This window comes from Sus scrofa, chromosome 13 (assembly GCF_054392235.1).
Source record: "Sus scrofa isolate SSC_HxYL_T2T_F1_AM1 chromosome 13, Sscrofa_HxYL_maternal_Yorkshire_Landrace_v2.0, whole genome shotgun sequence".
NCBI classification, from domain to species: Eukaryota; Metazoa; Chordata; class Mammalia; order Artiodactyla; family Suidae; genus Sus; species Sus scrofa.
Genome location: NC_139395.1, coordinates 18,081,704 through 18,218,600, shown reverse-complemented (window position 1 = coordinate 18,218,600; position 136,897 = coordinate 18,081,704). Strand labels below are relative to the sequence as shown.

Genomic DNA, 136,897 nt, shown 5'->3' with positions numbered 1-136,897 from the left:
TCATTCCATACGTCTTTAGAGAAATGTCTATTTAGGTCTTCTGCCCATTTTTCGATTGGGTTGTCTTAACAGTTGTTGAGTTGTATAAGCTCTTTATTTTGGAAATTAAGCCTTTGTCAGTTACATCATTTGCAAATATTTTCTCCATTCAGTAGGTTGTCTTATTTTATTTATGGTTTCCTTTGCTGTGCAAAAGCTTATAAGTTTGATTAAGTCCCATTTGTCTATATTTGTTTTTATTTCTATTGCCTTGGCAGACTGACCTAAGAAAACAGTGGTACAATGTATGTGAAAGAATGTTTTGCCTATGTGCTCTTCTAGGAGTTTATGGTGTTGTCTTAAATATTTAAGTCTTTAAGCCATTTTGAGTTTACTTTTGTGTATGGTGTGATGGTGTTCTAACTTCACTGATTTACCTGCAGCTGTCCTACTTTCCCAATACCACTTGCTGAAGAGATTTTTCCCTATTGTATGTTTTTGCCTCCTTTGTCAAAAATTAATTGACTGCAGGTGTGTGGGTTTGTTTCTGGGCTCTCTATTCTGGTCCATTGATCCATATGTGGTTTTGCGCCAATACCACACTGTTTTGATTATTGTAGTTTTGTAGTCTTGTCTGAATCCTGGGGGGCTTATGCTTCCAGCTTAAATTTTTTTTTTTCCTCAGGATTGCTTTGGCAGTTTTTTGGTTTTTTTTTTGTTTTTTTTTTTTTTAATGGCTTCATACAAATTTTAGGATTATCTGTTCTGGTTCTGTGAAAAATGTCATGGTAATTTGATAGGGATTGCATTAACTCTGTAGATTGCTTTGGGTAGTATGACCATTTGAATATTACCTCTTTCAACCCAAGAGCATCGGGTATATTTCCATTTCTTTGAATCATCTTCAGTTTCCTTTATTTTTTATAGTTCTCAGCATATAAATCTTTCATCTCCTTGGTCAGGCTTATTCCTAAGTTTTCTTTTGGGGGGTGATTTTAAAAGATTTTTTTTAACATTCCCTTTCTGATATATCATGTTAGTGTAAAGAAATATAGCCATTATCTGTATGTTAATTTAGTGCCCTGCTACCTTAGTTATGTTGAGCATCTTTTCATGTGCCTTTGGCTTATCTATAATGTACCTATTATATGAATCTATATGATTTCTTTGTAGAAATACCTATTTAGGTCTTCTGCCCACTTTTTGATTAGGCTGATTTTTTTTTTTTTTGATATGGAGCTGTATAAGCTGTTTATATATTTTGGTACTTAATCCCTTGTTGGTTGCCTCATTTGCAAATATTTTCTCCCATTCTGTAGGTTTTTCATTTTATAGTCTCCTTTGCTGTGGAAAAGCTTTTAAGTTTAACTAGATCTCATTCATTTATTTTTACTCCCATTATTCTAGGATACAGATCAAAAAAAGATACTACTGCAATTTATATTAAAGGGCATTCTACCTATGTTTCCTCTAGGAGTTTTATAGTATTTGGCCTTGCATTTAGGTTTTAATCACTTTGAGTTTATTTTTGTGTGTGGTGTTAAGAGTGTTCTAATTTCATTCTTTTACATGTAGCTGTCCAGTTTTCCCAGCATCACTTTTTGAAGAGACTGTCTTTTCTCCATTGTATACTCTTGCCTCCTCTGTCATAGATTAATTGATCATAGGTGGGTGGGTTGATTTCTGGGCTTTCTTTCCTGTTCCATTGATCTGTATTTCTGGTTTTGGTGCCAGTACCATACTGTTTGATGACAGTAGCTTTACAGTATACTCTGAAGTCAGGGAGCCTGATTCCTCCAGCTCCATTTTTCTTCCACAGGATTGCTTTGGCTATTTGGGGTCCTTTGTGTTTCCATACAAATTTTAAAATATTTTGTTCTAGTTTTGTGAAAATTGCTATTAGTAATTTAATAAGGATTGAATTGACTCTGTTAATTGCTTTAGGTGGTATAGTTATTTTGCCAATACTGATTCTTCCAATCCAAGAACATGGTACATCTTTCCATCTTTTTGTGTCATCCTCGATTTCTTTCATCAGCCTCTTAGAGTTTTCCAAATACAATTCTTTTGTCACCTTAGGTTGGCTTATTTCTAGGCATTTTGTGAAGATATTTTTTTTTAAATGAAGATAGTAAATAAGATGGTTTTTAAGTTATTTTTACATGATATTTCCAGAGTTATACTCAGAAATATTTATACAGCATATTGACTCAATACAAATATTATCTCTTAGCCCATATCTTAGAGGATCATGACTCTTGAAAAAGAGGCCTGCGTAGCAGCAGGCTGGGACAAAAACAGCAACCATCAGTCGCAACTGTGAAAAGCATAGGATCCCAGGTGCACCCTTCAGGTGGATGCTTTACATCACTCAGAGTTGGATATTTTTCAATAATTAAATGACATGTATGCTGGTGGAATTTGTCATGGAAAAAAAAATAAAGGTGAACATACCTGATTTGAATTTCTCAGGGAGTGTGGCTCCAGTGCCAGGTAACAAATGTCTGAAGGTCCTGTTTCTGCCTGGCATCTCCACACCCCAGCTGCCATCTGGTGAGTTCTATCTCATGGAGTTCTATAATTGGCTGTACCTTAGAATCACTGGGGGAGCTTAAAAAAAAATCCTGTCACCTGGGTCCCCTCCCCAACCCCCAACTGTGGGTGGCTGTCCTGGGGAGTGGCCTGGGCCTCAGGATTTGTAACCCTCGGGAATCTACAGCCAAGGGTGAGACCCACAGCCACAGGACAGCCATGAATCAGACCACAGCTTGTTCCTTGTGAAATGAAATGCTTTTTACAGAAGGTAAATAAACCTTAAGTCCCAACCCCTACATCCTGTGTATGCCTTGTAAACATGGGGATTCCTGAAGGAAATTTTACTTTGCCATGGTGGCTGACAGGGGAAAAGGGCGTCGTTGGCAATGACGAGGCCCTGGTGACCAGTAACATTTGCAAAGACTCGCAGGGTTTGGCGTGAGGCTTGTGTGTTGTGGTTCGTTTGGGGGCTGCAGCTGTCACAGCAGGTCTGGAAGGAATGAGGAGTTTGGAGGGTGACAGAGGTGGGGACCCAAGTAACTGCCATAGGCCCTGCTACCACCACTGTGCCGCCCAACAGTTTGTTACCAAAGTGGAGCAGATCCCATCCTGACTAACAGAAACATTATGATGATGTTGATAAAGCTGTAACATATTTTTTGGGGGTTTAGAAGTAACAAAAAGTGAACGTTAGTCTAATCCTTGTCTGAATTTTTTCAAACCTCTACATGGATCATACTTCACTACAGTTAGGCTTGATGGGGCATGCTTCAAGAAAGCATAGGAGGAGACATTCTAATTCATTTTTTTTATGAAGCACATTTTATCAGTGCTCTAAACATATTAACCACAGCTCATTCCAAATCACACATCATCCCAGTTCAGGACAAGCTCTCAGAGGGAGCAGGGGCACATGGCCCACACCCACTGCAGGGCCTAGGGGGGCTGCTGCAGGGCTCACCTGAGCAGGCCCAGATAGCAGTTGGGATTAAAGACAACATGAGAGGGCTGATGAGGGGAGAAGAGGGAGCCTGGGGGAAGAGGCAGCCTGGAGGGCTGTTTCCGGCAGCTCTGCTAGAGGTGCTGGCACTGCATGGGCAGTGCGAGGCAGCTTACCAGGGGAGCCTGCATTTCTAGTGCCTGTTCCCAGAGTGACAGCATCCCATCAGATCCAAGAACAAGACCAAACAAATCTTTGACTGGGTTTCTGAGGTGGCTATCACCAGAGTAAGAAGCAAGGCGGTGTTCCCCACAGGCCCTCGTTGCCAAGTATCACTTCTCTGGCCAGACCAGAGCTAATGGGCGGCCTGCCATTGGCCCCTGCACTCAGTGGGTGCTGGCTTTCCCAGGGCCTGCAAAACAAGCCCCAATGTGTTCACATGGGCACAAGGGCTCAGCTCACTCACTGTCCAGGTTTTAACCCCTACCCACTGCACTGGTGCTGGGGAGAGAGACCCAGTCTGGCTCCCCTGGAGCTCACAGGAGACACTGAGCAGTTGCATACGAGTGGTGACTGTGCCAACACCAACCTTGAAGAAGCTTGGAGTGTCGTGAAGGTGGGTGTGGGATAGTAGAGTGCACCTGGCTGGGGAAGGCTTTGCAGGGGAGATCAGTGTTGAAGCTAACATCTGAAGGCTGAGGTCAGGGGAGCAGTCCCCAGGAAGGAAACATGCCTGGAAGTTAAGGGCATGGACTCTGGGGCCATGCTGTCAGCTAAGCCTGACTCCGCCACTTCCCAGCCATGAGGCCTTGGGCAAGTTACTTAACCCTGTGTGACAGAAGGATGAGAGCTGTGAGCTTTAAATCAATGCATGTAAAGTGCTTAGGGAATGGCTGGCACATAGTAGGTGCTACATAAATGTTAGGGATGAGGAGGAGCAAGCATTGAGGAGGAGGGATCTGAACGCAGGTGCTGAAGGAAGAAACGTCGTTTCACACAGGTGAAAGAAGTCCATAAAGGCAGATGTGAAGAGCGAGAGAAAGCATGCGTGTGTGTGTGTGTGTGCAGAGCAAGAGTGTGTGTGTGTGTGTGAGAATGAGTGAGACAGCAAAGCAACAGAGATGAGCTGATGATGGACAAGGGCCTGCTGGGAAAAGCCCCAGGACCCACGGTAGGTAGGATTGTTGTCCTCACAGCAAATGTGATGGGAGCCCTTTGATCTGTCTTTGGCAGAGAAATGACATCAGCTCTGCATTTTTAGATTTCTCTGGTCAAAGGAGAAGGCTGTGCAGTGGCGCCCAGAGGGTGCAGCAGTGCGAGCCTTAGTCCAGGTGGGAGTGTGGTGGTTCACACCTCAGCAGAGAGGGAGAGGAGGGGTCAGATTTGAGAGTAACTTAGCAAACACTGACCAGATTTTGCAGTTGATGGGAGAATGAAGAGATGCTGAAGCAACCCGTCGCAATGGACACAAGCGAGTATTGCCCTTGTCAAAGGCATTTCCTCAAAGTAATAAACACTGATCCTGCCGCTGTTTAGAACTTTTCTAGAACCTCTTTGGATTCGTTTTCAGGATTTGAACCCCTAAGTCAACATTATTCTACAGTCACTAAAATGTAAATCTTGATATTTAAGACCTAGAGAATGTCTCTTTAATTTTTGGAAAGGAACTGAAGCAGCTGGTAGGGAGGTACCACGGGTAAGGCATGTGGTATGAGGGGAACTGTTTGTCCTGGGTCTGGGGATGGAGCCAAAGTTCTGACCCAAAACGATTTTAATGGTGGTGCTGGCAATTACAGCCACAGCTGGCAACTGCGTCTTAGAAATGGGATGGAGGGACTCATTTGATCCAGAGATGGTTTAAAAATGCAGACCTCATGTTGGTTACAGGTGAAAGAAAAGTTTTTCACCCTGTAACTAATGCAGTAAAACCTATACTTCTGTATTTAAAAGGGTTGCTCACTAATTAAACTCAATGTGGCTTTGGATTTCTCTGCTGCATCTAAATAATATAAAGCCTCAATGATGGTTAAGAAGCAGACTTCACTTATTCAGGGTGAATATTAAAATGCTTCTTGTAATAGACCTCGGTCTTTGTGAGCCTGCAGTCCTGGGTACCTCCTATCTTATATGATTCTTCAACAAAAAGAACAAGAAAATCATCTCTAAAGGAAGGAAAACCCACAAGTTCGCCGGTTTCTGGATCCACAAAATGCCGAAGTTACTGTCTAAAAACTTCCCTTTCTTGAAGCTGGGGAACTATCAATTCAGCCTCTGTCTCAGTCCAGCCCACCTGAAGCCCCAATAGGCAAATGTTGTCAGTTTTCTTTCTTATTAATGGTGACTCCACCGTTTCTCTTGAGCCCCAACTACAGAATGTAATCAGCAGTAGAGTGCACAAGTCCTCTACATCACACCAAACTTTTCCCTTGCTTCAGTCCAAGGCAATTCCTCCTCATTCTGTCAGCAGTGGAGATGCAAACAACAGTCACTGTGGCAATTAATCAAATATCTGAAGACATTTAAGACACTCCTTGGTCATTGCTCATCAGAATGGCCAACCTCACCCCCCCCTCCAATCCTTAAGGCCTGTTTTTCCGCCATAAAATTGTAGGACGATAAAGCTGAAAGGGATTTTAAGAATAGGCCCACTTACCTGACAGGTGAGGAAAGCAGGTTACGGGGGGTGGGAGGGCTCGAGTGGCACAGGAAGCAGAGTCTCTGGATGCCTGGCTCCATGTTCTTTCCATCAGACCACACAGCCAACCAGTTCTGCCTCATTCTGCATTTCTTCTCTCTAGGCTCCTAACAACAGAGAGGCTTTGTGGGATAAAAAAAAAAATCTCTCCAAACTGGACTGCTCTGGTGATGGGGTGGTCTAGTTAATTGAGTCTCCCTAAAAAGATGGAGGAGAGGGGAGGATTTTGGAACAAGCCCAAGGCAGAATGGAGTCTATGGAGAGGCAAGTCCTCTGAGGGAAGAGGAAGGAGCCCTACACGCTGGCTTTGTTATGCCCACCCAGGTGAACCTGGGCAAGCCATCTGACCACGTGCCCTCATCTCCCTTGTTGGCAAAATGGGACAGCATCATGCACAGTGCCTACTTGACAGAAAGGTTGCAGGGCAAATTAATGAAACAAACTACTCATCAAATGCCACATACTTCTGTAGCGTTCAGTTGGTAACAGGGTTCCAACCAAAATGCAGACCACCACCAAATTCAAGTTAACCCCTGAGTTAACTGCTTCCCATCACTTCCCTTTATAACTTGACCTGGGAGAGTAGTTACGTTGCTATGGATAAGACCTATTTCCGTTTAAGTAACCTGAAGATGAAAAAGATGCAGTAAAGACAAGGCAGAATATAGTAAAAAGCTAGAGTAATGAAGACTGATTTCAGGGCAGAAACAAACAGACTTAGGAAACAGAGTAATGAGGGGGATTTGGTATGTGATAAAGGAGGCATTTAAAATCATTGGGGGAAAGTGTGGAATCTTTGATAAATGGTACTTGAGTAACTGGAGAACCATATGGAAGAAGTCAGAGCCCTATCCCTCATCCAGCACAAAATTATTTCCCAGTGGATTAAAGACCTGCAAAAGTATTAGAACCAAACATATCCATTAAAAACCAAGAGAAAAGGCTGACATATTTGATCACATATAAATTTAAAACACCAGTGTAAGTTATAAAAAACAGAATTCAGGGATAAGTATAACAAATAAATGAGAAACAAAGTATTAGCATTCATTCTATTTTATAAAGTTACAAATTAGATATCAAAATGGATAGAAAGTGTGAAAACACCATGTTTAAGAAAGATAAATGGCTAAAACATTAAATGGGAAAAAATGCTAAGAGAGCAATCAGGAACTTTCAGCCAATTGACTAGGAAAAATAGTTTAAAGACAGAATACCTGGTCTTCTGAGAAGGTAGGAAAATGAGCACTTACATATTCTGTTAGACTATAAATCAAATATGCATTTTACAGGGCAATCTGACAATACCAGTCAATTTTTGATCCAGAAATGACAATTCTAGCAATTGTATAGGACTATGTAAACAAAACCCCTAAGAACAAGTTTGTTCACTGTGAATTGTTTTTAATAATTCCAAATTGGGAACTATCTAGATGTCAGTCATAGAGATACAGTTAAGTACATTCTGGTATATATCCATAATTTTGAGTGTGTTAAAAGGATGAAATCCAGGAGTTCCCATCGTGACTCAGCAGTTAATGAGCCCAACTAGGATCCATGAGGATGCAGGTTCGATACCTGGCCTCACTCTGTGGGTTAAGGATCCGGTGTTGCCATGAACTGTGGGGTAGGTCACAGATGCGGCTTGGATCCCATGTTGCTGTGGCTGTGGCATAGGCCAGCAGTTATAGCTCCAATTGGACCCCTAGCCTGGGAACCTCCATATGCTGTGGGTACAGCCCTAAAAAGCAAAAAAAAAAAAAAGGCAAAGAAACAAAAAAGAAAAGAAAAAAGAAATCCACAAGGAAATGTATTCCATATGTATTCCATGTTAATCCACCATAAACTGTCTAAAAGGATACCCAGCAAACTTTTAACACAGAAGTTCATTCTAGGTGAGGGCATGGCAAGGGAGGTGGCAGGGAGAAAACTTCAGCATTTTAGTTTATGTAATTTTATATTATTTGACTTTTTACAATTATATTGATCAGGTAATTAACAAAGAACAAAGAAATGGACAGAATCTTGGTACGCTCAAGCACAGCAAAATGGGATATGGGGATGAGATGGAAGAGACTGGGTTAGGACAATGGGCCTGTTGCAGGGTTTCTAAGAGCTCAGACTGGATGGAGACAACTGCTCAACAACCAAGAAGATCTGGGTGCCTGTGCACAAAATATTTTAAGATGCACACCCTGATTTGATGGTGGGTTAGGTTATCTTTAAATGTCATCACTATGCTTGCTGCATCTGCACATATTAGGAAAGAGTAAAATTAAAGACAAGGCATCTGACTACTTCTCTAAAGATGAGAGCAATATGCTTCTTTGAGTTTCATTTAAAATAATATTAAATAACAGCTCTCAAGTTGAATTATCAGGACATGATCATCTGCAATAACCAGGAATGAAGGAAATTGCTTTTTTCCACTCAGAAAGAAGGAAAAAAAAAAAAAAAAACACCTCAGGCAGAAGCACATGACGTTGGATGCTGTTTGAGAATCATGGCATGTGCCCACACAATGGTGCCTACGTGCGCGCATATACCTCCCTGCAGCTTTGCATGCTGCAGTGACGGTCTCCAGAGTGGACACGACTTTCCTCACTGCCCTGTCCCACCACCCCATCACGCCAGTGGCTTGCCCTGTCAGCCATGTTCATCTTTCAACCAGATAGACCTATAAAAAAACAGCTTTTTCCAAAGTATTTCCCCTTTCAGTCATCAAAAAAGTTTCCCAGGAGTCCCTATCGTGGCTCAGCAGGTTATGAACCTGACTAGTACCGATGAGGGTGTGGGTTCGATCCCTGGCTTTGCCCAGTGGGTTAAGGATCTAGTGTTGCTGTGAGATGTGGAGTAGGGTGGCAGCTGCAGCTCCAATTCAGTCCCTAGTTCAGTCCTTAGCCTGGGAACTTCCATATGCCGCAGGTGTGGCCCTAAAAAGCAAAAAAAAAAAAAAAAAAAAAATTCCCAAAGTATTTAACTTGTTCCTCAGATAACCTTTATCTTATACTTTCCTATCCTGCATTCCTAGCCCAGTGACTTCACATGCTCCATAAATAAGTTCAGCATTGTCTAGAAAATTTAGCATTCTCTAGAAAAAGCCAACTAGAGCCCTGCTAGATTATTCTTTCAGTTTTTCATATGATCAGGCTGTTATTTCCCTCATCATAAAAAAAAATTAACTGTAATTTAGTTAATAGTACTGTACCAATTTAACTGTGCTATTGATTCCTTAGCTTTGATAAATATACCATGGTTATGCAAGATGTGACCACTCAGGGAAGCTGGGTAAAGGATGTAGGGGAACATTGTACTGTCTTTGTAACTCTTCTATAAATCTAAAATTATTTCAAAATAAGCTTTAAAAAAATATTAAAAAATGAGTCAAACCCAGTGCTCTTGGATTGGAAGAATATTGTTAAAATGGCCATATTACCCAAAGCAATCTGCAGATTTAAGTGATCCCTATCAAAACACATATCGTATTTTTCACAGAACTAGAAAAAATAATCCTAAAATTTATATGGAACCATAAAAGACCAAGAATGGCCTAAACTATCTTGAGGAAAAAGAACAAAGCAGGAGACAGAACCCTCCCAGACTTCAGACAATAGTACAAAACTACAGTAATTAAAACAGCATGGTATTGGGGGGGAGACATATGGATCAATGGAACAGAATGGAGAGCCCAAAAATAAACCCACACACCTATCTTTGACAAAGGAGGCAAAAATATACAATGCAGAAAAATCTCTTCAGCAAGTGGTGCTGGGAAAGTTGGGCAGTCACATCTAAATCATTTTATTTTTAAATTTTGGGGGGCTATATCCATGGCCTATGGAAGTTCCTGGGCCAGGGATCAAACCCATGCCACAACTGTGACCTGCACCACAGCTGTGGCAACACTGCATCCGTAACCCACTGTACTGCATGGGAACAGCTGCATATAAATCAATGAAGTTAAGCACACATCCTCACACCATACACAAAAATAAACACAAAATGGCTTAAAGCTTAAAGACTTAAACATAAGACACAACACCAAAAAACTACTACGAGAAAACATAGGTAAAACATTCTCTGGCATAAATCATACCTAGATCTTCTTAAGTCAGTCTCCCAAGGAAACAAAAATAAAAGCAAAAATAAACAAATGGGACCCAATCGAACTTAAACTTTTGCACAGTAAAGGAAACCATAAACAAAATGAAAAGAAAACCTTTGGAATGGAGACAATGTTTACAAATGATGCAACTGACAAGGGCCTAATTTCCAAAATATACAAACGGCTCTTACAATTGAATAACCAAAAAAACCCCCAACCCAATCAAAATATGGGCAGAAGACTTAACTAGACATTTCTCTAAAGAAGACATACAGATGGCCAACAGGCACATGAAAAGATGCTTAATATTGCTAATTATAAGAGAAATGCAAATCAAAACTACAATGAAGTACCACCTCACACCAGTTAGCATGGCTATCATTAAAAAAATCTACAAGTAATAAATACTAGAGAGGGTGTGGAGAAAAGGGAACGCTCCTACACCATTCATGGGGAAGTACATTGATGCATCCACTAAGGAAAACATTAAGGAAGTTCCTCAAAAAACTAGAGTTGCGGTACAATCCAGCAATCCCCCTCCTGGGCATGTATCTAGACAAAACTGTAATTCAAAAGAGATACATGTACCCCTATGTTCACTGCAGCCCTACTCACAATAGCCAAGATATGGAAGCAATCTCAATGTCCATCATGAGATGAATGGATAAAGAAGATGTGGTACAGGAGTTCCAAGGTGGCACAGTGAGTTAAGGGTTCAATCCCTGGCCCCAGAACTTCCGTATGCTGCAGGTGTGGCCCCCACACCCTGCCAAAATTGTACATATATACAATAGACTATTACTCTGCTATAAAAAGAATGAAATAATGCCATCTGCAACATCAATGATCCTAGAGATTATCATACTAGGTGAAGTAAGTCAGACAAATGTCATAGATCACTTTTATGTAGAATCTAAAATACCACACAGATGAACATATCTATGAAATAGAAACAGATTCACGGATACAGAGAACAGACTTGTGGTTGTCAAGGGTTGGGGATGAACGGGGAGTCTGGGATTAGCAAATGCAAACTATTGTTTGGGGTTTTTTGTTTGTTTGTTTTGTTTTTTTAAACTGTTACATACAGGATGTATACACAACAAGGTCCTACTGTACAGCACAGGGTATTCAGTATCATGATAAACCATAATGGAAAAGAATATGAAAAAGAATATATATACCACTGAAGCACTTTGCTGAAATTAATATAATACTAAATCAATGATATTTCAAATTTTTTAAATTAGTAAAAAAAAAAACTAGCAACAGAGTTCTCTTGACCTCACTTCCCTTTCCAGCTTCCATCCCGTCTTTTTCCTTCCCTTTACAGTAAGATTCTTTAAAATTATGATTTATACTCACTCTTCACAATTTTTCCTCCAGTTGTTCCCACATTCCAATGTTTCACTCTTAACAACAGCCCTCTTGTCAAGATCGCCAGATTTATACTCACTCATCACAATTTTTCCTCCAGTTGTTTCCCACATTCCAATGTTTCACTCTTAACAGCCCTCTTGTCAAGATCGCCACTGACCTTCAATGGCTACATCGATGGCTGCTCATGAGAACCCATCTCTGCTGTCGTATCAAGCATGGCACAGCTGACCAGTCCATCCTGCTTGAAACACTTTCATTTGGCTTTTTGACAGCACACTCCTCTTCTCTTTCTCCTTCCTGTTTATGTGAGCACTTTTTGCAACCTAATAGCCCAAACCTCATCAATGCCCTATGACAGTGTGACCCAGTAACACAGCCGAGGCATCCTCAAATTTGGAAGCTGAACACTGAAAATTTGACCACAATGGCTACAGTCAAATGAACAAAAAAACGAGAGTTATAACGATACTTAAAACCTCACTGGTCATCTTTGGAGGTTTCTAGGAAACCAACTCATAATTGGCTAAGTGATAAATAAAGGGAAAGAAGCAAGTACTGATCCTATCTTTCCAACTCAGATTCATTTCAGGGCAAGGCCAATGAGAGAAAGCTAATTTTAGGAGAATCTTAGGTAATAAATGCAGGGAAAAAATGATAGAGGAGTTCTCATTGTGGCACAGCAGAAACCAATCCAACTAGTAACCACGAGGTTGCGGGTTCAATCCCTGGCCTTGCTCATTGGGTTAAGGATCTGGTGTTGCCATGAGCTGTGGTGTAGGTCACAGATGCAGCTCGGATCCTGCCTTGCTGTGCCTGTGGTGTAGGTCACAGAAGCGGCTCAGATCCTGCCTTGCTGTGTCTGTGGTGTAGGTGGGCAGCTGTAGCTCCGATTAGACCCCTAGCCTGGGAACCTCCATATGCCGTGAGTGTGGCCCTAAAAAGCAAAAAAAAAAAAAAAAAGGTAGAGATGGACAATTAGTCCTTAATAGTAGGTGGCTGATAAAAAGCTGAACACTTTGATCAATCTTAAAAACACTCAAAGTGGGTAAGACATTAGGCACCTCCTCAAGATGCAACAGAAAAACATACCATCACTTAGGATGCAGTTCTGCAAAACAAAATCTTGAGTCTTGAATATAAATAAGCTCTAGATCTACTTACCAGTTTTTGTGACATGCGGAGGATAAAGGGTCATGTCCAATGACACCTTGGGGATATGATAGGCTGGGTTTACAACGTGGGAATCTCCAGAACAAACGCCCCTGTTTCTTCAACAAAGTGTCTAAGGATATGTGAGTGGAGTGGGGAGAGGGGACTGTGGATTTAAAGAAACTCAAAAGACATCTCAACTGAATGCACTATGTGGACTTTGGGGCAATGGGGGGGAAACAACACAGAAGGGTCTCAGATGATATCAAGGAATCATTGTTACTTGTGTTGAGTATGATGACGGCGTTGTGGTCATGTTGATGTGATAGGGCTGTTATTTACTTAAGAATTTACAGGTAACATAAGATTTCTAGGATTTGCTTCAAAATACTCCTGCAACATCAAAACACAAAGAGGTTGAGGGCAAACAAAAACAAACAGCAGAAAGTTGATAATCAGTGAAACTGGGTGATGGATCCCTAAGAGTTAGTTTTACTGTCCTCTTTACTTTGATCTATCTTGGAAGTTTTCATAGTAAGACTTTTCTTTTTCCAAGGTTGGGTCTACTGACCAGAACCAGGGTCCCAGGATCTGGGAACATCCTCATCCCAGAGCTCCACATCCACCTGCAGGAACCCTGTGGATGAAGAAGTGCCCTGTGCCTCAGAGAAAGCCCCCTGGATGGCTCATTATATGGGAAAGGCTGGTATTTGACCCATTTTCTGGTGAGCCCTAGTGCTCATACCAACATTTAAAATTTGAAAAAGACTCACTTACCAACTTAATCTATCTTTGGAGTAGACTGTGAAAGGGAGGGTCTCATGTTCCGAGAAGAGACATTCTTTCACAAACTCATCATAAGGCCGGAAGGATCCTTTAAAACAGCCCATCAGCAGAGTTCCCCTGTGGTGCGGCAGGGTGACAATCTGGCATTGTCACTGCAGTGGCTTGAGCTGCTGCTAAAGCCTGAGGCTGGGGAACTTCCACATGATGAGGGCATGGCCAAAAAAAAAAAAAGAAAGAAAGAAAAGAAAACCACAGCAACAGCTATCAGCTCTAGGCAGACTCTTTCACTTACATACAAAGTATCTACCAAGGACCTAACCATGTGCCAAGGCAAGCCTGAACAAGCCCTACCAGTGGGAAGGCCACAGGCAGGCAGACTAAAGCTGTGCCATCCAGTCGCTTAAATCCTTTCTTTTTTCTTTCTTCTTTTTTTTTTTTTTTTTGTGCACCCACAGCATATGGAAGTTCCCAGGCTAGGGGTTGAATGGGAGCTGCAGCTGCTGGCCTACACCACTGCCACAGCAACACCAGACCTGAGCCACATCTGTGACCTACACCGCAGCTTGAGGCATCACCAGATCCTTAACCCACTGAGCGAGGCCAGGAATCAAACCTGCATCTTCATGGATGCTAGTTGGATTCGTTTCCGCTGTACCATGACAGGAACTCCTAAATCCTTTCTGAACAGGACAAGGAACGGCACACTAATAACAAACTCACATTCTGGTGCTGCTCTGCCAAGCATTTCACAGAGACCTTTAATCCCCATAACAGCCCGAAGGGGAAGGTGGTACTGCTACCTTCTTTACATGCAGATGTATGTGCACACACGGCTATAATTACAGACTGAGGCATCATGAGGGTCAGTGATGTGCTCCAGGGCATTTACCCAGTATGCACTGGAGCTGAGATGTGAACCAAGCAGGGGCTCTCTCCAGTTAACATTCTCAGCCGCCACTCTATAAATTCCAAGCCACGCTGGCTGACCGCACTCAATGTGAAGACCAAAGAGATCAAGACTGACTGGGCAATCAAGGGCAAAGGACATTCTTGACCAGTGGACCAGAAATATCATTTAGCACTCAGCCCCAGAAAGGACAGAGCTGGAAGGAGCGATGGTCCAAAGGTCATGACCTGGTCCCTCAGCGGTTTGAAGTTGGTGACAGTGAGTAGCTGGCCGGGTGGCAGAGCTGGGATCTCCAGGAAAGGTAGCCCTTGCTCTATGACAACAGCAGGCACACAGGCCCCCATCATATGCTGCTCCCCCTGCATCTCCACTCCCAACACAGAAAGGCCCTGCTGCTCCCGCATCCCTGAATTTCATCATACTACGATGCGCTGCCTCTTGAGCGCTCGGCCCTTGAGCCCAGTCTCCAGCCTGGACACTCTGGGGCCAACTGATGATCCAGGGCTCTGTAAGGAGGCCAGAGCCTCTCACATTCCCCTCACCTCCGAAATGGTGATGTTCAATTCCCTAAACATACTCTGATATTCCCGTCACATCGATGGCCCCCCGTCCTCCCACTGAGTTCAATTTCTGCTGAGCCACAGTGGGAACCCCCCAGCCTGCTTTCTCCTTTTTCTTTTTTGCTTTTTAGGCCACAGGTGTGGCACATGGAAGTTCCCAGGCTAAGGGTCAAATCGGAGCTACAGCTGCCAGCCTACACCACAGGCACAGCAATGCCAGATCTGAGCCGCATCTGCAATGTTCGCCATAGCTCAGGGCAAAGGCCAAGGATTGAACCCGCATCCTCATGGATATTAGTCAGATTCATTCCCACTGTGCCATAAGGGGAACTCCCCAGCCTGTTTTCTTGAGCAGACTTGAGGACAGTGTTCCACCACTCTCTCCACTTATCCTGGGGACTGCTTCCTGGACCCCAGGCTTAGCAAGCGGTAAAGTGTGAAGTTTCTTTCAGTTACTCAACAGGTATGTGAGAAGCTGCTGTGGCAGGAACAACCTGGAAGAAGAACGAAATAAAAGGCAAAGCAGCAGGATTTGGAAATGGCTCTGTACCCCTTAATCATTCCTAAGCACAGTTCTACAGCTAACCAGCCCACCACTGAAGGCAGATTCCACAGGGAACACGGAAGTCACCCTAGACTTTATCCCAAATAAGAAGCTGCTTCCTACATGCAGCTTTGAAATAGGCAGCCGAGACACAAACCCCAGAAAAGGCTTCCTTTGAGAAGAAATGAACAATTAGTATATATACTTAGGATATCCATTCACATGAAGCAAATATGCTGGATAGTCAATTCCCTAAAGCAGTTTCCTAATAATTTCCTATTTCCAAACCCAACTTTAATGGTCTGAAGAAGCAAGGCTAGAGGCCACACTAATGCTAAGAATATAAAGAATTTTAAAGTGAAGACTCTTTCCCGTACTATAGAAAACTGACAGAACAGTGTAAACCAGCTATAATGGAAAAAATTAAAATCATTAAAAACACTTTTTTAAATTAAAAAAAATTTCAAGGTGAAATGATCAAGAATATGTTTAAGTTTATTCAACATGAGATAGAGAAGCTGCTGTAAAATAATTTAAATATAGCCTACATTTCACACACAAACCATATTTTCATGTTTTTTTCCTTAAGGGGAAAGGAAACCTGTATTGGTCAATTCCAGGTACAACATGAGTTAATCAGTCATTCATAAAAGTCAACGTAGTAAAAAAAAGTTTCATCAATAAACTTTTTGGCAAAAGGCCTTTAAGTATGTCAGCTGCTTTTTCTTGTCTTCTCCAACTGGTCACTGAGTTCACAGCCTTAAAATATAAGACTGGATAGAGGTAAATTCATCCTGCCACAAATCACAGAGCATGCCGCCTGTCACTATCCTAGAGGCCCTCCTGATTCACCCTTTTCCACCTCTGCCTGCCCCCTACCACCACTTCTCAAAGCAAATGTGCTCTCTGGGAATGTGGCTCCTCGCCAGTTCCTTGGAGAAGAAGTCTGTCATCGGAGGTGGGCCACAAAGGTAGAACAAGGTCTCTTTCGAAATATGATCTCTTATCTCCTTCTCCGTTAGTCTTCCTTCTACCAAAAAACAGAACAGACACTAGATTAAGCCAGCCATGTTTGTATTAAAAAGAGGAAGGGCTAACCACAACTTGGCAACAGTGTTTATTTTCAATAACTAAGCTCAGGGGGTTGTGTCCTGAGTCATCCACGCACTGGCTCTTGTTGGTGTCCGGGCCAGACCGAAGCAGAAGCGTGTCTCCAGGTTTCCTGAATTCACAGCAGCGCTGTGGGCAGCCGAGCATGATGCACTATCCATACAGCACCAGGGAGTGTGCTGTTCTTTGGGAGAGATTCAAAACTGCCTTCAACAAAGTAAATAAACTGCTTTGTGAGAAACCCTTCCAAAAAAGGGAAACCATGAGAAATCTAAATGACTATTAATGGCAAATGGCACTGATGCAATCAAAGCTGACTATACGTTCTTTGTATGCATACTACAGCGATGATGCAAAGGTCCCTTAAACATGGAGAATAAATTTTTAATATGGGCCATAGGAGCTCTATATGTAATAAGTAAATCCAACTAATCTCCCCGTATTTTTCCCTGATGAATCACTTCTCAATTCCCCAGGTAGTGATATTCCCAGCCAGCGACTTCCAACAATGGAGCATCTACTCAACCAACTGGCACAGCCACAAAATGATGGCATGGAGGTAGTCAAAATATCTTCAGGGGACTCACCCGTGATGTATGGCTTGAGGTCTGCACTGATTTGTGTAGTCTGCTTTGTAACATGCAAACTGCAGGCAATCTTCTCAGGAAATTCATTTACTAAATCGAGGATATTTTTCTGGAATGTCAAACATATTTGGTCACACTACAATTTTAAAAAATCAAAACAGATGTGCACCCCCTCGGACGCGGAGCCTCCCCTGCCATTCTGCACACGTCTACTGCCCCGGCTCTCCACTTAGAGATATTGTTTGCAGCCGAGCAGGCTGGAGCATTGCGAGTACGGAGGGCTCTGCGGCTTTAATTGAAATCTGAATATGCTAACAAGCATATTACTAACTCTCCGGGAGTTTTTTCTTTTTCCTTTCTCCCAAGCGTGGGCAATTAAGCAGCAGTTTCACTGACCACAGTTGTGTCTTTTAACTGTTTCTGTTCTTTTGTTCATCTTTGCAGCTGCAAAGAGTGAAAGCCTTCTCCCATCAAAGGGACTAGAGTTTCCACAGATGCAACTGATAAGGGTTTCACGTAGCCAGCTGGGTGCAATCTACTCCTGCACCATCAAACCCATTCGTAGGCCTCCTGACTCTCTGGGGAACCCCGGGGCCACAGTGGCTTTTCTGCTCGTCCACCTCCAGATCCGAGCCAGCCAGCCCTGGCCCTCCTGATACTTCCCCAAGAACCTCCTCAGCACTAGCTTTTTTAATTGTCTTGGGCAAGATGTGCTGTTTAATTCTCATATGAACATGATCCAGCCTTTCAAGCCTTTGGTTGTGAATTGCTGCAGAGAAGAGAGACGGAGAAGAAAATTCCCTGGGCACTAATACCATAACGAGGTTTGCTCACAGCAAGCTCTGAGACACACACTTCTCACCTCACCTTGAACAGGAGCTCGCTGGTGTTTTTTGCACTGTAGAACAGTTTGATTGTTCCGACCTTATACCCACTTCCCTTGTTCGCCCATTCTCTGTGGAGGTCTGCCACATGCCGCAGGATGGAAAGCAGAGGGTTAATTCCAACTCCTCCCGCGATCAACACAAGGTTTCTAGAAGCATCTGCAGGCTGAGGGTCAAAGAAGAACTCTCCACCCACTCTCACGGCCACTTCAGAGTCCAGTGTACACTAAGGGGGGGAGAGAAAACAGCCTTTAATCCTCTGTATTGCAAAGGTCTTAAACCAAATGTTCTTCCTTAGTGAAGCTGAGTGCGTCCACCCCCTACATCTTTATCCGTTTTAGGACCATTTTTTACAGCTTGCTCTCAGTCTCTGCAGGGCCCTGTGAACCAATTCCACTTGTCCATTATATACAGGCCATTTGCTCCTCCATCTTCATGCTGCCTTTCTGGTACCCAGAAAAGGAAATTCACTTCAGTAATTTGCCATTTGTTAGCTGCTTAGGTGATGAGCTGCGTTGTGTAAAGACACACTGGACTCAGGGTTTCTTTTTCTTTCTTTCTTCTTTTTAATGGCCACAGCTGCAACATATGGACGTTCCTGGGCCAAGGACAGAATCCAAACAGCCGCTGTGACCTGCGCAGTATCGTTTAACACACAGCACTGGGCTCGGGATCAAACCCGCAGCTCCACAGCAACCCAAACCGATGCAGTCAGATTCTTAACCGGCTGTGCTACAGCAGCAACTCCAAAGTTTCCTTTTCTGAGCAGCATTCTTGGTCTCTGATTAAAGCCATGTAAATGAGAGGCAGGGTGTGGCGGCTGTCACACACTGGCTGCTTTGGCTCAGCAAGGGCTGTGGCCTCGGGGTTCCTGAGCTCCCTCCCGGCCAGGAGCGGGGCACAGCCAGGCTGCCTCACAGGCTGAGGCCAGTGCCTCGGTTCTGCCCAAGGCTGGCGCCTTCTCCCTGGAGCAGAACACCCAGAGGTTCCCCACCAGGGAGTGAGTTCCACTTACATCCACCCAGATGAAGCAGCTACTATTACGTGAGGTCACTTACACCAGAAATACCACTAGATATGAATGCACTGGTTCTCTGTGGGACGATACTGCCCTTGAGGGGTGTTTTAGAAATTTGTGGTGACAGTTTTTCAATGTCACAATCATTTGGGGAACCCAACTGGCATTTAGAGGACAATGATGCCAGATGTCCTATGATCTTAGTAGTGTTCCAAAGCTGGCTCCTACTAAGTCGATGGTTAAATCCGCAGGAATTTTGTGATTTTTTTGTGAACCAGTTTCTACTGGTAGTATGATGCCAGTCATTGCGGGAGTTTTTACATCACAGAAATCATCAAATGCGGCTTTTTTTTTAACCCAAAGAGCTCTGCAGCACACCATTATCTGAAATGCACAAGACTGCCCTGCAGACTTCTGAATGAGCCATGGCAGGTACATGGAGGTGAAAACTGGTGTATAAGGATCTGAGACTAGACCCTAACTCATTTTACAAAAAAAACTCAAAGTACTGTTTGCACAGATCTAACGTAGTCTGAATTTTCCACAATGTCACTGCCATGTAAATCATACTTTGTTGGGCTGAGAACTTTACCAGGCATATTCACCGTTCCAGAAAACGACATCCCAGTGTGTACTTCACATTCACGGCTCTTCTGTCGCCAGGCAACACCTGTGCCACCTGTATTTGTAGATGGTGAATTCGCAGTGATCCTTCACTGAGGAATAGCCACTCAACGACCTCATTCTATAACTTCTAGTTTAGATATGCCCCACGATTTATACACTGAGATGCAGTCTCTGAGGATGGTTCACTTTCCTTAATCCCTCCTTTGTATTACAGTGAATTATGTTATTTTTTTAAAAAGTGTGACTACGTTAACTTTGAAATTCGTTTCAGAAATGAAGGAGGTATTATTGGCTGTTGAGAACCCCCTAGTTTGGAGGAAAACCACACTGATCTACTAGGAGTTGGAAGGCTAAATCTTAATCACAGACCCTAGGAAATCCAGCAAGTCCCTCACCCACTCTGAGCCTTTGCTGCCACATCTGGAAAATGGGCTCCGGCCCCTGACCTGCTCACCACCCAGGCATCACACAACACTCTGTGGGGGAAACCCCTGCTGGCATCAAGCTCTATATGGAGGGTATTTTGGCCACTGCGTCTGTCACAGAAGAAAAGGCATAGGGAGTGGCTGCTTCTTTCTTCTCTGTCACCAAAAACCAGAATTCAGGAATAAAGAAATTTCTATTGGGAGCATTTCTGACACAAATCAACTGATGAGACTCCCTCCTAAGGAGTAAAAACACTTCACACACTTTTCTTTTGGGGGAGGGGGCAGGTAAGCAGCAGCTTGATGTGGGATCTCAGTTCCTCGACCAGGGACTGAACCCAGTCTGCAGCAGTGAAAGCACCAAGTCCTAACCACTAGATCACCAGGGAGCTCCCCACCGTGCGCTTTCTGAAGATCAACCCAAGCACTTACCTGGCGCCTTGCCTGACAGGTACATGGTGAGTATTTTTTGACATTCATTTAATTTGGGGCTCTATAAGTTAAAGAATTAAACTTAAGAGAAAATCTAAGAATAAATGAAAACTATCTGAATTCACAGAACAAGTCCTTTTTGGTCATGCACTGTCAACTGAATGGAAATCACTTCTCTGAGGGGAGGAAAAAACATCTAAACTTAACTATTTTAAATACGTAGGAGATTTTTACATGAAGGATAAGTGGGTTCATTTTTTGACAGAAGAAATTAGCAGCAAGGGAGCATTCTGTTAGGAATAACTAAAATCTAGGAATCGCTACACTGGCTACCAAAATGCTTTAAAATGCTCCTTCCTTTCAAGTCTCAAAAACAGAAACCTATGGTACCAGTGGGGTCTGCCTAACAATGACAACGGATTTAATTTCTATCCCCTGCCCCTTCTTGCTTGCCTATACTCTATCTCTAAGAATCTATGAGTAAAAGGGACTAAGAAACAAGCGAAATAATTTTCTCCAATGGTCATCTTCAGTGTGCTTAGTAATGACAACAAACAAACCTTTAGGTTATTGTTTTTAGAAACCAGAGTATTTTCAACCCTAAAATTGGCAAGAAAATGTGCCCCAGGGAAAGATAATACTCAAGAAGCCGGTCGTCTCCTTAGTGACAAAATAATCTTCAGTAGATCTATCTCCTAATTTGCTAGCATTTGGAAAGAATCAAAAGCCATCTTTGTCTTTTGTTGATCAATAAAAACTGCCAGGGTGGCATGAACACGAGACTCGAGGTACTGTGGAGCATAAAGTGGAAGTGAGTAAAGGGACATTACCTTCAATTACACAGCAATAGATCTAATTCAAGTATAGATTTTCTACTTGTGAAATAAACAACTTTTCCACAGCAATTGGAGCCCAGCACACAATAGCTGTCTAGAACCCTTTACCCTGCCAGGAGCTTGAGCCAAAGCAGATAAAATAAAGGAAGACATTTATGGACTTTATTCCATGTCCCAACAGAGCAGCCTGCTGCCACCCAGATACTCACGTGCCTCTATTGTCCACTCTAATAGCTTAATGAGACGAATCCTCAGGAGGAAAGCAGCCACCTGAGAATGGTTCCAAGAAAAATCTGACTTCATAAAGGCTGTGTGCAACTCCCACTGGGCAGAATGGAGCAGGCACTACAATTAGGATGTGCATTCAAGCAATGTCACTTGGAGGTTTTCTACAATCTCTCAGAATTAAGTTCCTTCATTGAAATGCCAATGAGCCATGAAACCAAGCAGGGAGCTATGGACCAGGACCAGGTTAAGGTCACGTGGCTGGCTGACAACTGGAGGAGGCGTGTGGCACTGGGAGCGGGGATGGCTAAGTGCCTTTTAACACCGAGCACAAGACACGTGGAGCTCTTGCTGGTCCCACCCCTGAGGCATACTTTCACAAGTCAGGATGCAGCCCACAGACAGTGATGGGTAGAAAATCCAAAGAGAATCGAAAAAGGAATAAGGCAGCTGAGGCTTACACCAAAGGAAGGACTCAGAAGGTCAGAGGGTAAATATGTGACAGGATACATTTACAATGGAAATGCTAAGGCAAGCAGCTGGAAATGTGTCTAAACAGACACAACTTGACATGTAAACCATTAGAAGAGTATATATTTTTTATGCTGCTATAAATTTAGAAATCTTGTATTTTTTACAATTATCTTACAGTACTAGCTTTCTTTTTCTTTCTTTTTTTTTTTTTTTTGGCTGCACCCATGGCATGCAGAAGTTCCTGGGCCAGGGATGGAAGCTGCACCACAGCAGTGACCCAAGCCACAGCAGTGACAATATAAAATCCCTAATCCGCTGCACCACCAGAGAATTCCCAGTACTAGCTTTTTGTTGCTGTATAGTTCTATGGATTTTAACACAGAGAAGTGTAACTACCACCAAAACCAAGATATTGAACAGTTCCATCACCCCCAAAAAGTCTCCTCTACTATCCCTTTCTGCTCCCATCCTTCCCCACCCTATCTTCTGTCAACCACGGATCAGTTCCCATCACTGCACCTCTGTCTCCCAGATTGTGACATAAATGCAATGATAGGGTATAGAACCTTTGAAACTGGCTTCCCTCACTCAACATAACACTTCTGAGATTCACCCACATCGTTATATGCATCAAGAGTTGATCTGGTTTTTTGCTGAAAAACAACACAGACAGACCGGGGAGATATTGCAGATTCGGTTCCAGACCACAGCAAGTAATACTGCAAATCGAGTGAGTCACACTGTTTGTTTCCCAGTGCCTATGGAAGTTATATTTATATGATACTGTAGTCTATTAACTGTGCAATAGAATTGTGACTTACAAAAAATTTCACGCACCTTAGTTTAAAAATACTTCATACTACAAATCTTCAAATCTTTATACTACTACAAATTAATCAAAACAGTATGGTACTGGCACAAAAACAGACAAATGGGTCAATGGAACAGGATAAAGCTCAGAAATAAACTTATTTACCTATGGTCAAGTAATCTAAGACAAAGAGGCAAGAATATCCAATGGAAAAAAGAGTCTCTTCAATAAGTGGTGCTGGGAAGAGACTGCCTTCCCAGCCATTTTACACGTAGATACATGTAAAATGAAATTAGAACATTCTCTAACATCATGTACAAAACTAAACTCAAAATGGATTAAAGATCTAAATGTAAGGCCACACACTATAAAACACCTAGAGGAAAACACAGGCAGAACACTCTGACATAAATCACAGAAATATTTTTTTGGATCATTCTCCTTGAGTAATGGAAATAAAAACAAAAACAAAAATGAATGAAATCTAATTTAAACTTAAAAGCATTTGCACAGCAAAGGAAACCATAAACAAAATGAAAAGAGAGAATGGGAAAAAATACTTGCAAATGATGTTACTGACAAGGACTTTATCTCCAAAATACACAAAGAGCTCTTATAGCTTAATATCAAAAAAAACAAACTATAGAATCAAGCAATGGGCAGAAGACCTAAAAACATATTTCTCCAAAGAAGATGTTCAGATGGCCAACAGGTACATGAAAAGATCCTAAATACTGCTAATTATTAGAGAAATGCAAATCGAAACTACAATGAGGTCATCAGAAAGGACATCATTAAAAGTCTGCAATAATAAATGCTGGAGAGGGATGAAGAAAAAGGGAGCCCTCCTCTGCTGTTGGTGGGAATGGAAACTGGGGCAGCCACCTTGTAGAACAGTATGGAGGCTCCTTAAAAAAAGCTAAAACCGGGGTTACCATAGGATCCTGCAATCCCACTTCTGGGCAGAAAAAACCCTTAATTCAAAAAGACACATGCACCCCAATGTTCAAAGCAGCACTATTTGCAATAGCCAAGACATGGAGGCAACCTAAAAAGAAGGCATCTTTTGCAAAGAAGAGTTGCAGTAACATGGATGGATCTAGAGAATATCATATGAAGTGAAATAAGTCAGAAAGACAAGTATATTTTATCACATATATAGAATCTTAAAAACTGGTATGAATGAAACTTATTTAAAAAGCAGAAACAGATTTACAGCACAGAAAACAAACTTACGGTTACCAAAGGGGGTGAGGGACATAGATTAGGATTTGGGGATTAACATACATACACTACTACATATAAAATAAATAACCAACTAGGACACACTGTCTAGGACAGGGTACTACACTCAATATTTTAATAAACTATAATGGAAAAGAATCTGAAAAAGCATATATATATATATAGAGAGAGAGAGAGAAAAATTAATCACTTTGCTGTACATTTGAAACACAACCTTGTAAATTAACTTTATTTCAATTTTTAAAATTTCTTCACATAAAAAAATTTTTATTGAGTTCTCTTGTGCAGTGGGTTAAGGATCCAGTATTGTCACTGCAGTGGCACGGGTTTGATCCCTGACCCAGGAATTTTCACATGCTGTGGGTGCAGCCAAAAAAAAAAAAAAAAAACCTCTACTGTTTAAAATATTAATTATTCATTGGACAATGCAGGGCTGCGACAAACCTTCATTTTGTAAAGGAAGAAAGAAAAAAAACCGCAATGATCTGCAAAGTGCAGTAGAGTGAGGTGCAATAAAACGAGGTCTACCTGGACACTGTAGGAATGTACCACAGTTTATTTATCCATCCACCCACTGGGGGATGTTTGGGTGGCTTCCAGTTTTTGACAATTATGAATAGAACCGCTACAAACATTCATGGACAGGTTTCTATATAAACAGCTCTTTTGTTTCTCTAGGATGAACACCCAGGAATAGTACTGTGGGCATTATGGTTAAGTGTGTATACAGTTTCATGTGAAATGCCAAAATATTTTCTGGAATGGCTGCAGTATCTTGCATTCCTGCTAACAGCATAAGCAATGTAAGAGTTCCAGCTGCTCCACATCCTTGACAGCAGCATTTATTGATATTTTATCTACTTTACCTCTACAGGTATCCCACTCTATATGGTTTTAATCTGCATTTCCCTAATGGTGAATGATGTTGAACATTATTCATTGCTCATCTGCTACCCTTATATCCTTTTAGTGAAGTGTTCAATCCTTTGCCCATTTAAAAATTACAGTTGCTGACTTTTGAGAGTATTTTAGATAAAGGTCCTTTGTCGGATATCTAATTTGCAAATACTTTCTCCTAGTCTATAGCTTGTTTTTAAAAACTCTGTTAAAAGTGCATTTTGCAGAAAAAAAGTTTTTATTTATTTATTTATCTATTTTTTTGGTCTTTTTGCCTTTTCTAGGGCCACTTCTGCAGCATAAGGAGATTCCCAGGCTAGGGGTCAATCGGAGCCGTAGCCACCGGCCTACACTAGAGCCACAAATTGGACCTACAGCTGCCAGCCACAGCCACAGCAACTTGGGATCTGAGCCGATTCTGTGACCTATACCACAGCTCACAGCCACACCAGATCTTTAACCCACTGAGCAAGGCCAGGGATCAAACCCTCAACCTCATGGTTCCTAGTCGGATTCATTAACCACTGCGCCACGACGGGAACTCCAAAAGTTCTTACTTTGATTAAGTTCGATACATAAATCTTCCCTTTTATAGATCTTGCTTTTGGTGTCATGTTTAGGAACTATTTGCCTACCCTGATCTACAGAATATTTCCTACATTTTCTTCTAAAACCTTTATAGTTTCATGTTTATATTTAGACCTACAACACTTTTGAGTTAATTTTGAATATATAAAGTATTAGATTTAGGTCAAGGTTCTTTTTTTTTTCTTTTTTTTTTTTCATATGGGTAGACAGCTGTTGCAGCCCTACCTGTTGAAAAGGTTATCCTTTCTCTATTGACTCTCTTTAGCACCTTTGTCAAAAATCAAAAGGCCGTACGTATGTCAGTCTATTTCTGAACTCTTTGTTCCACTGGTCTCTATGTCTACCCCTTCACCAACACCATACTGTTTTGATTACTGAGCTTTATTTTAATCTTAAAATTCTGAGTAATGTGATTCCTCCCACTTTCATCTTTTTTCAAAACTGTTTTTGCCATCCTGCTTCCTTTGTCCTTCCACATGAATTTTAAAATCAGTTTATATGTATCTACAATATTTGTACCTGTACTTTCCATTTTGGTAAAGGGGATAAGAAAGTGCCTGGGATGGGATGGAGAGTGTTGGTAAACAGAGAAGGCACGCTCTTGCAGTGAAGGGGAACAGCAGTAAAAAAAAAAAAAAAAAAAAAAAGGACAAGGGTCAAAAACTAAAAAGACAAATAACTGATCTGTTCTAAGCTCATCACTCTTTATTATCAGAGTTCTAGGAGGTAACAAACAGCAGCTTATGCAGGGTTTTATTGAGTCCCACTGTGAAGCCTGAATTATTAACAGCAAATGTGGACTCCTTCCTAAAAGAGCTCTCCAGAGACTGAAATGGAGAGGCAATGGCACCAGGGACCTAGCAGTGCTTAGCTCTGGGCACAAGTATATAATCAAAGGTCATTTCCCCTCCAAACAGTGACAGAATGAGAGCTTAATTTTCTTCGTTTTAGAATGGCTAGAACAAAAATAATCTGATTTGTAGATATACCATTTATAAGACACACAGAAAGCTAATCTTCAAAAACTTACATATAAAGTAAAATGTTTTAATCCTAAAGTAGGATTTAACTGAATACTGTTTGGTGACCCGGAAGACATTTTCAGACCCACATATTTTGTCATCCTTAGTGCAACGAAAAGATTCTGCTTCTTTAACCTTTCTGGACTCTGAATTCTGGATGGAAGAATGCTCTTTGTGAGTGCCCTTTTCATACAGGCCTATGTTTCTTCAGCAGAGTGAGCTAAACACAAATTTGGGAGGGCAGAGACGCCACATCTCCAAGTTTAAGCAGAAGTTCGCTCACCTGATTGTGAATCCAGAGAGCAGGAGGGTGGTTTGTATATTTCACTGCCAGTTCTATGATTCTCTCCTGTTCTAGCAGTCTGGGGCTGGAGCATATTGAGAATCCACCAACCACAGAGACTCCCGGGATAAAGAAATCAACCCTAAAAGGAAAGGTAAATAAAGGACTATTGGTGAAGTAATTTTAAAAGTGGGTAAGAAGGTAAATAGAACTGACAAACTTTTAGCTGGAGTTAACTAAGAAAAAGGAGAAAAATAAAATATTATTAAAATCAAGAATGAAAGAGGGGATATTATCACAAACTTTACCAAAAAATAAAATTAAAGAAGATTTTAAAGGAATTCTATGAACAATTGTAAGACAAAAAATTAGCTAATTCAGATGAAATGGATGCATTCCTGGAAAGACTGGATTCAAGAAGAAACAGAAAATCTGAACAGACCCATAATAAGTAAATGGATTGAATTCATAATTTTATAATTTCCCACAAAAAAAAAAAAGTCCAGATGGCATCACTGAACTCTACCAAAACACTCAAAGAAGAATTAATGCTAATCTTTGACGAACACTTCCAAAAAATAGAAAAGAACACTTTCCAACTCATTCTGCAAGGTCAGTAGTACCCTGATACCAAAACCAGACAAAGATATCACAAGAAAAGAAAAGCTCAATATCCCTGTGAACACAGATGCAAAAACCCTAGGAACACAAGATTGTTTTAACATATGAACATCAATCAATGAAATAAACCACTTAATAAAGGACAAAACGCATGTTATCATCACAATAGATGCTGAAGTGACATCTGAAAAAATTCAGCACCCTTACATAATAAAAATACTCAGTAAACCAGGAATAAATGGGAACTTCCTCAAGCTGATAAAAGCAACTACAAATTATCTATTGCTAACATTATACTTAACCGTGAAAGGCTGAAAACTTTCCCCCTAAGAACAGAAACAAGACAAGGATGCATGTTCCAACCACTTCTATTCAACACTGTAACAGAAATTCTAGACAAGGCAACTAAGTAAGAAAATGAAATAAAAGGCATCCAGAATGGGAGAAAGAAGTTGCAGATGACAGAATATTGTATATAAAAAATCTTGAGGAATTTACAACAAATATAACTAATAAACAAGTTCCAATAAGGTTGCAGGTTACAAAAACAAATTTTATTTCTAGATATGAAATGAACAGTTGTTCACTGTTCACTAGAAATGAACAATCTAAATGTGAAAGAAAAATATTCTATTTATAGGAGTTCCCATTGTGGCACAGTGGAAACGAATCCAACTAGAAATCATGAGGTTGAGGGTTCAATCCCTGGCCTCACTCTCCTGCATTGCCGTGAGCTGTGGTGTAGGTCACAGACACGGCTTGGATCCCACGTTGCTGTTGCTGTGGCTGTGGCATAGGCTGGCAGTCGTAGCTTCGATTTGACCCCTAGCCTGGGAATCTCCATATGTTGTGGGTGCAGCCCTAAAAAAGCAGGAAAAAAAAAAAAAAAAAAAAAGAAAGAAAAATATTCTACTTATAATAGCATATAAATTGAGAATAAACTTAACAAAAGAAGCATAAGACCTATACATTGAAAACTACAACATATTGTTGAAAAAAAATCAAAGAAGATCGAAATAAACAGAAAGGCTTTTCATGTTTGTGGACTGGAAAACAATATATTAAGACAGAAAAAGTTCCCAAATTGATCTACAGATTTAATGCAATGAAATATATATCAAACTCTAGCTTGTTTCTTTACAGAAATTGACAAGTTGAGCATAAAATTTATATGAAATTCAAGTAATCCAGAATCATCAATACAATCTCAAAAAAAGAATAAATTTGGAGGATTCACACCTCAAAACTTATAAATCTACAGTAATGAAGACACTGTGGCACTGGTATAAGGGCAGCATATACATCAAGGGCAAAGAATTGAGAATCCAGAAATAAACTCTCAGATTTATAGTCAACTGATTTTCAGCAAGGATACCAACACAATCCAGTGACAAAGAATAGTCTTTTCAACAAGTCATGCCAGTTTTGTAATAAGCTATCACTTTGTTATCCACCCGAAACACAACATTATAAATGAACAATAATTAAAAAAAAAAAAAAACACATGGTGCTGGGGCAACTGAATAGCCACACAAAAGAATACAGTTGGACCCCTACTTACACCATATAAAAAAATTAACCCAGAATAGATAATAGATTTAAATGTAAAAGCTAAAATTACAAACTCTTAGAAGCAGACTAACAGAAGTAACTTCACAGCAATAATTACTTAGAAGTGAAAACAAAACACAAATGTCAAAGAAAACAACGAGGAGCCTTGATTGCATAAAATTAAAAACTTTTTTAATGATACCATCAAGAAAGTTAAAAGATGACCCTCCAGAATGGGAGAAACTATTTTCAAATCATGTATCTAATAAGAGACTTGTATACAGAGTAAATAACTCTTACAAGTCAATAATAAAAAGACAAACTTGGGAGTCCCCCTGTGGCACAGTAGGTTAAGGATCCAGGGTTATCACTGCTGTGGCTTGGGTTGCTGCTGTGGCCTGGGTTTGATCCCTGGCCCAGGAACTTCCACATGCCACAGATGTGGCCAAAAAAAGAGACAACTCAAAAAACGGGCAAAGGATTTATACAAACATTTCTCCAAAGAAGACATATAAATGGCTAAGTATATGAAAAGATGCTCAACATAATTAGTTATTAGGGAAATGCAAATCAAAATCACAATGAGCTATCACTTCGCACTCACTAGAATGGATGGCTAATCAAAAAGACAAAAGCAAGTGTTCATGAGGCTCTATAGAAATTCGAACCCTTATACATTGCTGGTGGGAACGTAAAATGGTGTTGCCACTTAGAAAGCAATCAGGTAGTGCCTGAAAATGTTAAAGAGAGTTACCACATGACCGACAAGTCCACTCCTAGGCTCTATACCAAAGAAAAAAGAAAATACATATCCACTCAAAAACATGTACATGAACTGTCAATAATAACCTAGGAGTTTCCATTTTGGCTCAGCGGATTTTAGGGACCCCACAGAGCCTCCGTGAGGACATGGGTTCCATCCCTGGTCTCACTCAGTGGATGAAGGATACAGTGTTGCTGTGGCTGCGGTGTAGGATGGCAGCTGCAGCTCTGACTCAACCCCTGGCCTGGGAATTTCCACAGGAGTGGCCGTAAAATGAAAATAATAACAGTAGTAATAATAACCTAAAAGTTTCAAAACAATCTAAATGTTCATCAACTGATAAATGAATAAACAAAACATGGTACATCCACACGACACAACGAATTACTGACACGATGCCACAACAGACGTCAACAAAGAATTATGTTGCGGGAAAGAAGCAAGCTACAAAAAAAGACCACATATTGTATAATTCCACTGATATGAAATGTCCAGAACAGGCAAATCCAAAAGTACAGAAAGTAGAACAGTGGTTGCCTAGAGGGCTGAGAACGGGGAGTGAATGATAATTGGTCCAGGGTTTCTTCCGGGATGATGAGAATGTTCTAAAGTTTGGGCTGAACACTATACCATCCTGTGAATATACAAAAAAAAAATCACTGAATTGTACACTGTAAATGGGTGAATTTTATGATATATAAAGTATATACCATCTCAATAAAACACAGTTTTTTTAAAGTGTAAAAAAAAAAGGCAACAAATACTCGTTCACTGGTATTTGACAAGCTTAAAGGCTGTTGTGGCCTCCTGAATTCTGACACTCTTCACATTTCCTGTGGTCAGGAACTCTCACAAGTTTCAATCATTTGATAATTCTACACCACAGAAACGTTTTTGGAGTGGGGATTTTAGGAAATGCAACAAATCTAGTCACATACCAAGAAAATAGAAATATTTTAGGACCTGGGGCCAGAGAAAATTCTTATCCCCATGTCCAGGAAACCCAAAAATCCAATATAGCTGTTTCTTAACCATCAAGAAGTGATGGTATTAAAAAAAAAAAAAAAAAAAAAAAGCGACAGTATCATCTCTACCCCCTACCCCCCCGTTGTTCCCCTACCAGCAGGCTTACAAGAAAAGCAGCTGAGCTTCTCTCCCAATTTGATCCAAGACCTTAAAAGATGTTCTTTTCTCATCTCTGGCCTTAGATATCTAGTCATTCATTATGGTCTTAAAAAATAGTTCTGGGGAGTTCCCGTCGTGGCGCAGTGGTTAACGAATCCGACTAGGAACCATGAGGTTGCGGGTTTGGTCCCTGCCCTTGCTCAGTGGGTTAACGATCCGGCGTTGCCGTGAGCTGTGGTGTAGGTTGCAGACGCGGCTCGGATCCCGCGTTGCTGTGGCTCTGGCGTAGGCCGGTGGCTACAGCTCCGATTCAACCCCTAGCCTGGGAACCTCCATATGCTGCGGGAGCGGCCCAAGAAATAGCAACAACAACAACAACAAAAAAGACAAAAAAAAAAAAATCTTCAAAAAAAAAAAAAAAAATAGTTCTGGACTGGAAGTGCTCCTGAAGAGGTCATGAGGCGACTTTCACCTATATTCACTTGAGTCCGTCCCATGAATACCTTAATTTCCATCCCATTTCAGACAAGATATAGTTAACTATAAAACTATAAAAGACTATAGTTAACATTTATTAACACAGCTGCTATGTGCTTTCAGAGAAGTATATAGCATCTCTACAGCTTCTGTGTTTAGAACAATCTCTGAGCTACTTTTGCTGCTTTATCTCCTGAACTACAGCACCCTCTGCTGCTTTATGTTGATAAAGACCTTTCTCTCCAGTGAGTTGAATTTCTCTACTAACTTTGGAAAGCTTTCACCTTTAGCAAAAAAGGGCTCTTTCGTTAAACATTACAGAAAAATTTCATCTGCATGTGTGCACAATACATATTTATTAAAACATCTTTCCAGCAAAGAATTAAATTTTAAACATATTATACACACCCCTTCAAAAATGCCCTTTTAGCACCCAGATGACTGACTTTATGAAGGCAGAGAGAAAGGGCTAGTTCTGCAGCGAAACGCTCACAACCACATCCAGTGTGACACACCCGGCAGCTCCGTCTGCTTGAGATGCAGTCCCAGGGCCCAGTACAGGGCAAGCACACAAACCTCGGCTGAATGACGATCCTCTACCCCGAGATCCCAAAACCCTTGGACCTTCAACAAGGAACAGCATAACCACCCACTGGGATTGGTATTGGAGGTAAAGATGCAAGTATGTCTTGGTTCCCTCCCTCGATAAACTCCCAAATGGGAGTGAAATTAACAGATAAATGATTAAACGGCACTGTGAAAAAAATCTTGGGAGCAAGAAAATGCTCCCAAGATTTCTTCTGAGCTCCAACATGTGTGATCCTAATTTTATCGGGAAAATACTAATACAAGAACTGTTTATTTTAAAGCAAAAAATTTGCTTGGGGCATGGAGGCTCGGAAGAAGCAGTCAACTCTAAAAGGGGTGAAGGATTAAGACAGACTTCACAGAGGAGTCTTGAGGCACATCGCTCATCAGACAAGCATTGGGGGAAGACACTGTCTGAGCAAAGACGCCAGGGAGCGAGCATCTCCGTGTGGCCGGGTAAGTCAGGGCTGTAGGACCTGTGGGCTGAATACGTGGGGGAAGAGTCCTACTTCTCAAATCGCCTCCCTCCAATCTAGTCACCTTTCTTCCTGGTGTCTTCCTTCTCTTAGTAGAGCCTGGTCATCTTCCAGCATAAACACTTGTGTTCTCCTGCACAAAGTCAGAGGTACACACGTCTCTCTTCAAAAACGCTTGGGCCTTGCTACCCTCAGGCAGTGATCTGCACACATGCCTGGCATGGAGTGAGTACTGATGGTACATGAGCTGGGTCAGCACAGCAGAGATGTGTACTCGCCCGCAACAGCCTCACTACAGGGGAACTGGCTGAGGAACTAAGTAAGAGTTACAACCTGTCCCTTGGGCCTCACCTGCACAGATGGTCTAACTATAACAAAATACTGAACCAAACCAAATAAAGTGAACATCAGACATTGTGCTAAATCCCTGACGTATCCTAAGACAGAGAAATATTACTGTTCCCTCTTTAAAGACATAGAAACTGAAGCCCAGAGAAAGAAGGAAGCCGCCCACATCACAGAGCCAGCAGGTAGAAAAAGCCAGCCTGTGGGCCACGCAGTCTACAGAGCATGGGGCGTGTGACGCTGTGATACAGCCTCCAGAGGGAACGGACCTGGCCTCCAGTGAATGCCCCCAAGGAGCGCTGATCCTGGCAACTCCAGGCTCTCGCACACCGAGTGAGGACTGCCAGTGGCACACTCCAGCCCCAAGGGGGAGTCCAGATATTTCCACCCTCAGGGAGGAGAATTCTAAGATGGTCAAGAGTAGGACTCACCAAGGAGCAAGGTGCCAAGTGGTGACCGACTGGTCAGACAGGCCCAAAAGGTTTAGCCCGGCACATGGGAGAAATGGTTTCTAGGAGTTTTCTCTTTTGGCCCTTCTCTCTGGATTGGACTGTGTGGGTTCTTAGAACTGGTTCCCCAAGACAGGAACCAGAACCCTCTGGAGACCCAGAAAGAACACCACATAGCAGGAAGAACCCCAGAGACCCATCTCTGGTCTTCGCTGAAGGCTAGCTTCAGAGCATTCACTCATCCATTCAGAGGCGGGTCTGCAGCCTGCCCCAGAGTTTGGCAAGTGTCGGGGGAAAGAGCTCAGGAGTGTATCGTCATGGCCCAACCCCTATCCCAAGAGCCCAGTGGCAATCCTCTCCCCTACCCCACGCAGCACTCTACTCTGACCATCCCAAGCACACAAGCTGCATCAGCCACAATCACACACTCCCTCTTTCCCTAATCCTTGCCTCGTCCCCCAAGTGCCAAGCGGAGGTGACTGTATTATCAGACGATCTAGGAGAGCCTGGCACATAAGCCATCCCAGCAACAACGCTGAAGGAGCAATGCCACACCTCAGCAAAGGGCCATTCTGTAACCACAAAGTCACACATCCAAAGGGCTCACAGCTTCCAGAGTCGTAGAGTGAGTCAGTGGTGAGGGAATAATCTTTTAAAGAGGACAGTCCAGGCGCCAGGAGTGAGTGCTAAGGACACCTGGCAGGGAAATGGTCAATACTGACCAGCCAGAGGTGATCCGCCCCCATGTCAGGCATGTACTAAAACCAGCCCCAACATCAGGGAAGTCACCAAATCTATTCACTGATACGGGGTATATAACACCAACCCCGAGTGATTTTATCTTGAGGATCACAACGGGACCCTATTTCTATGTGTATCACTAGGGAATGATGACATTTTTCTTCACAGTTTTTGCTAGTGCTAGTACAATTGCACGCACACCAGGGAAGCAGCAACATAACCAAGGCACAGGGTTTTTCTAATCAGGACACTGGGGTCAGAGTCTTGGCACAATCCTAAACTGAAGGCACGGAGCTAAGGGTGTGCACAGGACACAAACACTTTCCCAGAAGGGAAATGTGGAAAGAAAGATCATTACAATTAAAGTTTGCACTTTTCAGTGTAATAACAGCTAAACTAGTTTCGAAGGGTAAAAAACGTTGCCCACCCCCCCAAACCAGCCCAAATGCACTTAATATGTATCACCGAACATGTGCAAAGATTGCAGTAAATTGCTTCATGAACACAAATTATTGCAATCAGCATCTTGTTTTCTAGTTCTAAATTCAAAGGCAAACTATTAACACAAGACTGCTAACTCTTGCTATTATCACACTTGCTATTATCACACATCCTCCTTCTAACAAAACCACATTTCCAGATGGACTGCCAAAATTAGTCAAGTGACTCCTAAGAAAGACTACCAAGACTGACATGCCAGAAATTCATTTAGAAATGAATGCTTTATTTAAATCAAGGAAACAGACACCCAAACACACCTTTCCTAAGGAAATACAAGTCACTTTATTTACAATTCAACTTGAATTGCAGCTCAGAGAGGCCATTCTCAGGAACAGTGGGACAGCTGGGCTGTCACCCTGGCAGCATACTGACTAGTCCTCAGAGTCCTGAGTGTGATGTGGGCTGGGCCAGATGGGGGGACCCTGATAATAAATTCGGCAAAATATTTCAACTCCACAAAATACAGTATGAGGGAGGCAGGAATTCGGGCCAGAGGGCAAGCAGCTCTGTGACAGAACTGGTTAGAAGAACCAGTTTCAGCCTGCTGCGTTTACTCTGTATTTCAGATTAGATTACTGCAGTGCATTCTATTATCCACTATCCACTCCTGAATCACCAGAGTTGTTGGGGTTCATCAGGGTCCTTGGGCCACAACTAGCTGCTTTGTTTCAATCTGGAAAACTCAAGGCAGCAATTTTCTTCTTATGTCTAAGAGGGTCATGGGCTCAAAACCAAGGTGAGCTCTGGGACAAGAAAAGGAATCAGACTCTCTGTGACAAAAAAAAGCACAGCCTGAATGGAGACGCTCTAAGAATCCCTATGCCTCAGGAGAAACAGTGGCCACAGAAGTCCTTTCCAGAAGGAAAAATAAAGTTCTTATATCTGGCAGCACCCAGAACACACACAACACTTAGGAGACAGAAAAGCTACTTACCATTGGCCGGCTTTAAAAGAAAAATCTTTATCAGCAACAAGCAAGCGGAGCCTCTTCACAGATGGGGACTCATGGGCCACTCCACACACCTTAGCCACTGACACCACCTAGAGCCAAAGACGGTGGCTGAGGTTAGGTACACACAACTCAGGAACAAACTGTGGCTTTCTTATAACTAAGGTTTTTTTTTTTTCTTTTGAAATCTACAAAGATGTGGTTTTTGATAATTGCAAAACAAGGTAAAGCACACTTTGCTTTAGAATTTCTGCCTTCCACCAGGTGAACAAATTTCATTTAGGGGAGACTTGCTAGCCCATTGACTGAATTTTATTCTGCATAAAACATTTCCATGTCCTGGGCTGGGCCCTCTGGGAAGAACCAGGGCCCCAGAGACCTGTAAAGTCCCTGCCTGGAGCCCACCTGCTCTGTCAATGCTGTGCACGCAAATAAGAAAAGCTGATGTATGTTCTGAGCTTTGCCACAAGTCTTTGACAAGCTGAATTCAGAAATTAACTTTTTTTTTTTTTTTTTTTTAGCAATTTCACAGTGTAACTTGTATGCCTGTTGACTCTAATGATAGACCACAAACTGGGTTTGTACTCCTTGTGCCTTTGTTTCTTTTCATTCATCCACTCATTTTGGCCATGCCTGTAGCATGCAAAGTTCCTGGGCCAGGATAAAATACACCCCACAGCAATGACCTGAGCCACAGCAGTGACAACACCAGATCCTTAACCACTAGGCCACTACCAGGGAACTACCATTTATTTTTTCTAATTCACTTTTTATTATATTCTACAAGATATAAACAGTCCACAAGCTTGAAGAAACAACAAAAACTGCCCATTGCTATAGATAGTTGGAGAAGCACTATTTTAAATGCTATGTCTGGTTTAAAAAAGGTCTGAGTCAGGAGTTCCCGTAGGGGCTCAGTGGTTAACGAATCTGACTAGGAACCATGAGATTGCAGGTTCGATCCCTGACCTTGCGGGTTAAGGATCTGGCTTTGCCGTAAGCTGTGGTGTAGGTTGCAGATGCAGCTCCGATCCCCTGTTGCTGCGGCTCTGGTGTAGGCCAGCGGCTACAGCTCCGATTAGCCCTAGCCTGGGAACTCCATATGCTGCAGAAGCGGCCCAAGAAATGGCAAAAAGACAAAAAAAAAAAAACAAAAAGGTCTGAGTCAAACACACTTCAGTTGCGTGCCATCACCCCTCAAATTTCAAATGCCTCTACTTCCCACTTTCTTTGTTTCTTCCGCCTTTGGGTTTCTCTTCCTCTCAAATCTGGGACTTCTTCACAATGAGGGAAAAAAGGTGGCAGAACTCTTCCCTCCACTTCCTACTGCCCTTCAGCTCCACTTTGGGCAGCAAATCAAACTGGCGGCTGGTGACCAAACACCACCCTTCCCCTCAGACGGTGTTACCTTCACAGGTCCACCAGGGGGAGCCCTGGAAATCTGTCAGGATTTCCCAGAACAAAGCTAGCTCATCCAGCCATTTTCCTCCAAGAGGACCAAATCTAGTCAAACTCTCAGTGGGAGACAACTCTTAAAACCCCACGAGAAAATTCTCCCGATGATGGTGGTCCCTTCACTACCTCAAAGTGCTCTTAAAATGCTCTTTCTCTGTACTTTTGCCAGTCCTCTTTCCTCCCTGAAAGCACATGGGGTAACTTTCCGCTCTTCAGCCTCTCTGCCTGTGCTCTGATCCTGGCCTGCCTGCCCTGCCTAAAGCACTGCTTTACCAGACCCACCCAGCCTTTTCTCCGCATCCACTTTTCCCCTCTCTAGACCTTCGGAGTCATCAGACTTGATGTCTAATGCCAACTGCTCCTCCTCAACAATTCGGCAGCAAAAACGAAGCAGTGTAAGACGGCTGTTAATAGCATGAGCGTTACAGCTAGACGGCCTGGTATGGATGCCCGGCTTCGCCACGCACCAGCTGTGTGACCCTAGGCACTCACGGGACCCTAGCCCACCTCAGTGAGGAGATGAGAATAACATCACCTGCACTTCCCACAGTTGGTGGGAGGATTACATGAGATAATACATGAAAGTACACATAATGCTGCTGGCCCCAGAGTAAGTTCTCATTAAGCATCTGTTCTAATGTATCTTATTGCACCAATTATAATTAATGTATCAGTATTTGTTATTACATGATACCTTACACTTCACTGCATATGCCATCACACCAGTGGTGCCATGCAGGGCCTTGCAGACTGAGCACCACACACCGAGGGTAGGGTGGGGCTGTTCTCTTGGCCAACAATACAGACTATAAAAGCATGGTGGTCTCTGCACCACATCTTATCCATTATTTTGCTAGAACAAATGTAAAAGCCATCCTGTTTTTAAGCTAGTTTAGAAATTCTACCTTAAGTCCCATCTCTATGAATACTTCTTATATGACAGAACCTGCCCTGTTCCCTCTGTGCCTACAGGTAACCTGTCTTCTGCTCTCCTGGGTCTTCTTTCAAGGTTGGCAGATGTCTTCCCAAACAACCAAACTCAATGTCCAGTCTCAGTTCTTAGTCTCTCTGGTCTCCCTGAACTTGATGTGTCCTATTTCCTTTCCACCCTGAAGCACTCTCCTTTCCTGGGAGAGCTGACCTTGACCTCTCCAGGGCCCCTCCCACCCCTTCTTCAACTCCTTACCCCACCTCCTCACCAGGAGCTTCCTCTAAACTGCATCTCCTGTTCCCTCTCCCACCTCCAGGCCAAGGCCCTCAAATATTCCCAAAGCTGTGAACCCTCCACACCCACTCACCATAACTTCTCTACCAATCACAGGCTCACATGGACACACCCCTTTAATAACAGCCAATGTCTGAGGAGCGTTCATCTCAGGTGTACGCCCGGCTCTGAGGTGAGTATTTTACATCCATTAATTCACCTGGATAATATGAATAATTATATTTCATCCCAAAAGATAGTGTTGTTATCCTCCATTCTGCAGATGAGGAAACAGAAAGGGTTCAGTAACTTGCTCAAGATCACTCAGAAATGGGGAGTTCTCTGGCGGTCTAGTAGTTAGGATTCAGCATTTTCACCCTTTCACCACTGCAGCCCAGGTTCAAACCCTGGTCTGGGAACTAATAATTCCACATCAAACTGCTGAATGCTGTGGCGAAAAAAAAAAAAAAAAAATCACTCAATAATGGCCAAGTTGGGATTCACACCCAGGTCTGTGCTTGGGGCCCTTAACCACCCAAGAGTCCTGTCCTAATGGCACTCACTTACACGTACAACTAAACCGATCACACCCATTCCTTCCGCACATAACTTCTTGAACCTGGTGCCTGGCACTGCACTTAACCATTTTGTCCCTACCTCAAGCATGGGATCAAACACATAGTAAGATTCAACAAGTATTCACAAAAAATAAATGAAAAACCTTTTTTTGGAGGAGGGCCCACACCCACGGCATATGGAGGTTCCCAGGCTAGGGGTCAAATCGGAGCTGTAGCTGCCGGCCTACACCACAGCTCACAGCAACACCAGATCCTTAACCCACTGAGCAAGGCCAGGGATTGAACCTGTGTCCTCATGGATACTAGTCAGATTCATTTCTGCTGAGTCAAGATGGGAACTCCGAAAAACTCTTTAACTTAAATTGACTTAAGGGGTTCCCGCCGTAGCACAGTGGGTTTAGAATCTAACTGCAGTAGCTTGGGTCACTGTAGAGGTTCAGTCTGATCCCCAGCCCAGTGCAGTGTGTTAAGGGATTAACCCATTGCCACAGCTGCAGCACAGGTCAAACCTGCAGCTCGGATTCAATCCCTGGCCAGGGAACTTCCATATGCAGTGGGTGTGGCCATAAAATGGAACAAAAAAAAAAAAAAAAAAAGACTTAAAAGTGGTCTCCAAAATAGAAGTTAGTAGAAATTCACAAGCTTTTTGATGCTTTAAGAAAAATTTTAACCCAGCACAAATGAACATCTCCTCAGAAAAGAAAATCATGGACTTGGAGAAGAGACTTGTGGTTGCCTGATGGGAGGGGGAGGGAGTGGGAGGGATCGGGAGCTTGGGCTTATCAGACACAACCTAGAATAGATTTACAAGGAGATCCTGCTGAATAGCATTGAGAACTATGTCTAGATACTCATGTTGCAACAGAAGAAAGGGTGGGGGAAAAAACTGTAATTGCAATGTATACATGTAAGGATAACCTGACCCCCTTGCTGTACAGTGGGAAAATAAAAAAAATAAAATAAAAATAAAAAAAAAAGCACAATCCAAAGGTAAAGATAAATAAATTCAACTATAAAAAAAAAAAAAAAGAAAAATTTTAAAAAATAGGAGGTGGGAGACCACTACAAAAAAGTCTAGATTCGCATTCAAAACTAGAAGCCAGGGAGGGCAGGGATTTCTTCAGCAGAAAAGGAATCTTCCTTAGTTTGCCACACTATTTTAGATATCTTATTACAGAGATAAGTGATAAGGATCAGCAGAAGACTCTCCATTACATGAATATTCTCATTTTTTAAGGTTAAAAAAGAAACATTTGTTTTTATAATCACTATTTTCTTTCACTATAATAATCTGCAAAAATACAACCAAAAGCTAGATTACTTCATTTGTAACAGCTGATTACCTATGTATAAGCTTTAAACACATCCCAAAGAGTCACCTGCTGCAGGGAAACTGACATTCATAATCACGGGTGGGGCAGGGATGCTAAGGCACAGAGAGTTTCAGCTGAAATGTGAGCATGCTTCACAAGCAAATGCTAGACAACATAAAACGCAGTCACCAATCATTTGCCAATGTCCAAAAATTAAATTCAATGAGGAAGGGAAAGAAGTTACATTTTCTATTAAAGAAGTCCTATTTTCATATGGATGGCCTCTATGACCAAAAATGTCCCCAGAGGCTTTCCACCTACTGGTAATAATACAAACGGCTACACACCCAGTGCTACTAGTCCAAATAATCTGGGCAAAACTGCTCTAACTGGTCACACAAAATACTCTGCATATTTCACGATTTTTGAAGACATGCCTCTCTCAACATTTTATTTTTGTAATGCAAATACTATTCACTATATGGATTTCTGGCACTGGATTAACAACAACAAAATCTTTTTGAAGACTGAATCTTTTATTCTGAAGCTAGTTTCATATAATTAAGAACTGTAATCATGTCTCTAGTTTCATGCCATTCTTTCTTTCCTTTTACTGAATAAGCAAAACACAATGAAGAAACTATGTATGTTTTAACATTTGTACTTGTTCTCATACTTAATGGATCAAAAGATTTCCAAACTGAAACCTCAACTAGCCATGCCCTAAGTTAAAACACATGGCAGGAAATGAAGTTTTCCATAAAACAACATTTAGATTCTTCTACTGTTCAATAAAATAACAATACATTTGTCACCTTTTACTAGGACACATTTTTAATGCTTTGATGGAGTCGGATCTAAAAGGAAACACCATCGTGCTGACTGAAAAAGCTGGTTTTATGGAGGATATTTTGATGTTATTGCTGTGGCAAAAGTCTCTGTGCAGGAAATGGGCCTTTCTCTGGGAAAATTGGCTGCCTTCCTCCGGTCACTCCACTTCTTTCACTTGCTGGCTTAAAAATTTAGACAAAGTCAGGACTAGAGATGACCTGAGACAAAGATACAGTGAGGGCAGAGCATTTCAGAGCTGAAGGAAACTTAGTCATTATCAAGGACAGTGTGTCTTCTTACATGTCAGAGACATGATTTAAACTGTCGCAGGCTATTAATCTGATGAGTGGGAATCTCCTGAAAAGAAAATGGCTCTACTGAAGTAAGTCACTGACAAGGAAAGAGCACACAGTGCTCTCAACTGTTATCAACTGTACTCTCCAGCAGCATGCGCCATCAACCGGGGGCCTGGGATGACAATGCGCCCTCCTGCTCCTCCCACAGACTCACCCGTCCACCTGCGCAGGGACTCCCCTTGGCCCCCTCAAGCCTTCACTCTGGCAAGTATCCTTTCTCCTGCATCTCAACCCCCCCGCCCCATGAGAAAGCATAGAGCGCTCAGATCTAAGGACATCACTGGCACACACCTACCCTGTGCTCACCCTGTGCCAGACATGTCTCGTACAGTAATTCATTTCGTTGCCACAAAACCCTAAAAGGCAGATATTGCTATCCTTCCCACTGTACCTATGGGAAAACTGAGGCCCCAGAGCTAGTAAGTGGAAAAACAGAGAAGCCAGGCACTTAACCACTGTACTTTGCTGCTTCTCAGAATACAGCAAATAAAACAAGCCAGTTCCTTAATCCAGCTGTTTCCCCACTTCTCTGCTCCCATCCACATAAAAAACCTAAGAGTTATGGTCCTGGCACCACTTTCTTTTTTCTTTTTTCTTTTCTTTTCTTTTTTTTTTTTTTTTTTTTTTTTTTTTTTTTGTCTTTTTAGGGCCACACCTGCAGCATATGGAGGTTCCCAGGCTAGGGGTCGAAATCAGAGCCGTAGCTGCCAGCCTACACCATGGCCACAGCAACACAGGATCCAAACCACATCTGTGACCTACACCACAGCTCACAGCAATGCTGGACCCTTAACCCACCGAGCAAGGCCAGGGATCAAACCTGAATCCTCTTGGATAGTTGTTGGGTTCTTTAACCACTGAGCTACAACAGGAACTCTCTGGTTCCACTTTCTTCCCTCGCTCTCTCTGATACAATCCAATGTTCTCTCCAACACCATCTGTCAGGCATTCACTCAGTGATGCACAAAAGCCAGTCACTCTCTGGTCACCTGCTCTCCATTCTGCTCCACCCAATGATGGCCTCGCAGCAGAATTCTGCACGGTTGGCCACTCCCTCCTCCAAATGCTTTTCTTCCTGGCTTCACCAACACCTGCTGATCACACGCCTGTTTTGCCAGCCACACCTTCCCCCTCTCCTCTGCTGGCCTTTCCTCTTCTGCTTGACCTCTAGATGCTGGCACACCCCCGGCTCAGGCCTGGGCCCTCTCCCTCTCCCTCTAAGTGGCTTACACTTTTCATCACTAGCAGTGAACTCCAATCTTGTATATTCAACTGCCAACTTCAATTTCCATTTCAAACAACACATTCGACAGAACTCTTTTATCTCTCAAAGTTTCTTCCTATTACGGAAAACTTCAAATATATACAAAACTAGTAAAAATAGTATAATGAATCTCCATGTAGCCAGGACCCAGATTCAATGGTAACCCATGGCTAATCCTGTCTCATCTGTACTTTCATCCACTTGCCACCCCAGATTATTTCAAACTTGAGCTCTTTATTCCCACTCCTCCAAACTCATTCTCCATTCTAGCAAATATGTGCCACCAGCAATCATCTTCCCACAGTATTTAAATCCAAAGCTGGAAGTCTCTTGGTTTCCTGGCCTTCTCTCACTAACTGTATGCCACGCCCCTTCTGTGAATCCCATCAGCCCCACTCCCACCATGACCACCCTATCTAAGCCACCATCATCTCCCCCGGGACTGTCAGTAAGTAGCCTCCAACTTAATATCAAAGCACAACAAAACTGCAGTGGTCTACTGAGCAAGATGACCCATTTAAAAGATAGACTACACGTCATTTCGCTGCTTTAAAGCGTCCATCGCCCTGGGAATAAAGCCCTAACTTCTCATCCGAGGCCACAGCAGATTATATGGCCTGGGCCCTGCCTACCTCTCATCTACCACCTTCCTCTGAATATGCCAAGCTCATTCCTGCCTCAAAGCCTTGGCCAGTGCTTCCACTGGGAATGCTGCCTACGTGGCTGGCTGGCTTTTCCCCTCATTGAAGTCTCAGCTCAAATGTATGTCCCGATTTGAAACAGCAGCACTGCACCCCCACTAACCCCATGACTCCATTTTACTTCCTTCACAGCAGTGATCACCTTGGACACTCTCTGGTTTACCTGCCCCAGAATGAAGCTCCACATACTGAAGGGCTTTGCCTGCTCCTGTGCAGCTGTCTTCCCCACAGTGGGAAAGGGCTCGGTTACAGCAGGCACCCAATAGTGTCTACTGGATTTAAAATAAAACCTATTTCATCTGATTGGATTCCCCATGGGAAAAATGAAAAAGAGCCTTGCCTCTTCAATTACGTAATTTCTTGAACAAAAGTGTGTCAGTGAAAAGCATTGACAGCATACATTTTAGACACTAACGAGTTCCAGGCCTAGAGAAGAGGGGCCTTCTAGGGTAGAGGCAAGTTCTCATTTTTCACAGCTCTTATCTATCTGTATATCTATCTGTATATCTATATCTGTATATCTTATCTGTTTCTCCTTTACAAAGTGACTCATACCGGAAAAAGAGCCCAACCTAAACATTGAGAATTATGTTTTATTCAGTGGACTTACTGAAGACTTAAGCCCAGGATACAGCCTCTCAAATATCTTTGAGAGACTAGCCTAAAAAGGTAAAGAAGGAGCCAGAATATACAGGAATTTTTGCAAAAAAGGAAAAACCCAGGTAGTCAAACCTCAAAAGATTACTGCTAATTAAAGAAAAACCAGACATCTCAAGTTAAAGAATTTAGCATGTTTCTACATATGGGAAGATGCAGGAGTCTGAGTTTATTGAAATTACTCCTTTGATGTGTACCTTTACCATCTAGGCCAGTATCCTGCTTTTCTCTATCCTGAATCTCCTCAGGGTGTACCGTCAGGAAGCACTACAGTGGCCCAGGGAGGGCTTGACCGCTGCAACATCCTTTGCTTACAGAAATGGCAGGCATCATTCTCTGCCCACAGTTTAACACTTGTTCATTCTACAAAATGAAACTCGTACTGAGTGCCTATGTCACGGCAGCACTGCATGAGATGTTGTAGCTACAGAGGCCTCCTTCTTTGTAGGCCTCCACTCGCACCGGAGTCTCACTAGAGTCCAAAATCAGGAAATTTACCTATAATTTTCAACACTACAACCTTAGGACCCAGCCTCAGGTGGGGCATATTCCCCAATGAAAGCATAAGAATTAGTAATTTTAAAAATTCTTTCGTCACCAAACCCTTCCACCCAACTCATGAAAAGATTATGTCTTGCTCAGAGGGCCAGTCTTCTACAGAGGCCAAGCACAAACTGACTCCTTGGGTGAAATCCTTACTGCATCACAATCTCTCTACTCTACTTGACATTTCTCTCTCTCTCTCTCTCTCTTTATATATATATATATCTCCTTGACATTTCTAAGGTTACCCAGACTGCTGCTTAGTCTTGATGCTTAGGGGAAAAAATGCAAACCTGAACATAAAGTCAAATGTCCTTCAGTTCAGAGCTCAGTCTCCAGCATCAGCAGGACTCCCTACAGCTTACAGTTCCGGCTGAGAGTCATTAACATCAAAACACGGTCATTCAGTAAATCCCCCAGAGGTGACTTCAGGCCTAGAAGGGAAAGGCCACTTCTGGGTGGGTCAGTGCTCCATTCTCAACTCACTCCAACCCACAGGGGAAGCAGCAGGGTCCTTGGCCTAGGAATCAGAAACCTGGAGCTTTCTTCTGGCCTGGACTCTGTTGCCTCTGGCTTAACAATGCCACTCTATCCTCAGGCTGCCTCCCAAACTGGACCTAAAGGGCAGATGACATGGGGAGTCCTGTGAAGTATACTCACCATACAAAGGAAAGGCAGGAGGGGTGGAAGAGACTATAAGAAGGTGGTGTTACTGGCAGGCTTGAGGTGAAGGTCGTTCTGACAAGTCTCAGTGGAGCTTCTGCTCTATGTCTAGAAGCTGCCCTCTGGAGGGAGGTGGGGAGCTCCTGATGGCCTTATACTGAGGCAGGAGGTAGATGGATTCCAGGATAGACATTTGCAACTAGCCTCTTATTTACACTTCTTGAGGCAGAAGACAGGTGGACTCCAGGACAAACATTTACAACCAGACACCTATCTACACCTCAAGACAGAAGTAACAACAGGCATAAGGCAAATAACTTGTACCTGTCTTCCGTGAACCTGTTAAACAATGGTAATGCCAGGTTCCAAAGGGGGCTGAGTCCTGCTTGAACAGAACAAAGAGGTCACATACTCCCCACCCTCAGGATCAGGGAGACCCCAACTACACACAGGCAGAGAGACCTTCTGGGTCAGAAAGGGAGGGGGTGCCAGGCCCTGACAAGTCTAGATAACCTTCCCACCACGCTCTGCTTTGGAATCTATCTTGACCAAGAGATGCGCACACAGAACAGGGGAGGGCCCTGGGTCTGGTCAGGTGTAGCAAAATAAAACAAGATAATTGGCCAAAGGAAGACTAGACTCCAGAGGAAATGCCCTATGTAAGTAAATTAAGTCACCCTCTGGTGCGCTCCTCATTGAGGGGGATGCCTGCGCCCTCACTTCTCCTTTGGGTGCGTATTACTGCTTTATTTCTGCCTTAGATAAATAAGACTAATTCTCTGGATTCTGTGCTCTCCCACATGTTACACTGTGTTTCTAACAATAAACTTTACACCTATTTTTACAGTCTTTGCTCCCTGAAACATTCTTGCTTTCAATAGGGGGTAAAAGAATCAGGGCAATTCTGCTTTTAGTCTCCAACCAGTCTGGTGGCTGGCATTCCTGGTTTTTATCCAGGCTGCCCAGGTTCAATTCCTGAGCAGAAAATTAAAATCTTGCTTCAAGCCATCACCCACTGCTGTCTCTCCAAAATCAATACCACTGAGGTCGTGGCCCTAGACACCTCCTGACTTTATTCAACTCCCCCCAGCTCCCCACTCTTACCTTGTGTGGTAGAGTAGTGGAAATGAGAAACAGAAGTGAGGAAAGGAGAAAATCCCCTTCCCAGGTGATACCATGGCTAGAATTACCCTTTAATTCTCTGACTTCCAGGCATTAATACTCCCAAATGTTCGATCATACTATCAGAGTTTACATTAACTTTCTGTGTAGTTTTCTTAACCTTAGCTCAAAATAACTCTCCAAAAGTCCCAATAATTTTGTCCTGTAAAATTCTGAAATGCAACTCTAATTCAGCGACTGGCAAACTACAATCCATTCACAGGCCAAATCTGGGTGTTCTATAAATACTGCTTTATTGGAAAACAGCCACACCAACCTCTTTATATGTTGTCTACGTCTATCTTCACACTACAGAGGCAGAGTCTGGGAGCTGTAACTAATACAGCATGGCCCTTGAAGCTTAAAATACTTACTATCTGGCCCTTTATGTAAAGTCTGCCAAACCCAACTCTTAAATCTACCTGCTTTAAGATACAACATAAAAGGGTACAGCTGAAGCTTGTTTCTTGGGGGTTTTTTTGGTTTTATGTCTTTTTGACATTTCTTGGGCCACTCCTGAAGCACATGAAGGTTCCCAGGCTAGGGGTCCAATCAGAGCTGTAGCCGCTGGCCTACACCAGGGCCACAGCAATGTGGGATCCGAGCCACGTCTGCAACCTACACCACAGCTCAAAGCAACGCCAGATCCTTAACCCACTGAGCAAGGCCAAGGATCAAACCCGCAACCTCATGGTTCCTAGTCAGATTCGTTAACCACTGAGCCATGACGGCAACTCCTAAAGGCTGAAAAAAAATAAACTTTTTTCCTTCAAAATTGGCAAGGTTTCACTTTTTAAAAAGAAATCCTAACAAATCTCACATTTACAGAAATCTGCATTTTTGTGTTGAAACAAAAAAAGTATTTTCAGACTTATCAGTGAGAAAAGTATATTTTCTAATACATCCATAAATCTGTTGTGCTGAACTAATTTTACACAGACTACTCAAAAACACACTGGCTTAAAGCTGAATCCGCAAACACACCACTCTTAGTCCCAAGGCCATTTTCTGAAAGTAGGGTAAGCTTGAAAAGTGGGGCCTAAATAATACTTTTATTTTAAAGTGTATTCTACCATCAACTCTAAAAATTAAACTACTGACAATACAATTTCTGACCATGTTTATCGAAGTGTATAATCCTTCTTTATAAGAAATAAAGTTGTTTTGGTTTATTTTTGTCTGCACCCCTGGCTTGTGGAAGTTCCCGGGCCAGGGATCAAACCCATGCCACTGTTGTAACCAGAGCCACAGCAGCGATGACACCAGATCCTTAACCCGCTGAGCCATGAGAGAATTCCCAGGGTTTTTTGACTGTTTAAATACACTTATGAAACTAGACTAAATATATCCAAATATGTGAAGAATCATTCAAAAAAGCAAGATCATATCCAGTTTATGTGTTTAAAAGAAAGTGGGGTTATTCACTGAGGTAAAGGGTGAGGATCCTTTATTTCCCAGCCCTTGACACCCCTCCAAGTGCCTCTCTACGGTCTGAATGTGGTGGATAAATCTGCACATGGGAAGGGTAACAAGGGCACGTCTGCCTTCCTTTCTCAGATGTTAGTGCTTTCTCCCTTGATGATACAAGAAATTGTTCTAAAGTAGGGATAAGAACAAGGACCTTGAGACATGGTGAAAGAAGGAAGGAAGGAAGGAAGGAAGGAAGGAAGGAAGGAAGGAAGGAAGGAAAGAAAGAAAGAAAGAAAGAAAGAAAGAAAGAAAGAAAGAAAGAAGGAAAGAAAGAAAGAAAGAAAGAAAGAAAGAAAGAAGGAAAGAAAGAAAGAAAGAAAGAGGTGCTATTTATAAAATGTAGGCGCTAGGAGAAATTCTAGCCTTCAAATCTAACCCTAAATATTATGCCTGTGAGGATAGTTCCCTCCATCGCTGCTACACTCCCTTCATTAAAAACGAATCCATTCATTCTGAGATCAAAGAGAACAATTTGAGTGTTTTGCTGTCATCTATTCACATCAGTGGCCGTAAGCCCTGTTCAAAAAAGTGCTGAAGAAAAAATTACACACTTTCCCTGACTGTCCTCCAAAGAGCTCAGGCTCATCTACTGCCCTCTCTGTAAGCCAGTCCTAACTGGGTGCAAACTGCCAGGCTAGGAGAACCTGCCCTGGCCCGAGATACAAACCTCCCGGCGAAGGACATCTGCAGTTCTCTCCAAGTGATCAGTTTTCCTTTTGGATTTCATTAGGCTTTAACAGAAAGTAAAATGAGGTTATTACGTATTATCCTCACAAACTTAATCACATTAGTTATTATCATGACTATCCAATACCTGAATAGGATAGTGATATCATGACTATCCAAAATACAACATAAAAGCCCATGGAAACCTGCACATCGAACTAAAGCTCAGAGACCCACTGCCGAACTGCACAATTAAGCAAGATGTTATGCTGTGCCTCCCAGGACCACCAGCAGGCCAAGGCTCTGAAAATCAACCTCAAACGACACCGAGGGCTGACAGCTCACCTGCTTAGAGTCAGGTGGCGCAAAGTTCTGTGTGTCAATCTCCAGGAAGCAGCCTGCAAGCAGATGGCACCAACAGAGCCTCTCAGCAACCCAGGAATCATGAGAGTCATGGTGCTTTCTGGGAAACATCAAACTGAAAGTTAAAATATTTTCAGAAAAAGTAGGTAATTATCAGACCATCTTAGGGACCAATGAAGAAGAATTTGAATTTTTGTTGGCAATGCTATAAGCTGATGTAACAGCAAAACAATTAAGGGCCTAACTTCAGCCTGACAGCTTCTGCTGCTATTTAGAGTTGACTCATCTTCACAGTACATACATATGTAATTACTGGTGCCATCAAATATTCATTTTCTCTATTAGTTTCCAAACTCTCTGACCAAATTTATGTGACTAATCTTATGCTATTACAGAGTTCCCATCATGGCTCAGCAGAAATGAACCCAACTAGCATCCATGAGAATGCGGGTTTGATCCCTGGCCCTGCTTTGCAAGTTAAGGATCCAGTGTTGCCAAGAGCTGCAGTGTAGGTCGCTACACCTATGGTGGCTGTGGCATAAGCTGGCAACTGCAGCTCTGATTCAACCCATAGCCTGGGAACTTCCATATGCTGTAAAGAATAGCTGTAAAAAGAAAAAAAAAAATCTTATGCTATTACAGAAGAGAACAGTAGACTTTATAACTGCCCAATAATTATATTCCACCCAAAGAGCAAGCACCACCTAAGTTATTAATAATTTCTTGTTAAACTGAAAGGGGCAGACACATTTTCTGAGGATAACAGCAATGAGAATAAGAAAACTCTAACTACAGCAGTAACATGGATGGAATATCAAAAATATCACAGTAAATGAAAAGAATGAAAGAAGTCAGACTCAAAGAAGCACATATTCTATGAATCCAGTCACAGAAAATACAAAAACAGACAAAAAACAATCTATTAAGTTAGCAGTTACCCTTGATGAAGAGGTAGTGACAATGTTGTTTCTTAATCTGAATGATCTCATGAGTAATTTCATTTTGAAAAAAATTCATCAGGCCACAGGGGAGTTTGGGGGCAGTAAAAACACTCTGTATGATACCATAATGATGGATATATGTCATATGCTTGTCCAAATCCACAGACAAGCAACCAAGACTGAACCATGATATTAAGATTTGGGGTAATTATGTTCTATCATTTTAGGTTCATCAATTGTAACAAACTTAACACATATGTGGGGGCCAGGAGGGTATGGGAAATCTCTGCACTTACCTTTCAATTTTGCTGGAAGCCTAAAACTGCTCTAAAAAAAATTAAGTCTTAAAAAATTCAATCAAGCAGTTTTCTTAGGATTTAAGGACTTTTGTTTATGTTATATTTCAATAACAAGTTAAAAAAAAAAAAAAAAAAGATTCTCCAACATTTCAAATTCTAAAAACTACTGGCCTATCAGGAAAGTACTGATTGGGAGTCAGATGAGTTTTTTTTGTTCCCTATCATTCTGTTTTCCTCTGCCAATTTTTAAATATTTATTTGCCTAAGGTGGCCGTTTTTAGCATGTTATATTGTCATATATACCTGTCCTTCACTATCCTGGCTTGAGAATAAGTGAAAATACATGCGAGCATTCTATTTCCTAAGCTCCTTGTAAAATACAATATAAATGAACTGTAATACATTTTAGTTGTAAAAATATTCCACCAAACTGTGCTTACATTCCTACTCCACATCACTAATTTAGTCCTTCATCTGGCGAATATTTGTTAAGAGCCCATCATGTGGAAAGCCCTCAGGACACAGAAATGAACAAAACAAAGACCTTAGGGAGCTTACATTTTAGAAGACAAAGGAAAATATACAAGAGTAAATAAACTGAGTGGTGATATCAGTCCATATGTACTTTATTCAGTTATAACCAACTATCAAAAAGCCACTGCTTCATAACTAGTCTTCATAAAAGGTCTATTTCTTTTTTTTTTCTTTTTGTCTTTTTAGGGCTGCACCCACGGCATATGAAATTCCCAGGCTAGGGGATAAAACCAAGCTGCAGCTGCCAGCCTACAGCACAGCCATGGCAACACCAGATCCGAGCCACGTCTGCGACCTATACCACAGGTCACAGCAACACTGGATCCTAAACCCAGTGAGTGAGGCCAGGGATCCAACCCATGTCCTCATAAATACTAGTGGGGTTCATTACCACTGAGTCACGACGGGAACTCCAAAAGGTCTATTTCTGGCCATAGTATTATGCAGCATCATTGTGGATAAAAATGCTACTTGCTATTTTTCTCTCTATTAAATGACGGGAGTATAAGGCCTCTTTCACCTCATGTAAGACTACTAAATGTAGTTTCTCTCCTTCAATGTGATACACCAAAAATGGTACGTCCATCGTTGAAAGGAAGAAGGCAAAACTTACTTTAGAAGTCCATGAGTTTAGAAGTCATTACGTGTATGGCTGGCTGACTGACTGACATGCAATATTCCGGTCCTGGAATTACACTGGGACCTTTGGATATACACCAGCTGGAACACAAACAGTGTCTCCATATAATGAAATCCTCACAAAGTTCCTGCAATGGCAGAGACAACGTATAAGAACAATGCTTGGGGAAACTACTAAAAAGCACTATTGTCTCTTAGCTGCAAAGCAAGCCTACATTCAACGACCCCTTTTCCATCCACTCTTCCTCCCCATTTTCACTTTTCTTGTCTGAGTGTTTCTCTTGCTGTGTGTCTTTTTCACCTTGCTTGATCTGTCTTAAACTCCTGCTGCTTATGATGCCCACCCCATCAACGACCAGACCAATGGCTGGAATGACACGGTTACATGTCATTTAAGGCCAACTTCCCTGAAAAAATTTAACTGATACATAGTTAAATATGGGCATCCCGTTCTGCTCAATGTTTTGGAAAACTATTGCTAAAATAAGCTGTCCTCATCTAAGACACATCTTTTGGTGGTTATACTGTTTCAAAGGTCTACTGCTCAACTGAATTGGAAAACAAAGAAATGTTAATTTTTAAAAGCTGTTCTTTAGCAGGCAGGGTGTGGGAGAGACTGGGAGTTTAGGGTTAGTGGATGCAAAGTATTACATTTAGAATGGATAAACAATAAAGTCCTACTATATAGCACAGGGCTAGACCATGATGGAAAATAATGTAAAAAAAGAATGTGCACACACACACACACACAAATTGAGTCACTTCACTGTACAGCAGAAATTGGCATGTTGTAAATCAACTATACTTTAATAAAAAAAATAATAAAAGTTGTTCTCTCCAAAATTCTAAAATCTGGAGTTCCTGTCATGGTGCAGCAGAAACGAATCCGACTAGGAACCACCAGGTTGCGGGTTCGATCCCGGGGCTTGCTCAGCGGGTTAAGGATCCGGTGTCACCATGAGATGTGGTGTAGGTCACAGATTTGACTTGGATCCTGCATTGCTGTGGCTGTGGTGTAGGCCATCAGCTATAGCTCCAATTGGACCCCAAGCCTGGGAATTTCCATATGCCATAGAAGTGGCCCTACAAAAAGCAGGAAAAAAAAATCTTACATCTTATTTTGTAACAATGGTAAGCATGACCAAGAGTGCCACCTACTGGTAAATAAAGGGTATTTTCAAAATCAAATTGTGTACCTTCCAAAGCAATAGGGTATTAAAAAAAAACTACCCATATTTTGAAATATGACCAGTGGTTTAATATACTCAAGATAAGAATTAATTAAATATAGAAAATTAACATATTTTAAGTAATTTTTAAAACCATACAGAAAAGAATATTCTATCAATGTACCCTCATGAGTCTTACCTCACCAGTTATTTTATTTCTGAAACAAAGAGAAGCATCATAAATGCAAAGCAAAACCTATGTTCATTTAGGCAGAAAAAAAAAAAAAGAAAAAAATTATGGAGTTCCCATCGTGGCTCAGTAGAAACAAATCTGACTAGTATCCCTGAGGACGCAGGTTCGATCCCTGGCCCCGCTCCGTAGTGTAGGTCAAAGATGAGGCTTGGATCTGGCGTTGCTGTGGCTGTGGTATATAGCTGGCAGCTATAACTCAATTTGACCCCTAGCCTGGGAACTTGCATATGCCATGGGTGTGGCTCTAAAAAGACCAAAAAAAAAAAAAAATTACTACAACAGATTAAATTTAAGATTTAGAATGAACTATACTAGTTTTGGTTCAAACATGTATTAAAATAAGTATATTCAACACATGTATGTTCAATATATGTATGTATACTGCTTAACAATTACTGGGGTGCCAGGCACTATTTTAAGCCTGGAGACACAATAAAGAAGACACAAGACCCTTGCTATTGTGAGGCCTTTATCACAAGCCTTAATAATAAACAGATAATTAACAAGACACACACACAGATTACAATGAGTGTGATGAAGGAAATAAGAGTGACAGGGTAGGTGGGGGAATATCAGGAAACCTCCCTCAAGAGGCATCTGAGCTGAGACCTGGGTGATAAGGAAGAGGCAGACAAGTAGGTGTCAAGCGCAGAGCACTGGAGCAGAGGTCCCATCACAGAAATGATCCTGGTGTGTTTGAAGAAGCACAGCCAGTGTGACTGGAGAGCAGTGAGTTAGGGACAGGAGATATGGTTGAGCAGGAGGACACCTGCCAGGCCACAGCAGGCCACAGGAAGGCTGTGGACATTCTTCCAAGGGTGATGGGAAGCAACTAGAGGGTTTGAATAAAACAGTAGAGAGACAAGATTTAATTTACATTAAAGGATCACTCAGGCTGCCTTGTAAAGAGATCATAGAGGGGCAAGAGTAGTAGCAGGAAGTTTGGTTATAAGACTCCAGGCTAAGCTAAGATATGCTAAAACTAAGACAGAAGTAGATGAACATGGAAAAGATTTTGAAATTAGAGCCCTCTCAGTTGCTGATAGATTGAAGTGTGAGCAAGCATTGAGAGAAAGAAAAACCAAGAATGCCTCAAAGAGCACGAATGCACTGAAATAAACTCACAGAGCTAGCACGGCACCTGCTGATTTAGAATGCTAGGTGCCACTGAGGATGCACGGGGGCTTCTGACATTTGGTGAGGGGACCTGAGTTGAATACAAATTATTACAGAGCACTCAACTCAGAACCAGCAGAACCGGGCTCAGATCTGACTCGCTTCTGCTTTGCGACCTTGAGTAAATCACCCCTTTTCCATTTTTAAATGGGAATGCCAATACTACCACATTGGAATGTGAGGCATCTGTGGAAATACCTGGTGAGCAGAAGCATTCCTAAAAATCAGTCCAAATACATGACCCCTGCCAAACAATCTAGAGAAACAATGGGTTGATATTGCCAATAACTAATTCCCCAGCCTGATCTGTTTGCTATTACGTAAGTATGACACAGTACTAAATACAATCTCCTGCTCAGAATTTTGGTCACTGTTATTTTCCCAATCGGTAATGTCATGATTTGTAAAAATTATTATTTTTAAACCATAAATGTGTGACCTCAAATAATTATATAGCACGTAGTAAACCTGCTTTTGTCATGCTCTCAGAGTCCAGATGTCTCTTAATGTTTCTATTCCCTTTCAGGAATAAACATAAAGTTTAGCAGCCACTGTAATGTTTTATTTAAAAATGCTGGGTGGGAGGTCCCGCTGTGGCACAACAGGATCAGCAATGTCTCTGGAACACCAGGATGCAGGTTTGATACACACCCAGCAGAGGATCTGGTGTTGCCACAGCAACTGCAGCTCGGATCTGGTACCTGGTGAGGGACCTCCATATGCCATGGAGTGGACAAAAACGAAGAAAAAAAAAAAAATGCCAGGTGACATAAAATAATCCATCACAGGTTTGGCTACAGTTTTACTTTCCTCAGCACAGTATGAACTCAAACTGGCAGAACCATACAGGGAACCACCTCTGGCCAGACAAGGGGTACAGGAACAGATGGCAGGACAGAAGTAGTACAGAAGGCCAAGGAGACCCCCAAATCTAGGTCTCAAGGGAAAAGGCACTGCTCTAGCAGAAACTCAGGAGTCTGCAGAACACTAGGGCAGAGCTCCAGGAGTGTTTAATTTGGCTCTGCTTCAAGCACTATGTACCAAAGATGGCATTAAAAGTAATTAAGGGAGTTCCCGTCGTGGCGCAGTGAGTGGTTAACGAATCGGACTAGGAACCATGAGGTTGTGGGTTCGGTCCCTGCCCTTGCTCAGTGGGTTAACGATCCGGCGCTGCCGTGAGCTGTGGCGTTGGTTGCAGACGCGGCTAGGATCCCGCGTTGCTGTGGCTCTGGCGTAGGCCGGTGGCTACAGCTCCAATTCAACCCCTAGCCTGGGAACCTCCATATGCTGCGGGACCGGCCCAAGAGATAGCAGCAACAACAACAACAACAAAAAGACAAAAGACAAAAAAAAAAAAAAAAAAAGTAATTAAGAGCCTAGTTTCTGGGGTCAGACAGGTTTGAGTTCTCACCGTAGCTTACTGCCACTTACCAGCTTTGCCTTTTAAGCCAGCAGCTAAACTTAAGCCCCTAAATTTTAGGTTTCTCAGTGTTGAAAATGGGATTAATGATACCTGTACCTCACTGAGCTGTTTTAATGACATGATGCATGTAAATCATTTAGTATAGGGTCTGGCACAGTGTTAATTATTAATATGCAGTTCACTGATTTTTCTTTTTCCATTTTAGGCAATGCACAAAGAAAAGTTGGAAAATTACCAAAAAAAAAAAAATTATAAAGAAAAATTACCCAACTCCTGTAACTTTTAGGTTTACTAACCTCAGATTTTAAGATTCCCTAGCAACTTGTTTTTGATAGATCCTTTCTAAAACTGCTTTCTAAAAGGTCTACCAATTTATACTTCCATAAGCCAAATATGACTGCACCCATTTCTGTACATTCAAAAATGGCTCATCTTGGAGTTCTCTTGTGGTGCAGTGGGTTAATGATCTGGCATTGTCAATGCAGCAGACCAGTTGCTGCTGTGGCACAGGTTGGATCCCTGGCCCAGGAACCTCCACATGCCACAGGCTCAGCAAAAACAAACGAGCAAGTGCTAAAAAAAAAAAAAAAACAAAAAAAAAACTCACCTTTATTTTGCAGGTACTTATGCCAAAAGTAGTAAAGAACTAAAGATGGTTCCCAACCTCAAAATGATCACTGGGATGGGACTACAGAACTGACACTGGACACTCTCCTGTCTTCTCTCCAAGAGATGACCTGGGAAATACCCGTGTCTACAAAGATACAGGGAGCAGCCTCTGAGCTACATAGGCTTTGCTGGAATTTTTCCTTTGCTCACAACAGAATCATCCCAGTTAAACTTCAACAAGCTTAACAAATGTTTCCTAACTGCTATGCAGATTTCCAATTAGGCAAAATGGAATGTTTGTGAGGCCTCTGAAATAATCTATGAACCCCTTTAATGTCACTTCTAAATCTTCTCCCAAAGAGTCCTCTGCCTTTAGGTTTTCAAGCCTTAAAAGGCCTAAACCAGGTGGAACTTTAGGGTGCACAAAACTGATAACTTCATGCAAACATTTGAGTGTGTATACATAAATAAGCATAGGGCTGTGGACATATGTATTATGCATATGTATCATTTAAATACAAACTAAACATGACAGAAGTGACTGCTGAACCAAGTAAAAGTTGTAATTTCCATGCAAAAGTAGAATGTTAGATCTGAAAAGAATCTTGTAAATCATCTCTAATTCAACCTTTTTCTGTCAGATGAGGAAGCAAGGCCCAAAGAACGTAAATATCCAGCTCCCAGAGCTAGATTATCTTATGTTTCTCAGCATTTCTTCTTTCACTGCATTCTGTCTCTACCACGATTTGAATAAATGCCTACCAACGGAGTAATACCCAGGAAACCCCGTTTGACACCAACAGGAACAAGCACTGCTCCAAAGACAAATGACCTTTCAACTGCACTCCGCTTCAAGGTATACAAAGACCACAAGATAATAACTACGCATGTTGATGCCATTTCTTTCGCAGAAAGAAACTCTGGTTCATATAAGAAATTTGTTCCTAGGCTTTGGGGACATACAGGCTCTTCATTTCCTAGGTATGTGATCTTAGTCGAGATACTTGACTTTCTGTATCTCAGTTTAAAGATTAATTATACGGAATAACATCTAAACTCCCAGGGTTGACGGAAGAATTACAATTAGCGCAACACTTGACTGTAGTTAAGAATCTTACGTGCTCGGCAAAGAGGACTCAACCTGCCTAACAGATCCTGCTTGGTCCTTTCGCCCAAATTACAGCATCTGAAAATAATCTGGGGTGAGGAAGAGGCGGGATGTACCTGAATAGCCGAGTGCAGCCGAAACTACAAACTACGCGTCGCTCTGAGCTCAAGGCCACTCAGTGAATCAAAACTCCAAGGGAGCTTTTCGTCCGCCACTGGGGCGGCAGGGACAGAGGTCCAAGAGGCTGAGCTGTTCCCGCCGCCACCTCAGACGCAGCAAACCACGCCCGCTTTTCCCTAGCAGCGCCGAGGGCCGGGTGCAGGCCACCTACGCCGGCCGCGGCCTTGCTCGGGGTCTGGTTAAGGTCTAAGGTGCGCGAAGTGAAGCCGCACTTTCCATACCCGCGCAGTAAGCAAGTTCCACTTCGCTCCCGCTTTTGCCGCGGGGACTCAGTTCTAACTCCCGGGCCAAGTTCCCCTCCCCCGGCTCCGCAGAGCTTCCTGTGTCCCGGACGTGACGCAGCAGCCGCACGAGCGAGTCCCACATTTCATTGGTCGCTGCCGTCCTCTGGGTGGAGCGGTGCGGGACCTCACAGAGCAGAGAGAGCCGGTAACTCAAGTCTCCGCCCCCTAGCTCAGCCATCTCCAAGGTGATCGCTACCCGGTCACCCATTTGGCCGCAAGCCCAGAGTTACGTCATTGTTTATGCGCCGGAAACGGTCATTCCTGCGCCAGGGAAGGGGGCGGTGACGACGCCGGCTGGGCCGGCGCCCGAGAAGTTGGGACCGGCCCCGGCCTGGGTCGGACAGCGGAGGTGACAGACTTCTGCTCGTCCCATTGACGATGGCGGTGTTTCACGACGAAGTGGAGATCGAGGACTTCCAATATGACGAGGACTCCGAGACGTACTTCTACCCCTGCCCGTGTGGGGATAACTTCTGCATCACCAAGGTAGCTACAGAATCCAGCCCGGCAATTCGGAGCAGGCGCGCTTTCCCTTTGCCGCGTTTCTGCCGTAGATCCGCGCGGCTTATAGTTACCCACGTCCTTCTTTATTCGTTTTTGAATTCCCCCGAAGTTGATGACTCTGCGCTCTCAGTGGGCACAAGTTCTGGCTTAGTCGGCCTGGTGGTGGGAGGGTAGGGTGTGGATGGCGAGGGGCATCAGTCTTCTCGCTATCCACTTAAGGATCCACTTCTGGGATACTCCTTTGGAGGAAGGGACGTGTTTTTGTCTTCCTAAGGGTTTTGAGGCCACTGAACCTTGACTCACCCTCCTAGGTATTTCCGCCAAATGACACTTCCAGGGAAGAGTGGGGCTGGTCTTTCTCTTGGAAGGTGCTTTTGGTTCTCACATGCTTTGTGGGGAGGCCAACCTCAAAGGAGCTTGCCCATAGAGGTGGGAGGTTTGGGGGAAGGAGGAGGTCACCAAGGGAAGACTATGCTGACCATACGATGTTTGATTTTGTTGTAGGAAGATTTGGAGAATGGGGAAGACGTGGCAACGTGCCCTAGCTGCTCACTCATTATTAGAGTGATTTATGACAAAGTAAGGGGTCAAATTTTAAAAGGTGGGAGGAGGGTTGCAAAGACCTAGAGCAGTCTGCCTGTGATACGTCAGCGCAGGAGAATGTTTTCTAATAGTGTGTTATTGGGGAAGTTCCTATTGTGGCTCTGCAGAAGTGATCCCGACTGGGATCCATGAGGATGTGGGTTGATCCTTGGCCTTGTTCGGTGGGTTAAGGATCCAGCGTTGCCATGAGCTGTGGTATGGGTTGCAGACAGCCTAGAAACTGCATTGCTGTGGCTGTTGTGTAGGCAGCTGTAGCTCCAATTCAACCCTGAGCCTGGGAATTTCCATATGCCAGGGCTGGGGCCCTAAAAAGAAAAGGAAAAAAAAAAAAAAAAAGAAAAAAGAAAACCTAATAGTGTGTTATGTAAATGCTGTGTTTTTAAAACAAATATTAAAAACCATTAATAAGGGAGTTGCTGATGTGGGTTACGGCTGACTAGTATCCATGAGGATGTGGGTTTGATCCCTGGCCTGGATCAGTGGGTTAAGGATAGGGCTTTGAAGTGAGCTGTGGTGTAGGTCGCAGATGCGGCTCAGATCCTGAGTTGCTGTGGTTGTGACTCTGATTTGACCCCTAGCCTGGAAACGTACATATGCAGCAAGTGCTGCCCTCAAAACCAAAAACAAACAGGAAAAAAACATTAATAAGCAGCTATATTGTAAATTAAAGTTTTAAAAACTCAAATTCGTTAACTCATTTTGCTTTGGGGAAGGCAATAAAGAAGGCTGCTCTGTATCTGGTGAATATTAGTGATTACTTATTAAGTAGAGATGATGATTCTGGTGCTGAGATTGACTCATTGAATGAGGATGAAGTGGTAAAGGAATGGAAAAACTTACGTTAATAGAGCTGGATTGAATCTGTAACAAAATAAATGTTTGCTATTGATGCATCTGTGACACAGACATTTGGTGATGAATGTAATTTCTTGTTCTGCCTTAGGATCAGTTTACTTGTGGAGAGACAGTCCCAGCCCCTTCCACCAACAAAGAACTAGTTAAATGCTAAAGAAGACTTCAGGACTTCAAAGCCTGAACTTTTGGGAATGAGCCAAGGTGGAAGAATCAAATGCAGAGTCACTGGCTTCTTCATGTGGACCATCATTTTGTAGTTTGCTGTTCATTAGCCTGTGGATTCTTTCCATTGGCGGCTGGGTTCATCTCCAATTGAAGAAGCAGGTTCACCACATGACATACCCAGGTTTTGTGCTTAGAACTTTAAAATTGGAAGTGTTCTTAATTTTCCATCCACACTTAAAAGAAGATAATTTCAAATCAGTGCTTTCTTTCCCTCAGTTTTGTTGCTTTTATAACGTACACCTAATTTCATTATCTGACAACAGCATTATCTACCTTAAAGTCATTAAGATGCTTTAATTTAAAAAAGGGATTTTATTTTTTAGTTGGTCATTAAGATTATTAAAACTAGCCATTTCTTTAATTTCACATCATCTTTGCTGTTCTAAACTGAAGGAAATTAGTTGCCTCTTGTCAGTCAGGATTGCACCTTCAGTTGGCCATGCCAGTCTCCCAGAGCTAGCAGTTAGTCAAATGTTTGTGTTCTGTTAAGCATGCCATTTCCGTTATTCAACACCTGTTTTTGCTGAAGATGAATTTGAAAATGAGATGCCTCTTCTAGTTAAATATGCCCTTGAGTGGAGATCCCCATCCTGACTCAGTGGAAATGAATCTGGCTAGTATCCACAAGGATGCAGGTTCAATCCCTGGCCTCTATCACTGGGTTAGGAATCCGGCGTTGCCTTGAGCTGTTGTGTAGGTCACAGACACAGCTCGGATCTGGCATTGCTGTGGCTGTGGTATAGGCCAGCGCCTACAGCTCCGATTCAGCCCCTAGCCTGGGAACCTCCATATGCCAAGGGTGCAGCCCTAAAAAAAAAAAAGAAAAAATGTGCCTTGAGGCTCATTTGATAAACTTCTATAAGCTGCAACCACATCAGAGATTCACTCTTTGCAGTGAAATTTTGCCCTGGAGAAAAGCATATAAAGATAAGCTATCAGTCTTCCTTTGCTACAGTCCTTAGAGTAGCAAGAAGTAGAATCACTCATATAGAAATTCCAGAATTCCCTTTATATACACACCTTTGCTATGTGTATATAAAGTTAAACAAACCAATGTCTGGCAGGTTGTTTGGGGAATGGCTCCTGCAGTTAGAAAAATAGCTTGCCAAAATGTGAACATTTTGTTACTAAGTGATAAATGTGCTGAACACACTCTTTGAGGGTCTAAATTAAAACAGGCAAGTGTTTTTTTTCTCCCTGCTAGCAGCATAGCTATGTGGAGCCATTAGGCTGAGACATAATTAACCACCGAAAATTGAATGCCAGGACTGCTTGGTACATTATATGAACTATTATATGGCACATGCTTCATGTTAGGAGAAACCCCATCCCCATTTGAGACACTGATGCCCCAGGGGTAATCCACAGTTGTTTGAAAGCAGTGACGGCTCAGGTGAACAGAGCAGGGTGTGTGTTGACCCTTGGGGATGAGCTGCAATGAGAAACTGAGGTTTTGTAGATACCAATAACTGATGATGAATTTCAGGCAATAACAGACATCCTTGGTGTCATAGTCTGCTAGAGCACAGAAGAGCAGGAAGAAGTTCCCTAAGTCCAGACGTCCCAGGAGAAAAGAAGCAAATGGTACTGGCGATGAATAAACTGTGATAATGAGAACAATTTTGTTTCCAAGGCAAGTGAATCACTAAATCTGTTAACCACAAAAACACATATCAGGATTTAATGCTATGTTAAGCAGAAGGTAAAACCAGGTCTTGAAGGTCTGACTAGCATTCTTTGTGGTGTGTGCCTTGTTTAGCTTAACAGACATTTCAGAGCCTCTGAGAACTGATGGTAATCCAGGCTTTGTCTCTTGCTAGCTTTGTGATCTTTGGCAAGGCTAGTGGATTCCTCATCTGTACAATTAGGAGACTGGTTCAGGGGGTTTCAAACTCAGTACTATAATTTCAGGCTTTGTAGTTTGCAGATGCTGGAATGATAATTGAAACCTTTCTAAACTAAACATGATCTACAAGGATCATGCATGTACTTTAGTGTATACATTCAGAACCCTTATTTTGTGGAAAGCACCCAACATTTTTGATAACTGTACATATTAATTTATTACCAGAATAAATTGTATTGGCATGCTAAATAAAAGATTATTTATATCCCTTTGTTTTCATGCAGTATTCTTCCCCTAGACACCAGTGTTAATGTATTAAAAGGTTATAGTGTGATTTTATATGAGGTGGAAATCTAACCTTTGGGATATTATAAGTAGGTTTCTGATATGAACAGTAAGTTTTAAAATAGGAAAGAAATTGCCACTCTTTCTACAGTTTGACCACATGAGTTTTGGTTCTGAAGTTTTATTGTTATTCAGGAAAAAATAGCTTTGAATTGTGGCAATAAGGCAAAAATAGTTGACATTCTTTCTTTTTTTTTTTTTTTTTTTTTTTTTGTCTTTTTGCCTTTTCTAGGGCTGCTCCCTCGGCATATGGAGGTTCCCAGGATAGGGGTCAAATCGGAGCTGTAGCCACCGGCCTACACTAGAGCCACAGCAATGTGGGACCCAAGCCGCATCTGCAACCTACACCACAGCTCACGGCAACACCGGATCCTTAACCCACTGAGCAAGGCCAGGGATCGAACCTGCAACCTCATGGTTCCTAGTCAGATTCGTTAACCACTACTCCACGACAGGAACTCCAAAAATAGTTGACATTCTTAGCCGAGTAATTCAGTTCATTGCTAGGAAGGAAGGTTGATATTTAAGACTGACGATCAATGAGGGAGCCATCAAAATGGAGCAGTAGGATCTGGAGCTCACCTCCTTCCACAAGTACATCAAAAATACATAGACATGTCAAATGATTCTCACAGGACATCTGAATGCTAGCAGAAGACCCTAGACTTCTGAAAAGGCAAGAAAATCTCTACCTAACTGGGTAGGAAAAAAGAAAAGGTGGGGGGGAGGACAGGACCTGTACCCCTGGGAGAGAGCTGTTAAAGAGGAAAGGTTCCCACATCCTGAGAAGTCCCCTCAGAGGCAGGGATATCAGGACAGAGGGGGAGTTTTGGAGCCTCACAGGCATGCACAGCAACCAGTTTGCAGAGGGCAAAACGGAGAGAGACCTGCTCAGAAGGTTGGTGCCATGGCCCTGAGCTCCCCAGCGTGAGACTCATCCACTGGTGCAGGTGGGGTCTGGGCCCTGAAGTTTGGGCTTCAGAGATCAGACCAGGGGTTAGGGTTGGCCATAAGAGATAGCCTGAAGGGGCTGGGGTGTGGTGCAGCCACAACTGAGGGTGCAGCCCAAGAAGACTGGGCCTGCAAGGCCCATTTGTTGTGGGGAGATGCATGAGGGGAAGGGCAGGACTGCCATAGGAGCCTCTTTCCGTGCAAGCATGCTATCAGATGACGGCATCCACCCCACCCCACCCCCACTCTGGAGGCAGGCATGAGCCACTACTGCCATCATGGGCATGAGCTGCCTCACCTGCAAACCTCCTATCACAGGAATAACAGCCAGCACACTGAAGAAAGAGGTGGAAGGCATCCATTCTAAAAACACTCCTCACATCAAAAATAGTAAACCCACGGAAGTTACACAGGGATGCTTCCGCATATAAATAGACTTCTAAGACCACAGTAGACCATTGTTTCTCCTAAACTCACAGAGAAAGAGAAATACAAGTAAAACGAAGAAGCAAAGGAACAACTCCCCGTTAAAAGACCAAGATAATTCCCATGAAAGAACAATGAAATAGACCTCTTCTAATGGACGCTGAGTTAAAAAGGGAGATAGTGAAAATACTGAAAGAAATAAGAAGGGTTATCAACAGAAACGCAGTTACTGGTAAAAAGAACTAGAAAAAATAAATTGGTGTGTTTTGGGGTTTTTTTTGTTTTTGTTTTTTTTTTTACTTTTTAGGGCCACACCCTTGGCATATGGAAGTTCCCAGGCTAGGGGTTGAACTGGGGTTGCAGCTGCTGGCCTACATCACAGCCATAGCAATGTGGGATCCAAGCTGTATTTGTGACCTACGTCACAGCTCACGGCAACACTGGATCCATAACCTACTGAGCAAGGCCAGGGATTGAACCTACATCCTCATGGATACTAATTGGATTCTTAATCCACTGAGCCACAGCAGGAACTCCCAAATTGGTGTTAAATCTTGTCAAAAGCTTTTTCTGCATCTATTGAGATGACCATATGGTTTTTATTCTTCAGTTTGTTAATGCGTTGTATCACACTGATTGATTTGTGGATATTGAAGAATCCATGAATTCCTGGGATAAGTCCCGCTTGAACAAGGTATATGATCCTTTTAATGTACTTTCAGATTCTGTTTGCTTGTATTTCACTGAGAATTTTTGTGTCTAAGTTCATTACTGATATTGGCCTGTATCAATCAGCTGTGTATGGACAGCTGCATATAAATCAATGAAGTTAGATTACACAAAAATAAACTCAAAATGGCTTAAAGAATTAAACATAAGACACAATACCACAAAACTGGAAGATAACATAGGCAACACATTCTCTGACATAAATTGTAGCAATGTTTTCTTTGGTTAGTTTCCCAAGGCAATAGAATTAAAAGCAAAAATAAAACAAACGGGACCTAATCAAACTTACAAGTTTTGGCACAGCAAAGGAAACCATAAACAAAAAGACAACCCACAGAATGGGAGAAAATATTTGCAGACAACCCACAGAATGGGAGAAAATATTTGCAAACAATGTGATCCACAAGGGCTTAATTTCCAAAATATATAAATAGCTCACACAAGTCAGCAACAACAACAAAAACAAACAACCCAATCAAAAAATGGTCAGAAGACCTAAATAGAAGAAGATATACAGATGGCCAAGAGGCATATGAAAAATATGCTTAAAGTCACTAATTATTAGACACGAATCAAAGCTGCAAAGAGGTGCTACCCTCACACCAATCAGAATGCCCATCATTTAAAAAGTCTACAAATAATAAATGCTGGAGAGGGTGTGAAGAAAAGAGAACACTCCTACACTATTGGTGGGAATGTAAGTTGGTGTAACCGCTATGGAAAACAGTATGGAGTTTCCTTAGAAAACTAAAAATTGAAGTACGATATGATCCAGCAATCCCACCCCTGGGAATATGTCCTCACAAAACTATAGTTCAAAAAGATACCATGCACCCCTATGCTCATATCAGTACTATTCACAATAGCCAAGGCATGGAACAACCTAAATGTCCATTGCCAAATGAATGGATAAAGAAGATGTGGTACACATATAAAATAGAATATTAGCCATAAAAAAATGAAATAACGCCATCTGCAGCAACATGGATGGAACTAGAGATTATCATACTAAGTAAAGGAAATCCAAAAGAGAAAGACAAATACCATATGATATCAATTATATGTGGAATCTAAAAAATGACAAAAATGAATCTATCTATAGAACAGAAACAGTCCCATAGACATGAGAACATTGGTTGTCAAGGAGGAGAAGGGTGAGAGAGGGATGGAATAGTATTTGGGGATTAGCAGAGGCAAATTGTTATATGTTACATATAGAATGGATACACAACAAGATCCTTCTGTATACAACAGAATCATAGTCAATTTCCTGTGATAAACCATAATGGAAAAGAATTTTTTAAAAGAATGTATATAAATATGTATAACTGCCTCACTTTTCTGTACAGCAGAAATGTTTATAAATCAATTGTATGTCAATAAAAAAATAAATTTAAAAGGACTTGGAGTTCCCATCATGGCTCAGTGGGTAACAAAACCAAGTAGTATCCATGAAGACTTGAGTTCGATCCCTGGCCTAGCTCGGTGGGTTAAGGATCTGGCGTTGCCATGAGCTGTGTTGTAGGTTGAAGACATGACTCATATCCCCTATTGGTGTGACTGTGACATAGGCCAGCAACTACAGCTCCTATTAGACCCCTAGCCTGGGAATCTCCATATGCCACGGGTGCAGACCTAAAAGACAAATAAATAAATAAAATAAAAGGATTTGATTAATAGTTTGAAAGCCCAGCTCTGTTCAGGACACAGTTTTAATCTCAGTTCTTCCACTGTGATCTCTAATTAATTTCTTTCTTTCTTTTTTTCCCAGGCCACATCCACAGCATATGGAAGTTCCCATGCTAGCAGTTGAATCAGAGCTGCAGCTCTCAGCCTACACAGCTCATGGCGATGCCAGATCCCCAACTCACTGAGCAAGGCCAGGGAACGAACCGGCATCCTCATGGATACCAGTCAGGTTCATTACTGCTGAGCCACAATGGGAACTCCTTGAACAAGTTTCTTAATCTTCGTATATCTCTAAGTCTTGGTCTGTGAAATACAGACCATTATAGTACCTTTTTTTCCAAGGGTTGTTCTGTGGATTCATTCATCCCACATGGGTCTGTGCAGTTCTTCCCACATACTAGGCACTAAGTGAAGAAGACAAGCAGGTTTATGCCATTAGGAAGCTTAATTGCAACTAGAAGAGAGGAAATAAACAAGAGAACAGGTTGGGAGTCCCCTGGTGACCTAGCGCTTAAGGGTCACGGCGTTGGCACTGCTGTGGCTCAAGTCACTGCTGTGGCGCAAGTTCAGCCTCTGGATCAGGAACTTCCGCATGCCATGAGCAAGGCCAAATGAAAAAAATAAAAAATAAAAACGAGAGGGAAAGAACAGGCTAATGTTAGGGCCCAAGAAAAAACAAACTGCAGGATGTGGTACAGAATAACAGCAACAGGTGCCTTCATAAAGGGCAGATGGAAGGCAACTTTTCTGAGGCCTGAAGGATGAGAATGAAACAGCCTTGAAAAAATGATTAAATGAGCTAATGATTAAAACATTTAGTACAATGCCCCCGTCATGTGTCAGGAGTGAGGGTTGGCAGTTATCTATTCTAAAGCAGAAAGAAATTCACTGTGGTTTTTTTTTTTTTTGTTTGGGGTTTTTTTTGGCTTTTTTTTTTTTTTTTTTTTTTTTTTTTTTTTGCTTTTGCTGCTTCCTGCAGCATATGGAGGTTCCCAGGCTAGCGGTCTAATCAGAGGTGTAGCCACCGGCCTACACCACAGCTCACGGCAACGCTGGAGCCTTAACCCACTGAGCAAGGCCGGGGATGGAACCCGCAACCTCATGGTTCTTAGTCGGATTTGTTAACCACTGCGCCACGACGGGAACTCCCGGGAATTTACTGTTTTAACCATTGACAGCATTATTAGAATAAATATGAAAAGTGTAACGTCTTGGACATCCTCCCCCCCATCCTTTGACAAGACCTCCAGGTGGTTGCATGCAGCTGAGGGTTGAAGCCCACTGGTGTTCAAGCTTGGCAGCTCCCTGGAGTCACCCAAGGAGATTTTAAACTCATACTGCGCAAGCGAGGCTGATTTAATTGGTCGAGGTGCAGCTTGACCCTTGGCATCAGGATGTGTAATTTCCCTGGTGATTCTAATTTCCCTGGTGATTCTAATGTGCAGCCCAAGCTGAGAGCCTCTGGACTCAGCCGAATAAGAAAATGCATAATCACAAAGTAAGAAGGATCCAGTTTTTTCAATGGTCACACTTTGTATGCATGTGGAATGGGAATGTGGGCACTCGGCCACCCACTTTGTGTCCAGGCATGCAATCAGACTTTGGGACTGCAAAACCCATGCTGAGATAATGACCCCACTAGGAGAGCCCCAGTCTGGGCAGCCCCTGAGCTGTGCCCCCTGCTTAAACAATCACATTTTCCCAGCATCCACTTTGGCCACTAATTACACACCTTAAAAAAGTGACAGTTTCTGCAGGTGTAAGTAATTAGGATTTCTCTAACTCTGTGGAGGCCTGTCATTCCCTACTTTCTACAAAGCAAGTTGCTTGTGATTACATATTTGACTGGGAGACCATTTTACACATTATTCCTTTTTAAGGGTTTAAAACAAAGGATACGTGAAAAATTAATCACAGTTAAAAATACTATCCCCTAGGAGTTCCCATTATGGCTCAGTGGTAACGAACCTGACCAGTATCCAGGAGGACGCAGGTTTGATCCCTGACCTCGATCAGTGGGTTAAGGATCTGGTGTTGCTGTGACTGTGGAGTAGGTAAGAGACACAGCTCAGATCTGGCATTGCTGTGGCTGTGGTGTATGCCGACATCTGCAGCTCTGATTCGATTCCTAGCCTGGAAGCTTCCATATGCCGAGGGTGTGGCTCTAAAAAGACAAAAACAAAAACAAAAGCAAGCAAACAAAAAAACTATCCCCTGGTTCACAAAATGCTTAAAATGGAGGCAGTCATCTTGGTCCTGGCAAATGAAGGGCATTTGGTGGGAGAAGGGTCCCATATGAAGTGACTCTCAAACAGTGGTGGCTGTCTAGAAAGGGGTGAGGCATCCCAGGAAGTGACCCAGGCACAGCTTCATCAGGTTAACATTTGGGACTGAGACAGGTAGGCAGGACCCAGTCATTAGGCAAAGATTTAGGGCCAGACTTCAAGGTGGGGATCCAAGGACTTGGAGCTGAGTTCTCAGATAGAGCCAAAGTTTACGCTTTGGGCAAAGACTGATGCCAAGATTGAGGGTGCAGAAGAGGGGAAACAAACTCTTTTTTGTTGTTGTTGTTGTTGCTATTTCTTGGGCCGCTCCCGCGGCATATGGAGGTTCCCAGGCTAGGGGTCTAATCGGAGCTGTAGCCACCAGCCTACGCCAGAGCCACAGCAACTCAGGATCCGAGCCGCGTCTGCAACCTACACCACAGCTCACGGCAACGCCGGATCATTAACCCACTGAGCAAGGGCAGGGATCGAACCCGCAACCTCATGGTTCCTAGTCGGATTCGTTAACCACTGCGCCACGACAGGAACTCCGGGAAACAAACTCTTAATTGGCACCTCTTGTGTTCCAGACCTTTCCCATGAGGGCAGGATAGGGTGACTCCAAAGGGCATTGGGTTCCAGTCCACAATCCCAAATGGCAGAACTTGATTATTACTATAGCCAGCAGGTATTTCTGAACTACTGTAGTGATGACAAGAGTGAAGCAGCGTGGATTAGGGCTTTGGACCATTTGATGAGATTAAGTGACATAATACATGTAAAGCAGTGTTTGCCTAGTAAGGACTCAGTCAACAATAGTTTAATCTCACATATTTCTTGTTCTATCAGAAATGACCCAAAACTGAGGAACTTGTCTAAACTGAAATGTTAAGATAACAAGGAACTCAGCCATGATATGTCAGGATTCAACACAGAAAAGGAGTCCTGAGCAGTAGAGAATGAAGCATCATTAGAGGATTAGATTTACGTGGTTAAGGGAGCGAGAAGGCAGCATCAACACTGTTATCTCTGCATCTGGTGTTGAGCTTCTTTATTGGTCTCTGGGTACTCTGAGCTTCCATGTAAGAAACTTGACAAGTCAGCTGCAGAGACCATGAGAGAAGCCCTGAGACTCCTGGGAAGGGAGGACCCAGCTGAGCCAGCCTGTCAGAGACTCCTGCAGAGGAGTGGGGTATGTGAGTGCAGCCACCAGCTGAATACCACCAAGTGACACCAGCTGGTGCCACATGAAGCAGAGGAATTGCCTAGTTGAGCCATGTCCAAACTCCTCACTCACAAAACTCTGAGCCATAACAAAATAGTTGTTTTAAGCCCTAAGTTAAGGGATACTTTGTTATGCAGCAATGAAACACTAGTGGGAGGAAGTGAGAGCTGGAATTTTTGCAGCTACCAGGGGAATCTAAAGCCATCAGCTGGCTATCTTGGAGATAGTGGTGGATCGTAGTGTCCCCTTTGAATCCTGGATCAAGTTTGACCTGAAGGTAAACTATCCCAGACTTGCCAATTACATAACTCTGTTATTTCTCCCATTTTGCTTAAACCAGTTTGGGTTAGGTTTTCTTTTACTTGTAAGCCAAAGAATCCCAAGTAGTCCAGCACTCAGTTTTTCTTCACATTGTGAAGAATATAAAGTTTAGGTTTTTTTCTGGCCTTTGCAATGGATGAAGGGCATTACCTGGATTAGGCTATATTTCAAGGGTCTCAGAATCCCCTGATCCTGGCTACTTGTCAGAATCACTTAGAGATCTTTTAAAAATACAGATGTCCAGGCCCCACTTGGTCTGTAGCATTTACTGCCTTGGGGAGAAAAATAACATTCAAAGGCAAAGATTGGGAATGTGAAAGCTTAGGTTCTCAGGGGACTTGGAGATACACCCCTATTCTAAAGGTCTCTTGAGCAGCCAAGGGGAAACTTCCACTCAGGCCTCACCCCAACTGTCTCAGAGATCAAACAAGCCCAACTCCCGGTGGGATGGATTTGGAAGAAATGCAAGGGCCTTGGATGCTCGTATTGGAGGCTGGACCAGCCCAGATCCCAGGTGGGGGTTAGAGAGCTTTCAAAGTGCAGAGTGAATCTGTGGCTTCCTAGGAAGACTTGAGGAGGTGGCAAGACCCCAGCATTTCCCCAGCATTAGCTTAGCCAGGAAGCCCAAGTGGCTGTGGGGTAAGTGTGGGCAGAGGGTGTTCCATGTGCTCAGTGCAGTGCGTGCAGGCGACAGCAGAAGGAATGACTTCCTACCTCTAGGAGCCAGGACATAATAAAGAGCACAGGATCATCCCACTAAGACGCCTGTGAACTCAGACGGGCTCAGGGAACAGCGTCATTTCTAGATTCCAAATGGGGATGAATATGGCTGAGAAAAAGCTGAGTATGGAGAGACCTTCCCCATATTAATGAGGAAGAGTCAGAAGCCACTTGTGTGGCCTCACACTGTGCAAGTCCCCAAAATCCAGACCCTGCCCAGGGGAGGAGCTCTACACTCACCCAGACCAAGTTTTAGCCACCTAGCATGGGGGAGTTCAAAATGGACATGCATTTGAGTTTGGAGACCAAATCCATCACTGCTACATACGTTCTGCTTCAGTATAAAGACCCCACACCCCATAACGAATCTATTGTTCCCATGTTTAAGTAGCTGGTGTCCCTTCTCCCAAATTTAACCAGTGTCGTCACTGTGTCCAAACCTCCAGGTTGGCTCTGAAACCCACAGACTCCAGGTAGAAGGTCATGCCTTCAGTGTAGGAGGCAGAAGTCTTACTGCTTGTCACTCTGCACTGTTATCTTTCCTGGCTATCACTTTCAGGGTTTGAAGCGTTCCTCCTTAATTTCCTTATTTATTTATTTAATTTTTTTTTTTCTTTTTTGGCTATACCACAGCACATGGAGTTCCTGGGCCAGGGATCAGAACAGAGCTTCGACCTACACCAGATTCTTAACCCACTGTTCCTGGCTGGGAATCAAACCTGTGTCCCAGCACTCCAGAGATGCCGCCAATCCTATTTCTCCACAGCGGGAACTCCTTTATTTTTATGTTTATTTTTCGGCTGCACCTGCAGCATACAGAAGTTTCCAGGCCCGGGATCAAACCTGAGCCATAGCAGTGACAATACCAGGTGCTTAACTGCTAGGCCACCAGGAAACTCCAGTCTCATTTAGAATAATGAAGTGTGCAGAGTCTATTTCTGCAGCCCCATACTCTGGCTTACATGATTTGCAATCTTTTATGCAGTATTGTTTTTTTTTTTTAAAAAAAGATGATTCTCTTTTTGCAAAAAGTTTTCTTTTGATCTCAATGAACTAGATGTGAATTTTAAAAAATTGTTTTAGGGAGTTCCCACCGTGGCTCAGTGGTTAATGAACCCAACTAGTAGCCATGAGGTGGCAGGTTCAATCCCTGGCCTCACTCCATGGGTTGGGGATATGGCATTGCTGTGAGCTGCGGTGTGGGTTGCAGATGTAGCTCGGATCCTGAGTTGCTGGGGCTCTGGCGTAGGCCAGCAGCTACAGCTCAGATTGGACCCCTAGCCTGGGAACATCCATATACCGCGGGTGTGGCCCTAGAAAAGACAAAAAGACAAAAATAAATAAATAAATAAATAATTGTTTTAGGAGTTCCCTCTGTGGTGCAGTGGGTTAAAGATCCAGCGTTGCCACAGCTGTGGTATAGGTTGAAGATGTGGCCGGGATTTGACCCCTGGCCCAGGAACTTCCATATGCCTCTGGGGCAACTGAAAAAAAATTAATTTACTTTACTGAGAATTCTTGTTTCCTAGCCTCCTCCCTAAAGACTGAAAAGTGACCAGAAAAAAGTCCTCTTAAACTTGACCTCTAATTAGGAGCTCAGAGGCATCTAAATTGAAGTTCTATAACTTTTCCTGTTTTCACTCGACTTGACTCTAGGCACACATGCAAAAATGTTTTCACTTTGGTTCAAGTTCAGCAAGCATGTATTTTGTGTCTAACAAGAGTCAGATACTGTGCTGGGGACTCTGGGCAAAAAGATGGGCAAAATTTGTTTAGTCCAGTGGAGGAGACGTGCGTGATCATTTCAATGCTGAGTGGTCCATGTTCAGGCAGAGCTACATACACAGCAGCCCAGAAGAGGGGTGCTTAGTCCAGCCTGAGGGTTGCTCAGATGCTGCCTGAACTGTCTTGGCTGGTAGTTAAGAACAATCTGGTAAAAGGAAGAAAGGGCATTCTTGGCAGAGGAAACAGCATGGCAAAAGCAGAGACAAGAGAAAGAGTGCTATATTAGGGATTACGTCTCAAGAGTGGCAGGAGGGAGTCCAAAGGGAGAAGTTCAGGCTAGGAGGGAGCTTGTAGGCAGGCTGTGTTAGGAACCAGGGCATTATTCTGAAGATGATAGAGAGCCATGGAGGGATTCCAGTAGGGGAGAATTTTAGCAAGATCACTGGAACTATAGGGAAGATTGGAGGGGCTTAAACGGGTGAACCTGAGGTTAAGGGAAGGGAGTCAAGGCTGGAGAGACACCTGGGAATTAATTACCCAAACATAGGTAGATATTACTTCAGAAATAGTTATTTGAAGGGCCCCTAGATGCTGGGCTTGTTGCCATGGAAATTTTGGCAAAATAATTATTTACAAATGTTAAGTCTATTTTGTGTCCCACTTGGTCAATGTCTTAAAAATCATATTCATTTACATATTCGTGGAATTGTCTTTGAAGCAGCTCTGCCTTCCCAGAAACCAGAGAGTACACATGCAACTCCTCCCGACTCTGTGCTGACATAATACATGTTGAAGATGATGTTTGGCAATTTTCTGATTCCTGGGTGACTCATCAAGGTCATCAAAGCTTAAGCTTCCAAAAACACATGGGACAAGGACCTAGCAGTGTCCTTGGTACATAATAGAGGCTCAAGAAATATTCCTAGTTTTTTAATTTGGAAAGTGACTAGTGTCATTCACTCTGGAAAGAGAATTATAATCTGGGTTGCTAAGAACAAACATATCATTCGAAAGTTTAACTTTGTGCTTTGTAGGCCTCCTAAAGCCCAGCTATTGAAATCTGTCAGAGCACAGAAAGGCTTTCACTTTTCCAGTTCACCCCTCATGGGTGTCATCCAGATGCTGGACCTTCTGTGGTTACCAGTTGGACAAAGAATGTAAGGATTAGGCCCAAAGGGCTGGGGGATTTTTGTTTTAAGCACCAGCCTAACGAGAAAGCCCTGAGGAAATCCCGAGGCCCCTTGATCCTGTCATGTAATGACTTCTCCCACTTATAGGAAGCTGATGAGCTTAACAGGCTGAAACAGAGGATTTGAAGCAAAATCCCCAAACGACTTCCTATGTCAAAACTCCTATATGATACATGAAGAAGGAAGAAAACCACTGTCATTCCCAGGGGAAGTTCCCTTTGCACTTTCAGAAGTTATACTTCCTTGTTTTTTATGTTTCTTTTAGAAAGCAAATAGCTAGGCATCAAGGAAAGAGCCTTATGGGTTACAATATTTTTCAGGTTTATCATAAAGAGATCAAAACTCCTTTGCCTCTCTGCTTGTCTGAGGACCCCTATTGGTGGAGTCCGAGATCCAGACGGTGGGTACGCAGTGCCTTCCCCATACCCTCAAACTGAGAAAACTGAGCTGGTTTTGTGGGGAATGGAAGATCCCTACCTTGGGGGTGGGGCGGGAGCTGACTGGATAATATCCAGGAGTTGTGAGCACAGAATTTATAGGTCATGGGCTCAGGGTCCTGCAATTTTTATTTCATGATGATACAGAATAGAAGCAGAGGCCCATCTTGCCTGTGACAGGCGTCACCCTGAGATGCAGATCCAATTACTGGCCCTGTACCAGTCAACTTCCCATCTTCTAGGCTCGCAGAATCCCAATGAGGTTTTGGGTGGCAGTGGATCCAGCCCTTTCCTTCCTTTCCTTTTCCTTTCCCCAGCACTTCCCAACCTCTCTTGCTACCAAAGATGACCGTGTGACAGTTCTGGCCAGTGGGACCAGTCTGCTGGGGGTGGGGGTGGGGGGGTGCTGGGCTTCTGGAAAAGCTCTCTCTTTATCAACAAAGATGCCGGAGGAGAGCTCCCTTCCTCGGCCTCCTCTCTTCCTAACTGGGATTCTGGATGTAATGTTTGGTGTTATGATGGATATAATGTAACCACAAAGAGATACCAGAATCAAAAGCCAACAGGGATGGTGGATGGAAGTTTAAAAAGAGCCTGTTGAGGGAGTTCCCATGGTGGCTCAGTGGAAAGGAATCTGAGTAGTATCCACGAGGACACATGTTCAATCTCTGGCCTCACTCAGTGGGTTAAGGATCTGTCGTTGCCGTGAGCTGTAGTGTAGGTCACAGACATGGCTCAGATCTGGTGTTGCTGTGGCTCTGAGTCAACCCCTAGCCTGGGAACCTCCATGTGCCATGGATATAGCCCTAAAAGAAGACCAAAAAAAGGAGCCTGTTGATGAATAATGTCTGTGAGCTAAATGGGAACTACCTACACTTGCGTCAGGCATGTGAAACAACTGGAAATCTTTGTTTCTTCAGGCCCTAGAGGTTGGTTTTTCTGAACTCATTGAATAGCTGCATAAAATTTGGGCAGATCCTGAAACACCATGACCCTTATTTTCACCATTCCCATTTGTAAGGTCCTTGTCACAAACGTTGGGAGGCAATACAATGTAGAGGTTAAAAGCGAAAGCCTCGGAAAACCTGAGTTTAAGATCCAGCTGCTTCCCTTTCTTACTGTATGGCCTTGGGAAAATTGCTTTATTTTTGTAAGCCTCACTTTATTCAATTATAGAATGGGATAATATAAAACGAGAGTAATAATGGTACCTACCTCTCTGGTGTATTGTTAATATAAGAAGAAATAGGAGTTCTTTTATGGGGCAGTGGGTTAAGGATATGGCATTGTCACTGCTATGGCTCAGGTCACTGCTGTGTCATGAGTTTGATCCTTGGCCCAGGAACTTCTACATGCCATGGGCATAGCCAAAAGAAGAAGGAGAAGGAGAAAAAGAAGAATAAATAATGTGAGTAAAGAGCTGGGTTCAGTCTTTACACTGGTGGCTGTTATCACTATTGTTTCCGATGGTAGGTCCAAGTGTGTTCACAGAGCTCTTATTGCTTCTTGTCCAAGGTTTTTTCTGCTTGATTTTTTTTTCTCCCAGCTCTTGAAATGTCATTCATCTCTACCCTAGTTCCTAGTTTTTTCTCCTCCATGATAGAATCCATGGAGTCAATCATCTAGCCCAAGCGGTAGGTGCTAAGGGGAAACAAGGAGGTATGGACCATGGCTCTTGGAAGAGAAAGCCTACTGCTTAGTCTGGGATAGAATTCCATGAGCCATATTGAATAGCAAGGTAGGACAATGGCCATTTTTTTTTCTTTTCAGGGCTGTACCTGAGGCATAGGAAGTTCCTGGGCTAGAAGTCGAATGAGAGCTGCAGCTGCCATCCTACGCCACAGCCACATCAACCAGATCCAAACCACATCTGTGACCTACACCGCAGCTTATAGCAATGCCGGATCCTTAACCCACTGAGCAGAGTCAGGGATTGAACCCTCATCCTCATGAGTACCAGTCAGGTTTCTTACCACTGAGCCACAATGGGAACTCCAGGACAAGGGTCATCTTAAGACAACATGTGTCATGTTTCCTTCCGAATCCCACCTGTTAGGCTAGGGCCAGCTGGGAAGGGAGGCAATGCAAAGATGTAGCAGATGGTTGGAGAAGGGTGCTGGAGAGATGACCAGCTGGGCGGGCCATCGCTCAAATAATCTGGAAGGAGATATTGTCGGGAGTTGGAGCCTCAGGGAGAATAGTAGCCCTACCACCAGGCAAACCAACCCACCACCTAGAGCCATGTGCAAAGTCATGGATAGTGGTCAAGGCTGTTCTTGAAGAGTTGACTGGAGAGGAAAATAACATTTCCAATGGATGGTAAAAAGAAGGGCCTCTCATCCTTCTGGGTTTTTTCTTGTTTGTTTTTTTGTCTTTTTTCTAGGGCCACACACCCCCTCGCATATGGAGGTTTCCAGGCTAGGGGTCGAATTGGAGCCATAGTTACTGGCCTATGCCACAACCACAGCAACTAAGGATCCAAGTTGAGTCTTCAACCTACACCACAGCTCACGGCAATGCCGGATCCTTAACCCACTGATTGAGGCCAGGGACTGAATCCACATCCTCATGGATACTAGTCAGTTTGTCAACCACTGAGACACAATGGGAACCCCTCATTCTTCTGTTATATTAAGCCTCTGAACAACATGGAGGAAAGCAAGATCTCTCCAAAGTAGAACTCAACAGGCCTCAACTGTGGCTTCCACCTGGGTGCCCAGTGCTATGGAGCTGCCTGTCTCCTGTGCTTGGTGAAGTCTCACTGGATGATGACAAATGGGGTCAGCATCATGGAGAGACATCATCTTTTCTTAGTTCTCCTGCCCTCAATCCCCATATTTGCCCATTAATATTTTTCCTGGCAATGCATGAGTCATAGATAACTCAAAATGGTAAACTATTTCCAAAGCAGCAACCATATTGAATTCTTGTGACTTAGAGAAACTTCCCATAGTTGCTGACATTAATTGCAAGAAATAGCTATACACCACCTTCAGAAGTAAATATGTCAAAAAAATTCCAATATGGGGTGAAACTAAAAAACCTATTAACATTTTAAGCAAAGCTGAGTGAAAAGAATTATAAAACCCATTTTTAAAATCAATTCGTTTCAAACTGACTTATGGGGTAATGATCATTGTGTGGTATTTCAAAAGCGTGGAGAGTAAAGTGATGGTATGCAAAATAGAGATGGAGTCAGACAGCTCTGAACTGTCCATGAGTGTGCGGGGCGGGTACATTGGGCTGTTTGTTTTATCAGGAGCCAGTCTTGGATATGCCAACCCTGACACTCGAGGGGCATGATAGACTGGGCAGCCCTGAACATAGATGATAGAATGGGTAAACAGCAAGAGCACAGAGAACTATGTTCAATATCCTGTGATCAACCATAGTGGAAAATAACATGAAAAAGAATACATATATGTACATATATGTACAACTGAATCACTTTGCTGTACAGCAGAAATTAACACAACACTATGAATCAACTATACTTCAATAAAATAAAAACATATACACCCTATTATACGTAAGACAAACAACAGGGTCCTACTGTATAGTGCAGGGAACAATGTTTAATATCCTGTGACAAACCATAATGGAAAAGAATATAAAAAAGAATATACGTGTGTGTGTGCGTATAACTGAGTCAGAGTTAATTTATAGCAGAAATTAACACCACTTTGTCAATCAACTATACTTCAATAAAATTAAAAGAAAAAATATACACACTACTACATATAAGACAGATAAATAACAAGGACCTACTCTATAGCATAGACAATGAGAGTCAATATCTTATAAGCAACCATAATGGAAAATAATCTGAAAAAGAATCCATTTATGTATATACATGTAATTGAGTCGCTTGGCTGTACAGCAGAAATTAACACCACATTGTAAATCAATTATACTTTAATTAAAAAAATGTCTGACGGGCCTGTGTTGGCTTAGGAGCACAGAGAGTAAGGTTCATTGGCCTTGCATAGCTCTGCCTGGCCTCCAGCGCTTATGCTGGGAATGCCTTTACTTTGCTGGACCCCTCCTGTTTGTGTCTTGTTATTTTCCAGTTTGTGTCATTTTCCAGTAACTGGTACATACGAGTATTAGAGGATGTTAGTTAGGAGTGGAGAGCAGGAGAGCTCTCCAGAAAAAAGTGAGAGAGGTTTAGATGTGAAGTGGATATTGGGAAGGAGATGAGCCAAACAATATGGCGAAGATCCAAAGAGCAAGATGGTCAAAAAAAAAAAAAAATTCTTAGAGGGGGTAGGAAGGGTTGCCAGAGGGGTTTTCAGACTTTGGTGTCTAGTTCTCAATCTAAAGTCCTTTGCCTTCCTTCCATCACCCTAAACTTTCAGCCAAGCCTTCCATACTGACTGCATCCTGTGTTGGAGGACGGGAATCAAGGGACTGAGCTGAGCTTGATGTCTGGGACAGAGCAAGGAGAGAGCAGCCTTTGTAGGTCAGGTGGATCCGGTAAGACTGGGCCCTCAGGAAGAGGGTGACATTGGTATAGATAAAGTGGACACCCATTCTAGCCATTCCCCACCATACAGTGCTAATTAGAAAAATTCACTTAGATCATATAGTATTTTAAATTATATTTGAAGGAGTTCCCTGGTGGTTCAGCAGGGTTAAGGGTCCATTGTTGCCCCTGCTGTGGCATGGGTTTGATCCCTGGCCAGAGAATTTCTGCATGCCATCAGTGTGGCCAAGAAAAATTATATTTGACTGTGAACTAGAGCAGGGGTCAGCAAACTTCTATAAGGGGCTAGATAGCAAATATTTTATGGGGTTTTTTGGCCCCATTGTCTCTGTTGCAGCTGTACAAATGTTGCCACTATAAAGGGACCGAGCCACGGCAGTCGGATTCTTAAGCCACTGTGCCACGTGGGAACTCCATAAAGGGCCTTTTTTTTTTTTTTTTCTTTTTAATGCTGCACCTGCAGCATATGGAAGTTCCCAGCCACACCAGGTCTGAGCTGCGTCTACAACTTATGCCACCACAGCAACACTGGATCCTTAACCCACTGAGCTAGGCCAGGGATTGAACCATATCCTCATGGACACTATGTTGGGTCCTTAACCAGCTGAGCCACAATGGGAACTCCTAAAGTGGCCTTCTTTATCTTTGGGAAAAACTTTCAAAGAAATGCTGCTGTTTACCTTTGAAAATTCTTCAGGAACTCCTGCAGCTGTAAGACCAGCAGGAGGTGGGGTGGGCCTGATCACTCTGTGTCATCAGTACAGACTCTGGTGTTGGAGGGTGAATTTGTCATCTCTGTCTTAGTTAATGGTGTTCTAACTTTACCCACAGGACTCAAGAATTGAGAGAATCAATCTTTTTTTTTCTGTTTTATTTTATTTTCCATTTATTATTAGTATTAAAGTATAGTTCATTTACAATGTTTCATCAAGGAGTTCCCGTCGTGGCGCAGTGGTTAACGAATCCGACGAGGAACCATGAGGTTGCGGGTTCGGTCCCTGGCCTTGCTCAGTGGGTTAAGGATCCGGCGTTGCCGTGAGCTGTGGTGTCGGTTGCAGATGCGGCTCGGATCCCGCGTTGCTGTGACTCTGGTCTAGGCTGGTGGCTACAGCTCCAATTGGACCCCTAGCCTGGGAACCTCCATATGCCGCGGGAGCGGCCCAAGAAATAGCAAAAAGACAAAAAAAAAAAAAACAACAAAAACAAACAAAAAAAACCCCACAGTTTCCTCAAGTTCTGTTTTACAACAAAGTGACCCAATCACACACATTTCCCTGTGTTGTACAGTAGGATCCCATTGCCTATTCAGTTTACATCCCCCAAACTCCCAAAATGTCCATCCCTCCCACTCCCTCCCCTCCCTCCACCCCCCCAACCCCAAGTCTACTCCTCTTGGCCATACTCTGTTTCTATTGTTCGTTTGTTTGTTTGTTTGATAGAGAATCAATCTTACTTTGGCAGGATTGAGTCTCATGTTTGGCTGTTAGATGTGGCTATTTTCAGAGGCCATAGGTCCTGGACCGTCTTCTGAGGGTCCTTATAAAGCCTCTACATAGGTCCTCTCTATCGGGCTGCTTGCCTTCCCGGGCCTCAGCTTCCTCCTCAAGACAAGGTCCGTATACCCACTACTACCAGCAGCACCTCTGGTAGCCTATCATCCTGCGTCCATTGTGAATGGTATTTCTGTGCCTTTATATTATAGGTTCTTCCAGGAGAAAAGGCTGAGAATAGCTTAAAATTTGAGCAATTAATTGATTTGTTCAGTGTTCATAAATTCTTACATTATCTCTTAAGTCTCTGCTAGAGAGACTAACTTCTTAGTCTCAGTAACAAAATTATGGGTGAATGTGCTGATTGATCCAATTATTCAAGTGTCCTCCCTAGAACAAATCAGGGGATGGAATGAAGGAATCCTGAGGAAGGAACAGGAGGTGCCCTTGGGGTCACATGGCCAGAGCTAAAGAATTGAGCTGGATGGACAATCCAATAGTTACCCATCTCCCATGCAACAGATACTCCATCTTCTGAACAGGGTCGCCACTGGTGCATCTGGACAGGTCAGGACTTTAAAAACAGATTCTCGGGCTCTCCTAGATCTTATTTAATTAAAACATTAAGTAATGCCAGCCTTGGTCTGTTTCTAAAGGAGAGGGGTCAGCAGTGCCTTCTGAGGGTCTCTCAATGAAGTAAAGATGGCCTACCCTCTGGTCACGTTTTGCTGTAAAGTTGGGAGGCTTTTGTAAGACTGAACTGCTGCTGAACCGGCTGTGTCCTCTTCTTGCAGCATTTGTCGTGGGTTCTGGACTATCAGTTGACTGTGCGTTAGCTGTACAGTTTAGGAATTCTTGGAAAACTTTAATTTTTGTTCCTTCTTTCTCTCTCTCTCTCTCTTTTTTTTTTTTTTTTTTGGTCTTTTTAGGGCCGCACTCACGACATATGGAGGTTCCCAGGGTAAGAGTCCAATGGGAGCTGCAGCCGCTGGCCTATGCCACAGCCACAGCAACGTGGGATCCAGTCACATCTGCAATCTACACCATAGCTCATGACAACACCAGATCCTTAACCCAGTGAGTGAGGCCAGGGATCAAACCCACATCCTCATGGATACTAGTCAGGTTTGTTAACCGCTGAGCCATGACAGGAACTTGAAGAAACTTTAATTTTCAAACATGAATCTGATCTGTTTGGGCTGAGTTTGCCAACTCTAACCCTCAGAGAGAAATGACCATGGTGACTCTGTTTGAGAGCCAAGTCAGGCAGGCTGCTTATGTCATGATGGCACAGTGCATTGCTATGTAGAGACTTTATTAGTGATGAGAAAATATTGACATTCCAGTCCTGTGGAAAGAACTAAACCAGCAAAGATCCTTACAATATTAAGAAAAAAAAAGCCTTAGGACACACTTCCATACTTAAAAAGCACATTTCACAGAATAAGAGGTTGAAACTGCAAAGATATTGGAGACAGGAGGGACTGTTACTAGAAATAGCAGAGGAGGGAGTTCCCATTGTGGCACAACAGAAATGAATGCAACTAGTAACCATGAGATTTCAGGTTCGATCCCTGGCCTCGCCCAGTGGGTTAATTATTTGGCATTGCCATGAGCTGTGGTGTAGGTTGCAGATGCAGCTGGGATCCTGCGTGGCTGTGGCTGTGGCATAGGCCAGCAGCTGTAGCTCTGATTCGACCCTTAGCCTGGGAACCTCCATATGCCACAGGTGCGGCCCTAAAACGCAAAAAAAAAAAAAAAAAAAAGGAAAGAAATAGCAGAGGATTCTCAAATCCTGAAAACATCACCTCTTTGGCTATTGCACTTAATATAATCATTTGGAATATGCCCAGGTCAATGTGTTTGAATAATTTGGGCAGGACTTAGGTGATTTGGGCTTTGGCCAGACAAGTTGCATTTAAATTTTTTTAGAATTTTAATACAATATTAAAGGTTACTTTCCATTTGTAGTTGTTACCAAGTATTGGCTCTATTCCCCATGTGTGCAATACATCCTTGAGCCTCTCTTACACCCGGTAGTCATTGTATTTTTTGGACTTCACATGTAAGCACCATCATACACTACTTATGTTTGTCTGACTTATTTCACTTAGCATGATGCCCTCCAAGTCATATTGCTGTAAATGGCAAAGTCCAAACAAGCTGCATTTTTAACAGAGCTAAAGAATAAGCATAAGCAGTGGACATAATGTATGAAGTTGGGTCCATTAAGGCAATCCATGTCAACGTCCAGATCTGGTGACGCTTTTTCATGACCTCTCAGTGGAAAATGGAAAGCTCAGGGTGGGTGCATGACCTCTAATGATGTCAGTTTCTTGCACAGTCATGCACCATCATTGTAGACCCAGGGGGGGCCTTACTGATCTCTAGGAGCTGGGATTCTACGTTGACCAGTGGGATCTATGGCATTGAGACCCAAGAGGAAATAGACCAGGGTCCCTCCAAGGATGACGTCTGCTTTCATTGTGAAATAGCACAGACAGTGTTGGGCTCTTGACTGTGGGCTGAATACCTCTCTCTATCCAATCAGTGGGATACTTGATAATGATGGCGAAATTGGAGGCAATGATAGATTCAGTCCTAAACCCCAAAGGATAAAGGCCAATCATAAAACACAGGTGTACAAGTGAAACTCTTTATCTTCCAGCTGCCAGTTTTCTCTACTTTTTAAGTGATCGCTGTGGATAAAATCAGAACTGAACCCATAGAGAAGAGAATTTGAACACTCTGTTACTCTATGAGGAAGAGAAGCTTGAATTTCTTTTAGAACTAAATGGAGGCATCTGTTTAGCTTAAATTAAGGGTCTTTAAGTACCAGCCAGGGACTGAGTTGACAGCCATTTCTGTAATAAAGTAATAAATCATGGGGATGCTTAAGGAAGCAAGAAACACCACATTCTCGCTTTGTACAACCAATTAAGCAATAAGCCATCTGGGTCCTTTTGTTAATTACTGTCAAACACAACTTATACAATTGAATTCAGCCTTTTATTTAATTATATTAATTTATTCCAGCAACTTCAAATACAAACAATGCCAATAACAAAGTTCATTTAAAAAATAGAGGTCTTGGAGTTCCTGCCATGGCTCAGTGGTTAGCGAACCTGACTAGCATCCATGAGGACACAGGTTCGATTCCTGGCCTCGCTCAGTGGGTTAAGGATCTGGCATTGCCCTGAGCTGTGGTGTAGGTCGCAGACGTGGCTCGAATCCCATTGCTGCTGTGGCTCTGGCACAGGCCAGTGGGTACAATTCCGATTGGACACCTAGCCTGGGAATCTCCATATGCCTCGGGTGCAGCCCTAAAAAGACAAAAAGACCCCCCAAAAAAGAAAAGAAAAATAGAGGTCTTGTTTAATGTTTATTTTTCAACCATTAATACCCTTTACACGGTTGCCATCTGAGAATTTTTAGCTCTGTCTCAGCCTCAGGATGTTAGGGGAGTTCGTGTTTAATATAGACAAGTCTGAAGGAAGAAGACTGTGGTTGGATCTCTTCTCTCAATGGGGTGGTAAATCTCTCTAGATCAGTGCTATGCAGTCAGCCTGTCCACAATGATGGAATGTTCTGTTATCTGTGCTGGCCAACACAGTGACTATTGAGTCCTTGAAATGTGACCATTACGACTGAGGAGCTGAATCTAAACTTTCTTTAATTTTAATGAATTTACGCATAGATAGCCCTGTGTGGCCAGGGCCCCTAGCCCAGGTCCAGAGTGTGTTCTGAGGAAGGAGAAATGCAGTTGGCCATTGACTTCAGCAGGTAGAGAAGGGATGCACAGTGATGATGTGTACTGTTTGGAAACCCTCACTTCCTACGCAGTGTTTCTTATTTGAGACAGCCAGAGGAGAGCAACTTCTTTGAGGAGAGGGTTCTAAGTTGACCATGTGGAGAGGGAGCTCCATTTGGAAGAGACATGGACAATGTCTTTTTTTTTTTTCCTTTTTACAGCCACACCCGCGGCATATGGAAGTTCCTAGGCCAGGGGTCTAATTGGAGCTGCAGCTGCCGGCCTACACCACAGCCACAGCAACACCAGATCTGAGCTACATCTGTGACCTATGCTGCAACCTGCAGCGATGCCAGATCTTTAACCCACTGAGCGAGGCCAGGGATCAAACCTCCATCCTCACAGACACTATATTGTGTTCTTAATCCACTGAGCCACAATGGGCACTCCAACAATGTTTTCTCAATTGCAGAATCAACCCCCAACTCTTATGGCCGAACCAGGTGGGCTCTAAGAGAGGCTTCCAGCTTTCACAAGCGTGGGCTCTGTATCTGCCATGGCTGAATGTTCAGAGGTGGGCATATCTGGGGGTCCCAGACATCTGGGACTCAGAGACAGCCCTGTCAGCTCTCATGGACATTAACACCCAACTCTAGTTCCCTCTCATTACAGTTCTGGCCCAGACGCTGGCATTTTGCTTACAGTGAGGTTTGCCTCTTTGCAAAGGTGTCTCGTTCTGATCCAGTCAATGCAAAACCTGTTACAGGGCATCAAAAGAGTTTCTCAACTGTACACCCTTCTGGTAGTGGGAGTGTTCAGTCTAAGCTGACCCAACACCGATGACTAAAGAGAAGCATATTGCATGAAACCTGATCGTGGTTAATTAAGCTAGAGAGCGGCCAGGGCAGGGGGAATGGAGGTAGAAATTTCCAAGGAAGTTCTCATAAACAGGAAAACCTCTTATTCCAGGTCTGCTGACTCTTTTCAGCTGCTAGGCTGAGCTAAAGAAGTGGGCCAATTCTCCCTCCCACCCTACTTTTCTCTTGGCAGCTTGTTTCCCTTCTCTCCTCTGAGCTATGGCTCAACCAATGTACATGTAATCTGACTCATAAGCCTGATCCAAAGGTTTTTGGATATCAGGCCTTTGCACTCTCTTCACACTTTAATTTTCATGGTCAGCTACACAGACAATTCAAGGTAAGACCATTTGAAATAAATTGAGGGATTGGAATTGTGTATCCTGAAGGTGTCAACAGGCCTCTTTCCTTCATCAGAGAAAAAAAGCAATTTTTAGTGCTCAATGGAAAAACAAAAAGCAATACAAGAATCTTCTGTACTATGCATCGGGCATCTCCTAGTGATGAAGACAATGAGACAACGGGTCCATGGTTTTGTTTTGTTTTTTTTTTTTTCCTCAACAGCCAGGGGTCCATGAAATAAGGGGCCAGAAGGAAAGACTTTCTATATTCATTTGAGGAGCTTTGGTCTCTGTTCTCACCACTGCACAGACACCATGGTCTGCTCCATGAAAGGCACAGGCTGCTGTGGTTCACTGGGGTGGAACTGCAGCGGCCCCACTTCTCTCTCCCTTCTGACATGGCACTCATCGTTCATCCACAGAGCTGACGTTGTCAAAGTGCCACAGCTGGCTGGCCTTTCCATCACACTCGCGCAAGTACAGGTCTTTATTGTTCTCCTGACCCACAGCTTCCATGCATCTCCCAGAAAGAATGTGAACAATCATTCCATTCTGAAAAGAGAGGGAAAAAATAAAGAAGAAAGAAAACTGGTCAGTCCCCTGCAGTCAGCAAACACCCATTTGTGCTAATCAATCATTAAGAGAATAGTTGAGGTGGTATGAACTGGTCTGGTAAGGGACTACCGTATTTTAGTTGATATATAATAGCTTAGGAGGCCCTAAAATTTAGAGATCATTCAGAGTCTTTGGGTCATTAATTCTATTATTATTGTGGTTGGGTAATTATGCCATTTCTTAGAGAGTTCTGGCTAGCAAAATGCCATTGTAAAGATCATGTTCAGTCTTTATACTGTATTGTTAACTGTGAAAATTAAAGTGTGAAGACAGTGCAAAGGCCTGATATCCAGAACACTATGGATCAAGCTTATGAGAGAGATTGCATTGTTATCACTGTACTTGTACATTTATGCTTTTGTAAGGATTTAATTTCATCTCTACTGTTTGTTAATCTCCACAATTTAACAAGATTAAATTACAGTTGAGAGTAAGACTCTAAGGATACACCGAAGGCCTGTGGACAATTACAGCTGCTTCCTGCTCAAAATCTACCAAATTTAATACTGAATCTAGCCACCCCCTTTCAAGAAAAAAATCAATTTCTTTATAAAAAAGTAACCTTAACCAACAATGCTGATAATGTCTGTTTGTTTATTTATATATATAATTCACATGCCATAATAGTCACTCTTCTAAAGTATGCAACTCAGTGGATTTTTAGTATATTCACGAAATATTTGTGGCCATCACCACTTTCTAATTGCAAAACATCTCATCACTGTAAAAGGAAACTCATTATCCATTAGCAGTCACCTCCCATTCCTCCCTCCTTCTAACCCCTGGAAATCACTCATTTACTTTCTTTATTTATGGATTTGTCTCTTCTTGATATTTCATATAAATGAAATCATATAATATGTGGACTTCTGTGACTAGCTTCTTTCATTGGGCATAATATTTTCATCCATGTTGTAGCACAAAAGAATCTGATCTTTCTTTCTTTCTTTTTTTATTTTTTCCTTTCTTTATTTCTTCCTTTCTTTCTTTTTGTAGTGGTACAAATATATAACATAAAACTTTCCATCTTAACCATTTTAAAGTGTGAAGTGTAGTACTGTTAAGTAGATTCACTTGCTGTGAAACAGAGCTCCAGAACGGTTTCTTTCAAAACTGAAACTCTATCCCCATGAAACAACTTTCCTTCCCCTCCTACCTGTTGTACATGGAAACCACCATTCTATTTTTCATTTGTCTGAATCTATTTTAAATACATCATGTAAGTGGAATCACATAGTATTTGTCTTTTTGTGACTAGCTTACTTCACTTAGCATCATGTCCTCAAGGTTTATACATGTTGAAGCAAATGACAGGATTTCCTCCTTTTTAAAGGCAAAATAATATTCCATGGTATGTATATAGCTTATTCTGTTTATTCATTCATCAATTATTGAACCTTTGGGTTGCTTCCACCTTTTGGCTATCGTGAATAGGGCTGCTATGAACAGCACCTCATTCCTTTTTATGGCTGAATGGGAATGCTTTTTTAAAGTCTTGTTTTTTATGCCTGAAAGAAGCTGGGTATATCTTAGTCACTCATTTTTTACGCATTATTTTAAAATGCTGTTTCTAAATCTATTGTCCAGAGGACTTGCTTAGAATGATTCTTTATGATCATTCCTAAAGGGCCTTAACTTGGTTTCTAAGACTCCTGTGAGCATATGTGGGTGCCCTGGGTCCTGGGTTCACTTGTCACCAAAGCCCCCGAGAGTTTTGTTCTCAATTGTTAATTGTGAGTTCAGCTGAAGTTTTACATTGTATGATTTTCCTCTTTAAGAGTACCAATACATGGGAGTCCCCATTGTGGCTCAGCGGGTTAAGAACCCAACTAGTATCCATGAAGATGCAAGTTTGATCCCTGGCCTTGCTCAGTGAGTTAAGTATCTGGTGTGGCCATGAACTGTGGTGTAGGTTGCAGGCATGGCTTGGATTCTGCACAACTGTGGCTGTGGCTGTGGCTGTGGCATAGGCCAGCAGCTGCAGCATCAATTCGACCCCTAGCCTGGGAACTTCCATATGCCTCACATGCTGCCCTAAAAAGCAAAAAAAAAAAAAAAAAAAAGGAATACCGGTGCATGGAGTTCTGCTTAGTCATTTAATCCTTCCTTATTCTCAAGCAAAAGCTGAAAAAGAAAAGACATTTTTAAAAGACGTGTGTCTTTGTTTGTATAATTACACCCCAATTCATTTCAGAAGGGATTTGGAGTGAAGGAAAAATTAGGTATGGACACTTAGTGTTGATACTGTCACCTTCCAATCCTGCTCACTCTTCCTAAATACTTGCACTCCTCTTATTGATGCACAGTCTCTGTAAAGGATCTAGAGCTTCTCTCTGGGGCAATGGGAATCCAAGTCTTACTAGAATAGTGAAATGCTCCGAGTAGATTTTGCAAAGGAAGAAAGTTCCATCTACATCCTCATCTGTTTGGTTGTGGAATCAGAGTGGGCCTTCCCATTGCTCCTAAAATCACACCACCAACACGGTTGCCTACTCCTGTTAACATGCTCACACGATCCTACTTGTGAGATGAGCTGATAAACTTTATAAAGGGACTGTCTTGGGAGTTCCCTAGTGGCTCAGTGGGTTAAGGATTTGGTGTTGTCACTGCTGTGGTGTGGGTTTGGTGCCTGGCCCGAGAACTTCCAAATGCTGCGGGCATTGCAAAAAAAAAAAAAAAAAAGGAAGAAAGAAAGAAAAAGAAAAATGTCCCTTCTATGCCATGATCAAGATCAGAGCTATAGAGAAACCTGGCAAATTAGTACATTTCAAGATACCAGTGGATAACTTTGCTGCAAGATTGGTTTACCTACTCCTGAGGCCTTAGTGCCAAGTCATAAGTTCAACAACAGAAACACAGGTTTGTACAGTAATACTTGACTTCTTGGAAGTGCCTGAGACATATGCCAGGCAGGGGCACTGCCAAGCCCTTCCAGATGGATTCCTTACCTCCTGGTAGTCCCAGTGTTGCTGGTGGATGGCAGGGCCTTCCTTGGTGCAGTTCTGAAGAATCACCTGCTCCCGCCTGACATCAAAGCACAGGTGCTGTGGACTGCCATAGCGGATCTCCTTCCTGCCTGGGTGCTCCAGGTGCTGGGACAGAGGGAACAGCCATGAGCACAGCTAGGAGGAGACAGTCTCCACAGCTGGAGAGGAGGGAAGGAGAGCTCACTGCAATAGGGGGCAATCTTCAGATTCTTCTGGGGTCTGCTTGACCCTGTATCATAGTCAGGTCCACAAATACGATGCTGGATTAGCCCTGGCCTCTGAAATCTCCTCCTTCCAGCTACTTTAACATTCGTATGTACACATTCTGGCAAGATCCTCCATTATTACTGTGTCATAGCTGAGGCCGTAAAGGAATCCGTGTGTTTTGTGAAGGTACAGCCAGAAGGGCAGATGAGGAAACTGCTGAGGCCCAAGTTGATCTCTTTCTGGGGACATCTGGCTGGGCCCTGCAAGTAACTTTCCTGCTTTCTGCTGTTTCTGCTGACTCTCACTCATGGTTTGTATTTCCTCCCCGGTTCCGTAGGAGTGGATCGTGCATGCTTTTGTAGATGGGCTTTAACTGTAGGAAGCCTGTGGGGCCTGATTGGAAACATATCCTGATAAAACCGTTTTTCTGTTTGCTCCTGCCAAGTACAGCCTGAACTAATTTTTACATTACTTTGTGGCTGAGGGATGCGGTTGGCTTCATGATCATGTGACCTGTGCAATGGCAGGGGGCCTCATGCTTACAAGGGTTTAATATTCTTGGTTTAATATACTCGGTTTAATACTGTTTGTGTCTTGAAATTCTCTCTCTCTCTCTTTTTTTCTTTTTAAGGCTGCACCTGCAGCATAGGGAAGTTCTTAGGCTAGGGACTGAATCAGAGCTGCAGCTGCCAGCATATACCACAGCCACAGCAATGCCAGATCTGAGCCACATCTGTGACTTATGCCGCAGCTTGTGGCAACACCAGATCCTTAACCCACTCAGCAAGGCCAGGGATTGAACCCACATAGGCTTAGCTAGTTCTCAGTTTTGCTGGATGTGGAAGTCCCTACTCATCACCTACTCCCTACCAAGGATCAAAAAAATGATAATAATAATAATCCGAAAGCCAATATTCTGTTTGCCTAAGCAAGATTATTAGTCCTAGTTTCAGAAGAGGAAACCAAGACTCAGAGAGGTTAAGAGGCCTGCCCGATGTCTCACAGCTAGAAGGCGAGCTGTTTCCACCATCACACGGTCTCCTCACCTAGCACTTTCCACCCTCCTCCTGTGCAGATGTGAGTGCCTACAGGTATGTTCTGGAACACTGGTAAAAGGGCAAAACTGAAAGGGGACAAATAGATCCTGAGCAGCTGCTTCCCCCCGGCCCAAGGCCTTCCCCCCAGGGTTCCAGGACCTCCCCAGTCCTGCCTGCAAGGCTGGACTCCAGACCCTCCAAGACAGGCTTTGCCTTTCACCCCAGGCTCTCAGGGCTTCACCTGGCTTGTTTGATCAGTATCTCCAGGAATTTACACTTTGTTATTGGTTTTGTTTGTTTGTTTGGCCACACTCATGGCATGTGGAAATTCCCAGGCCAGGGATAGAACCCACTCTATAGCAGCAACACAAGCTGCTGCAGTGACAATGCCAGGTCTTTAACCCACTGTGCCACAAGTGGACTCCTGTTGTTTGTTTTTATTTTATTTTATTTTTTTCCCTTTTTAGGCCTGCTCCCATGGCATGTGGAAGTTCCCAGGCTAGGGGATGAATGGGAACTGCAGCTACTGACCTACTACACTACAGCCACAGCAACACGGGATCTGAGCAACGTCTGTGACCTGTACCACAACTCACGGCAATGCTAGATCCCCAACCCACTGAGTGAGGCCAGGGATTGAACCTGCATTCTCATAGATAGTAGTTGGATTCGTTTCCACTGCACCACAAGGGGAAATCCCCTGTTGTTGGTTTTCAGTAAGGACTTTGGGATAGGATAACTTAACACAAAGGCCCCATCACAGGCTGAAAGGAAAGAGATTTGGGGGCAGGTTAGACTTTCTGGGTTATCATCCAAGTTGTGTAAAGAAGTGAACCCACCGACTCTCAGCCAATGTCACAGGGGCTTCTCAGTACCTGGGCAGTTATTCCTGTGATGAAAATTTTGAAGAGAAGAAATACCCTAAGGTACAAGGAGACCTTTCTGATCACCAAGGGGCCCTCATGATGCTGGAAGGACCCTCTGCCTCTAGGTTGTTCCCCGGACTCAGCATTGATTTACTTGTCTCTCCAATCTGGCCGTATATACCCATAAGCAGGACTTCTGGCTCAAAGATGGATACTCCCTGTAGGCAGAGGGCCTGTCAATCATGTTCAGTGTCTCTCTTTGGCTTCCCTTTGGGTCATAAGCTTTTGCTGTCATGGGGCAGCCCCTCCCTTCCCGGGTACTGAGGACTCCAGCCACACTACAGAGCAGGGCCCCTGGGAATCCCTGAGCTGACCTCCAGTGCACCCCAGGGGAGCTCAAGTGCTGTTCCCCTCCCTTCCCCCGGGGCATCTGTACCCTCTGCTTCCTTCTGACCATGGAGCGAAGGCCTTTCTCCCTGAGGAAGGAGTGTCACAAACCACATTGCTCTGTGCGTGGGAAACATTCTGAGTGAGGCCACAGCTCTGAGACCTGGAGCCATGACTCCCTCTGTGTTTAAGTCCCCCTCTGGCAAGTGGGGCCATGAGGCTTGTCTGTTCAAATCCTGTCCCCTCTCCCCACTTCACATACACACACACACACACACACACACACACACCAGGCTCCCATGATGCCCTAAAGTCCCCCCTCTGGCCTATGTATTGGTCCCCATACATAGATCCCCATGTGTTGTGCCTGAAAGACACAACACATCTACAAGGGGCAGGACTCAGCAACAGGGCACTTGATCTTTTTTTTTCTTTCTTTTTTTTTTTTGATTTGTAGGGCCACATGTGTGGCATATGGAGGTTTCCAAGCTAGGGGTCGAATAGGAGCTACAGCTGTCTGCCTACACCACAGCCACAGCAACGCCAAATCCGAGCCATGTCTGCAAACTACACCACAGCTCATGGCAACGCCAGATGCTTAACCTACTGAGCAAGGCCAGGGATCGAACCCTCAACCTCATGGTTACTAGTTGGGTTCATTACCGCTGAGTCACAACGGGAACTCCAGGGCACTTGATTCTTAAGAATACAGTCACGAGTTCCGAGCTTGAGGCAGCACTTTATTTGGGGGACCCTCTCATTTTCTCAATGCTCCCTCTTAGTGATCCACTTTTCCCGGTCTCTGGTCCTAGTTAGCTAACGATCCAGTGAGCTGGTCCAGGTGTTTCAAAAAGATGCCCTGGTGGAAATGTGCCTTCACACAGATTTTCTTTGACCTCTGATTATAGAATTTTAATTTAAACAGAAAGCTGGCGGGAGGACAAGATGGCGGAGGAGTAGGGGGACACGCTCGCCCTCTCCCACAAACACAACAAAAAAAGCACATCTACAGAAGAAATGACTCGCACAGAACAACAACCAATCGCTGGCAGAGGAACCTAAACTCCAATAACGGCAAGAAGTTCGTGACATTATTGGGCAGAACGGGAGAAAAGAGGAGAGTGAGAGAAGGTGAATCCGAGCGGGACGGGCGCTCCCGAAAGGGAACTGCGGAGGAGAAAGGGATCCCGCACCCTGGAAAGTCTCCTACCGGGGGAAAGATCAAACGAACCGGAGGAATCTCCAGATGCAGAGAAGAGTGTAGCAGTAAGTCGGAGTACGGAAAAACGATCAAGAACCCAACGGACCATCTGAACTACGGGCACAGTCACCAAAAATTGAGACGCCTGGGTGGGGGCTGGGCACCGAATCCTCGGCTCCAGAGGTTAGTCCCCGGGAAAGGGCCGGGGGACGCCTGGGTGGGGGCTGGGCACCGAGACCTCAGCTCTGAAGGTTGGTCCCCGAGAGGGGGCCGGGGGACGCCTGGGTTGGGGCTGGGCACCGAGACCTCGCCTCCGAAGGTTAGTCCCCAAGAAAGGGCCGGGGGGCGCCGCCTGGGTGGGGGCTGGGCACCGAGACCTCGGCTCCAGAGATTAGTCCCCGGGCTAGGGGGGCGGGGAAGAGCGGAAACTGCTTGGGAGGTCTCTAAACCATTTGACGGGGCAGAGACTGCCTGGGAGACTAGAAAACAAAGCTGTCGCAGAGGAAGGGAGCAATACTCTAGGGGCGGGGAAGTGGAAAGCCGCCTCAGAGGGAACCTGGGAGAAGAGCCTGGTCTGCGCCCGTGCTGGGGAGGGGAGAGAAGAAGGGGTGGGTCCCCATAGAATACCCCCCACGCCACAGCAAGCTTACAGGCCCGCTAGCTAGCAGAAAGCTGTGCTTCCCAGTGCATTCCCTCCCCCCACCCCCACCACCCCCTACGCTCTCGCCGAACCTGGGGCTGCCTGCCATCCAGGAGGGCTGGCCTCAACAATTGCCTGAAGCCTACCACCGCAGGGGCTCTCCCTGCACAGGCCTGCTTGCCCTTTGGAGGGGCTACACTTCCACAGAGCAGCACCAAACACCACCAGCCCCCTAGAAAAGGCCTGCAGCCCAGAAAAGCTAGAACAAGCCTAGCCAGGCCGTGAATAGATCGACCTAATTCTCCGACGGTTTTTCTGAGACGGGCTCCCCCGGGGAGGAGCCTCTTGAGTCTCCAAGGGCCTTGCTACACGCCCAAGACCCCAGGGGGTGCTAAGACCTAGGGGACCAGCTGCATAGGACTGCCAGCTCCAGGCAGGACCCCCTGCAGCCCAGAAAAGCTGCAACAAGCCTGGCCGAATCGGGAAAAGATCTCAGACGGTCTTTCTGAGTCGGGCTGTCCTGGGGAGGAGCCTCTTGAGTCTCCAAGGGCCCTGCTACCCGCCCAAGACCCCAAGGGGTGCTGAGACCTAGTGGACCAGCTGCATAGGACTGCCAGCTCCAGGCAGGACCCCCTGCAGCCCAGAAAAGCTGCAACAAGCCTGGCGGAATCGGGAAAAGATCTCAGACGGTCTTTCTGAGTCGGGCTGTCCTGGGGAGGAGCCTCTTGAGCCTCCAAGGGCCCTGCTACCCGCCCAAGACCCCAGGGGGTGCTGAGACCTAGTGGACCAGCTGCATAGGACTGCCAGCTCCAGGCAGGACCCCCTGCAGCCCAGAAAAGCTGCAACAAGCCTGGCCGAATCGGGAAAAGATCTCAAACGGTCTTTCTGAATCGGGCTGCCCTGGGGAGGAGCCTCTTGAGTCTCCAAGGGCCCTGCTACCCACCCAAGACCCCAAGGGGTGCTGAGACCTAGTGGACCAGCTGCATAGGACTGCCAGCTCCAGGCAGGACCCCCTGCAGCCCAGAAAAGCTGCAACAAGCCTGGCGGAATCGGGAAAAGATCTCAGACGGTCTTTCTGAGTCGGGCTGTCCTGGGGAGGAGCCTCTTGAGCCTCCAAGGGCCCTGCTACCCGCCCAAGACCCCAGGGGGTGCTGAGACCTAGTGGACCAGCTGCATAGGACTGCCAGCTCCAGGCAGGACCCCCTGCAGCCCAGAAAAGCTGCAACAAGCCTGGCCGAATCAGGAAAAGATCTCAAACGGTCTTTCTGAATCGGGCTGCCCTGGGGAGGAGCCTCTTGAGTCTCCAAGGGCCCTGCTACCCGCCCAAGACCCCAAGGGGTGCTGAGACCTAGTGGACCAGCTGCATAGGACTGCCAGCTCCAGGCAGGACCCCCTGCAGCCCAGAAAAGCTGCAACAAGCCTGGCCGAATTGGGAAAAGATCTCAGACGGTCTTTCTGAATCGGGCTGTTCTGGGGAGGAGCCTCTTGAGTCTCCAAAGGCCCTGCTACTCGCCCAAGACCCCAAGGGGTGCTGAGACCTAGTGGACCAGCTGCATAGGACTGCCAGCTCCAGGCAGGACCCCCTGCAGCCCAGAAAAGCTGCAACAAGCCTGGCGGAATCGGGAAAAGATCTCAGACGGTCTTTCTGAATCGGGCTGCCCTGGGGAGGAACCTCTTGAGTCTCCAAGGGCCCTGCTACCCGCCCAAGACCCCAGGGGGTGCTGAGAACCAAGTGAAATCTGCTACCATCGTGGGGTGGACCTCCCAGTCCTGTCTGCCCTCAGGAAGTCCTCCTTTGCTTCAAAGAAACACTGTTAGTCCCATCAACACTCCAGAAAAGCCACACTGCCTCAAAAAAAGATTGACCAACAACGACAGCCCTCAGGAAATATTCCACGGCAGTGACAAGGCAAACACTACCCGATAACGGAGAGTACAACTCCCTCAGGAGAAAGAAGACAACAAGCAAGATGAAGAAGCTGAGAAACCACCCCCAGTCAAACCAACAGGAGAACTCACCTAAAACAGTCAACAATGAAACTGATCTCTGCAGTCTGACAGACCTGGAGTTCAAAAGAGAAATAGTGAAAATACTGAAGGAATTAAGAGAAGATATGAACAGCAATGCAGATACCCTCAGAAAGGAGCTAGAAAATATAAGGAGGAGCCAAGAAAAACTAGAACATTCATTTGCAGAGATGCAAACTGAACTAGGGGCAGTAAAAACCAGAATGAATAATGCAGAAGAACGAATCAGTGATATGGAAGATAGAATAATGGAAATCACTCAATCTGGTCAACAGACAGAAAACCGAATCAAAAAACTGGAAAGCAATATAAGAGACCTATGGGATAATATAAAACGAGCCAATCTACGCATAATAGGAATTCCAGAAGGAGTAGAAAAAGATAAGGGAATGGAAAATATATTTGAAGAAATTATCGCTGGAAACTTCCCAAATCTAAAGGATACTGGATTCAAGATACAAGAAGCACAGAGGGCCCCAAACAAACTGAACCCAAACAGACCCACACCAAGACACATCATAATAAAAATGGCAAAAGTTAGTGATAAAGAGAGGATCCTAAAGGCAGCAAGAGAAAAACAGAATGTTACCTACAAGGGAACCCCCATAAGAATATCAGCTGATTTCTCTACAGAAACACTACAGGCCAGGAGGGAATGGCAAGAGATATTTAAAGTGCTCAAAGGAAAAAATATGCAACCTAGAATACTTTATCCAGCAAGAATATCATTTAAAATAGAAGGGGAAATAAAAATTTTTCCCAACAAACAAAAACTTAAAGAATACAGCAACACAAAACCCAGGTTAAAGGAAATATTGAAAGGGCTTCTCTAAACCAAAAGAAAGGAAGGAAAGGGAAGAAAAAAGAAAAAAAAAAAAAAAAAAAGAAGAAGAAGAAGAGGAAGAACTAGGACAGAGGAAGATACAATCAGAGAGCAGTCATTCAAATAAGCCAGCATACAGATTTAATCATGAACATGCTTCAAACAAAATAAAATTAAAAAGAAAAAAATAAAAGAGTCATCAAAACCATAAAATGTGGGCAAGGGATGTTAGGAGGTAAATAATCCTTTTTGTTTGTATGTATGTCTCTCTTCTTAATTTTAATATAATAATGAAGTGTTTGAACTTACAGGACCATCAGGCTAAAACACACAATTATGGGAAGGGGTTAGCATACTTAAAAAACAGGGCAACCACAAGCCAAAACCAAATATTGCATTTGCAAAAAATGAAAAAAAAAAACACTCAAGCAGATAATAACAGGAGACCATCCAACCAAAAAAAAAAAAAAAAAAAAAAAAAAAAAAAAAAAAAAAAAAAGAAAGGAAGAATGGAGAACCATAAAATCAACTGGAACACGAGGATCAAATGGCAATAAATAATCATCTATCAATTATCACCTTAAATGTCAATGGACTGAATGCCCCAATCAAAAGACACAGAATGGCTGAGTGGATAAAACGGCAAAAACCTTCAATATGCTGCCTACAAGAAACTCACCTTAGGACAAAAGATACATATAGATTGAAAGTGAAAGGCTGGGGAAAAGTATTTCATGCCAATAGACATGACAGAAAAGCAGGAGTTGCAACGCTCATATCAGACAAAATAGACTTTAAAACAAAAGACATAAAGAAAGACAAAGAAGGACACTATTTAATGATTAAGGGATCCATCCAAGGAGAGGATGTTACTATCATCAACATATATGCCCCAAACATAGGAGCACCCAGATACATACAACAAATATTAACAGACATAAAGGGAGATATTGATGAGAATACAATCATAGTAGGAGACCTAAATACCCCCCTCACATCAATGGACAGATCCTCTAGACAGAAAACAAATAAAGCAACAGAGATCCTAAAGGAAACAATAGAAAAGTTAGACTTAATTGATATCTTCAGGACACTACATCCAAAAAAATCAGAATACACATTCTTCTCAAATGCTCATGGAACATTCTCAAGAATTGACCACATATTGGGACATAAAGCGAATCTCAATAAATTTAGGAGCATAGAAATTATCTCAAGTATCTTCTCTGACCACAATGCCATGAAATTAGAAATCAACCATGGGAAAAGGAAAGAGAAAAAACCTACTCCATGGAGACTAAACAACATGCTACTAAAAAACCAATGGGTCAATGAGGAAATCAAGAAGGAAATTAAAAACTATCTTGAAACAAATGATAATGAAGACACAACCTCTCAAAATCTATGGGATGCTGCGAAAGCAGTGCTCAGAGGGAAATTTATAGCAATCCAGGCCTTTCTCAAAAAAGAAGAAAGATCCCAAATTGACAACTTAACCCTCCACCTAAATGAATTAGAAAAAGAAGAACAAAGAAGTCCTAAAGTCAGCAGAAGGAAGGAAATTGTAAAGATCAAAGAAGAAATCAATAAAATAGAGACTCAAAAAACAATAGAGAAAATTAATAAAACCAAGAGCTGGTTCTTTGAAAAGGTGAACAAAATTGATAAACCCCTGGCCAGACTCACTAAAAAGAGGAGAGAAAGAACCCAAATCACCAAAATTATAAATGAAAAAGGAGAAATCACAACGGATACAGCAGAAATACAAAAAACCATAAGAGAATACTATGAACAACTATATGGCAATAAGTTTGACAATCTGGAAGAAATGGACAATTTTCTAGAATCTTACAGCCTGCCAAAACTGAATCAAGCAGAAACAGACCAACTGAACAGACCAATCACCAGAAATGAAATTGAAGAGGTCATAAAATCACTCCCTACAAATAAAAGCCCAGGACCAGATGGCTTCACAGGTGAATTCTATCAAACATATAAAGAGGAATTGGTGCCCATCCTCCTTAAACTCTTTCAAAAGGTTGAAGAAGAAGGAATACTCCCAAAGACATTCTATGAGGCCACCATCACCCTCATTCCAAAACCAGGCAGAGATACCACCAAAAAAGAAAACTATCGCCCAATATCATTGATGAATATAGATGCAAAAATTCTCAACAAAATCTTAGCCAACCGAATCCAACAACATATCAAAAAAATTATACACCATGACCAGGTTGGGTTCATCCCAGGTTCTCAAGGATGGTTCAACATACGCAAATCAATCAACATCATACACCACATTAACAAAAAAAAGGTCAAAAATCATATGATCATCTCAATAGATGCAGAAAAAGCATTTGACAAAGTTCAACATCCATTCATGATCAAGACCCTCGCCAAAGTGGGTATAGAGGGAACATTCCTGAATATAATCAAAGCCATTTATGATAAACCCACAGCAAATATAATCCTCAATGGGGAAAAACTGAAAGCCTTCTCACTCAAATCTGGAACAAGACAGGGATGCCCACTCTCACCACTGCTCTTCAACATCGTTTTGGAAGTCTTAGCCACAGCAATTAGACAAACAAAAGAAATCAAAGGCATCCATATAGGAAGAGAAGAGATCAAACTGTCACTGTATGCAGATGACATGATTCTATACCTAGAAAACCCTAAGGACTCAACCCCAAAACTCCTTGAACTGATTAATAAATTCAGCAAAGTGGCAGGATATAAGATTAACATTCAGAAGTCAGTTGCATTTCTGTATACCAGCAATGAAGCATTAGAAAAGGAATACAAAAATACGATACCTTTTAAAATTGTACCTCACAAAATCAAATACCTCGGAATACACCTAACCAAAGAGGTAAAGGACCTATATGCCGAGAACTATAAAACCTTAATCAAAGAAATCAAAGAAGATGTAAAAAAATGGAAAGATATTCCATGTTCCTGGATTGGAAAAATCAATATTGTGAAAATGGCCATCCTACCCAAAGCAATCTACAGATTCAATGCAATCCCTATCAAATTACCCATGACATTTTTCACAGAACTAGAACAAACAATCCAAACATTTATATGGAACCACAAAAGACCGAGAATCGCCAAAGCAATCCTGAGAAACAAAAACCAAGCAGGAGGCATCACTCTCCCAGACTTCAAGAAATACTACAAAGCCACAGTCATCAAAACAGTGTGGTACTGGTATCAAAACAGACAGACAGACCAATGGAACAGAATAGAGAATCTGGAAATTAACCCTGACACCTATGGTCAATTAATCTTTGACAAGGGAGGCAAGAACATCAAATGGGAAAAGGAAAGTCTATTCAGCAAGTATTGCTGGGAAACCTGGACAGCTGTATGCAAAGCAATGAAACTAGAACACACCCTCACACCATGCACAAAAATAAACTCCAAATGGCTGAAAGACTTAAATATACGACAGGACACCATCAAACTCCTAGAAGAAAACATAGGCAAAACACTCTCTGACATCAACATCATGAATATTTTCTCAGGTCAGTCTCCCAAAGCAATAGAAATTAGAGCAAAAATAAACCCATGGGACCTCATCAAACTGAAAAGCTTTTGCACAGCAAAGGAAACCCAAAAGAAAACAAAAAGACAACTTACAGAATGGGAGAAAATAGTTTCAAATGATGCAACTGACAAGGGCTTAATCTCTAGAATATACAAGCAACTTATACAACTCAACAGCAAAAAAACCAATCAATCAATGGAAAAATGGGCAAAAGACCTGAATAGACATTTCTCCAAGGAAGATATACAGATGGCCAACAAACACATGAAAAAATGCTCAACATCGCTGATTATAAGAGAAATGCAAATCAAAACTACCATGAGATACCACCTCACACCAGTCAGAATGGCCATCATTAATAAATCCACAAATAACAAGTGCTGGAGGGGCTGTGGAGAAAAGGGAACCCTCCTGCACTGTTGGTGGGAATGTAAACTGGTACAGCCACTATGGAGAACAGTTTGGAGATACCTTAGAAATCTATACATAGAACTTCCATATGACCCTGCAATCCCACTCTTGGGCATCTATCCGGACAAAGCTCTACTTAAAAGAGACACATGCACCCGCATGTTCATTGCAGCACTATTCACAATAGCCAGGACATGGAAACAATCCAAATGTCCATCGACAGAGGATTGGATTCGGAAGATGTGGTATATATACACGATGGAATACTACTCAGCCATAAAAAAGGATGACATAATGCCATTTGCAGCAACATGGATGGAACTAGAGAATCTCATACTGAGTGAAATGAGCCAGAAAGACAAAGACAAATACCATATGACATCACTTATAACTGGAATCTAATATCCAGCACAAATGAACATCTCCTCAGAAAAGAAAATCAATCATGGACTTGGAGAAGAGACTTGTGGTTGCCTGATGGGAGGGGGAGGGAGTGGGAGGGATCGGGAGCTTGGGCTTATCAGACACAACTTAGAATAGATTTACAAGGAGATCCCGCTGAATAGCATTGATAACTATGTCTAGATACTCATGTTGCAACAGAAGAAATGGTGGGGGAAAAACTGTAATTGTAATGTATACATGTAAGGATAACCTGACCCCCTTGCTGTACAGTGGGAAAATAAAATTAAAAAAAAAAAAAACAAAAAACAAAATACAAAAAAAAAAAAAAATAAAAAAAAAAAATAAACAGAAAGCTCTTCTGTTTTGTAAATAAGTTCACTTGCATCAGTTTTTTAAGATTCCACATATAAGTGACATCATATGATATTTGTCTCTCTCTGTCTGACTTACTTCATTGAGTACATTTACAAGACAGAAACAGAATCACAGACATAGTAAACAAACTTAGGGTCACCAAAGTGGGAAATGGGGGCAGGGAAAATCAGGAGTTTGGGATTAGGAGATACACCCTACTATATACGAACTACATAATGCACAAGGTCCTACTGTATAGCACAGGGAGCTATATTCAATATCTTGTAATAAAGTATAATGGAAAAGAATCTGGAAAAGAATATACATATGCATGTATGTATATGTATAACTGAATCACTCTGTCCACCTGAAACTAACACAACATTGTAAATCAGCCATACTTCAATTAAAAAAAAGAGAAAATATAGGGATCTTTTCCATAAACTCTGGATTTCCAGTGTCTTTTAAATTTTTGGATGACCTCATGATACTGGTAGCTTTCATGCAAAACAAAAGACATGGAGTCTGGGGCCGGCACAGCTGTCCTTTCAGATGGTGCTCCCCCCAGCTCACTGACCTCATTCCCTTTACCAGCCTGGACCCTGGAGACATCTGAGCTTGTGGCTCCTGGGCTAGTCACTCTCGAAGCCTCAGTTTCCTTATCTGTCAGATGAAAGCATTGGCTAAACAGCCTGGTGCTTTCCCTCAAGCTCAGATGCTCATATTCTCAGGGATGGGGATGGATCATCAGGGGCAGGTAGCAGGGGGGGGACCATGCACCTGGGTCAAGGGACATGGGATTGCTAAAAGGAGGGAAAGGGCACGGCCTCCCAGCAAAGACCCTCTGCATGTCTGAGACGGCTGGCCACCCACCTGCTGCGGCTGGCTGTCACTGCAAGGAGCCAGCATCATGGCACAGCCCAGGACGTCACCTTCCGCCAGGCAGTCCGCACAGAAGCCGAGTCCGGTGTTGTGGAGCTGCAAGGGGACATCCACACAGAAGTGAATCCCGCCCTCTGCTGCAAAGATGCCCCCTGGTGGCAGCATTTCTTTCCTCCGGTGTCTCTGCAGTACAGCTCAAGGTCCCATGTTCAGCCACAGAAATGAGTGAGGTGAAGCTGAAGCCACTGATTCTAGGGCCCCAGCCTCCTGAAAGAGGCTGCAGCACCTGTCCTGGTGAAGGGCCCTGGGACGGGTTATGAGGTAGCCCAGCCACCCCTCACAGGGAGGCCTACTGAGCTGAGACTGGTTGGCCGGCATCACGGAAGAACATCTGAACTTCAGATCCTATCTCAGAAAGCTAACCAGCCCCTCCACTTCCCCTTTCTCTGCCCTTTGTCTTGATCATTCTTGCCTTTCCAGAGAACCTGGGCCTGCGTTCAGATGGATACAGTTCAGGATAGATGTTGGCCAGAAACCAGTGGAAGGTCCGACAGCCCAGCCTCCTCTGCAGCTGTTGGCGTTCTGTGCAGTCCGGCTTCCCAGCCTGGGGAGGACAGAAACACAGGCAGCAAGACGAAGGAAGTTGTTTCATATCAGAGTTCATGTGTTGGGGGAGAGCCAGAGGTGTATGGGAGGAAGCCTGAAGGATGGGGCCAGCAAACATCACTGTGAATCATGTCCCACCTTAAATAGCATTTGTGTGTCACACTGTCAGACCTGAGCTGAGGAGTAGCTGACCAGTTGAAAATGCACTGTTTGTAGGCATTTAATTAAATGTTTAAAATGTCTGTTTTTCTGGAGTTCCCGCTGTGGCTCAGTGGAAACAAATCCAAATAGTAGCCAAGAGGATGCAGGTTCAATCCCTGGCCTCGCTCAGTGGGTTAAGGATCTGGCGTTGCCATGAACTGTGGTGTAGGTCGCAGACGTGGCTTGGATCCCACACGGCTGTGGCTCTGGAGTAGGCGGGCAGCTATAGCCCCGATTTGACCCCTAGCCTGGGACCTTCCATATGCTGTGAGTGAGGCCCTAAAAAAGACAAAAAAAAAAAAAAAAAAAGTGTATTTTTCTGTGCCTTTTTCTGGGGGGTGTCCTTTATGTTTATTTTTATACTTTCACTTGTTTCATGTCTTGGGTAATTTCACAGCCTTGAACCCGTTGTCCAGAATGACCTACTTCAGTGCTTACTTCCCCCCATCCCCTGCGGGTCTCTCCTCTGGCCACATGATGAAGGGCCACACTTCTTAGGTGCCTCCCACAGACATCAGGGGGTTCCGGGCTGAGACCAGCTGGGATGCCCCCTGGGAGAGGCTGGCAGAGAGAGGACAACCCCACCAGGGAAAGGAGCCACTTGACAGGGCCCATTCACAGAAGCACAAGCCAGAAGGTTCTATTTTTCCTTCCAGGTGGGAGGGGAGGTGCCCCTGGCCCAGCCTCCACCCAGTGGCCCTGGTTAGGCACAGAAGCCCCTGCCCGGCTCTCCCCTTACCTTGCTCAAGGACAAGGCCTCTGGGTTGTGTCTGTAGAAGGTTTCCTTGAAGGCGCCCAGCCAGGTCTCAGCGATGCGGACCTTGCTCTGCAGAGCGGCCTCCTGCTCGAGGGGTGAGTGGGCATCCTGAGGTCCGTAGATGTGTCCCACCCGGGAGCAGGGAAGGATTTCAACGGAGCCTCCACAGAGCCAGGCCTGCCATGAAAGGACAAAATAAACCCTGCTGTGCTTCTGTCCGAGAGCCTGGGAAGCAAGGGGCCTGTGAGGGGCTGGCAAAATGCTCAGGGACTCCGGAATGAAAACTAGAAAGATGGTTCTGGTTCTCAGGGTGGAGTGGAGTTTTGAGATCTGAGAGCTCTGAGCAAGGGGGTGACAAGGCAGGGAGAATGAGGGCTGTTGTCCTGGAGCAGAACCTGCAGAGTGAGGGGCTACATCCGTGCAACTACCTGAACACGCCCTGCCCCGCCCCCACCTTGAAACGCAAGCCCAGATGCAGCGCTTAGAGATGCGGTCAAGCTATGGGCACCTGGATTCTCCCAAGGTGCTTCCTCAGGGAAGTGGGTGTTCTGTGCCGTCTGGCTTCCCTGCGCAGAACTGGGTGCAGGGAAAGGTATCCCTCATGGCCAGGGAGTTTCTAAAAACCTGTGAAGCCTCCTGCTGCCAAGGCACCAGAAGCCACTTGTGTGGAGAGCAAAGCAAAATTTCCTTAAGCAGAAGCCTTTTAACACCACACTTGAGGATAAGGAGGAAAGTGAAAACATGTCTAGGATAGGCACCACAGGAACCAAAAAACACCGAGAACCAGAAAGACTGGAGGCCCAAACTGAGTGCCACAGTACCTGAAGGTGCCACAGCAAATTCAAAAGCACATGTGGGATATTTTCAGTGTTCAGAGAAACAGTAATATCTGTTGGGTGTTCTGCAGACTCTAAGCTCAGGGTAATACACGGTTTCTGCCCTGGAGGGCTGCCCTTTTCGTGATGTCTATCTTTGCTGGGTTGGGTTTCAGTGGTTGCTGTGATGAAAAAATCAAGGTGGAAAGGAAATGAGGGTGCTGGGCCCCGTCTGATTCCAAGGCTTGAGAAATTGTGTGGCACCCAATAGGTGCCAAGCTCTTAGGACAAATTACTTATTATGCTGTTTGGACCAAACTGGTCAACCCACAGAACTGCTTGGTGTCTGTTTTGGCCCATGCGTGCTGTGAAATTATCAAGGTGCTACGGGGGCTGGTGTGGAGAATGCATGGGATGTTCTGTGCTCAGGTGGAGACAGCTAACTGATAACAAGCCCTTTCTTATAGGCAGGTCTGATAGATGAGTTCAGGAAGGAAACCGAGGTGAAGTCAAGAGAGATGAAAAAGCAGGGAGGGTATTCCCATCATGGCACAGTGGAAATGATTCCGACTAGGAACCATGAGGTTGCAGGTTTGATCCCTGGCCTCACTCAGTGGGTTAAGGATCAGGAATGGCTGTGACCTGTGGTGTAGGTCACAGATGTGGCTTGGATCCCGAGTTGGCTGTGGCTGTGGTGTAGACCAGCAGCTGTAACTCCAGTTGGACCCCTAGCCTGGGAACCTCCATATGCTGCAGGTGTGGCAAAAAAAAAAAAAAAAAAAAAAAAAAAAAAAAGGCAGGGAGAAAGGAGGATTTGACACACCACATTTAATAACCTTGCAGTTTGCCTTCCGCCTGACCTCCAAGCCATGACCGTACACTTGGCCCACCTGGCCCGGGACGTACCTTGAGAGACAGTTCGAGGTTCTCGCCGCCCTGCAGTGACATGAGAGGATCGTAGGCTCCAGTGTTTTGGAAGTAATGTCTGTCCATGGCCACAGCCCCGCCGGGCACCACAGGGGTCCTGGGGAGAGAAGGGGGAACACTCCGCAGTTCAGAACCTGGAGCACCTCTGGAGTGGGGGCAGGGGGATAATGGCTGTGGGGGACAGGGGCTCCAGTAGCCCAGAGAGTGGACTCTGGAATCAGACAGATCTCAATGCTTTTAATTGCAAGACTGGAGCCAAGCAAGCCTGTCAGAAATCACAGGATTTCATGAAAAGAGAGCACGGGTTGCCCGGGCCTTTTAAACTCCATCCTTGGGTACTGTTCCTTTAGAGGGGGCCTCTGGAAAGACCTTTGGGAAGAAGACCTTGGTTAAAATAAGACGCCTTAAGGCTGGCAGCCCCAGGCCCAGACAGAGGGAACCTGTGGGCCTCTTCCCTCCCTCACCCCTGGCCTCACCTCTTATCTGCTTTATGAACATTCACCCCCTCCCCAACTCTAAGATGAATCCACCAGGGACGCTGGAAGTAGACAGGACCTAACCTGCTCTGGGGGAAATGCACATAACTTAAAAACACGGAAAGCGGGAATCCCCAAGGGATGGAATTAAGATGACTTCATCCCTCAGAAGGGTTTAACAAGGGAGGGTAGAGCCAGAGGCTTGGATCAAGGAGCTCTTTACTCAGAAGCCAAAAAAAATTGGAGTTCCCCAGTGGCTGAACAGGTTAAGGGTCCAGTGTTGTCATTGCTATGGCTTGAGTTGCTGCTGTGGAGAGGGTTTAATCCCTGGCCCCGGAACTTCCAAGCTGTGGGTTTGGCCAAATAAATAAATAAATAAATAAGGAGAAAAAATTTGAATGCAGTCAAACTCTGAGTATGCCTCAAGGAATATTTTTAATTAACATTTTTAATTAATAATTTTAATTACTAAGAAAACAGTTTTACCTTAGCAAAACTGCTGACCTTTAGGTGATTAAAAATACTAAGTTATACCACAATATTAAAAACAAGTATTGTAATTATTACTTCCTTGACACAACTTCTCATTCTGCCACTTACAATAGATAAGATCTCGAGTGAGATAGATGACCTCTCTGGGCTCAGTTTCCTTACCTCTAATCAGGACAGTAACAGTGTTTCATAATGGGGTTGTGTGGGAACTAAAAGAAATGTCATATAAAGTACATGTGCCTGCCAAAATCCAAAGATCTCTGAAAACCAAATCCTTTTTCATGAGGCATTGGCAGCAAATGCTGCTGTGAACTGACATGGGTGTCTGCATAGTCTTTATGGACCTGTGGATGACAGACTGTGAGCTCGTATTTGAAACACAGCAGAGCAGAGCAGTGAAGATCTTTGTGTCAGGAGGCTGGCCAATCAGGTTTTAATCCTGGATCTACCTTCAACAACTTTACGAAGCTGAGCAACCTCTGGGGTTTTAATCTGTAATTTAATCTCTATGTACTTCAGTTCTCACAAGTGGAAAATGGGATTGATAACAGGAATTACTAACAGTAACTGCTTCACACAATTATGGTAAGGGTTGCGCTAACATGGCACATATGTTCAATCATATTACTTAATACTAACATTTGCAAATGTACAAATGATGTTATCCTTTCCGGAATTTTCCTAGCATCTGTATATAGCCTGTACCCAACCTTGTCCTATTTCCTGCTCTCTCACCAGACAGATGAGAGAGGACATGAAGTCAGAGTATCTGGGGTGAGGGGAGACATGGGTAGAACCGTATGAACATGTGTGAGGAAGGATCTGGGCCCTGGACGAGAGCCTGAGGCCTCCATGGTCACCCAGGGAGCGGCTGGGTCTCAGGGAAGGACCTGGGCCAGCACAAAGCTGGCCCAGCTCTCTCTGGCTAGAACAGGACAGGTGTTGACTTTGGCCAAACCAGGTAGGTCAAGGTGACCTATAGTGACTTTGGGCATCAGAGAAGCCCTGAGGCCTAGAGGAAGTTCCCAGAGAGGGCTGATGCCTGGGGTCAGGGTGCCTTTGCCTCAGGCTGGTCAAAGGCCTCTGAGAAGTCTCTTCTCTTGAATAGAATCCCTTTGCTTCAGCCGGAGCAGAATAAATAGTTCCCTCCAGCGGGCACCTCTCTTAGCTTCCTGTGGACAAGTGTTGACTCGTTTATCACTTTCCCCACACCATTAGGGAGGTCTAGGAAACTCCCTTTCAATTCTTTGTGTCAGAGTGTCTGGCACTTAGCAGATGCTCAGAAGATGCTGATGGGCCAGTAAAAGAATGACAGAGCATCCAAACAAAGCTCTCTGTGCTTTCAGGAATACATACCTATGATGGAAGGAGGTGGCAGACATCCAGCTCTGCACCGCCCCCCTCATATCTGCACCTCAACACCATGAACCTTCCCTGCTCGGAATATGAGGCCCCAGGCTGATGTTGCCTGTTGCAGACTGAGTATTTCTGTTCCTCCGAAACTCACAGGTCAAAGTCCTAACCCCCAGTGTATTGTGTTTAGAGATGGGGCCTCTAAGGGAATAATTATGGATAAATGAGGTCAGAGGGTGACCCCATAGACCTGGTGCCCTTAGAAGAAGGGCCTCATGTCTGGCTTTACACCTTCAGAGTTAATTCCTGGAGGAGGTGGATCCTATGCTTGTCTGGGGATCTGAGCGCAGAGGGTACTTTGCCCGCCTCCAGTCTGGCTGCCTTGAGAGCTCAGGAACCCCTACTGCCCTCAGCCCCAGGAGATCCAGTCCAGGCAGCATCCTGGGGATCCAGGCAGAAGGTGACGGGTGCCACTCCATGGAGGCCCCCAAACCATCAGCACACCAGCACGAGCTGTGCCATGGGGCCAGGAGAGAATGTGACACTTTGGCAGATGCAATGTGGAGGCTTCTGGAACCCCGACAGACAACACCGCTGGCGAAGATGCATCATGGCAAATATGACACAGGACAGCGGAAGCCCGAGGCGCAGCACTCCCTCTCCACCCAGCTCCCCCACTAAAGTCTGGAGCCCAAAGTCAACCCCAGGGTGACGGGAGGGTGGACATGTGCTCAGATGACAGATTTAAAGATGAGATTTTTTTTTTTTTTTCGATTTTTAGGGCCACACCCGCAGCATATGGAGGTTCCCAGGCTAGGGGTCCAATCAGAGCTACAGCTACTGGCCTACACCACAGTCCCAGCAATGCAGGATCCGAGCCACATCAGTGACAGCCCATGGCAACACCAGATCCTTAATCCATTAAGCATGGCCAGGGATCCAACCTGTGTCCTAATGGATGCTAGTCAGATTCGTTAACTGCTGAGCCATGACGGGAACTTCTAAAGATGAGATGATTAAGCTATCAATGAATTTGTCTCATTTGTCTGGAAGTTTTCTGCCATTAGGAAATGGAGGTCAGGATAGAAATTACCTAAATCCAGTTATTAGGAAATAAAGAGAAATAAAAAGGATATTAAAATAAGAATATATATATATATATATATATATCACTTTGCTATAGAGCAGAAATTAACACAACATTGGCAATCAACTATACTTCAATTTTAAAAAAAGGAAAGAAAGAGAAATAGTTTTTGCATAGCTAAGCTTGTGGCTTATCATGCCCCAGCTGTTAGGGTTCAATGCCCTCGGACAGACCCTTGGAAGGCCTGTTTGTGCCTAATGCCTTCACTTTGTGTCCCTGGACTAGGCTCTCAGAAACCACTTGCGTAATTGCTTGGTTTTGAGTAAGTTGATTGGCTGAAGGTGGACACCCACAGACCCCTTGTCCCATAGACTTTCTTACAATGTGACATTAACATTGCTCCTTCTGAGAGGCAGGGTCCATGTCTCCTTCCCTTGAACCTGGGTGGGCTGCAACTATAGTGAGAGTGACCCCAGGTGACTTCTGAGACTTGGTTATCGAAGGGAATACATACTGTTCTAAAACATTTTTCTAAGTGAAAGAAGCCAGAACCAAAAGTCATGCCTTGTACAATTTCATTGATATGAACTATCCAGAATGGATAAATCCACAGAGACAGACAATAGATTGGGGGTTGCCAGGGGCAACTAGAGATACTAAGTAAAGGATTTTACACTGGAATAATAGAAATGTTTTGCAACTGACACAGGAGGTGGTGGCACAATATCGTGAATGTACTAACTGCTACTGAAGTGTTTACTTTTTCTGTGTTTTAACTTCTTTTTGGCGGTGTCTTGCAGCATGGAGAAGTTCCTCAGCCAGGGATTGAATCTGTGCCACAGCAGTGACAACGCCAGATCCTTAGTCCACTGAGCATACCAGGAGACTCCTGAATTGTTCATTTTAAATGGTTCCTTTTATGCTATATGAATTTCACCTCAACAATTTTGTTTTTTTTAAAAAAAAGCAGAGAGGGGGATGGAGCTTGCTTTGCCTGGCTTTCTTGGAATACTTGCTCTTGGAACCCAGTGTGCCACAGTGTAACAAGCCCCAACTAGCCCGTGTGCAGTGACTTCACGGAGAGAAGGGGGAAGAAGCCCCCACTAGGTCCCAGAGACAGCCAGCATCAAACTCCAGGGGATTCCTGTGCCAGCTGTTGAGTCACTTCCAGCCAGTCTAGTCTAGTAAAGGACAGTCCTTCTGAGGCCCAGACACCATGGAGCAGAGACAGCCAATGCCAATGTGCCCTTTCAGAATTCATGACCCACAGTCCATGGTCTTGAGAAACAGTTATTTTATGCCATTAAGTTTGGATGGTTTTTATATATATATAAAACTGAGTCACTTTGCTATACAGTGGAAATTGACAGAACACTGTAAATCAACTATAATGGAAAAAATTTTTAAAATTCTTTAAAAAACCCCACAAAAACAAAAATAGCACAGGGAACTATATCTAGTCACTTGTGATGGAACATGATGGAGGCTAATGTGAGAAGAAGAATATATATATATATGTGTATATATATATATCTCCAGCACTTTGTTGTACAGTAGAAATTGACAGAACACTGTCAATCAACTATAATGGAAAAAAAAAATTAATTCTTTAAAAAAAGTTTGGATGGTTTGATGACATCTATAGTTAGCATTGCTATAAGGTGTATTTGAAAGTTGCTAAGAGAGTAAATGCTACAAGTTCTTATTACAAGGAAAAAAACTTAACTATATGAGGGGATGCATATTAACTAAACTTATTGTGATAATTATTTTGCAACATATGAATGTCAATATATGTATACTATACACCTTAAACTACACAGTGTTGTATGTCAATGATATTTCAATAAAACTGAAAAAAATGATTTATTTCTGCCATTAAAAAAAGTTTGGATGGTTTGTTATTTAGCAAAAGAGATCTAGAACGTTGACTTAAATAGAGTGCTTATCTAAAAACCAAACATGTGAGAAGAAAATCATAAAACTGGACTATTCTGAGATTTACAGTGTCTCAGCACTCACCTGGCTGAATTCTTCCTCACCTACCGAGAAAACATCTGAGACCAGGAAAATTCCAGTGTTACCTGGCGAGACAGAGCTGGGAGGAGATCCCAGGTCAGGTGCATTCACTTTCCACTTGCACCGTCTGGAAGTTTCTCTGGACTCTATTCATTTAACAGTGTAACAATAATAATGCTTATAGCTGAGTGCCTGGCATTCTCTACATGCTTTTCCTATACTGACTCAATCAATCTTCACAACAACCCTAGAAGGTAAGTACCATTATTACCTCCCCAGTTTACTGATTGAGTCACTTGCCAGGGGAAGCCCAGACAATCTGGCACTGAGTCCACCTGAAGGAAGCAAAGGCAAAGCAGGCTGAGTGTAGAAGCCTCACCTGATGGGGCTGATGGGGGATGGGAGGGCCTTCCTCTCGTGCTCTGGCAAAGGCTCCCAGTGGAAATCCAGCTTCCAGTCCAATACCCCACGCTGCAGGTCCTTGGAGGGGTAATACTGGAAAGTCTTCCAGTCAATCACGTCTAGGACTGGAGACACCACTCTGCTCCTGGAAAGAACCACAGAATCAAATAAGGGATCCCCCTACTGTCCAGCACAGGGAACTACATCCAGTCTCTTGGGATAGACCATGATGGAAGATAATATAAGAAAGGGAGTATATCTACGTACGAATGGGTCACTTTGCTATACAGCAGAAATTGGCACAACGTTGTAAATCGACTATACTCTAATAAAAATTAAGTTTAAAAAAGAAAATGTGGTACATATCTACAATGGAATACAACTCAGCCTTTAATAAAGAATGAAATGATGCCATTTGCAGCGATTGGACTTAGAGATTGTCACACTAAGTGAAGTAAGTCAGAAAGAGAAAGACAAATACCATATGATATCACTTACATGTGGAATCTAAAAATATGGCACAGATGAACCTATTACCAGAACAGAAACAGACTCACAGACATGGAGTCCAGATTTGTGGTTGCCAAGGGGGAGGGGGAATGGACTGGGATGGACTGGGAGTTCGGGGTTGGTAGATGCAAACTATTACATTTAGAATGGATAAGCCATGAGGTCCTACTGTCCAGCACAGGGAACAACATCCAGTCTCTTGGGATAGAACATGACGGAAGATAATATAAGAAAGGGAATGTATACATGACTTTGCTGTACAGCAGAAATTGGCACAACATTGCAAATCAACTATACCGTAATAAAACATTTTTAGAAAAGCAAAAAACAAGTAAACTATCAACACCTTTCACTTGCTAGGGCACGGAAACACAATCCAGACACACTGCCCAATAGAGCAGCCACATGGCTACTGGGGACCTACTATACTATCTGTCCAAACTGAGATGAGGCATAAAATATGTGCTGGACTTAGAAAATTTAGTATGAAAACAAGATGTAAAAACCTTAGTAATTCTCATACTGATTACATGTTGAAATGATATTTTGGGCATATTGGGTTTTGTTTTGTTAAAATTAATTTCATCTGCTTCTTTTTGTTTTGTAATATGACTATTAGACCTGTTTAAGTTATATCTGGGGCTCATGTTCTGTTTCTACCGAACAGCATTGTTCTAGAAAATACGTTTTTTTCCCCCACAAAGAATGAGGGGCCTGTTTGGTTAAGAGCATGCCTACCTCTTTCTTTCTTTCAAGACTTCTCTGGACCCTTGCATCCCTGGGATAAATCCCACTTGATCATGACGTACAATCCTTTTAATGTATTGTTGGATACAGTTTGCTAGTATTTTGTTGAGGATTTTTGCACCGATGTTCGTCAGTGAAATTGGCCTATAATTTTCTTTTGCTTGTTCAATAAGTGGTGCTGGGAAAACTGGACAGCCACATGGCAAGAATGAAATTAGAACACTCCCTAACACCATACACAAAAAGAAACTCAAAATGGATGAAAGACCTAGATATAAGACCAGACACTATCAAACTCCTAGAGGAAAACATAGGCCAAACACTCTCCGACATAAATCACAGCAACATCTTCTCAGATCCACCTATCAGAGTATTGACAATAAAAAGAAAAATAAACAAATAGGATCTAATCAAACTTCAAAGTTTCTGCACAGCAAAGGAAACCCTAAACAACACAAAAAGACAACCCACAGAATGGGAGAAAATCTTTGCAAGTGAATCGACTGACAAGGGATTAATCTCCAAAATTTATAAACAACTTCTGCAGCTCCATATCAAAAAAAACAAACAAGCCTATCAAAAAATGGGCAGAAGATCTAAACAGACAATTCTCCAAAGAAGACATACAGATGGCCAAGAAACACATGAAAAGATGTTTAATGTCATTCATTATTAGAGAGATGCAAATCAAAACCACTATGAGGTACACCTTACACCAGCCAGAATGGCCATCATCCAAAAGTCTACAAACAAGAAGTGCTAGAGAGGTTGTGAAGAAAAAGGAACCCTAGTACACTGTTGGTGGGATTGTAAATTGGTGCAACCACTGTGGAAAGCAGTATGGAGATTCCTCAGAAAACTAGACATAGAACTACCATTTGATCCAGCAATCCCACTCCTGGGCATCTACCCAGAGGAAACCACGACTTGCAAAGACACATGTACTCCAATGTTCATTGCAGCACTATTTACAACAGCTAAGATATGGAAACAACCTAAATGTCCATCGACAGAGGAGTGGATCCAGAAGATGTGGTACATATACACAATGGAATACTACTCAGCCATTAAAAAGAATGAAATACTGGCATTTTTAGCAACATGGATGGACCTAGAAACTATCATGCTGAGTGAAGTCAGCCATACAATGAGACACCAACATCAAATGCTTTCACTGACATGTGGAATCTGAGAAAAGGACAGACGGAACTTCTTTGCAGAACAGATGCTGACTCACAGACATTGAAAAACTTATGGTCTCTGGAGGAGACAGTTTGAGGGGTGGGGGGATGTGCTTGGGCTGTGGGATGGAAATCCTGTGAAATCAGATTGTTATGATCATTATACAACTACAGATGTGATAAATTAATTTGAGTAATAAAAAAAATGAAAAAAAAAAGACTTCTCTGGACAAAGCTAAGAGACAGGAGAATGGGGTCTTAGGCTCAGCTCTGACATTAATGCACTGTGTGACCTTGAAATGGCTGTTGCACCCCTCCGGGCTTTGGTTTCCTCATTTGTAAAAGGAGAGGTTGAACTACTTCCCACAAAGGTACAGAAAGCTCATCTGTAAAGACTGACTCTTGACTTCTTTGGGGGTCTTTAATCCCTTTAAGAATCAGGGGAAAACTATGGATGCTTCCTCAAAACATAACCATATGCACATTTACAAAATATTATGCACAATGGCAGAGGGTTCGTGAACCCTTGCTCTAGGGTCTAGTTCTTGTTCCTCCCTGCATCATACAACTTTTTTTTTTTTTTGTCTTTTTGCTATTTCTTGGACCGCTGCCGCAGCATATGGAGGTTCCCAGGCTAGGGGTCGAATCGGAGCTCTAGCCACCGGCCCACACCAGAGCCACAGCAACACGGGATCCGAGCCGCGTCTGCAACCTACACCACAGCTCACAGCAATGCTGGATCGTTAACCCACTGAGCAAGGGCAGGGACCGAACCCGCAACCTCATGGTTCCTAGTCAGATTCGTTAACCACTGCGCCACGACGGGAACTCCAGCATCATACAACTTGATTGGCTTGAGGAATCAGGATTGTCAAGCCCAGGAAAGGTCCTTGATGCTAAAGCATGTATATATAAGCACATGGTGTCTCCCAGCAAATCAAAGTCCTGAGTCTATGCTTTTTTGTTCATTTACTGTTGCTGTTGGTGATTGTATTTTATCCCAATGTGGGGGCACAGCTTGGGACTACGTGACCTCAGAGAGGGTGATGGGAAAATGGTACAAGTTGGAAACAGGTAACAAGCCATTCAGGTATCCCAGGAGCTGTAGGTGACCTGGTCAATATCTAAATCATATTTTTTTCCTGCCATCTCATGATAGTTCCTTTTAAAATCTGTACCACAAGGATTGAGGGGCCTATTTGGTTAAAGAGCATTGGATCAATCAGGCCTGAGCTCAGGGGTGATTGGAAGTTACCAGTCTAAGTAAGATTCCTGGAAAACAGATGTCAGCCATGCTGTTTACATTCCCATCAAGTTCCATCCATCTGGGAGACAGCCAAGGCTGGCACCAGCCCAGCCCATGTGCAGAGGGCCAGGGTGGTCCTGGGACTCAATTATCTGCTTAAATCTGTGGCTTTAAGTGACTGGTCTTGGTGTAAAGAGTCATGGGGGTTATATTTAGAGCAAGGATCTTGATGTGCTTTTCCTGCCCTTTTCACGTTGTTCCCTCTGGAAGGTAAGAGGAACTTAATCCCTCTGGTGTCTGCCATTTTGGGGCACCTTGCATTGGCCTAAGAAAACTGAGAAGCAAAGGCAAGGAAGAAAGAAGGGCACCCTCCGAAGTCTCCACTTCCTGTAGGATGAGCTGAGCAGATAGGATGGATTTGGCTACTGGCAAAGCATTTTGTGGAATTTCAGCCTCAAGAGCCAAGGAAGCTGTGGGGTGGAAGTCTGAAGAACCCCATCAAGTCTTTACCACCTCCAGAATGGGAATAGGACCAGAATGGAGACCTAATTTGTCCCAGACCTTTGAGCTGTGTCCCTTCTTGGTAAAGGTGTATATTCTTTTTCATCAGAAAATGAGCACCCTAAAATTCACCAAATTTCTTTTGGCTCTGTCTTGCTGGAATTTCAGAGTCATAAGTAAAGCTCACTTCCTTACTTTTTTTTTTTTTTCCCCTGTCGTGCGAAGCAGCTCGAATGGGATCTCAGTTCCCAGATCAGGGACTGAATCCGGGCTGCAGCAGTGAAAGTGCCGAGTCCCAACCACTAAAGCACCAGAGAACTCCTTGTAAAACTCACTTCTAATAACTGCATTACCCCTGATTTCCAACACTATCTTTTCCCTTCTGAAACCTCCTTTTCCTTCTCTTTTATCCAGATACATAAGTGATTCATCATAAGCCTCTTTGAGTACATTTTGGGTAGAGGTGAGGAATAAAATGTCAGTGAATGAAGTAAAAGATGTTTTCTGTTTTGGTTTTTATTCCCAAGGACCATAGTGGCTCCCTAACCAGGGCTGAATTAGGGAGTAACTACATTCTAGCGGCCCAAAGAAGGATGATTTAAAAGCGAAACAAACAAACAACCAAAAAAACTGTCTTATATTCAGCTTTGTGTTTCAGATCTACAGATGTATCTGTCATTCTTGGAATTCACTTTAAGCAAAATACCAAAGCTTCCCTGTCTGACTTGAAAGGAGCTAGGAGAGTGTTCACTCCATCATCCTGTCGCTGGTTAACTGAGATTTAACTCTCAGGTAGACATGAGGTCAATCCTCCCCTAAGCCTTTCTAAGCTCCAGGAGATCAGGTGTTTGGATTTCAATGGAGCTATCAACAAACACAGGCTAACTGAAATATGTGAGGTCAACTAAGGGACCACTGTCCAGAGAGCCAAAAGCTAACTGCAGCTCAAACTTATCAGCCAAACATTTTACCCTAAGGAAGAATCTACCCTAGTTTATTTCACCCCTCTTGATTTTTCCCGGGCTTGGTTGTTCCTCCAGGTCTACGATGTATACAGTCATTTTGGAAGTTAATGCAAACTCTTGGTGTTGGTGGGAAGCATCTTATACTGAGAAGGAAAAAGGTCTGACTTTTCTCTTCCCAGAGCTACTGCTGCTCACGTGCGACCCCCAAACTAGCTCTGGCCTTTCTAAGACTCTGCCATGCCAAGGGGTGTGGCGTAGGATAGGGTCCTCTTGAGCCAAGAACACCCTTAAGAGAGTTTGGCCCTTTCCCCTTGGAAATTTTCCTTTTTCTCTGGCCATGACTCTTACTTCTTGGTTTGGGTACTAGATCTGGCAGCTGGGACAACAGCTACCCTTTATCTTCATCTTTGTTACTTTATGTAGAAACCAGTCACCAATCAGTACTGCCCTAAAAATAACCACTCTTGAAGAAATTTGGGGGCTGCTGTGTACAGTTGTGTGTGTTGTGCACTGCCCAATCCTAGAGAATGCCTCAAATATCAAAGACACTGTAAATGTGCACATTTATTTCTAAATGTTCTGGCAATTTGCATTAAAGTGCCCTGTTCTAACAAAATGAGTGTATGATGACACATTTTCTGAGGGATGGGAGTAAAGGTCATGAGGGAGGGACTCCTTTGCCAGATTCATAAAAGTTGCCATATGGTTCTTGGCAGACCTGTTTCGTGGGCAGGGACAGGGAACTGGGGCCAGAAACCAAGACCAGAATTCTCTGACCAGGGCTTTGAAGAAGTTGTAACTCTTTGCAATAGTTGCTTTATCGTTTATTACACTGTTTACTCATTATTCCTCCTCTACCTTTTAAATAAAAGACCTTCAAGACCTCCTCTGCTCTGGGGGCAATGGGTCCTCACCTGGTAACTTAATGTGTCTTTCTTAAGGCTCAGAAGCACCTGGGTCCTTTCCTCTCTCAAAGAGCAGCAACTATAAGAAGTTGCACCTTGGAATTATTGTGGTGTCTCGGCAGTAGCGAACCTGACTGGTATCCATGAGAACTCAGGTTCAATCCCTGGCCTCACTCAGTGGGTTAAGGATCCGGTGTTTCCATGAGCTGTGGTGTAGGTCACAGACATGACTCGGATGCCACATTGCCATGGCTGTGGCGTAGGCTGGTGGCTACGGCTCCAACTCCACTGCTAGCCTGGGAACTTCCATATGCTGCGGGTGCAGCCCTAAAAAGCAAAAAAAAAAAAAAAAAAAAAAAAAAAAAAAAAAAAAAAAAAGCTGGGCCCAGTGGTTTCCACAGCTTTGCTTTACATGAAGTGAGTTGCCACAAAAGTCACCAGGATTGGAGGTGAGGGTAGAGCAAACCGTGACAGGACCACTCCCCCAGGCCACAGCTTCAGAGCATCACCACGTGAAGTTCAGGGAGATGGGGCCCCAGACCTGGGAGAGACCCTCCCTGCCAAGGCCTGTAAGCCCAGCGCTGGGGCCCAGAGCCAAGTGGTGCACAGGGAGTTGTGGGTGAGGTGTGGGGTCACAGAAAGACGGTCACATCACGGAGGGGGGGACATGAAGAAGAGGCCAAGCCATGATGGGTCTGGGACAGAGGCTGTGTGTGTGTGACAGAGAGAGAGAGAGAGAGAGAGAGAGAGAGATGGAGGAGTGTATGTGGAGAAAGTCTGGTAAAGAGGGGAGGGGAAGAGCCCAGAAGTTCCAGGACTCCCCATCTCTCAACCTTAGAAAACTTCCCAGGAGCCTCCTTTCATCACAGCTGAGGACGCTGGAGTATTGCCATGGCTTTGTCTCCCAGTCTGGAGTGAGAGAGAGCTCTAGATCTTGAAAATGGTGCCAGTGTGAGAATCAGACATGAAGGGCTCATTTTAATCAATGCTGATCTTAAAGGCCCCTCTGAGAGCCCCCCGTCTGTGACACCAGGAGGGGAATTAGATGGGGAAGAGGCGGGACCTGCCTTGGGTCCCACTCTGAAGCTGCACAGTCACTGTGAGTTGAGAACAGAATCTAAGATGGCAGCCTCATGGGGTTTGTGAATTTGCCCATCCTAGTTCTTCTGCCGAATTTATATAAGCTACTTCTTTTATGAAATGTGAACCAGGAGTGGGCGTGTGTCATCAAACTGGACAAAATTAATCCTTCTTGATTTCACTTGAGCCTTATTTCCTCTCTTTATCAAAAACAATCACCGGACTATTAACAGTCCCCTTTGTGTTGCTTGAAAACTCTTCCATCTGGTGGAACGCAACCTGCTCTATCATATTTTCCTTATATGTGGTTATCCCCAGCTCCAAGTGAGACTGTCAACATTCATTTACTGTGGGTAGGAGGGCAGAATCAAAGTCATAAGCTTTGTTCTGGCGTCAGGCCTACCTGGATGGACATCAGTGAAAACTATCACTCACTGAGCTCCTACTGTGCGACAGGCCTGCAGGAGCCCCCAAGGCTGTGTTGGTTTTCCCAAGTGGGATATTCCAACTGAGGGGAAATGGTTGGCAAAACATGTTTAGAAACTGTTGAATGAATGGAACGACCCTGACAGCAAGATGGGGCACAGACAGAGAAATGGTCATAATTTTAAATCTTTAGCTACAGGGTGTGTCATGCCTTCACATTCCCCAGAGCTGGCCTGGGTTGGAAAACTAGAGACCCCTTATGTTGACCAAAAAACCTAAGAATGTTAGTTCTCGATGGAACTTGAACCATCCCAAAGGCTCATGCTTTCTTTGTAAGGGTGATTCATCTATGGCCCAGCAAAGTTGACTTTCTCCAAGATTATGTTACAAACTGGATTAAAACTGTTGCCGCTTCATCAAAAATAGTGATAAGCATAGTGAAGTTCCCAGCACATCTGCAACTTAACAGAAGCTACTCTCCAGGCTTTGGTTTCTGTATCTATAAAACAAGGTAGATGGATCGGAGAATCCTTACCTCTCTTCTAACTCTACCTCCCTACACTGTCCCCCCCACCCCGCCCCTTTTTGGCTGCATCCATGGCATGTGGAAGTTCCCAGGCCAAGGATTTGAACCCGCACCACAGCAGTGACAATGCCGGATCCATAACCCGCTGAGCCTTCCTTACACGTCTTAGAGGGTTCAAACATCTGAAAGACCCAAAGGAACACATCACTCGGATTGTGGACGCTCAGGTGTTTTTCACTGGAGGGTGGGTGTCCTGTGAGTGGCCAAGGCTGTGGATGACCGTATCGTCCTCAGTCCCCGGGGATGAGTTACCTGTCGCCAGCTATTCTGCCCAAAAGGGGCTCTAGCCAGCCCGGGTGGCACTCGCAGTGGGCGTCCATGAAGACCAGCACATCCCCGGTGGCCCTGGCAGCCCCCAGCATCCGGGCCCGGGCGGTGCCCAGCCTCCTGTTGCTCCTGAGCAATTTCACCCTCTCCAGCCGGGCCACATATTCGCCGAGCGCTGACTTGAGTTGTCCTGGAATCACAGGGTTGCAGTCAGTGGGGTCCCAGTGGCCACAACCCGCGAGCTGAAATGACCATCACGAGAATCACTGCCAACAGGGCTCTTGCGAGCCGTGGGGAGCCCCAGGACCCCAAGCATCATATACAGTACAGTGTGGTTGTTGCTAAGATGTGAGTTGCTTCCTTAGTTTCCATGGGTCAGGATTCTCTCCAGTTAAAAAGAGGAGAAATGGCGTCATGAAACCAGGAGAGGGTAGAACTCGCTCACATTCTCTAAACACAGCAGCGAGGTTGAAGCAGCTACCGCTCATGCCCTACTCAGATACCCTGGCATCACTTTTACTGGGCTGGTTTGGTTTGTATGTGCCCAGCTGCTGTGGGTTCGCTTCTCACTGCAGTCTGCATCCTTCTGCGGAGATGTGCCCTTGGGTGTTGGAACCGCCCCTCCTGCAAGCAGCAGAGTGTCATGCAGAATGTCCACCCCCACCCCAGGTGCCCAGAGTCAGCGACTGACTATTGCTGGGGTACCAAGCCCGCTCCCTTGCTTCAAGGCAAGACAGATTCTGAGGTATGGTTTACACTGTAGAGATCCCCCTGGGATCAGGCTGTGGCTGAACTTCATCTAATAGATCTTTGCTCAGCTGTTTTCCCCACTCTCCTACCATGTTCCCCTGAGGGCACCCCCACACCACACTCCCCTACAATGTTCCACTGAGGGCACCACCCCCAAACACAGGCATATGAATCCCATTCTCAGGCTTTGCTTCCAGGGTACCCAACCTAGGACACAGTGGTCAAGGAAATCAAAGACAGAGGGTCCCTTATAAGTGGCCACCAGTAGGTCATTAGTGGCACTGGCCAAAGTGGTCTCCTTGCATGGGTGGGAGTAGGTGGGCAAGGCAGTAAGTTGAAGAGAGAAAGGGAGGTGGAAAATTGAGACCAAGAGTCTAACCATTCTTCTAGGAAGGATAGTCCTATAGAGGATACAGGATGAGAGAGGGTCATTAGGTTTCATATTCAAGAGCAGAAAAGTTGGCTGTATGCACATGTGTGCATGCACCCAGGTGAGCAAACTATCGGAGATGGGAAGAACCATGTACAGTTGATCCTCAGTATCAGGGTGAGGGGATTGGTTCCAGGACCCATTCGCAAATGCAAAAATCTGCAGATGCTCCAGTCCCCTGTATAAAAGAGCAGTGCAGTCAGCAGGTTCCGCATCTGTGGATTCAACCAGCATCTGTTGGTTTTCACAGCAAAGCAGTGCCCTCCTGGGGCTCTTCCCTAATGAGTTACCTGTGCCTGAATCCCCATCTGCAGCTCTACCTCAGAGGACCTTGCCCACACAGGTCCCAAACCCCAGTCTTTTCATGGGAAACCCACCCCCAGTCCAGGCCCAACCACCAGAGCCTGAAGAAAACCCAGGGCCACCTTGCTGGCTGAGGTCGTCCACCAGGATGATCTCCTTCAGGAAGGCCCTGGACGCTGTGTCCAGGATGCTGTGCACGGTTCTCAGGAGGGTGGACCAGGCCTCGTCATGGAAACAGAGGATGACGCTGGCTGTGGGCAGGCTGTCCTCAGGATGCTGCTGCAGACACCTGTTGCAGAAGAGAAGCAGGGTGCCGTGGGGAAGAGAAGGCCCTGGCTGAGGCCACTCCAGCCCATGGCTCTCTTTCCAACTCAATGGCTCTCTCTGGGTTTCCTCAGAATTTCCACGCAGAAAGAGAACCCAATACATCCTCACAATCGTGCTGTCCGCTATCTCCCAGGCCTCAAATCCCAAGAGCTTCTTTACAAGGTTTAACCCAGGCCTCTCTCATAGCAGTTGAGAGATGTTACCTCCATTTTCAGCAGACAACTGTCCTAATCTATAAAATGGAAATGAATGACCGTATTATCAACTCCTTAGAGATGCCATGAGGCTTAAATATTTAGGACAAGGTGCATAGTAGTTTCCCCCAATAAAACATAATTCGCAACTTTTAGGTTATGCATTTTTCTTTAGTTAAGTAGAAAACCAACATTTGGAGAAAGAAAATACCTATACAGGTGAAAAAGGCCTTGCTATTTCCAGAGAGAATTTAAAATTTGACTCTGAGCTTCATAGTAGCCAAAGTAGAATGGGAGGTTTATTCTGGAACAGAATTATCAAACCATTAGAAAAGTTACATACCAGATATTTTAAGGAAGCAACATTCTTCCCAGTCCTTTTTTTTTATGATTTATAACTTTAATTTGAAATCTTTTGACTCATAAGAAGTTGCAAAAATAGCACAGAGAGTTCCTGTGTTATCTTTACCCAGCTTCACTTAGTGATAATACCTTAAGCATCCACAATGATCAAAACCAGAAATTTGACATCATTCAATACTATTAACTCAAATACAGACCTTATTTAGATTTTACCAGTTTTTGTACCTAACAAGAACTTCTAAAAGAAATTTCTATAGATTTTAGAAAGAAATCCTTAATTAGGATGACTGGGTCCTTAGAAGCATCCCTGAGATGAATACAGTAATGAACTTTACATGAACTTTTACAGCTTGATTGCAGGGCTGTTCAAATCACACATCCGAAGTTCCCCTGAAATTTAAGGAAGGTAACTGAGAGTCCCCAGTGCATGCGACAGCCTCAGCTCAGTTCTCTGATTGCCTTTATCCTCCCCTACCCCACGCAAACCCCCTCTTCTCTCCTCGGGCCTCGGAAGCTCCTGCAAATCCACCCAACTTTGAGAACCTCCACTCTGCCCTCAGATTTGCTCACAAACGAGTTCAAAATTTCCTTGTGTTTTCTCCATTTCTTTTGTGGTCACAAGTGTTGGCAAATCCGGGAGTCTTAGAACCGAGGCTTCCAGTGGCTGTGAAAAGAAATCTTGCCTCAGTGAACTCAGCGGGTGCAGAAAAGCCTGCAAATACTACTTGGGAACTTGTTTTATTTCCAGTCAGATAGGAGAGGAGTTTGGGGACAGAGAAGCCTGCATAAACCATAAGGGATTCCCTTGGTGCGGTTTTATAGGGACTGAAGTTCATCCCCTCAGGGCATGACACTGCCCTGCTTTCCCGAGGAACTGGCCTCTTTCTGTTACAGGCTCTGTAACACCGTGGGGGGGTTGTCTCCTCCACCAATTTCTGTCCTCTCAATGCATCTGGAGGGAAATTCCTGTCAGACAGTGGTACTACGAACGCTTCTCTTCCTCTGAGGACCTAATATGTGTCCTTTTTTTGAACAACAAGGATCACAATATTTATCATGTTTCCCTTTTCACTTTGGTTGCCAGGAAGTTCAAAGTAAGGAAATAGGCTATTTAGTCACGGATTGCCTATTTTCATTTTCATTTTCTCTTTGATCCTGGCCTTCCATCTGTCCACCCGGTCATTAAACTGACTGCCTGAAACCTGCTGTGCGTCAGGACCGGAAGATGAATTAGTGAAAAACCCTTGAAGCAGAATCTGTGATGCTCCTGCCCATAGCCCCGTGGGGGATACTATATAATACAGCACAGCCTGACTTCCAGCTGTCCGAGGGTTTTCTCTGACTGCTGATGGTCTTCCTAAGCACCAGTAGCTGAAGAGCTGGGGAGTAAAATCCCACCTATCCCAGTGAGCTGCCCTAAGCCAGTGACTGAAAAGAGCTGGTGAATTAACATTCAGCAACGGACTTTCAATGACATGCTTGCTCCACCCCGTCTCCCAGAACCCTCCGCAGGAGACGTGTGCTCCACCCAGAATCGCTTAGTGCTGAACTCCCTCTCCTCTCAGAGGTAACTGCCTGAAAACACGCCTTTCATTGGCTATCTCCTACCCCCTGCCCCACCCTCCCAGCCCCTTAGCAGGGCTCCCTGGCATCACCTACAAAACAGATCCTCATCTCAGAGTCTGCTTTGGGGGGAACCCAAATTCAGATAGTCTCTGATGCCCTGGAGATATAACCCATTAAACAGAAAACCTAGGAATAATTCAACAACGGAAACCGGGACCGATGGTGGGTGGAACACAGTCAGAGAAGGTGTGTGGGTGCGGAACAGTGTTCCTGGCTGGTGTCACAGGCTCTGCTGGGACTTGGAGGTGGGAAGGGGCTTGGTGTGTTCCAGGAACAGAAGGAAAGGTATTCTCAAGTACACCTCCCTTTATCTTGACAATACATGATATTAATAGCAATTTTCTGTTTCATGGTGTATCTTCAAATCATTTGGGGGAATAAAGAAAGCAAACAAGAGAGCCAAAGCTCAGCAGCTCACACAGGGGCTCTTCTTCCTGCTCTGTCTGTACTAGGGCTTTGCTGGGGGGGTGGATGAGGCAGGGCAGAGAAAGGGCTCTTGGTTGTTGTGAAGCAGTGCCCAAATATGACCAAGCATTCCAAAAAGGATCCCTGTGAAGAAATCACGTTGTGGTTGTTATTTTTCGGGGGGTGGGTGGAGGGGTGCACACCTGCAGCATATGAAAGTTCCTGGGCTAGGGGTGGAATCAGAGCTGCCACAGCCAGACCAGATCTGAGCTGCATCTGCGACATATACCATAGCTTGTAGGCTGGATCCTTAACCCACTGAGCAAGGCCAAGGATCAAACCTGCATCCTCATGGATACTAGTCGGGTTCTTAACCCACTGAGCCACAAGAAGAACTCCAAAGTCACTTTTTTAGTATTAAATAAGGGGCCACTTTCTTTGTCCTTCAACTATATATTGTCAGTTTGTACACATCACACAGGTTTGTAAAAGCCCACCCCAATCTCATTTATCCATCTTCTGTGCGGCACGAGGGGGAAAGGAAGGACCAAGGACTTTGGAATCAAATCAACGTGGCTTCGCATCCTGGCTCTGCTATTAATATCCCCTGACTGGCCAACACTGGCCAGTACTCGGAGACTGAGCCCTTTCTCCAGCCCAGGGGTGCTGCCTGGATGAAGAGGGCTCCTTCTGGCCCAAGAGAAAAACTCAATGAATGTGAAATTTTTGTCTTCACGGTCCCACATCAGGAGAGCCTGGGTCTGTGTTTACACACAGATGCCCGCCCTCACTTCGTGCAGCTCCAGGGTCACCCATGACCTCAGACTACACCTTTGGAGGATGATCCTGAGGAAGATGAGTCACAGCAGTTCACCAGATGGCCTGGCTGTGACACCAACCTTCCCCTGCCCTTCCTGTGCCTGGCCAGAGTGGAAAGGTTTCTGCCAGGTTTTCTAAAGCTGTTTGGGAGTTACTGACCCCTGTTCGTACCAATCCGCAGGGGTTCCCCGCTGAGGTGGGCTTCCCTGTCTCAGCCCTGAGCCCACTGATGCTGGTTGCCAGTCTGGAGCTCCTTCGGGGTGGGGCTGGGAATTACTCCACTTTCTCACCTTTCATAGTTGCTAAGCAGGGAGTTCCCATTGTGGTGCAGCAGAAATGAATCCAACTAGTATCTATGAGGATGTGAATTTTGATTCCTGGAGTTGCTCCGTGGGTCAGGGATCTGGCGTTGCTGTGAGCAGCAGTGTAGGCTGCATGGCTTGGATCCTGAGTTGCTGTGGCTGTGGCGTAGGCTGGCAGCTGTAGCTCCAATTTGACTGCTAGCCTGAGAACTTACATATGCCACAGGTGCATCCAAAAGCAAAAAAAAAAAAAAAAAAAAAAAAAAAAAAAAAAAAAAATTGCTAAGCAAATATTTATTCAGTGAACGATGGTACACACTGTTCTTGCTCTCAAAAGGTGTCTGGCTGGTTGTCTGTAGAAACAGGAGAATAATACCAACCTCTTGCATTCTGTAAAAATCCCCAATGTCCAGCCCATCTCGCATGTAATTGGTGGGGCTCATCTTGGGGACCTCAATTTCCAGGCCAGGCCTAGGGTAATGCCTTAGAAGGATGGACAAAGAACTTATGAATGAAAGCGAAGTATGGAAGGGACGGAGCCTACAGATGAGGCTGAGGCTGCCAGCCTGTCCTTCCCCAGAGTGTAGACAAGTCATGCAAGGTACATGCAGTCCCTTTCGCTTTGTGGGGGTCCTCAGGAGTCTCCCAGCCTCCTTCTGAGGGGCTCCAGGAGTCCTTGGCTTTGCTCTGATCCTGGCTTCCTAGCCCTGGACAAAAGATGGGTATCAACTGGGAGTTGCTGGTCTGAACACTGACCTGGGCCTGTGAAGCCTCTTGGTGTAATAGCTCTCCTAACAGGGACAGCCTCCCCCAGACTGTGGCCAGGTGATTCTTCCAGGTCAACTATCTCACAGTGCTATTCAGACACACAGTGAGAGTATAGCAGCTGGTAGCAGGTCACAGAACGGACAATAAGGTAGAAGAAGCCTAGTGCTTTTCAGGTATTAACATGCACCCACATCACCCGGCATCTCCCCAAATGCAGATTTGGACCCAGAAGGTCTGGCGTGGGAGCTAAGAATCTTTGTCTCTGGTGAGTGAGCTCCCAGTGATGCTGATGCCACTGGTCCCTGGACGACAGCTTAAGGAGAGGACAGTGGTAGTTGGTGGGAGGACATCGGAAGGTAAATTAAACAAGAGCGGGTGCCAGGACCCCTGCTGCTGGAGGCTGTCAGGAAGGCACAGTCCCAGGAGCACAATGGCTTGTGAGTCCCCTTCCCATCACCCTCCTGCACCTCCTGCATCTTCTCTGCTCCTTGCTTCCTGGGCAGACTTGCAGTAACCCTGCCACCTGCAGTCACACGAGCATCTGTTCTTTTCCCCCTAAGAGGCTCTAGTTCCTGTCCTGCTTGCATATGAGAATCACTCAGGGTTGAATGTACTTGGTTGGTCTGTGGGGAGAAGCTTGGGTATGAGGAGTTTTAAAACCTTGGAGTTGACTCTTGGGTGCAGGGCTGTGACCCTGAGACCTCATCAGTGTTACTCAAACTTTAACACGAATGTAAATTGTCTGGGAATTTTGTTACAAATAGAGATTTTTCAAGCAGTAGTGCTGAGTGGGCCTGAGACTCTGCCTTTCTGATGTGGCAGGTGTGAGACCCACACCTTGAGTGCCACTAGGGTAAGTAACACTGGTGATTTAAAAAGATATGATGAGAGTTCCCGTCGTGGCGCAGTGGTTAACGAATCTGACTAGGAACCATGAGGTTGCGGGTTCGGTCCCTGCCCTTGCTCAGTGGGTTAACGATCTGGCGTTGCTGTGAGCTGTGGTGTAGGTTGCAGACGCGGCTCAGATCCCGAGCTGCTGTGGCTCTGGCGTAGGCTGGTGGCTACAGCTCCGATTGGACCCCTAGCCTGGGAACCTCCATATGCCGCAGGAGCGGCCCGAGAAATGGCAAAAAGACAAAAAAGAAATAAATAAATAAATAAAAATAAAAGTACTTGAAAAATGTAAAATTTCTAAAAAAACAAAAAACAAACAAAACAAACAAAAAAAAGATATGATGCAGGTGAACAACCTGTGTCTAATCCCTGAGGCTAGCCCAGAGCACAAGGCAAGAACTCTCCCCACTGAGCGCCATAAGCCCATTCTATCTCAGGGTCACATTAAGCACAGTCTCCACCACAGCCACACTGTGGGGGCCGGATCCAGGTTGGAGTCCAGAGGAGGCACTGTCCCCAGCCATGGTGATGCTGGACTTGAGGGCTGAAAGCTTGGTGTTATGGGTCCCCTTTGTTACCCGGCCAGCCAGGCCCCAGACATACTGTGTGGCTTTCCCTCTCTGCCCCAGGCTATTCCTGCCCCTGCTCTCTCCCCTTCCTAACCTCCAGCCCCACCCCAGGGGTGAGCCCGCTGGCTTAGATTTATTGATGCTGTTTCAGCTGCCTCTTTGTTCTTTTCAGCCCAGGTGCCAAAGCCATCCTGAGGGGCTGATACCTGGCAGGAACTGACCTGACCATGTGGACTATAACATACCCTCCTCCTTGACAACAAAGCTGCTCCCACAGTGGCCTCTGGGGCAAGGAGTGGAGGAAGCAAAGAAGATGGGGAAAGGAAACGGGGAAACGCCTGGTACCTTGCAGCCCTGGATCTCAGCCTCAGCTGCCTGGTTCTTAGCCCCAGCTGCCCATTGGAACTACCCAGGGACACTCAGGCCTCAGTCCAGACCAACTAAATAAGAATCCCTACCAGGAGAACCCCAATAGGAGTTGTTTTTAAGACTTCCAGATAATTCCAATGTGCCTCCTAGTTTGTGATGCTTGAGCAGCCCGAGGGGGCAGGAAACAACTCATGGATCAGAGAAAGGACAATGACGTCATGTGCACTGCCCACCTCAACCTTCCTCTCTCTTTCCAACTCACCCTCAGGTCCTATACTCGAGAACACGTTAAGAGCATCTTCTGTTTGGATTTGAACACTGGGGGGATCGGCAGACATTTCGTCTTCTTTTATCTGCAGCTTTCTGCAAAGGTGTTATCGTTGCCATTTTACAGTTGGGGAAACTGAGGCTCAGTGAGGTTGAGTGATTGCACAAGATCACACAGGAAGGGGTGGAGTCAGAATTCAACTCGGGGTCCACTGCTCTACGGGTATATGATTTAGTCATAGTTGCAGGCATACAAACCAGGGAAACACAGGTCAAACAGGAAATACAAGTTGGCACAAGCAGGGAGCATACAGCCAGCTATGGCTTCACTGACATTTGTGCTTAAGTACAAAACCCTGCGCCATGAAGGGACTATGTTCCTTTCTGCCTCTATTTTTCAATCCCAGAACTACCTCCTCCATGGAAACTTCCAGAGCCCCACTACCTCTCCACTCACCATCTCTACCAGTTGTTCCCCAAATTGTTTAGCTTCAGCTTTTAAAAAGTCAGATTGCTGGGCTCCAATTCAGAACTACAGAGTATCTAGTGATGGGGTCGGAAACAAGCACATGCAGGAATCTGATATGCACATACTTTGAGGAAACAGTGATGTAGCCCCTTGTTGCTCAAACATGAGGTCTGTGGACCAGCAGTGCTGGTACCAGCTGGGAGCCTGATAGAAATGTGGCATCTTGGGCTGCACCCCTGGCTAACTACATCATACTCTGCATTTTCACAAGATGCCTAGCAGATTTGCATTCACGATGAAATTTGAGAAGCATGCTCTCTGCAAACAGGCATAGAGAGTGTCTTCAGACCAGCACTATCAGCATCACCCAGAAACTTGGAGAAATCAATCCTTGGGCCCCACCCAAGACCTTCTGAGTCAGAAAGGAGAGGAGTGGAGACCAGGACTCCGCGTTTTAATGAGAGCTCTAGGCGTAGTGATGCACACTCAAGCCTGAGAGTCACTGCTGGGATGGACAGACAGACAGACATAGAGATCACAAAGCACTTTCTCAATCGGAAGCCTCTTTGCTCCTAGCCCTCCGTCTCCCTACACCATATGCCAGGATGATGGAGAGATGGCCAGGAAGAGCACCGAAAGCTGCCAATGACACTAGAGGCTGAATGGGCAAGGCTTGTTCCTCTCCACACTCCTTTTTGACAGCAGCTTTGAAGGGCTGAGTCAATCCTAGTCCTCGGCTCTATCCTGCTCTTCTCTTTAATCCATCTACATGTTTATCCCCTCCACTCAGCACCACCAGAAATGTCCTGACACCCTGGAAGGAGGGCTGGGGGTGTTTTTGCATTACTTTTCACAGAATCTCTTGTGCATCCTGGAGCAGTGCCAGGAAAGGGCAATGCTGGTGCCTGCTGCGTTCTTGGAAGGGGGTTCCTGGGGTCCAGGGCTGGGCAACACAGGATGCAGTGACAGACTTTGGCCAGCAGAGGGAGCCGCATACCTCCATACAGAGCCAAGCTGGGGGCGGGGAGACCAACTGGCCCCGTTTACCTGGACCAAGGGGTTTCCAGCCAGGAACTGAGCTGAGTTGGTCACCCCGGCTGGGAGAGGCACCTACCAATGTGGTGCGCACATACACACACCTGCACACGTGCACATCACACACACAACAAATATACCCACATATGCGCTTCGTGCCACAAGCATAACACAGCATACTTGTAAATGTACTCATATACCACAACACACATGCAGCACACTCACACGATGCACGTGTGCAACGCACACCAAATACATGTGCACATGGGTCGCACAAACATGCCAAAGAAGCTGTACATCACAACACACACACATGCACACAAGCACAGTATGGGGTGCACATCACACCACGTGCACAACGCACATAATACACCCATGCACTTCACACCACTCACAAAATGCATGGATAAGACACCATACACACAAGCACATATACACATGCAGCACAGTCGCAGTCTGCATGCACACATGTGCCACCAAAAAAAAAACAAAAACAAAAGCAGGCAACCCAGGCACCACATCACAACACACAGGCATTATGCCACGTACACAACACATACGATACATGCACAAGCCATGCAATCTCAATGCACACATACATGAATATTAACACATCGAGGACACACATGCACATGTGACAACACACCACACAACCAGCACCACAGCATACCTAGGCACCAGGCACACTAATACACTACACACAACACATATGCACAGCATCCACTGAATACAAGCACAATACAAAGCACCCATGGCTTATGCAATTCACACACATGCATGCATACACACATACATTCACAGCTTTGGGAGCCAGAGACTTTCTGATGGAGGCAGTGTTTCCAATTGGCAAGACATTCTTGCTCTAGGCCAATGAAAAGATGTATCAAAAGAATTGGAAAATGATCTATTCATTCATTCAGCAATCATTTTTTTACCGCCAGTTGAGATGATGGGTTCACTGTAGGTCAAGGGAAGCAGGCACAGAATAAACCAACACAACAATGACCATTTAGCCTCAGTCGTAGTGAGTATTATGAATTAAGGCTGTGGAGAGCACAAAACTGCAATGGGGTGGGCCTGGCTGGCTCTGGGAGTTTCCTGAAAAGAGCTGTTTCAGCCAAGACCTGGAGTTGGAACAGCAGGGCTGTGACCACAGTACACAGTCTAAGGAGGCTACCCCTTCCTGTGACTGCCTCTCCATATCCCTGACAAAGAGGGGCTGAGTGACTAGGCTCAGAGGGACCCCACCAGGGACCTGAGGGATATGTGGTCCTGCTCCCAACTGCTGTTCTAGCCTGATCCTCCCACCCAGAGGGGTGGAGGGTGGGTTTGCTTTCCAGGAACTCTTTGGCTCTGGGAAGAGCAGTGCTTTTAAGGGAGGGACCTAGACCACCCAACTATCTGGCTGCCTTGTCCCTGGAGGCTGGTGCCTAGACCTCTCTTCTGGGCCAGCCATGGTGATGATGGGGAAGGCAGGGGGTTTCCAGGATGAGCCCACCATTTTCCTGGGCACAGCCTGCAGGTCATCATACTTCCCAGCTTGCCTTCTGGGGGTAGGGCCACTCTGCCAGGTCAGGCTGCATCAGCTCGGTATTCTAGCTCCTGGGTCCTGGAACAGTCCCCTTAGTCTAGTGGAGGTCATAGAGGGGGTCATAAAGGAGGGGGTTCAGGCAGATTGGAGTGAATGCTTACTTCGGTACCTACTAGCTGTGTGACTATGGGCAAGTCACTTGGCCTCTCTGTGCCTTATTTTCATACCTATAAGATAGGCATAATGATAGTGCTAGCACCATCCTGCAGAGCTGTAAGGACTTATGAGTTAATACATGAAAAGTTCTTTGATTAAAGCCAGGTACACGGCAAGAGCCACATAACTGTTAGCTGTGACTATTCTTTTCATCCGAAAACAAAAACAAACAAACAAACAAACAAAAAAAAGCACAACCTTCAAAAGATCAACATATGCTGGAGTCAGTATTACAACTAGAAGTGTCTTGGAGAACATCCCCTCCCAGCCCCCTCTACATTACAGAGATAAAGCAATTTGACGTGACAATCCAGAGACAGAAGGACTAGAACCCAGGACGGGTAAGAGAGGGGACAAGGAGGGGCTCCTCCTTTCTGTCTCTGGGACAGTGGTTTTCATCAATCAGCAGGGCTGGTTAGAGACAGATCGCTGGACCCCACCCAGGATTTCTGCCTCAGCATCTCTAACAAGTCCCCAAGCGATGCCGCGGCTGCTGGTCCAGGGACCACACCTGGGGAAGCGCTGCCCTGAGACAATGGAGTCAGAGTTCTGCAAGGCTTCAGCCGGACTTTGCCGGCTGCTCTCCAGCACCGAAAAAGAGGAAGCAAGGGCCTTACTTACAGCGGATGCCGTACCTCAGGCAGCGCCCTCTGCAGGGGGATGCGGGCACTGAGCGCCTCCTCCAGGCCTCGTAGGGTCAGCTCCTCTTCAGATGCCTCCCCATCCTCCTCCTCAGCCCCCCAGTCCCTCTCCCGGACCTCCTCGTCCTGCCTCCTGCTCGGCTGCTTGATGAGCCTGTAGCTGCCACCTCTCCTGCCCTGGCTCTGGTTCCTTCTGGCCCTGTGCGAGGCCACGGCCACCAAGAGCTGATCCTCCCTCAGGGAGATAAAGGGTGGCAGGCCCTCCAGGGGGCCGTACTCTTGGTCCTCATCCTCGGACTCCAGCACCCACTCCTGAGATTCCCCAAAGTTCAGGCGGTACCCGGCTTCGGGGCTGCGTTCGGCGACCTGGGCCGTGACAACCGGGGGCCGGGCGTGCGGGGGAGGGTGCAGCACCTCCAGCATCAGCAGCGTGCATCCCAGCATCAGGAGGAGCAGCAGGAACTGCAGTCTGCAGGGTCCGTGCCTGCCTCGCTTCCTTACGAACATGTTGCTGGAACTTGCCAAATGCAACAAGTCATGTTCAAGTTCACTTTCGCCTCCTGCTCCAGGTTCCTTCAAGCTGGCAGCAGAACCTGGCTTCCTGGGTCTACCTGGAAGTTTGTTTGTTTGTTTTTGCCAGTCACTTAATCTGCTCCTTCTCCCGTCCCGACTGACATCTGCCGGCAGCGTAAGACCGGCTTCCACTTACAACCAGAAAGCCGAGAAAGCCGCGGACTCAATCCCACCACAAATGCTCTCTGAGCAAATGTCAATTGCCTTCCGAAAGACCATTCACAGGGACTTCAAATTGAACTGTTTGCCCCCCTTTGATGCCCCTTTCCTTTTGGGGGGAAAAATAATGATTTCATTTTGCTCAGGGGTCTAGTCCCACGTGTTTCGTTTTCCCCCTTGTATGCGTGGTCAGGTGGCTATAAGATGTATGAGGGGAGCTGATGGGTCCTCAGTCCCGCAGAGCTGACAGCTGTCCTCCTTTGGACCCTTCAAGTCAGGTCGGTTCAACAGATGTGGAGCCGGCAAGTAGCGCCTGATTTCCTTTCACACAGAGCTCCTCATACAGCCGGCTGCGAGGCTCTGCCAGACGCGGGCGGGCGTGCGCTCGCCTCGCTCCCGGTCCTAATGCCCTCCCTGTTCCTAGGCTTTGCGCAACCCCAGGAAGGCGACTACGGGGAAAACAAACGCCGTCAACTGCTAGGACCAAACCCAACAGGAGCATCCGAGGAGTTCTGATTTGAATCTATTCCACAGCGAGGCTTCTTTCCCCACCCAAAAGGGCAGGAAAGAGTATCCCCTCCTGATTTCAGAAAGGCAGTACGGGTAGTGGAAATTCAGGTAGCTGGTTGGCTCTTTGCATGCTCAGCCTCCCAAGCTGCTGGCTGGAGTTCCCCTTTCTTCCCTCCCCACCCCCCACCCCGGTCCTCACCCTTCTGAAAAGGAGGGGTGCTTGGGGAAACGCTCTTGCAACAAGCCCCTCCTACCCACAGGAGCATCCGAATGCCAGCTCTGCACCGGCCTCTGAGCCAATGGGGGGAGGGGCGGGGGACGACAGAAGAGGAGGGGCGCTCTCCTTCGACTGTAAACTTCCTTCATTCAACCGAGAAATATTAATGCGCGGCCACTATGTGTTAAATCTATCCTGGGCAGGGGGAGTTCCCGGCGTGGCGTAGGGAAACAAATCTGACTAGGAACCACGAGGTTGCGGGTTCGATCCCTGGCCTCGCGGGTGGGTTGAGGATCTGGAGTTGCCGTGAGCTGTGGTGTGGGTCAAAGACGCAGCTCAGCTGGGATCCTGCGTTGCTGTGCCTGTGGTGTAGGCCATCGGCTACAGCTCCGATTGGACCCCTAGCCTGGGAACTTCCACATGCCATAGATGTGGTTCTAAAAAGCAAAAAGAAAGAAAAGAAAGAAATGATAAAAATAAATAAATAAAATATACAGTGGGGACAGATGGTGATAAAAGCTAAGGAGGAAAATAAAGCAGGGAAGGAAGCTGGGGAGCTTGGGTTAGGGGTTGACAGTTGACACTGTGAGCAAGTGTTCCCAGAAGCATTTGTGTAAGGAAGACAAGCAGTACAGTATGGTGAGAACTGGGGACAGAGAGGACAGCAAGTACAAATGTCCTGAGGTGAGATTTTTGCCTGGCCTTTTTCGGACCTGCAGAGGGCCAGTGTGGCTGGAACAGAGTGGGAACAGTAGGAGTGGAACAAGAGCAGTAAGAGGGGGGAGTGACGTGGGACCTTGCAGGGTATTTTAGGGATTCTGGCTTTTCCTCTGAGTCAGGTGTAAGCCCTTGGAGTGTTGTAAGCACACAACAGACACAATCGACTTGGATTTTAACTGGATCACTCTGGCTTCTGTGTTGAGGTTAGACCATGGGGGAGAACAGGGCAGAAGCAGGGAGGCCCATGGGGCGGGTGAGGCATGGTAAGGACATCATGGGAGGTGGGCAGGAGCACTCAGCCTCTGATGGATTTTAAGGAAGAACCTATAGGATTTGTTAGGAATTGACGCCCAGAGTGAGAGAGAGATGAGTCAAGGAAGATTACAAGGTTGTGGTCTAAGCAGTAGGAAGAGCTGAGCTGCCATCAACGAAGATGGGGAAAGCAGGGAGCAGGGGCAAAACAGAAGCTCAGTCGGGGCATGCCCTGTTGGAGATGGCGTTTGGGCAGCCAAGGGGAAGGGAAGGGTGGGCAGCTGGACATACGGATACATGGGGGTATATGATAGCTGGGGGTCAGGGGTAGGTCTGGCCTGAAGATGTAAAGTCAGGTGCAGTGGCACATAGATAGTGTTTGAAGATCCCAGAGGGAGTGATGTAGACAGGAGAAGGGAAGGGAGCCAGCTTGCTCAGAGTCCTCTGGCACCTAGTGGATCAGGTTGATGAAGGGGGGCGGCGAGCTTCACCGTGAGACATGACTCTTCTGATGGCTGTAGTGCAGCCAGGCCATCAGGAAGCTGTGGGGTGGGGAGGGCTGCCACTGCACTTGAAATCAATTGATGTTGTTTCTGATTTGATGTTGATTTTATTTATTTCTTTTTTCAATTTAGCAAGACTTTTTAATGATTTTTATTTTTTCTGTTATAGTTGGTTTACAGTATTCTGTCAATTTTTTGCTGTACAGCAAAGTGACCCAGTCACACATACATTTATACATTCTTTTTCTCACATTATCCTCCATCACGCTCCATCATAAGTGACTAGATGTAGTTCCCAGTGCTATACAGAAGAATTTCATTGCTTATCCATTCCAAAGGCAATAGTTCGCATTGATGTTGATTTTAGATTGTGAGCCTAAACATCTCCTGGAAAATAACAAAAACGGTTTTTCCTTTGGACTCAGTTGCTGCTTCCAGAGTGTGTGTTCGTGTGTGTGTGTGTGTGTGTGTGTGTGTGTGTCTGCACTTGTCCGTGTGTGCATTCACAACTGTTTTCCTTGAAGCCACTTAGATTCAGAAGTGAAAAAGTGCATCCTAAGAGATCATTCTCCACAGCCCAGCCCAGTGCCGAACAGACAGCACAAAGGAACTGCCGGATTGGACCGCATTTTCCAAATCTTACCTCAGAGTGTCCTGGGGGTGGGGGTTGGGTGACTTCTAGATTCAAGAGACAGGTATTCCAGGAGATGCAGTTTAGAACGTAGGGGCATCTGGAATTCCCATCATGGCTCAGTGGTAATGAACCTGGCTAGTATCCATGAGGACACAGGTTCAATCCCTGGCCTCACTCAGAGGGTTAAGGATCTGGCATTGCTGTCAGCTGTGGTGTAAGTCACAGACATGGCTTGGATCCTGCATTGCTGTGGCTGTGGTGTAGGCCAGCAGCTGCAGCCTGGTTCAACCCTTAGCCTGGGTATTTCCATATGTCATTGTTTCAGCCCTAAAAAAACAACAATAAAAAAAAAGAAGGTAGGGGCATCTGGAGGTTAATGACACTGATGGGGTAGAAATTCTTATTCCAGGAGACTTTCAGAGAACTAAGGGGGCACCTTCTTTATCTTCTCCAGTAACTCTGGCCTCAAACTCGCCAGCCTTCCCACTTCGGGGCGTTTACCTGGCCTCCCCTCCACTTCTCTCTCCCCAGAAACCCAGCCTGTGGCTCATCTCTCCACTTTGATGTTGACTCCAGTGTTGCCTATTCAGTGAGGCCTCCCTGACCTACCTTTTTCCTGTTGGAAGCCCCTCCATCCAGTTGTGGCATTTTCTGTTCTCTTCCCCTGCTTCCTCTGTGGCTCTAGGCTCTTCTCAACCCTTGATGAGTAAGATACTCATCTGTGTCACTTTTTTTTTTTTTCTTTAGGGCCACACCCTCAGCATGTGGAGGTTCCCAGGCTGGGGGTTGAATCAGACCTGCAACTGCTGGCCTTTGCCACAGCCACAGCCACACCGGATCCAAGCTGCATCCTCAGCCTACACCACAGCTCACAGCAATGCCAGATCCTTAACCCGCTGATCTAGAAAGGGATCAAACCCCCACACTCATGGATACTAGTCAGGTTCCTAACCAGCTGAACCACAGTGGAAACTCCCCATCTGTTTCACTTCTCGATCTGTTTCTATTCATGTTTCTCCTCATCATGGGTCCTGTTTTACTGGCTATTTACATGGCTAGTCATTTTTAGTTTGATGCTAGATGTTGCGAATTTTATCTTTTTGGATATTGGGTATTTTTATATTTCTATAAATATTGTTGAGCTCTTTTTTGGAAGGTAGTTCACTTTGAAACAGCTTGATCTTTAAGTAGTCTTTAGCTAAGGGTCCTATTTCCCCCCAACTACGGAAGCAAGAACCTTCTGCACCCTGGGTCTGATGCCCCTTGATGGACGAGGTTTTCCACTCTGGCTGGTGAGAGTAGGACTCTTCCCCGTGCCGTGTGAGCTCTGAGAATTCTCCCCTCTGCTCCTTTAAGTGGTTCTTTCCCTGGCCTCCGGTTGTCTCTGCACAAGCATGTTCTGATCAAAACTCCTCTGGAGGCCCGGGATCCTTGCAAATCTCTGGAGCTCTCTGTGCAGCTTTCCGCTCCCCAGAGCTCTGCCTTGCACACTCTGATCAACTTGGCCTCCTCCTCAGTCTCCCAGCCCCACCTCTTCAAGTCAGGGCCACCCCCAGCTCCACCTTGGATCTCCTGCCTGCACTGCAGCATGGAAACGGTCTCCAGGTAACACACTGGGGAAATCTCAGGGCTCACCTCATTCGCTTCCCCTCTCTTGGGGGTCACCCTCCCTGCTACCTGACACCCTCATTCTCTTCCCCTCTCTTGGGGGTCACCCTCCCTGCTACCTGACAGCAACCCCTGAAAACTATTGTTTTCTATTTCTTCCAGGGTCTTTAGTTGCCCCCGAATTACTTGAGGAAGAGAGCACTTCTGTGATGTTGTCTTCACATGCGGTCCCCCTAGAAGCAAGCTCCAGGGTACAGTGGGTTTTGTCTGTGTGAATGTGCCTACTTGCTGCAATTTAATGATAACTTCAGAATGAACACCTGTGCCATTTTCAGTTTTTTGTGGACATATGTGGAGTGGCCAAAATGTTGAGTTATGTGAAGTGATGAGTACATCCCCAGCTGAGGCCAAACCAGGTGACACTAACTTCTTGCTTCAGCTCTCATATTATAAGCAAATGTCCTTTCTGTGTTCTTTTTAGTGCCATGTTTGCGCATTTGTGTGCTTTGTCTTGGTGATTTTGCTGTTCAAAACGCCCCCCAAGGACTGGAGTGCTGGCTATGGTGAACCTTACAGAAAAAAATGCATGTTTCACAAGCCTCCTTCAGGCGTGGCAAGTTCTAATGCTGTTGGCCATGGAGCTCAGTGTTCATGAATCCAAGATATATATTCAATAATGTGTCTTTGAACATAAACATGGAAAACAGTGTTATGTTTTGATTGGTAGACTACGAATCTAAGCCTGTATTTCCATCCAACCCTCTGCCCTGACCCACCACCACCCCACCCCTAGGAGCTGTGGTTCAGGATTCACTAACTCCATATTCATGGCAACTTGTGGCACATCTATTGTCTTGTTAGTACAATAAACCGAACAAGTAGTTTTTTTTGTTTGTTTGTTTGTTTGTTTGTTTGTTTTTCCAGGGAGGGGAGAGGGAAAGAGAGATGGGGAAGGGAAAGTAGCCTTTGAAGGGCATGTCATCGGGCGGGTACCCAGAGCTTATCGTTGGGAATGTCTGGGAGTCAGGGGAGAGCATGCCTCAGAGTG

At 44.5% G+C, this 136,897-nt stretch overlaps 3 protein-coding genes across 25 annotated transcripts; 1 reads left to right on the top strand and 2 right to left on the bottom strand.

The window, feature by feature from the left end:
• Positions 1–16,054: 16,054 nt before the first annotated feature.
• Positions 16,055–57,481, bottom strand: OXNAD1 (oxidoreductase NAD binding domain containing 1). Of its 22 annotated transcripts, none has more exons than XR_014825068.1 (10): positions 57,123–57,481; positions 55,897–56,043; positions 51,243–51,396; positions 48,838–48,955; positions 48,494–48,557; positions 35,616–35,722; positions 27,045–27,186; positions 18,140–18,387; positions 17,278–17,386; positions 16,055–16,610 (listed from the first exon to the last, which is right to left on the bottom strand). XR_014825068.1 is itself a non-coding variant. In XM_021071349.2 (10 exons), exons 4-10 carry the CDS (start codon positions 48,945–48,947, stop codon positions 16,456–16,458), a joined length of 930 nt encoding a protein of 309 aa, XP_020927008.1. In that variant the 5' UTR covers positions 48,948–48,955; positions 51,243–51,396; positions 55,897–56,043; positions 57,123–57,481; the 3' UTR covers positions 16,055–16,455. The 22 variants fall into 22 exon arrangements, 17 of the variants coding, with proteins under 17 accessions (XP_020927008.1, XP_084847945.1, XP_084847951.1 ...); XM_021071349.2 differs by having other exon boundaries at positions 18,145–18,387; XM_084991819.1 differs by having other exon boundaries at positions 18,145–18,387; positions 57,408–57,481.
• Positions 57,482–57,722: 241 nt separating this feature from the next.
• On the top strand, positions 57,723–61,755 carry DPH3 (diphthamide biosynthesis 3). Its single transcript, NM_001243616.1, is given in 3 exon segments — positions 57,723–57,956; positions 58,479–58,553; positions 59,521–61,755. Coding segments are annotated over 3 exon segments (249 nt in total). The 5' UTR covers positions 57,723–57,848; the 3' UTR covers positions 59,587–61,755.
• A 22,767-nt stretch (positions 61,756–84,522) lies between these two features.
• GALNT15 (polypeptide N-acetylgalactosaminyltransferase 15) lies at positions 84,523–131,742 on the bottom strand. Of its 2 annotated transcripts, NM_001206447.1 has the most exons (10): positions 130,654–131,713; positions 120,001–120,167; positions 118,381–118,585; positions 109,959–110,126; positions 104,132–104,249; positions 102,393–102,587; positions 101,319–101,450; positions 100,838–100,942; positions 88,014–88,157; positions 84,523–85,002 (listed from the first exon to the last, which is right to left on the bottom strand). In NM_001206447.1, the coding sequence occupies exons 1-10, from the start codon at positions 131,178–131,180 to the stop codon at positions 84,856–84,858; spliced, it is 1,908 nt and encodes a 635-aa protein (NP_001193376.1). In that variant the 5' UTR covers positions 131,181–131,713; the 3' UTR covers positions 84,523–84,855. The 2 variants fall into 2 exon arrangements, 1 of the variants encoding a protein (NP_001193376.1); XR_014822309.1 differs by lacking the exons at positions 84,523–85,002; positions 88,014–88,157 and adding an exon at positions 91,435–91,478 and having other exon boundaries at positions 99,965–100,942; positions 130,654–131,742.
• Positions 131,743–136,897: the final 5,155 nt, after the last annotated feature.

Bases quoted from the DNA above. Each gene is read 5' to 3' on its own strand.
- OXNAD1 (XM_021071349.2), bottom strand. From the start codon at position 48,947: ATGACTCTCATGATTCCTGGGTTGCTGAGAGGCTCTGTTGGTGCCATC. The intron at 18,388-27,044 runs GTGAGCGAACTT...TCCCCCCCTTAG, and splicing joins CTCTCTGGATTCACAATCAG to TGTACACTGGACTCTGAAGT. The intron at 16,611-17,277 runs GTGAGTCCCCTG...GTTTTTTGGTAG, and splicing joins CCTCAAGCCATACATCACGG to AAGGAAGACTAACGGAGAAG.
- GALNT15 (NM_001206447.1), bottom strand. From the start codon at position 131,180: ATGTTCGTAAGGAAGCGAGGCAGGCACGGACCCTGCAGACTGCAGTTC. The intron at 118,586-120,000 runs GTGGCCCTGGGT...CTGTGATTCCAG, and splicing joins GGACGACCTCAGCCAGCAAG to GACAACTCAAGTCAGCGCTC. The intron at 101,451-102,392 runs GTAAGGGGAGAG...TGTCCTCCCCAG, and splicing joins AGGCCTTGTCCTTGAGCAAG to GCTGGGAAGCCGGACTGCAC.